Genomic DNA, 144,179 nt, shown 5'->3' with positions numbered 1-144,179 from the left:
GGCCTTTTCTCAGTGTAAACGTAAACTGGGCCAAATGCGCGGCCAATTTTAGTCTGGCTTCCAAACCCTCTGCCTGTACTATTTCGCTGTTCAGGATATTAACCCCCTCAACGTCGAAAACTAGTATAGTTTAAGTGGTTTTGTCCTGCAAAGGATTTTTTTCCGGAATTCATTTGGCAAAGGGTCTGAAAACCAGACAATACCAAATTGCGTTTGTTTACAAGCAGAGCGCCACTACGACATTTGAAAGGTTTGAATTAAAAGCGCGGCCGAGCCCAGCAGTGTAAATGGACAAAATTGCGAGGCTCGGCCGCGGCCGAGCGAGCCCGGCCCCGCACCGTAAACAGGGTCCTAGTTCAGTGTTCGTCCCCAACAAAACCCTTAATTCTGGGTTTCTGGGAAGAATACTGAACTATAGACTATAGTGCTGTAGCTCAGTCGGTAGAGCACCGCCGGGCTAGCATCCAGAGCAGAGGTCTTGGGTTCGAATCCCGATGGAATCCATTCCCATTTTCTTTGCTCAATTTTCCACTAATAATAATCTAAAAGGTGCTTATTACATGGATGTTTCTAAGCGCAGATTAAATTGTCTGCTGCATGAATGATATATGCCAAGTTAAATCAAAACATGTTTTAAGTTTAATGTGTACATTTGTATGTACCGTACTCACTTCAGTCTAACTATCCCCACCCCAATTCATGTTTCACAATGTTTTTCCTTAATTTACCTGAATTTGCTGGCTGCCTTATCTAGTTACCTTTCTATGATAATGACTGTTAACCGAGGTAGAATTGCAGAGTTTTACTGTATTTTAAACATTTCACAAACCATTTGACTAATATATCTTATTTCATTTTTGATTTTTTTCTTCTTCCAGGTTTCCTAGCAGCCAGAAATTGTGCACTGATACCAGTTGGTAGAAATCTACCTACGAAGGTGACAGTCTGCAGACATTTTATCTCTTTGCGAGGCACAGCCCCGTGGTGTTTGTCTTCTGCTGGCCAGTCAAGGTATTATGACCAAAATAAGTTTGCCAGGATGTAGACTAGAGCATGTCCAACAAGTGTAACAGCGACCAAATATCCAACAGTTTAACAAGATTCCAAAGTAGAAACATTCCAAAGTGTTGTGTTATTTAAGTTTTAAACTAGTACCAGCCTTCTCAACATCCGTGTTCTCTGTTCTTTGTTTCCAAAAGAAAAATGTATTCTGGAGGTGGTGAATGTATTTAATGAGACACCTCTCCAAGCTCTGGATGATTTTCAGACTTTTGCAACTGACATCTTTAAATTGGTTATAGTGGGTACAGAGTTTCAGAATTAAGTTGTAATTAGGGTGAGGAATAAGAATGTTTTCAACATGTTATTACAAATCACAATTAAATGAACAAGGATGACAACATAACAGCTTCACATGATGGGTGCCCAAGGAGGCAGAATCAAAAGAAGAAAGCATATAATTCTATGTAGGTGAAGTTGTTCAAAGCAAGTAGTATTGCAATGGAATTGCTTTACATTACTGGAATCAATACATATTGTTTTTTTTGTTTTGTTTTTTTGTTTGCCTGCTCTAGGACCACAGTAAATTTCACAAATCTACTTGTACGTAATGTTTAATTATATAAATCATCTGGAATGTCCCTTTTAGAAGGAAAGTGGTGAAATTTTTTGCACCATGAAGTGTTAGATTATAGACAAAAATCATCAAATTTGAAGTGATGTTGGTAGAGGAGTTTCAGCCCTGGTATGCATGGTTAAAAATGTGCTAAGACTTACACAAAGTCAGTGCTCTTTGAGAGTAAGTCTCTAGTATTGTGGGGAAGTTATTTGTCACAGTGTAATTGACACAGACTTTACAGCACTTTATGGACTTATGGAGCCTTAGGGTGATTTTGGGTGTTATGTTCTAACATTTCCAGATGATGTTTATTCAAAATCTCATCTATCATAAAACTAAATGTCAATACTAAAACTTTCACATTTCCATGCAGACCCATCGTACCCCTGACTTTTTTCACATTGCCTCCCCTGCCTACCTCCCCCTTCTCAGACCATTTTATTTAGATATGACTTCATCCAATGGTGCTCAAGATGTAGAGAAGTTTAAGAAGATCTTCAATGAACTGGTCGACGAGTTGGTGGACGATGACGCTGCCAATCCGGAAATTGCTGACGCTGCCAACAGATTCAGAGATGTAAGTTTCATATGGCTTGGCTTGAGAGTAATGTTACAGGATTTTGTTTCATTGGACACTACTTTGCATTGTGGAGATATCACTAAAGTTTGTAAACTATGTTCTCTACATCTGTCTAAAAACCTCTAGGACCTTGATTTTTTTGTTTTCAAAAAACTATATATATATATTTTTTTTTTTATACATATTTTATACATATGAGATTTATACAATCACTTTGAATGTTGACAGAATAAACAATATAATTACTGCCATTAGATGAAAAATTCTTATGCCTTGTTGGTCACTCTGGTCATTGCTTTGCCATGGTCACTACTATTGTAATCATAATCAGGCTGGGCTTTTTTGGCTCTGCTAAAACTGGAGGGGAGCTGAGGCTTTCCATTAGAAATATGCACACAATCACAAACTTGTGCTCATTTTGGGGTGACTTGCAGTACAAAAATGGGTATGGCTTCCTAAAAGTACACATGGACGTTGCAAATTTGGTTTCAAAGTGCGCGAGACTTGATAAAAAAAAAAATCAAGAAGCCTCATACGAGGTCTTCTGGCATTACAGAATAGCACACAGTGTCTAAGGGGCAGATTCCCCCCCCCCCCCCCCCCCCCTCACCCCAGCCCTTTTAGGGTTAAAATCAGTTGTCATTTTATGTTCTCATGTGTTCTTTTATTTAAGAGCTTGCCCGATCCGTTACTTGTAATGTATTAATGTCTTTACTGTTCAAAAATGAAATTTTCTTTTTGTAGGACACCTATACCTTGTAAGGAGGGTTTTGAGCTGTTGATGAACTTGCAGAATTGCTAGTTTGATTATCCTTGCGACTGATTGACAAATTGCCCTACATCAACATAAATAAGGAATTTCATAAATCTGCAAAGCGTTTCATCAACGAGTTCGTCGGAGGTTTTCACCGACAAATTTGCTATCAGCCAATCAGACGCAAGGATTTCAGTAGCTTTTAACAGTTGTCAGTGTAAATCACTGACAAAAAGTTTCATGAAACGGTCCCCTGATTATTCTTGTCAATCAGAGTTCTATCAAATGCTGAATCCACGTAGCGCCTTTCGCATTTGGGGACTGTTTTTAAAGGAAGAATGCATTGTTGGTGCTTTTCTTTCAGATGTTGGTGTACACAGTCCCAGGAGGCAAGATGAACCGGGGCCTGACAGTCGTGAACGCCTTTCGCCAGCTGGCCACGGCTGACCAACTGACCGAAGACAATGTCCAGAAGGCCATGGTACTGGGCTGGTGCATCGAATGGGTGAGGGAGTAGTCTCATATTCAGACTTCAGATTATGCTGTTTCTTTTTGACTTGATATGCAGTTGCTGTTTGGCTGAAAAAGTAATGTACATAGTCACAATAATGTAGAGTTCTGAAAATACTAAAAGGAATAAAAGTGTCTTTCTATCTAAGCTATGAGTAAACACAAGTCCCGCTGGTTTTCACATTGCAATGTTGGCCGCCCAGGGTATGTCATTATTACCAGTATGTGACGAAGAAACATATTTTTTTTTTGAAGTTTTAATTACTCTCATCAGCATTCTGTTTATGAAATTTATGATTTGTAATGTAATATGTATAAATTTATAATATGTGAAGTGCAGTTTATAAGTTTCTTAATAAGCATACTCTAGAGTATGAATTTGACCCCGACATCTGGTCCCCATTTCATCAAAGGTTGATATGATAGCAACTCTTGCTGGAATGCCTGGCAATTGTCATGGTAATTACAAAGATCTAGCTTCCTAATTGGCTGTTGCTGTAGGAAGTTGCCATTCTAGCAAGAGTTTCTATCCTAACATCTTTTATGAAATGGGGCCCTGATTGACAGTTGATTTGTTCTGTCATTTTGCTCTGAGCTAAAGTTTGTCGTGTTTCTTAATTCCTGAAAGCCTTGACCTTTGACATGAAAGTTGATATTGGTCATGTCTGCTTTGGTCCTATCCCTCCCAGCTCCAGGCCTACTTCCTCATAGCAGACGACATGATGGACCAGTCTAAGACCAGGAGAGGGAAGCCATGCTGGTACAGAAAGGTGAGAGAGGTCCTGGACCTGGACTAATCATGATGTCTTTACTATAGGTCTTTCTTGGCCGGCTCTTATGACTACATCGTGTGCTTAAAGGCACATAGACCCGATGGTTTATTTGAATGTGTATGCGGGCGCACAACACAAGTTTCCTACAGAGACCTATGCTATTTGAAGAAGTCCGATCCACTGTAGTCTGTGGTCCAATCACAGTTTGGCTCACGATTCAGCTGATGATAACAGCTTTAGCAAACTTCTTTTGTGACATCATACGTGCTAAGAAGCACATATGCACGCACCCTGGCATCACTACAGACTGCGTGATGTGCAGAGAAGACAATGAAGGCAAAGTTGCCTAGCAGCACTGATGTGCTTTACTCTTGATGACAGCTCAACTTTGGCAATCTTTGTATGAATGCTAACGATGATCAGCACTATCATCCAACAGTGCCCCCGCACCCACCGAGTCTATGCGCTGTTAATTCTGAGAGCTTGGTATCCCTGGTTCAGGGCTTCCCAAATTTGTTCCAAATAATACACCTTTACAATACATGATCCCCTTCCTTAACCCATTGAGGACGAGCTGATTATGCTATAACACACGTTTCCCATAGACACCTGCCCAAGTATACTATGGACTAACCTTCAAACTGGTAGATACTGTTATCTTCTATTATATACCTCATAAGTGAGATTCGTATCACTGATTGGTCAAAAGTATATCACGTGACAAGGTGTAGTCCCGTCTATCTTGCCTTAGGGTTTTCATGTAAGTGATAGAAAGGCAAAACCCTCGTGATAGAATTCGTAAGCCCTCTGCGACTTTTGTACACATAACAAGTACACTAGACTTCGCGCGGTGTCCGCAACCCCTCCAGCTCCAAGGACGTTCACTACGCGCATCGTATAAACACATGCAAAATCATTGCACTATTAGCGCACAGCAGGCATGTTTCAACGTGGCATGGTGATTGAGCGCTCCTCCGTGATTTGAAGTGAGCTGGATCAAAGATCGTACACTTTGTCTTTAGGATTTCTTAGGATCCCGAAGCAGAGACAAATCTCAGCATGTTGGAAATGTCGAATTAAAACACAAGCGACGGGAAACTGGATGTATACTGTAATCTTCTGCCAAGATTTTATGCAGGAGCTCGCCGAAGGCCGTGTGACTTAACTGTGAGTGAGTACCATGCGTACTGGGTAGTATACGAAATGCACGAAAACCATGCAAGCAAGCGCAGGCTGTGGCCTAGAATTTACTTCGTATTTGCCTAGCCCTAGATCTTGGTTAAGTCATGGGGTGCCCTAAGTCTTAAACGATGAGGTATATAAAACAAATATTAACTGCTCTGTATTCGGATGGTGGTGGAAATTATCACTCCCTCGGTGCTTTTCATACCGACCCTTCCATCACCCCTCGGCTAACGCCTCGGGGTGATTGAAGGGTTGGTATGAAAAGCACCTTGGGAATGATAATTTCCACCATCATCCTCATGAGCAGTCAATATTTGTATATTAACCCGTTGAGGACTAATCCCGGATATTCTCAGGCAGTTGTCTATGGGAAATGTGTGCCGGAGCAATATCAGCTGGTCCACAATTGGTTAAGATCATCATCATTACTTTTGTCTTTTTCAGGAAGGAGTTGGGACGGTGGCCATCAATGACTCGTTCTACGTGGAGGCTTGCATCTACAAACTCTTAAAGAGGTTCATCAGACAAGAACCGTACTACATGGACGTCACCGACCTTTTCCACGAGGTTAGTTAGAAATGCAGCTCTGCTTTGCTCTGTGTCAATTGCCTGCTTTATGATAGAAGTACCGTATGTCCCCCCCCCCAAAAAAAAAAAAAAAAAATTACAACGTTACCCTCCGCAACAATAACTTTAAAAATAGTGAATCAATCCAAACACAATTTCAGAGTATGAAACTATAATTCATTGCCCACATCGCACAGAAAACCCCATTCAATTTGCTTCAGTGGTCAAAGAAAAATGAGGATTTTTGTAGAGCAAGTCAGGAATCCCTTCCTTCCAAGTTCTCTCCATTGTGTTTACACATTAATGCAGTTCGAAGAGCATCAAAGCGCTAAACTTGGAAGAGTCAGACTCATGACATGCTTTACAACAATCCACATTTTTCTGTGACTGCTTAACCAAATTGAATGGGGTGTTCTGCAAAATAGAGCTAAGATGTTATATATTTTACGACCTTGAAGTAGCATTTAGATGGTTTAATCATATTGGGTGTTATCAATGCAAAAATCCGATTGTATTTTTTTTTTTTTTTTTGGGGGGGGGGACATACTGTATGGTGACATGGCCAGATGCATCAATTCTATTTAGATTTGATTGAAGGACCCAAAAAATAAAGTAGGCTCCCTGTATGCAAGCTCCTTGGGATCAGTAAAATGATATTTGATACAAAATGTTGTTATGTTAGGGTTTTAAAAACCACTAGAGTTCGAAAGAAATCTGAACTTTGGAGCAATAAAGAGACTACCAGTACAGGGGAACACTGCTATAACAAGACATCGGTTATTTTGAGGAAACTTTCACGGTCCCAAATTTCCTTCCACACATGTCTATGTAAAACACTAGTCTTATAGCGAGATTGGCTATTACAAAATAACTGCTATAACTACATAAATTTTGTGATTTCTAAACATAGAAAAATGTAGCTGATCAAATCTGTTATAGCTAGGTATGAAGCAAAATTTCCTCGGGTAAAGCTTTACTTCGCCTGTGCTATCATGTTCTGAGATTGCAAAGCTCGATGCGATGAAAACTGTGTCTTGTACACACATATTTTCTTCAGTGCACTCTACCTAGCAGTGTGACATTGGCTGAATATTCAGTGAACAGGTGTCATTGAGGCTTGAATCGCAGGTTTTGTGTGAAGACATTCATACCTTGTTTGCTGCCCCCTATAGGTGACATACCAGACAGTGGTGGGCCAGGCCCTGGATCTCATCACGTCTCCAGACAGTGACCGAGATCTCAACAGGTTTACCCAGCAAAGGTCAGTCATGGGTCAGGGGTCAAAGGTTAAAGGAGAGATGGAGAGGGAGTACATAATGAGAAAGTAGAGTGATAAGATACTTTGATGACTTTTGATAAAATGAAGTTTGGACACTCAAGGTGCCTCTTCATCAGCTCGAGCTTGAAGAATAGCTTGCTTATGGGGGATCAGAGAAATAAGCCCGAAGTCCGCTGAAATGTGCAATCACGTCTTCACCAGCTCGAGCTTCAGGCACGGTCGGGTTTATAAAGCTCAATGCTAACACACTCCCACCCGACTGCCTACATTCCTGCGTGGTGCGCAACACATGCAGTGTCGATGCTTAAGCTCGAGCTGATGAAGACGCGCTAAGATTGGCACGCTATTTTGCAAATTAGCTGGCTATTCTGCAAACAAGTCCAAGATTTCTTTGGCTTACATTCCGATCGGAACAGCCGGCTATTTTGGTCTTCATTGCAAAATTAGCGGGCTATTTTCTGATCGGGCTAATTCTTTGGATCAGAAATAGCCGGCTATTCTTCAAGCTCGAGCTGATGAAGACCCACCTTCAGAAACTTGAAATAACCAGTAATCAGAAAGTGTATCGACCTTTGATGGCTGAAGATCAGTCCTGAGTATACTCAGGCAGGTGTCTGTGGAAAATGTGTGTTAAAGCAAAATCAGCTTGTCTTCAATGGGCTAAAGAAAGAGTTATGAAGTTATGTAGAATACAATATGAATATGTAGGCCTATGTTGAGTAGTGATATTGCTAAAGGAATCCAAAGCCCAAATATAAATGTGGAGTGAGTGAAAGCAGCAATATTAGTTGAACACATCAGTGAAAGTTTGATGAAAATCAAACAGTCGATTCAAAAGTTATGAATTTTATTAAGTTTCTTTGCTGTCATCACTGGATAAGGAGACAGCTGCAGTTCATGATGTCATATGGATAATCATTAAATATAAAGAAAATGCAACATATTTTCATTTTTCTAGCATAATGAGAGCGCTTAACTTCATACCTCTTCCAAAAAGCAGGGGAACAGCATTACCTGTGACATGTCAGGAACAAGCCGACTAAATGTGTACTTTTCATGAACAGTGACTTACCACCATGAAGTAACTTTGGTTGACAGACTAATTTCACTCCTGTTGTGGACATTTGATTTTAAAAGATCTTATGTCTGCCACCTTGTTTTGTCAAGTATATTATGGTGTGAACAAGTGAGATCATTTATCAAATTTTTTAATTATTGATTTCATTTCAGATTCCGACAGAATAAAAGAAACCAAAGATTATTGCAATGTGGTACATTCATTGAAGTATTTCATAATTACAACTTTCAACATGACTGCTAAATGTCAAGTTTTAAGGAAAGAAATACATGAAGACGAAAAAGCTCAAAGTAGGTCATCTCAGTATGTTATGAAGAGAATATAAAAATAAGATTTATTCGTCCTTTCTCCATTAATTCCGCATTCCATAGTCCACATTGTTCGCCGACTTCGTTCTTCTCTTGGTTTCATGAATCTTCACTTCTCTCTCCTATCTCCATGATTCTCTAACATTCAACTCCTCCCTCTCCCTCTTACCTTCTATTTCATCCTTTTCCTTCTACCGATGTTGATTCTTGATTCTCACTCTATTCTTTCTTACCACTCTCTCTCTTCCTTTCTCTACCATCTCCACTAGTGCAACTTCTAGCCCATTGCTGTCCCCCACTCTTCACTTTTTGCCCTCCTTACAACCCCCATATGTCACTTTCCTCTGCAATTCTCCTCTTTCTAGGCATTTCTGCCAAACAACGATCCGGTTAAGGACTACATACATATGGTGTCACCGCAAATCTTTCTCCCTCACAGATAAAAATGTTTACGAACTGCCCAGATTTTTTCTTTTTCATGACTATATGAACATGATTAGTTTCACTGTCACATTATTATTATTATTATTTTTTATTACGTCAGGTACGACGCCATTGTGAAATGGAAAACAGCGTTTTACTCATTTTACCTCCCTGTAGCGTCAGCCATGTACATGGTAAGTTCAATATTTTTCCTTTGTTTCAGACTCTCAAGTCTTGCACAGAGTGATGGCTGTAAGTCACAGAAACGAGTTTTCTTGTCATCGGTTTCATGTTTTAATTGGAGATAATGTAAATAAAGAAGAAATTTTGGTGCAGTGTAAATTTTTACACATATTTACCCACGCCGATGAAAATCGGCAGGGGGTTATGTAAAGGGTTCCGTATGTTTGTTTGTTTGTTTGTTTGTTTGTTTGTTTGTTTGTTTTTTGTTTGTTTGTTTTTGTTTGTTTGTGTACAAGATAACAAGAGAACGGGTAAACGGATTTGCACGAAATGTTCAGGGGATGTTTGGATAATGGTAGGAAAGAATCGATTAGATTTTGGTGATAATCGGTTGACCCTTGCAAATTCTGTGTGACCTTGAAGTTTTGACCCCACTAGTAGTGACCACTCCGAAAATTTTCCGTTTCTCACTTTGCGATTTTCTGCTACCATACGAAAACATAAACTCCCAAACGATCCGACTTCGCTGCTCAAATGTTCGTAAGAATTCCGAAATTTACGTTTAGGCCTATTTGAGGGACTATGTCCTTCTAGATTTATGAAAGTTTGTTCTCCGTCGCCACAAACTGGCCCGTATTTTGATGATTTTTCAAATTAACATTGATTGTTTTTTTCGTTGGAGGAGCATTTGCTCGGTCGCAGTCACACTGCACGATATGCGCGCTCAATGTCAATGCGTGTTGTGCAAGGCCGCTGACAATGCATCGCGCTCTACACTGTTGGTGCAAAATTGCATCGGGGACGTTGCGGCGCTCGTTGGTGACCGAATACTGGTGCAGTAGACATTTGCATTCAACCCTTGCATTGAATAATTCCCGTAGACACTAATCATGGGGTAATTGCTTAGGGGGTACGTAAATTTTGTTTTTCTTTTGCGCTTTTGTGGATACCATCAAAGATCGTACACTCATACGACCTTTGATATCATCACACTCTCGGCTTGCTATAATCAAAATATCCCGCAAGAAAACGGTGTATTTCTCGATTTTTAGTGCTTTTTCGGCGACCCGTCGCTTAGACAATACTCTTAAAACTGGACTTAATTCACGCGCGCTTGGAAAAGTTCCGATTCTGCACTTTTGACGGTGGAATTTGGGATATTTGATGGATTTTTGGAGGAGACTAAAGGACTTTCCTGTTGTGAATGAGTGTTACCGTATGTGAAATGATGTGACTTTGCGTGTGATGTGACTGTAGAACCAAAGATCGTACACCTCAGTCAACGATGTCAGTGTACGATCTTTAGTAGAACTCACTGGCTGGTGATAAAGCACACTGGCAATTAAGTGACCGAATTCTGGTAGATGACCGAATGCACATTATGTTTACCCTGACTTTGTACTTCAGGCGTGGGTCTGCCGCCTTTGACAGCCCCTCTCTAGTTATATGTTTTTTGCAGCACAAAGCTAGCACAAAATAAAAATGTGGGAATTTTGTTGCTTGTATATCATTTTTTATCTTTCAAAAGGTTGTAATGCAGACAGGTTTAGTACCCTGTACCATAGTATGTGCTGCCCAAACCTTTAGCTACCATTGCAGCAGTGGGCTGTTTTATGTGCTGGCTCAATTGTGACAGTTAGCAAAATCAAAAACGTTCAAAATTCATCTTGCCTGGTACGTGGTAAAAGTAACAAAATTTCCACCCTTCAGAGTAGAATTTAGCTCTACAGGAGATAAAAGACAATATGAAACAGCTCTATGAGAGACACAAGAGATAGGAGATAAATCTGCCTTTTGTTTGGTGGCCTCTTGTTAAAGGACAAGTCCACCTTCATAGACAGGTTGATTGAGTGAAGGCAACAATATTAGTAGAACACATCAGTGAAAGTTTGGGAAAAATCTGACAATCCGTTCAAAAGTTATGAATTTTTAAAGTATCTGTACAATCACTGCTGGAGGAGAAGACTACTACAGTGTATGATGTCACATGCGTACAACAATACAAGGAAAATAAAAAGAGAATTTCACAAAACTTGACTTTTTGAATAAAGTGCACATTTCTTCGACATGTTACTGACTTATGTTAGGGGTAATATTATTTCCCCTGACTTCTGAAAGATAGAAGTCGAGTGTTCTTTTATTATATGAGAAAAGTGAGAATATCTTGAATTTTCTTTATACTTTCTTTATGTAGTTGTACTCATATGACATCACAAGCTATAGTAGTCTTCTTAGCCAGCCGTGACTGAGCAGAAACTTCAAAAATTCATAACTTTTGAATAGATTGTCCGATTTTCCTCAAACTCTCATTGATGTGTTCGATATTGCTGCATTCACTCAACCCACATGTCTATGAAGGTGAACTTGTCCTTTAACTGTATGGTCAGTAATATGGTCAGCTCCTCACAACAGACAGATAGCTTTCATTCACTCTGCTGTACGGACTCACTTACCTGATGACTGCAAGTAGAATATGGGGTATAATTCCCCTTTTTCCGTTGTAAGAGATCACAAAATCATGCATCTAGATACTCAAGGAACGAGGGAAGCTCACCAATTTCATGATTTATTCTTCTTATACACCATGTTGCATGTTTTATTGGGTAAAACGGTCATCGAAATCTGTTCATCTGTATGATGCAGCAGTCTTGTTCAAACTGCTGAACTCGCATGTGGGCTGATAGATCGCACAGTCTGCATAGCAGAGTGAATGGAAGATAGCTGTCTGTTGCCACGGGCCGACCGTATTACCGAGCATACACAGTACAGTTAACAAGAGGCCACCATACAGAAGGCAGATTTATCAGTCTAGGATCCAAACGACGTGAATGGAGCAGAGAAGAGTTTGTTATTTGTTTCTTGAGAACAGTTTTCTTCTCATTAAATTCTCTGTTTGTCGTCAGGGAAGGACAGTCAGAGATATGGCAAAATACAATACATAGTATTGTCTTCTATTCTGTAACATGAGGAATGTTCGTACGCATTTTAATTTTGCAAATTTTGTGAGAGCCAAGATTCGCGAAATTAAAATGAGCATTGAGAGTTCTTGTCTACACCATATGCATTAAATATTTGAGGCAACTTGCAAAAATTTCCTGCCATGAAAAAGGCCGTCTGCCCAATTTGTAAAAATTTCACGTCGCAAAAATATGGTGTTTTACAGTAAATGAGACTCTGCAAAGAACACATACTCTGTACACTGAGTAAACATTTTGATTTTAAATGTGACCCTGCAACTCAAAACAAACAAAAAGTCGCCAGACATGAATTTTTAGTTAAGACCATATTCTGAAAGAGCAGACTTTAAGCTTTAAGATGACGAATAACTCAAATCAAATGGACTCTCCTAATCTACAGTATCTAAATATTGGAAAGAAAGCACAAACTCGGGAAAAGTGTGAACTGAGAAAAGAGGCTCTGAAGTACAGTGTCTATTCAAGCGCTTAATCTTTACCAAACCATGCTGGCTGTGCGATGAATGGGACAAAAAACAGGAAGTAAACCACCAGAGTAACAACAATGAAGGGATTATCAGATTAGACTGAAATTAAGCATGCCTCATTAACACATTCTGTCCATAATTAATGCCAACTTTCAAAGCAGTAGCACTATCCTTTCAAAAGTTATTAGAGTTGAAAGTGAAGAGTGTGGACAAGGTTTTTCAGAATTGAAAAAGGGATTCTAAAGACACACCTAATCACACTATTCTACCAAAAATGTTCGAGATAAACTGCTAAAAAAACACACTTTTCTGCCCGTTTTATGATACCAAATTTTAGCTTAAAGGAAAAGAAGACCTGCTCTTTCAGAAAATATGAAAAAGTCAAGTTCGGCTAGGTTGACCCATTTCACTTGTTTTCAGTCCTCGCGCAAAATCAGTGTGTGCGACTTTATGTTCGTTTTGAGGTGCGCGGTCACATATTCTCTTATGGATGTTGGTATTAGCTAATGGAAGGTCTAGCAACAAGATTTTGTGTTAAAATCTTTGCTCACTGGGAGAAAACACCTGTGTTTGATGTTGTTAAAATGCTATAGGGCCTACTAGTCTAGTTCATATTTGTGGAATAAGAATGAATTTCATTTCATACTTGCCTCTGTGTTCGTTTCTCAGGTTGGTATATCAGACGCTAAGGCTCATGCCGATGCAAAAACGATTTTGCTCCAGATGGGACATTTCTTTCAAGTTCAGGTAAATCTCCAATCATATCATCATCAATGGTTTTTGACATGCAGGATATTGTGAATTTTCTCTCATTGTTGATTTAGAAATAATTGAGCTTGAATCTAAAGAGAAAACTAATTTGAGTCTGAAGTTACGATTACCATATTGATGCAAACATGTTGTGCTTTATCCTCACTTATAAATGATATTATGTTGTGCTAACCATCGGCCTTGTACATTGTGCTAAATTAATCAGCCTTGTGAATAGGTTGTGCTAGGTTAACCAGCTTTGTTTTTAAACCCAGTTAGCCAGCATGACAAGCGACATAATGCTTTTCTATGTTTCAGAAACTAAATGTCTTATGTATTTAATCTATCAGCCAGTCTTGTTTGTCAAGTATCTTGTGTAGCCGAGAAGCTTTTGATTTACTGGTACTCAGTACAGGGCACCATATATGGTGAATGAGCAGGATCTGAGCTTAGATCCCAGTCTGATCTCTAATGGAATGTCATCTTGGTGAATTCCACATCAGTCAACTTTCCTCTGTCCGTGTGGTTTGGTAGGATGATTACCTAGACTGCTACGGGTCTCCCGAGGTGATAGGAAAGATTGGGACGGACATCGAGGAGAATAAGTGTGGCTGGCTGGTGGTACAAGCCTTGCAGAGAGTGACACCTGATCAGAGAAAAATCCTGGAGGTGAGTCTAATCCCTAAATACAGTCAAACCTGTCTATAGCGGCCACCTGTCTATAGCGACCATCTATCTGTAACAGCAACCTTTTTGTCTCTCTTGGGTGGCCGCTAAAGACAGGTTTGACTGTATAGTCAAACCTGTCTATAGCAGCCAAACAAGTGTGGCTGGCTAGTGGTACAAGCCTTGCAGAGAGTGACACCTGATCAGAGAAAAATCCTGGAGGTGAGTCTAATCCCTAAATATATTCAATCTGATGAGAGAAAAATCCTGGAGATGAGTCTAATCCCTTGATACCATCAAACCTGTCTATAGTGGCCACCCAAGGGAGATGATAAAAGTGACTGTTGTAGACAGGTGGCCGCTATAGACAAGGTCGTTGGCATGGCTTTTCTCTTGGGGGAATTGTGTTTAGTGGTCGCATAGGCAGGTGTTCGCTATAGATGGTGGTTGCTATAGACAGGTTTGACTATATCCTTTAAAAGTGGATGAGTGATTGTTTGCGCTCGGCTGGGCAAGATGGATTTAGTGTGTTTAAAAATTTGTGAAACGAAAGATATGAAATATTACATACATGTATACCAAACAAAACCTAAACACAGTTTTATTTTTAGGCTAGTTTCAAAAATCACACAAAATGCATGAAAATTTCACCTTGAAAGTAATTTTGATTCCATTGTTTTTCATAAGTGGTATCTTCTCTTTCAAAGTAAAGTAGTGATGGTCACAGTGCATCTCATTAACCCATTGAGGACGAGTCCCCAGTATACTCGGGCAGGTGTCAATGGGAAATGCGTGTTGTAGTAAAATCAAACCTTCCCAAACTGGCTAAGTGAAGATCCATTTCCAGTAGTCTTTCTCTCAGTCTGTCAGTATTTTTTTTTTCCACCTGGGGCCCGTTTCATAAAACTTGTCATCAGTGACAAGTTGTCATAGATGTGACAAGCTACTGAAATCCTTGCATCTGATTGGCTGAGAGCTAATTTGTCATAGAAATGTGGCAGTTGTCACTGATAACAAGTTTTATGAAACGGGCCCCTGATTTGTACCTTTGGCGTTGTTTTTACATGTGTTTATAAAATCATGCAGCTGTTTTGTCCTTGATTCGCCACAGTACTTTTTCAGGAATACCTTCTTGCCTGCCACATTGTTCCACCTTTTAATTGAAGCCTATGATATAACATCACCTCTACAGTAATAATAATAATAATAAAAAAAGGACATTTATATTGTGCAGCTACTATAAGAGTATACTCTACTGCGCATTACAAAATAACATACATAATTGTCCCCGCCGAACGAGTTCGAGCAGGGGACTATGAAACGGGCTCCGTACGTGTGTGTGTCCGTGTGTGTGTCTGTCCGTGTGTCCGTCCGTGTGTCCGTCCGTGTGTCCGTGCGTCCGTGCGTCCGTGTGTGATCAAAATGTTCAATTTGCTACTTCCCTGTCATTTATGAGCCGATTTTGATTCTGTTTGCTTTATATTATAGCACTATGTGGGAGCTTTGAAACTTCTACACAGAATTTCAGTTGTGACCTTTGACCTTGACCTTTGACCTATATTGTATATTTTGCTACAAAATGCTACTCCTTCGCCATTTCTAACCCGATTTCGATTCTGTTTGCTTTATGTGATGGCACTAGGTGAGGGCTTCAAAACTTCTACACAGAATTTTGACCCTTGACTTCTTTGACCTTTGACCTTGATTTTTGACCTATATTGTACATTGGCTACAAAATGCTACTCCTTCACCATTTCTAACCCGATTTCGATTCTGTTTGCTTTATGTGATGGCACTAGGTAAGGGCTTCAAAAGTTCTACACAGAATTTTGACCTTTGACTTCTTTGACCTTTGACCTTGATTTTTGACCTGTATTGTACATTTTGCTACAAAATGCTACTCCTTCGCCATTTCTAACCCGATTTCGATTCCGTTTGCTTTATGTGATGGCACTAGGTGAGGGCTTCAAAACTTTTACACAGAATTTTGACCTTTGACTTCTTTGACCTTTGACCTTGATTTTTGACCTATATTGTACAATGGCTACAAAATGCTACTCCTTCGCCATTTCTAACCCGATTTCGATTCCGTTTGCTTTATGTGATGGCAGCAGGTGAGGGCTTCAAAACTTTCTACACAGAATTTTGACCTTTGACTTCTTTGACCTTTGACCTTGATTTTTGACCTGTATTGTACATTTTGCTACAAAATGCTACTTCCGGCGGGGACATATATTACGCACCGCGTAATTTCTACTTTTCCTTGTTTAAACATGAAATAGTCGTGCAAGGAATGATCTTAAAACACCATCTTCACTTAGTAATCTCTCCTCTGTTATATCTACATATATCCACAGGAGAATTATGGGATGGATGACCCGGAAAAGGTAGCAAAGGTCAAAGAACTTTACTTGACCCTTGACCTGGAAGCAGTTTACCGTGAGTACGAGGAAACAAGCTACCGGGATCTGATGGAAACGATTGAAGCTCACTGCCACGCTCTCCCTAAGAACATCTTTGTCGCTTTCGCCAACAGGATTTACAAGAGGAAGAAATGATGTTTGGTTGGTTTATCATCAATCTTGTCAATGTAATACTGTATACGCCAATATATTTCACAAGGTTTTTACTGGTATTTTTGTGAATTTCACAAGTCAGAAGCTACTCGCGTAATTAAAAGACACATGAAAATATTGACTCTGATCACGCTATGAATGTGACTTATGTGTATACATTTCTCCGTTTGGTACAGGACTCCACGATGCGATTTAACCACTCGCAAAATCGTCGGGAAGTTCCGATTCGTGAAAATTTAAACTCGCTAAATATATGTGACCGTGCACCTCAAAACGAACATAAAGTCGCACACACTGATTTTGCGTGAGGACTGAAAATAAGTGAAATGGGTCAACCTAGCCGAACTTCACTTTTTCATATTTTCTGAAAGAGCAGGTCTTCTTTTACATTATGCTAAAATTTGGTATCATAAAACGGGCAGGAAAGTGTGTTTTTTAGCAGTTTATCTCGAACATTTTTGATAGAATAGTGTGATTAGGTGTGTCTTCAGAATCCCTTTTTCATTTCTGAAAAACCTTGTCCACACTCTTCACTTTCAACTCTAATAACTTTTGAAAGGATAGTGCTACTGCTTTGAAAGTTGGCATTAATTATGGACAGAATGTGTTAATGAGGCATGCTTAATTTCAATTTAATCTGATAATCCCTTCATTGTTGTTACTCCAGTGGTTTACTTCCTGTTTTTTGTCCCATTCATTGCACAGCCAGCACGGTTTGGTAAAGATTAAGCGCTTGAATAGACACTGTACTTCAGAGCCTCTTTTCTCAATTCACACTTTTCCTGAGGTTGTGCTTTCTTTCCAATATTTAGATAGGTTAGGAGAGTCCATTTGATTTGAGTTATACATCTTTTTAAAACTTAAAGTCTGCTCTTTCAGAATATGGTCTTAACTAAAAATTCATGTCTGGCAACTTTTTGTTTGTTTTGAGGTGCACTGTCACATATGGCGTATACAGTATCCACTTTATCATAAATTCATTTGTACAGGTATTTATGTGCAGAAGGTTTAGATGTATGCTGATGGGGATTATGAGCAGAGATTTTGATGACACTCAGTTTTGGTATGTTGTACTCAGAATGACATAATGCAATATGAGGGCAACTGATGAATGGCATTTTCATAGTGATCTCTTCATGTTTTTATTTTTTTCTTTACCTTTTACAATGGAAAATTGACACCAGAGATAAAAAGTTTTCAAAATGATAGCTTTCAAACATGAGCAACAGACAAGTTTGAATCAGAAAGGAACAGATACACAAGAAGATATCAATTGCTGTATGAACATCAGAACTATGCAACTGTCTTGACCCATTCCCAAATACTGGAACCTGGTGGCCCGAGTATTAAGTCTATAGGCGCGGTCAGACTGGCAAAAGATCGAGATGTTTAAGATCGCGAAGTTTGGGCCATTCATACGCGCGCAAGAAAGAGTGCGCCGACCGATGGCTAGTGATTGTGATGTAACAATGCACATCTGTACATCACAATGGCCTCGCGCTTCGGAGACACCGCCCGCAAACAGATCGAGAAGTTTCGCTAGAAGTTTCGCGGGAAGTTTGCGGTCACACTGGCAAAACTTGGAGATCTTAAAGATCGCGATCTTCAACTTCGCGATCTTTTGCCAGTCTGACCGCGCCTTATGGGGATTTCAGAATTCAGTATGGAACGGGCCAAGCTGCTGCTGGATGATTACTAAACTTTGTCAAATTTTGCTCAAAAGTATTTTTAAAAACTCTGCTACTTGATTGTGACTCAAGTCCTGAACACAAACTTCTCATATAGGGTACCAAACTCAGGGTAAACGATGAAAATGCTTTGTACATCTGTACATGGGTAGCATTGCCATATCGAGCACAGTGTATTCATGTGTGTGAAAGTGCAGTCGAATAATCGCCTAAGTTGAAGGTTGCTTCAAGTCCTCTTTTCTCTACATTCTATCGATTTTAGTCCCCCATAAGTCTTATTTTCTCTTAGTGGCAGCCATTTCTTCATCCCCGGGCATAGATGATTTGATTTGGGCAAGGTTGACTGTACTTTATGAAACAAAATCTAGAATCTTTAACCAAACATGCCATATCAAATTACATAAAAGTCTTCACTGACAAGTGGAATATTTTGGTATTGATAAAAAAGGGGAAACCACTGACAGGGGAAACCCCTTAAACACAGATCATCTGGGGACTCTTAGGCAGTAGCTCTGCTTGGAAGGCCAAGATGTCATCTGGGGCCCGTTTCATAAAACTTGTTATCAGTGACAACTGCCATATTTATATGACAAATTTGCTCTCAGCCAATCAGATGCAAGGATTTCAGTAGCTTATCACAACTATGACAACTTGTCACTGATGACAAGTTTTATGAAATGGGGGCCCTGGTATCAACATTTCTGAGGTCAAACCCAAACCCAACCTAATGTTATACTTCTTGTTGAGAAATCAATACATTCCTCAGGTTTCTATTTTGTTTTGTTTTTATCATTTTTTTTTATCTTAGAGATAAAAGTTACCCTCCAGTCACCTAATGCCAGAAATGATTTGATTGCCTTGCAACAAATACGGGCATTCAGGAATAGTATGTTACTGTAAAAGTGGATATTTTCGCGCGACTAATTTTTCATGTTCTGCAGGGTAAGAAGAGTTTCGCGTGTTTTTAATTCCGCGGAATCAAGTCATCAACTGCTGGAACATATGGCAAACAAAAATATTTGTGTGCTTTTATCTTTGCGCTAGTTTCGGGTTGCGCGAAATTCGCGAAAATTTCAACACCGCAAAAATTTCCACTTTTACAGTATGAAGCTGATTGTTTTCAGTGTCCCCACATGTTTTGTTTTGAAAATGGGCTACTAACAAAACAATCATAACAAGACATAACTAAACTTTCTTATTTGGTATGCGGTGGTGATGCCTTGAATGTTGTCATCCACAACAAGGTGGAATGGAAAAGAGATTAAAAGCCTAGGATAAATGAAAGAAAGCTATTATTCAGAGGGGGGAAGGTTCAGGTGTGAGTTTCCTCAGTTTGTCTCCCTCTACAAATTGAATTTGTGAAGATCGCAACTGCTGATTTGTAAATTAACAAATATGTTGGAAAAAAGGAACCAGTGGGACTTGAACCTGTCATCTACTGCTTTCCGGGCAGCGACACTACCAGTCATGTTTGTTAATTTGCAGATCAGCAGTTGCGATCTTAACAGATTTAATTTGTAGAGGTAGACAAACTGAAGAAACACACACCTGAGATTTGAAGGAACTGATCATGTATTTTAATTCAAAAATTTATGAGAAATCAAGCAGTGAGTATTCTCTGGAGACCAGTGAGTGGAGATGGTGCACATTAAAGAAAAGAGTACGTACTGATGTAGAGTAATAGTTACTGCATGGCAAGCCATGTGAAAATATATATAATGCAGGCGACTCTCATAATGAAGTCCTCAGGACCAGCAATTTTCTTTTGTTATACAGCGCACGCCCATTATTACAAACACGGTTATATCAAGATTCCGGTTATAACGAAGTAAGAATTCAGGCTGCAACATTATCCACTCTACAAATGTATGTATTTTGTTTGTTTGTTTGGTTATAATGAAATTTTGACATAATGAAAGAAAACTGCCAGCCCTGAAGTCTTTGGAGTCCACTTATCAAAATTTCATTACAACTGAACAATTAAAGTACATACATGTATAAAGATACACAGAAAATAATTATGGAACCTGAATTTTTACTTTGTTATGACGGAAAATTTCATTATAACCATGTTCATTATAATGGGAGTGCACTGTACCTGTATACAGGCAGCAGTGTACCTAATACACTGGCAGGCTGTTTGAGAATCCTGCAGACAATGAGAAGTTTGACATCACATGACTCTTTGTTAGTGACTAGACTTTTATACAGGGTTCTTTTTGTGGAGTATTGAGATTACTAAAGACAAAATCTCAATAGGGGACTGGTTCAGAGACTAATTATATCTTTAAATCATGTTATCTTGCTGTGTAAGCCGTTATTTTTGCTAGGGTTTGATTTTCGTGAATTTTGCAAATCACAGTTGGATCGCGAATTTAACAACACATGAAAATGTCACCTAGCGTTAGGTTAATAGTGCATTTATGATAGCTTTGGTGTCAATTCGCGAAAACAACATCTCGCAAAAATATCTTCGACTTCCTCATTCATGAAATTATCTGTATGACCTTATTGTTAAAATAACAGCTTATATAGTAAATGAATAATTCTATTGCTTGCCAAGACAGTCTATTGTATGGTGCAAGAAGGAATTACAGTGTAGGGTGTTTGGAAACTGGATATCACTTTCTTGAAGCCACTAGTGGTCATGCATTGTAATGTACGAATATCATGGATGGTTTCTCTCTGTATTTCGGCATACACAAACTTGTGCCTGAGTAGATGTGTATACACTGTAGCTGCTTCAGTAACCTGTTAACACACATGGGGTGATGATGACTCAGCGTATGTAAGTGTGTGTATTTGGCTGTATGATGTTCATGAAGAGTTTGTTTGCAAAAACCGATAAGTCCATATTTGCCAAATGGAGATATTTGCGATTAAAGGTCAAGAAAAATAAAGAGAATAATAAGAAAATGTTTGCTTCTTTTGACCATAACTTCAAAAATGTACCTTTATATGTAGTGACCAATATATCATTTAAAAGGTATTATTTTGTACTTTATGACAGAGACCGTAATTCAAAATCTTCAAAAATGGACTTATTGGTTTTTGCGAACAAACTCTTCACATGATACTGACATGTGTAATAACTTGTATGGCTGCATATGTTTGCCTAATACACCCATACATTGTATGGCAGGGCTTAACATTAGTGGTGGCCTGATATTTCCTTTGTGATGTCATTTCCTGATCCATTGTCTCTCTGAGCTGTGACAGAGACAAAATTGAAGGGGTCGGTGCAATATAGTGCTAACCCACACAATAGTCATTATGAGATAATTGCTGTTGAATGTTCAAAAAGTCCATACATTTCACATTAATAAAACATGATTTCATGCATTTTTTATCATCTTATTGGTTGAATTAAGATATGATATTTTTACTGAGGTTAGCGTGAAGAAATAAGGATTATAAAATGCATGTCACTCAATTTTGACAAAAGTATGGGTTAGCACTATATTGCACCGACCCCTTCTATTGATAAGACAGAAAATGAAAATCCAAGAGGAAGAGAGAGAGAAAAAAAATATGTGTGTGAAGAGAGATAAAAAAAAGGAAAAGAGAAAGACAACAAAATCTCATCAAAATAACGTAAATAAGTGATAACAGTTTTACCACTAAAATCTTGTCATAAAATCTCATAGCTATCATTGTTTTACAGGGGTTCACCAGTTGCGTACTTGTTTTGGTTAAATTTGCCAAATACATGTACAGTGTACCTGCATACTACTTACAGACGAATAAAAAAAAAATGATAGAGAGAGAGAGAGAGAGAGAGGGAGAGAGTGTGTGGGAAAAAAAAGGAGAGGGAGAGAGAGGAGAGGACAGAGTGAAAGACGTTAACAGACATACAGTGGACTCCCGTTCTCACAAAGTCCTGGGGACCGGCAGTTTTCTTTCGTTATATCGCAATTTTGTTATAACCAAACAAATAAACAATTAAAAATACATAGAGATGATAACGTTGCGGCCCCAATTCTTACTTCGTTGTAACCGGAATTTCATTGTAATGGGAGTGCACTGTATGCTTGTAGAACAGAAATACAAACATTACTTTGTAGAATTGGAAGAAATCAGTTATTGTGGACAATAATACAGTGATAGAGTACTGTAACAGTGGAAATTTGCACACATTTTAGGTGACCACAAGCTAGCCCAAAAAATAAAAGTACAAAATTTAATGTATGTGAATACTTTTGCATGCCGTATGTTCCAGTAATAATGTCCTGATTCTGGCAAATTAAAAACACACCAAAATTAATCTCATCTGGCTGAGCACAAAAAATTACCCACACGAAAATTTTCACTTCAACAGTGGCCCATCCAGTAGATGCTTTATATTAGCTGGGCAAAATCTATCACCAAATTCTTGGTAATGATGGCATTCTTGACAGTCTTGTGGAATATTTTCCCCCATATATCTAATCGTCATACAGTTTTGTCAGCACAGATTAACCATTTCTTTGCAAATTAATCCACCAGAATGACAAACAGTGTCTCTAAGGGTTCATGTTACAATAGTAACCAAGGAATATCAACATGGAAGGGAATGTTGGTATCAAACCCTGATAGAATTGCATACAGATAAATCAAAGTTGATAGACAAAGACAATGAGTGTATGTTGATTGTCGGGTACAATTGGACTGTCATGTATCGACTGATTCGGGTTTGTTGAGGGCAGCAGACAATTTGTGGCACTGGGCGCAGCCATTAGCTCATTTTGCGGTGTCCCAGCCTACCCCCTCCCCCCTCCTCTCCCCCACCCCACGGGCAACATGTTTATCGCACACATGTAACAAAGGTTCGCGCACTAAGCAAGCATTCGTGCACTCAGTACGAGACGCCTATTGGCTAAAGCAACCATGCATCAGTTTTTCATTCCGTGCGCGTGCTAATGTAGGGAGAGGGGTGGGGGAGTGGGAGGGGGGTCGGCTGAGACACCGCAGTAATGGCGCTGCCCATGCCAAAAATACACATAGCGAGTCACAGAATCGGTCTATACTGCAATCTTTAAAGAAACATGAACATGACAAAGTCGGTTAAAAATGAAAACAAACCACAAGCAGACAACCATTAAAGATTTCTAGTTTCACTTTTATTTACAAACAGACATCAATAACAATAAAGATTTGAGAAAGGTAAACGAGGCACTTTTGACATTTGCACCATGATCATGAAAGTCATCAGTTCAAGAAACTTGAGACGGCTGTAAAACGCTTTTCACAAACGGATACCTAATTATCACCTTTGAGATTTCAAGAGTTTGATTGCAAAATGCCTGGGCTAAGCAGCATTCTTGAACTTTTCTTTTAAAGTAAGTCTAACATCACACAGAGCAAAATAAAAAATTTCCAGTGACACATTACTTGTAACATAACTAGAAATATTCTTGAAATATTCTTGAAGGTATGATGAAAAAAAATCCCATATTTCTTGTTACTCTTTCTGTTTATTGGCAACTTTAATCAGATATACAATCTCAACTCTAAACTGATAAGAAGGCAAATCCACTTACTGTAGAAGGAAAGAAAAGTAAAATTCAGGATATTTTCACTGTCTTGCAACTTGTTGAATGTTGACTTACATGAGGTTTTCCTGTACACAACTAGGTCATTGAAAAAGTCTGTATTTCTGTATTCCCTGGTTTTAAAGTCCACAAAAGTGCTATACCCAGCAGCTAATGTGAGTAAAATGCTACTTCATAGACGATCACTACCCCTTTCAGCCACAGATGTTCCAAATCACTCTCAAATCATCTTTAAATAAAGTCACCATAATAATCACAATACCTTTCAGGAAAAACATATAGAATAGCTGAACTGTGCTGCGTTTAACCCGTTGAGAACGGACAGATTTTGCTGTACACGCATTTCCCATAGACACCTGCACAAGTATTCTCAGGACTGGTCTTCAAAGGGTTAAGGTAAAAACTGCTTAATATTTGGAGGGTTTGTTTGCAAAAACCGATAAGTCCATTTTTGAAGATTTTGAAGTCCGATCTCTGTCATAAAGTACAAAATAATACCTTTTAAATGATATATTGGTCACTAAATATGAAAGCATATTTTTGAAGTTATGGTCAAAAGAAGCAAAATTTTTCTTATTATTCTCTTTATTTTTCTTGACCTTTAATCGCAAATATCTCCATTTGGCAAATATGGACTTATCGGTTTTTGCAAACTAACTCTTCATTTCTTCTCAGCATTGTGACAGAAAAGACATGTAGTCAATTAGAGCTAAACTTGAAGAATAAGGGAAAGGGACATGTAAATATTGACGAGACTAAAACATTACTAACCTGAAACGAGTCGGCTTTGGTGGACACAACCATTACATGCCTTTCATCTGTATCTTTCTCTTCATATTTATCAAAAAGAAATGTAAATACACCCTTGCATAGAATCTGAATTTTCATAGTTACTAGTCATCATCCATTGTCAAAGACTGGGTTTACCTGAGACTAAAGACAGTTTACAATGTTTGTATGCAAAGTTTTGATACAACTTTTCATCAAAAATTGGGCAATTTCAAACAAATAAGTATCAAACAAGATGGAAACAGCATTTGTGTGGCAAGATTACAAAATAAATGTCACAAACATTTAAATTCTATTCAGTAGATCTACATAACTAGGTTATATCTATCAAAAAAAAAAGATAGGCATAACAATTCATACTTCTACCAAATGTCCACAGTAAAGACATCAACAGCAACAAACTTAACTGTAGTTGTGAAAATCTTGGTTTTTGATGGGAAATGTTCATACATGTATCTAAATTACTTCAGAGTAAAGGTATCTCAAGAGAAGTGGAAATTATGCACAATTTACAATATTCCAAACCAAGCTTCAGTGCACTGCAAGTTTGTGTCAAAATCATCCAGTTTGATGTGTGTCACTAATGAGGCAAACATTTGCTGACTTGCACGACTTCATCATTTAACAGAAACTAGAATTTGGGGAAAATTCAAACATTTAATTACTTTGCATCTACAGGAAAAGAATCAAAGGGAAAGAAGGTAAACACAAATTAGATCTACCATAAAATAATGAAATATTCTCAGTCATTTCATACAGTGCACTTCATGCAAGTCAATTTCTGAAGTTCAATATCTACAATAAAAAAACTCTACAGAATTAATATTCATCTAACATTCATTGTAGTATTTCTCTAAGACTCAGTACTTGTATAATTCATAACACTCACATCATTTATTCTTCATCACAAAAACAACTGAAACCATTTTACTCAAAAAATTAAACACAATAGAACTTTTTGGGGTATGTTACGTCAGACTCTGGGGTTTATCATATAGCAGCCTTCACTGAAAATTAAATTAAGGTAAATTGTAACTATATTTTATGTCAAAAACTCAATACCATTCTAGCATGACTGTGTGTGTGTATGCTGACATGCAGTTTTTCTATGACCATTCATTCAAAACACAACAAAAGGCAACAAATACTTAACTCAGCACCATCCTTAGTGTAAACAAAATTCAAACTCTTGTAAAAGATCAAGCAAATAATTTATCTTTTTGTGACATATAATCAAATGTGACAACAAGACACAGGGCAAGCAGGTTGGCTGTTTGCATGGTTTGCTATGGGACTTCCTAAGATACAAACAAATATATTAATTCAATATTTAAGTACTTTCAGTTTGGAACTCTCGAATCTTATTTTCCTCAAGATGCTGACAAAGATAGGAGGTTTAGTTTCAGGCCAGACTCTCAGGGCAACTAGAGATTGATTGAGTCGGTGATATAAATAGTGGATGGACTCTCATACCGTATGTCACCCAAAAAATTACAATGGGACCCTCTGCCATGATAACTTTAAAGATAGTGAATCAATCCAAAAACGATTTCAGGGTATGAAGCTATAACTTATTACCCATGTCTTGCAGAAAACCCAATCCGATTTGCTTCAGTGGTCAAAGAGAAATGAGAATTTATGTAGAGCATATCAGGAATGTCCCTTCCCTCCAAGTTCTGTCTATTGTGTTCACACATTAATATGCAGTTCCAAGAGCATCCGAGTGCTAAACTTGGAAGAATCACATCCATGACATGCTTCACAATGATTCACATTTCTTGTGACCACTTAACCCACTTGAATGGGGTTTTCTGCAAAATATAAATAAGATGTTATATTTCTAGACTCTGAAATAGCATTCAGACAGTTCAATAATATTGAAAGTGATCCAGGCAAAAATCCAATTGTATTTTTCTTTTGGACATACTGTAGAGGGGAAATTCCTACTGACAGAAATTATTACAGCGTATTCCTGTTATAACGAAGTCCTTGGGTCCAGCGGTTTTCTTTTGTTATATTGAAATTTCACTATAATCGAACAGCATAGTGTATTTTATAAAGACATTATTTTTAACCCATGATTTTGATTTTGTTGTATCGAGAATTTTGATATACCCAAGTTTGTTACAACAGGAGTGCACTGTACTGTGAAATACTGGAGTCCGGGCATCATTGATACAATGAATTCACTGGTTTCCATAGTAACCCTCCCTAGTGTACTGTTCCTCATAAAGTGTGTTAAGCTTGTCAGCTGCCTTGAAGAATTCAAGCTCCCTGAATCGGGGGTCAAGGGTGAACCACATCGCTAGAGCGCAACGGCGACCTCTGATGACCCCTTTCACTCCGTGCAAGTTTTCTGACCCAGCCGAGAAACCAACCAGACGGCCACAGTGTGGTGTGACCACTGACTGTGAAAAAAGAGAGAAAAAAAAAACATTAAAAATGACACACAAATTAATAATTTTTTCCTTGAACTTCTTTTTTTTTTCAAAGTGATTGCCCAATTTTTCTTCATCCTTGTTCATGTAAATAAGCACTTATTGCCTAGCCGGGCTATACAATTTCAAAATAGCCCGGGCTACATAGGGTAAAGGAAAATTGAGGATCTGTAATCAGTTTCAGAGTTTCACGTCACTGGACTATATCTTATTAGTGGATAATAATAATACATATTCTTTCTGGTCAGTTATATTCTGTCTGCATTTGGACTATATCTTGTCACAAGAGGGCACTGTTTCTTCTCACTAAACAGTATAAGATGCTGTTTCACAAACATTCAAGTACACTGTACTATTCAATATTCCTTTCTATACACCAGCCCTATAGAAATCTAAGCTTTAGATTTTTCAACAATAGCAGGTTGGCATGCTAATTCATTTCCTATTCACATCCGCCCGAAAAGAATTGATCTTGCATTTCATTCAATTGCAGCAGCAGACTGCAGTTCACCCACAATAGACATGATGGGATGCCTTGCACCAATTTCTTGATGCAATCGTTCCACTATTTCCAATTTGACTGAAGAAATTGCCTAAACCAGATCATCGAAATTAGTGCAATAATTTGAATTCACATTTATCAGATACTGCTCTATTATGATCGGGTAGATTACCCAAATCACAGTGATGCCACATGGAATGAAAGAGAGAGTCTGAAATGCATCTACATGAAGCCACTTTGTACATCAAAAAGCCTGAACTTTGAAAATGCTAGGGCCTGAATTCAGGCTTTTGCCTGAAAACTGGCATCCCAGCAAATCAGAAATCAAAACAACCACAATTTACAAAGAAACTTTAAATATATATCTCACAAAAGGCCTAATGAGAGTCAGTCTTGGAGAGAAATCAAACCTGAGCTGTCTGGTTGAAGTGAGCGAAAATAAATTCTCCCCCCTCGAAGTCCTCGTTGAGGTAGAGGATGGCGCTCCAGTCCCGCCAGACGAAGGCAGGTAGCTTCTTGTGGCAGTTCCCAGCAGGATCCAAGTTACAGTTATCAGCATGGACTGGGTGACTAAGGTCTCTTCTAGTCCAGTCCGAATCTGGTGTGAGGTGGAAAAAAGACATGGACTTCATTTTTTCAGCAGCAGACAAGAGTCTGGTGTGAGGTGGAGAAAAGACTAGGGGGTGTTTCATAAAGCTGTTCATAAAGTTACAATGAATTTGAATACGAACGACTGGTGATGAGTTCTGATGTGCTATACTTATCAAAATTTCAATAATTCAGCACAAGAACTGATTACCAGTCGTTCTTTAGTTGTTTGTAACTTTACAAACAGCTTTAAGAAACTCTCCTGAACTCGATTCATCGGTAGCACACAAGGTTTGTATTCAATGCATCATTGGTTCATAAAGATATGAATTCAATAAACTAGTTTATTGCACATGAGCAAAAAAATGACCTTTGTTTTTTGTTCTTGTTTTTCTCAGTTCGTTAGGCACTTCCGACTTATTTTCAAAGTGACATAATGCCTAGGTAGCCTTGCACTAAGCCATAATTTATAGAATTTATGTTGAAGCAAAGACTAAACTTGGCATAATGCGTAGATTGTTTTATACTGAATGCATTTTACTAACAAAACCTTTCTTTTCTATCTAAATTGCAAAATACTAGGCTGGCTGTCAGGTGGATATGGTGGCAAGTACCATTTCAATGAAATGCAATAATAATCATAATTGCACCACAGATGCTAATCTCAGTGAATATAAAAACAAACTTGACTGCCGGCAAAAATATTCTTTTTTTTTTTTTCATGAGCAAAGTGGAATAACTAACTGACTAAGTCATCACGGGTAGGGAAGATGTGATCAGATGATTTTATTGAAACACTTAGGTGTCAAATCAAGAAGACGCAGAACAAAACCAGTTTCTTGCAATTGAGAGTTTCAGCAGCACAATTTTGTCCCAGAAACTCCTTCTTTTAAGTGCAAAATAAAACTTCACACATAAATGAAAATCAAGGAGTATTTTCAGCTGCTACAATACAGCATTTGCAGCTCTTTTTATTGTTTGCTGCCAAATACCAAATTCTTATGAAAGGAAAATAGTGAACATGCTGTGGCACTAAACGAGGCCAATATCTGGCCTCTTTATAACAAGGTTCCACTGCATGAGGGTATATCATAAATATATCAAGAATTTCATGCATGTTTAAAGAAACAACTTTGCTTGTTGTCTCTCAGCATGCACACTCACACTTGTCTACTACATGGCAACTTTACCACAGCTTATGACACTTTACGGCTCTACGCATTTCATGGAAAGCTGAGTGGCCAGTGAATTGGATCATTATAGGCCGCGTTCATGCGAATTTCGTAGCCAGAATCACAAACATGAATCATGATTCAAAACGGCATTTCAAATCACGGTCTTAGCGGAAGAGCGTTCATGCGGGCTTTCGCAACGCTGATTCTGGCTCTGCTCATTCTTTGCCATTGCGCAGCATACTGCGCAGTTTGACCTTGTCTCTGCAACTCGAGCCAGACCACCTTATGCCAACTGATCAGTCAATTTATTATAGGCCTTTACGTTTATATTTCGGTGAATACTTTCCAATAAGCTGTGGCATTCAGGCTCTGCCCACAGATTGAAAAATCTTAATTCTTCGTTTCTCCAATTGTTTCCCTTGGTAGACACAGCGCTGCAGCCATTACTGTTATCAACTCAATCGGAGAGTAATTACATGTATTATTATATTAAACAGCTAGATACTATCATAGAATCGGTGTATGGCGTTGATGTAAACCAACAAATGCAAGTATGTATACCGAAACACACGATTCATAAGACGTACACAAGCGCGCGAACAGAACAAGAAGCTGTGGGACACCCCATGAGACACGCATGCGCACAGCGCACAATGACGTCATAGAATCATGATTGAAATCACGGTTGCATTCATGCGGCTTCTACGATCGTGATTCTGGCAGAATCATGATTCAAAACGCCCTTTTTTCCGCGTTTCAGATCGGCGTTTTGAAACGCATTTAAATGGAAAAATCGCATGAACGCAACGCAACTAAACATGTTTAGCGACTAAACGTGTTTAGAAACGCAATTCTAGTTTCGCATGAACGCAGCCATAGATTACAAGGAAGCTTTTCTTTCATGATTTTTTATGGTATGAAGGCTACATGCATCCTAAGCTAATGATTTGCAGCAAAAGAGGAATATCAACATAATATTTTATCAGCAACTTTATCAATTGTACAGTTTTTCTCCTTAGTACTCCCATACTACCATTACTTCCACACTGTGGCAAGACATTAACACCTCTTTGAGGTTAATCTTCTGTTCCATTCCAATATTCACATTACTCTAACAAAATATGATTAAATTGATGTCTAATTTCTCCATAAGACATTGAGGACGGTTTGATTTTGCTACAACACCTATTTCCCACAGATGCTATCCGAGTATACTCGGGACTCGTCCTCAACGGGTTAATTTCCCTTGACTTCACTGAGGAGTCTCACTATAGGTCATATGTCACATCATAAAGTCTACTAAACATCATAAAGTCTACTCACATCATAAAGTCTACTAAACACTACTAGTGCACATGCCACAGTACAAGCTGCTATTTTTGCAAGGGTCGAATTTTTGTGAATTTTGCAAATCACTGTTGGGACCATGAATGTAACAATATGCAAAAATATCTTGAACTGACAGGTATCAGTGCGCTTATGATAGCCTCGGTGCCAAAATTGCCAAACCGATGTCTCAGAAAAATATTCCTGACCTCTTCATTGGCGAAAAATATCTGTACCTGTGCCTCAGAAGAGGCTACTAGATCGATGACGCATTACAAATGCTATACTCATCAGAGACTTCAACCTCAAGCACCTTCTGGTCTGACGATTCTCCCGCCTGAAACCCCTAGCAAACAGGAGACTCCAACTTGATGTTTGTGAAACGCACATCACGGGCGCGAAGCCCCTTGTGGTCTAAGGTTCTAGATGCTCTCTCTCTGATTTTTCAACATACAATGAAATGAAGTAAGAAATCATATCAAGCGGGAGAAATCAAACCTCAAGCAGGAGAACGGAAGATTCTGCAAAAATGGGCTTTCGGCGGGAGATCTCCTGTTGAAAGCGGGAGAGTTGGAGTCTCTGACTTATTATTATCATTATTATTACTGGTACACGAAAAAAACAGGTTATACAGTGATACACACTTCTGAAGTTGGATCTAGTGCATTATGAAAACTGACACAACAAACACAAAATGATAAACATGGATCAAACTCTCTACAAACTACTGATGAAGAGGGCGCCTTTCTCTGATACTAGATGATAATTTGATTCAAGTTACAAGTCTTGTATAAACCCTAAATGAAATAATGTATAGCTGTACAAAATTTCCTTATCATATAAAAAACAGGCAAGATATGTACATATGTACATGAAATATTATATCAGAAATGTACGTTGTGACCTACTCACATAAATTTTGTACTAAATTCATGAAAGATTAAACTTTCCAGTGAGGTTCTATTGAAAGTCCAGGAGAGGTTTTTTTCCTGGTAATGAATGTTTGTGGTATTCAAGTAATTTCTGTGAACTTAGCCAAGAATTTAACAGCAGTTGGTCTGGCAGTAAATGGACTGGTCTAAGAAAGTTATTATTTTTTTTTTAGCATTGATTTCCATAGCAAACACACACTTATGATTTTAAGTGAACTAAAATCACTCCAAAGCATATTTTGCTTCACAATCTATCTCTCTAGGGGAATATCTTGAATGGAATAGCAGAAGGTCATTAGCTTACAAGGTAGTGATGACCTTCTGCTTCTAAATTCATGACATGCTACCATGGTGATAACATGCTTCATGCATTATTCATGAGATGACTCACTGCATCCCATGAAGCCTGCCTCCTATTGGCTAAAGTGTGGGTAGAGGCGTGTCTACGGCAAGCTGTATCCTAGCAACCAGTGAAGGGGAGGGGCATGCAACCTTTCTCTCTCTGTCTGTATCTAACAAAGATACACACACACACATACACACACACACACACTGATAATAAACCAATTCGCAGCTAGCAACAATCTGTGGTAATCACCAAACTACAGAATTTACAAAACATGGATTGATTTTTTTTTTCTAATTTGTAATTTACATGTAAGTTCTACATGTAAATGATATTTAAAATACTTTGAAGATTTACATTATTTGTTCTACGACGAGTGTATAATAAATGTTCCGTTCCTTCCTTTAATTAAAAAATTGTTACAAGGCATATTATGTTCAGAGGCCATTGTCTAAATCATGTGTTTTGCTTATTGATAACGGTCTCCTCCACCTGTACACTTTAAGGTCTGAAATAATATTTAGGCCTTATGTATTATTTCATATTTGTAATGCAACTTTTTGTTTATATTCTCATGACTTGTGAATATGTTCGATATTGTTATACTTATTTTCTGTTATGTACAAGTGGAGAAATAAAACTTACTGAAACTGAAACTGAAACATGAATGGCTTTCAGTGGCGGAGAAGTAAACACACAGGGCACCTACACCTCTTTATTTCTATATGCATCTGTTCATACATGATTATCTACAGCATAGCTTTCATGCAAACCCATCCAGTTTCTTTTCACATATCTTCAGGAAAACTTAGTTATTCAAGAGAGTTTCAAGAGAATGTCTGCAATGAGCTATATCTACCAATGCTGAGATTGTAACTGTGAACTGACTTCTACATCCCCCACTGTCAACCTTTGCTTCATATCACACTTGTCTCCTTGTAACCATGGTAATGGAACCAACCAATCAAGTCACCTGAATGATGTCCATTCCTCCTATCATACACCAGTCCAGGAAAAGATAATGAGAAACTTTCTTACAATGTATCTGTAGTTCTGTTTCAGAATAATCCCCCTCTAAAACTACCAGAACTTGTAACTTTTATGTTAGCAAGTATATCTCCTTGCACTTTGAAGATAAAATAGTCTGCAAATTAAATGAAGATGATGAACACATCGTTTAGTGCCGAGTTGTTTTTATTACGACTGATTGACAAACTACCTTTCATCGACATAAATACACTTCAAATATTCAGTGTTTGAGTAGCAGCCATGATAACAAATCAAGGGCATGAATACTTCAGTCGGAGGAAAAACACAACCTCCTGTTGCTAGGCAGGTTTCATATGAACTAGTCCATTTTTTATCATGGCTACTACTCCAAACACCAAATAATCAGAGTCCACTTTACTAGTAAATCAATGAAAGCCAGTTCTTGGTCAGTCTCATGTCTTGCAGTGAATGTAGTATTAAACAAGAGACCTGGGGGTCTCGCGCTCACCTGAGTATTGCAAGTTCACCTTTCATGCAGTCACTAATCTAAATTACACACAGCTCTGCTAAAATTTGACCAGGCATTCTCAAGTAGAAGATGAAAATGTACGATGAGGGCCCAGGTGGGGCGTGGTGCCCAGGTGGGGCGTGGTGCCCATTTGGGACGTGGTGCCCATTTGAACAATTTGAGATCCTAACCCCCTGGGGATGCTACCTGCTAAGTTTGGTGAAAATCGGCCTGAGGTGAGCTAAAAATGTGTGTAAACTGGGCGAGAATGATTAAGCCTATCATAAAGAAATGATTACCATGACAACCAAGCTAACATACATACAGACAGACAGACAGACTAAAAAGAGAGAAAGGCCAGGAGTGTGGGTGTGTCTTACATGCCAGCTTGCTACCTGGCCTGGACTGACGGCAGACGAGATGGGTGAAGGAGAAGAAGAGGTGTGACTTCAGCTGGAAGTGACGTTGAAGGAACTGTCGGGAGCGTTCAGCGAGATGCATGTAGATGGTGGGGTAGAGGAGGGGGATCCGCCCCTCGCTGGCTGCCTGGAGGATAGATGGATAGATAGTCAATCAGACAGACAGACAGATAGATAGATATATACATAGATAGATTAACAGATAGACAGATAGATAGATAGATAGATAGACAGATAGATAGATAGATAGATAGATGGATAGACAGATAGATAGATAGATTAACAGACAGATAGATAGATAGATGGATAGACAGATAGACAGATAGATTAACAGACAGATAGACAGATAGATAGATAGATGGATAGACAGATAGATAAATAGATTAACAGACAGATAGACAGATAGATAGATAGATTAACAGATAGATAGATAGATAGACGGACAGATGGCAGACAGAAAGAAAAAGAGATGCGGGCAACTCCATTATAACAACTTCGTTTCCAGCAAGGTACCACTTTTAACAAAGAGAACCCGTTGGTCCCAATATTCCATTACTGTTTTTAGCTGTTCTCTTTTTAAATATCTAGTACATTTTCCACAAGGTACTGGTTATAATGATGGAAAATCGGCTGTCCCAGCAACCTTGTTACCTCCGCCAAGGGAGGAGGTTATGTTTTCGTTACCGTTGCTTTGTGTGTTTGTTTGTCTGTGTGCAAAATAACTCAAAAAGTTGTGCACTGATTTAGATGAAACTTGCAGGAAAGGTTGAGAATGACACAAGTAACAAACGATTAACTTTTGGTAGTGATCCGAGAATTTTGGGGGAATTTATAAATGATTTTTGATATTTTGGCAGGTAGGGTCAATGAACTTGGGAGTTCAGGCTGGGCGTATTTGAGGTTTGCATGCGCGCACTAAAGCACGTGCTTTAGTTTCTGCTAGGGCGAGGCGCGCCGTGCAGCTGAGGGTTTATGACGTAACAAAGGCTTCTATATTTTGAAATCGGGCGACTTTTAGGACACAATGCTATAAGTATGTATGGGTGGAAATCACTGAAATCTCTAAGGAAGAGCAAGATCAGTGGTGGAGCTGCATGCTTGGCGGAGGTCTGCACTCTCAGAGTGCTTCTATAGTTATAACTGGGGTTCTCTGTGTTACACACAACAAGTGATGAAAACACAGACAGACCACTTAAGAAATGTCAGAAAGTTGATATTCCTAGTCATTTACTAATGAATTTTACAATAACATTTGTATTTAAATCCTCTGGTAATATTACTTGACATCACTTTTTAAATTTCATCCTATAGTACTGTAAAAGTGGATATTTTCGCGCGACTAATTTTTCGCGCTTGGCCGGGTAAGAAGAGTTTTGTGTGATTTTAATTCCGCGGAATCAAGACATCATGCACGATAACATATGGCAAGCAAAAATATTTGCGTGCTTTTATTTTCGCGCTAGTTTCTGGTTGCGCGAAATGCGCTAAAATTTCAGCACCGCAAAAATTTCCCCTTTTACAGTAGTTAAAACTTTATGCAAGGTGTAGGAAACTCACATTCCAAAGGAGGATTAGATCATTCTATATGTCATCAGCTGGGAACCACAAGGGTGCTATTGCATTTTAACCCTAACTAGGCCGGGCTATTTAGGTAGATGATAGAGGCCCCCCTCCGGATCTCGGCCGTCGAAAGCGCGATCGCGACGAAAATTGGCACACGCATTGCCTATGATGTAATCTAAAGTACCATGAAGTTAATTTTTTCAAAAATTATCATTTACACTAAATTATGCTAATTTATGCATAATGATGCATGAAATCAGACAATTTGGTATAAATCACTAGATAAAGCTCAAAACAGGCACATTTTTGGTGTAAATATTCTTTTTAGTGTTGTTAGCAAATGTAAGAGAAAAAAATTGCACAATCAGAAGAAATTTCCTAAGTGATTTATTGTTTTTTGAATTTCTTATGTATTTCCTTGTTTTTTCGACTTTATGTTTTTCATTGTTTTTTCGATGAAATTTGTCCGTGACATTGTTCCGAACAAGAAAATGCATTATTAATTGATTTTAATCAATAAACCCCCAAAATAATCATGCTTCTATGAAATTTGCTTGTAAACACAGTTTGCATTGAAATTGTACACAAATTCACGTTTTTGAGCAATTTTTGGTCTGACATGCACATGCATATTTATGCGCAACTTCGGAACCATACACCCGGGCATCGCAAATTTGGTGTCAAAAGATGCGGGAGACTCGAAAGAAAGAAGTCATGAAACGTCGCGGCGATAGCTTCTCGCGATAGCGATACATCGCGCGAAACGTTGAGGCCCCCCCCCCCCCCCCCGGCCTAGTTAGGGTTAAGATTTGAGTGAAAAAAAAAAGGAAAAACAATCAATTTTTAATAGTTCAGAGGTCTTCTTCCTCTGTATGGGCTGGGTAGACCTAAAAAATGACATCAGATATGACTTGATGCTTGGCATGGAAATGAAGACTAGTCTTTAGTATACTAGTACTCAGTCAGGTGTCTATGGGAAATGTGTGTTGTAGCAAAATCAAACCATCCTCAATGGGAGAGAAGAAATGGGTGGATTATACAAACTGCACTAAGGTAGATATTCACCAGACCTATATTTCTCTTCAGCTCAAAAGCCTACTCACTACTAGTTTGCATGTACCAACCCTTGTTGGTCATAAAGGAGTCTGCGCCAAGACTACTACATGCACCACCCTCTGGCACTGTCCCATAGGCCCTATGTTGTAGAGATTGCAGTGCCAGGGTGGAGCATGTAGTAGTCTTGGTGCAGACTCCTTTACGACCAACAAGGGTTTGTGCCTGCAAACTACACTCACCTCCACAGCTTCGTTGACTGTTAATCCCTCAAAACTCTCATGCTTGGTGTGTGGGCTTGGCTTGCCTTTATAACCACTACCTGTCTTGGCTTCTCCCTAGGGGGGGGGGGGGGGGGGGGGGGGTGACATAATAAAATAGAAAGGGAGATAAACATATGAGAGAGATAGAGATATTAGGTAGATATACAAATAGAGAGATATAGCTTGGCTTGCCCTTATAACCACAACTCGTCTTGGCTTCTCCCTGGGGAGTGAGAGAATCAAATAGAAAGTGAGATAATCTATACAGAGAGAGATAGATAGATAGATAGATAGATAGATAGATAGATAGATAGATAGATAGATAGAGAGAGAGAGAGAGAGAGAGAGAGAGAGAGAGAGAGAGAAAGAGAGAGAGATAAATAGATATAGAGAGACAGGTAGATAGATACAGAGATAGACACAGCTTGGCTTGCCCTTATAACCACTACCTGTCTTGGTTTCTCCCTGGGGAGTGAGAGAATTAGATAGAAAGTGAAATAAACATACAAAGAGAAGATGAGAGAGATGTAGATAGGTAGATACAAAGTAGATACAGAGAGAGATATAGTTTGACCTGCCCTTGTAACCATGACCTGGGTATCTTGGTTTCTCCCTGGAGTGAGGGACAGAGAATAAAAAAGGAATACATTTTGTACACCGAGAGAATGAGATAGATAGATGGATAGATAGAGAAAGAGAGATCAACAGAGATAGAAGAATAGAGAGACATGTTACAAACATGTATCATTAAAGGACAAGTTCACCTTCATAAACATAAGGATTGAGATAATGTAGCAATATTAGTAGAACACATCATTGAAAGTTTGAGGAAAATCAGACAATCCGTTCAAAAGTTATGAATTTTTGAAGTTTTTGTGCAGTACCCGCTGGATGAGAAGACTACTGCAGTGTATGAATAACTTAGATGTCACATGCGTACAACAATATAAGGAAAATATAAAGAGAATTTCACAAAATTCCATCTTATGAAAAAAGTTCACATTCCCCCGACTCGTTACCGACAAATGTTATGGGTAATATTATTCCCCCTGCCTTTAGAAAGAGCCAAGTCAAGTGCTCTTTTATTATGCGAAAAAAGCGAAAATATGTTGAATTTTCTTTTACATTTTCTTTATACTGTTGTACGCATATGACTCACAAGCTGTAGTAGTCTCCTCATCCAGCGGTTCCAACACAAAAATTTAAAAAATTCATAACTTTTGCATCGATTGTCCAATTTTCCTCAAACTTTCACTGATGTGTTCTACTAATATTGTTGCATTTTCTCGATCCTTATGTTTCTGAAGGTGAACTTGTCCTTTAAATTGACAAACAGATAGACATATGAAGAGTTTGTTTGCAAAAACGGATAAGTCCATATTTGCAAAATGGAGATATTTGCGATTAAAGATCAGGAAAAAGAGAATAATAAGAAAATTTTTGCTTCTTTTGACCATAACTTTAAAAATGTACCTTTATATGTAGTGACCAATATATCATTTAAAAGGTATTATTTTGTATTTTATGACAGATCCGTACTTCAAAATCTTCAAAAGTGGATTTAGTGGTTTTTGCAAACAAACTCTTCATATACTGATGGAGAGAAAAAGAAATTGAGAAAGAGAGAGATAGATATACAGAAATAGAGAGGAAAATAGAAATAGAGACAGATAGACAGATAGAAAGATTTTAATACAAAGATAGATAGCAAGAGAAAGAGAAAGAGAGGGAGAGAGATGATATCGCTGTCTGAACTCAAGGTCAGACTGTGGGAGAGATCTTGCAAGTAAGCTCAGTGGATGTTTGGTTTCACAGCCTCCCCCTGTAAATCCTAATTATGAAGAAAGCTTTAATATCATGGGTACTCAAGAAAAAAAGGAAGCAAATGTCTAAAGATTATGGATGACAAAAAATGTAGGAGAGACTGGGGCCCATTTCATAAAAGATGTCAGAATGGTAACTCTTGCTGGAATGGCAACTTCCAGTAGCAACAGCCAATCGGGAAGAAGGATTCTTGTCATTACCATGGCAATTGCCATTCTAGCAAGAGTTGATATCGTATCATCTTGTGATGAAATGGGGCCGTGAATTTTTATGGAATAGTGCATTACAAGTCATGCATTTTTTAAGTCACTGCAAGTCAGTTCCCAATACACGCTGCCCTCTTCACTCACATCCAAAAGTTGTAAGAGAACTCCACACTCTTGGTCAGCAGCCAAACCATCGGCCACCACTCGATTCGTTCCGTTGAGCTCCTCATCGGTCATCACGATGTCCAGGTCCTGAGAGAGATGGGGGAGAAGGGAAGTAAAGCTAGCATCCTATCATTAAACAAAGATCAAATATTATCTCTCCCTCCTCTCCCTCACCTTAACCAGGGCTCCACACTAACTTTTAAATCATCAATTTCAAATTTTTGGTGGCCCGAAAAATAAAACATAAAAACATTTACTCACTGCATGCATTTATGCACTTCCAACGCAAAAAGTTACAAATTTATTGATATACTTTAGAAAAATTTTCGGTGGCAAGAGGCGGGCCACCAAATTTGCCCTTTCTTGAAATTTGGTGGCCCGACTTTCTTAACATTATGAACACTGCATGACAGGTTCCTAGTCAAACAGAATGTAGAAATGAAGAAAACATTGAGGAGAAAAAAACAACAAAAAAACTTGATGTAAATGTGCCCATTTGTGTGCTTTGGGTATCAATCAGCACAAAAAATCCAAAGCATTATACACTCTGTCCAAAGTCTTTGGCAAAGAAGAGGTTAAAGGGTGTGTACAGTAATGGTTGAGGTGAGGACTTAGCTCTTAATGTTTTGCGAGATATTCAGAAACCACTCTATGAGATGTCAAAGAGCATACAATTCTAAGGGGTATCTAAAGTTTATTTGATGAAATTCGGTTTTGAAATGGCCAAGATATCCAAAAACAAGGTGAAACAAAGAGATCCTAATGAAAGGTGTGGCCTGTCGCCTTTTATTATTATCACTTTTTTTGATATATCAGCCATTTGAAAACGTATTTTCATCAAATAAACGTTGAATCCTTCTTAAAATTACATGCTCTTTCATATTTCATAAGAAGTTTCTCATTATCTACCTTAGGAATGTTCAAAATATGAATTCCCACCTCAACCATTACTGTACAGTCCCTTTAATATTCTCACCGGGAGGTCATCCAGAAGGAAGTAGGCATTATCCTCTATCTTCATCATCTCTTCCATCCACTCTTGAACCTCGTCTGTCATCCCCTCACCATCCAGGATCCTCTGCAGTTTGGCTTCCTCCGAAGACAACCTCTTCTCTTCCTCATCCTCGTCGTCGTCATGGTAACCACATGAGCCATCTTCATCAAGTTCCTCCAGGCTACACATTTGCGCTTCCATCCTTTCCTGTATGAAATCTGCGTAAGGGTTTCTTCTTGTATCGAGATGGCTCTGCTGTGAACAGCTGCATTCTTGCCATTCTGGAAGTGGCTCTTCAGAAAGCTGTGTGTCTTCAACATCATCTTTTTCTCCTTCTTCTTCTACCTCTTCTTCTTCTTCTCCTTTTTCTCCAACTTCTTTTTCTTCTGATGTAATATCAGTGGCTAGATTGTCTTGACTGTGGTCATTAATATGAGTTTCTCCTGCATTGCTGGCATCTAAAGATTCTCTTATTCTACCCTTATCTATACTCTTATCGCTTTTATTATTGCTATCTTCACTTTCTTCATTTTCTATTTCTTGTTGAGGAGATTCATGATTAGTTCTTTCTTTATGTTTGCTTCCCTCATCCTCAGAGGGATAATATTCTCGATTTCGCTCAAAATCATCTTCTTCTTCATCTGTAATATAGTCGCCTACATCCTCATCCTCATCCTCCTCCTCATCCTCACTATCATCTGTCGGTGTTGATCCGGGAGCCCCTGCCTCATACCCCGGAGGATTCACCCAGTCAAAGTACTCCTTCTTGTCCAACCCCTTCATAGGGTTGTAATCCTTAATGTCCAACATCTTAGCTGGCTTGTTGCTAGGATACACTACATCCTTCCGGTCCCTGTGGATGGAAGCTGGGTCAAAATTCTCCACATCCCTCGACTTCTCCTCTGTCTCTTTCTTGTGGTCATAAATCAGTCCTTGCTGGGAGAGACCTTGGATCATGGTTTTTAGCTGCTCCCTCGCCAAATCCTTTTCTACATTCCCATTTGCCATCATCTTCTCTATGGCGACCTAGAAGAGGACGAGAAGCAGCGAAACAAAGAAGTCTCAGTCAAAGCATTTGATGGTGGTACAGGTCAGTACATAATCACTACGGTGCTAGAGTTACAAAGAATGGTGTTTAGTCACCAGTATGCAATGACTTGCTCAGCTCCTTTTTTCAAGCCCCGAGAATACTCGGGCAGGTGTCTATGGGAAATACAATCCATGTTATAGCAAAGTCTGTCCGTCCTCAACAAGTTAGAGGTGCTTGTTTCAGGAGGAGGGGCCCATTTTTGGTTGGGGGGGGGGGCACTATTTTAGGAGGTTAGTGCTTCTTACAGGAGGGGCCTTCTTAAAGATGTGCTACTTTTTACGGACATGGTGCCTATTTCAGAATGAGGGGTATATATCAGGAGGCGTGGCCTACAACACAATTCTGTCAAGACCTGCCTACCTTGATGCGATCCTTGATCTCCCTTGACTTGGGATCCTGAGCCAGTTGAAGAAGGAGTTGCTCCGATTCCTCCTCACTGGATCCCATCAAACTCTGCAAGATCTTCTTCATCCCAGTCAGGATCTGAGCCCTGGTACTGGATCCCATCCTCCGCCCCTCTGACCCGGTGGTGTCCTCCGGGTGGGGTGCACCAGTGGGCGTGGCAGTCTGGGATCCATGATTAAGGTCTCTGGAGTATTTAGCTGCGCCCCTCTCATTCTCATGCCTTTGCTTCTCCAGAAACCTTCTCAGCATCTCTTTATCCTCAACCTCCTCAACATCCGAGAGAAGACCAAGATCTCCCGTCGTGTCCCCTCCCTCATTCTGTTTGAGGTTGACCTCCATGGGGTCGATAGGCTCCGCCCCTAGATACGCCAATTCCGATTCGTCTTCTTCATCATAATCTCGGTCAGGATATAAGTACTGGGGGTGAAATAAGAATGGGAGTAAAGAGACAAGGTGATAAATTTGAATTCTCAAATTTTTTTATACACGCTCTGAAAACAATACGCATCAAGAATTTTGTTACTTTACTTGTTTCTATTTAGCCAAAATAAACAGATACAGCACAAAACACAATCATTATGATTATAACTGATGTGACAAAGAAGAAATACACTGTCTATATACAATGGACATACTACTGGTCCCGAATGTAAAGAATTTTGCACTGCTTTTGTTTTGAAAAAAAAAAAGTTTTGCAACTCCACAAAATTCTCCCCTCGACAAGTAATCCCCTAGGATACATCAAATGAAAGTGTGTGTTACAAGTACAATATAGCATATAGCAATAGAAAAGAAATGAAACAACTCTTCTACCAGTAGTTACATCACATCAATCAAAATCACATGACCTTTATACCACCAGCTCTATGGCAATCTCTCAATCTCAGTCATTACCATGGCAACCAGTCTCTTTACAACATCACTGGGACTGTGAGGTGAAGGTCTTAGTGGTTTATGCAAAAAAAAAAGAAGAAAAAAAAAGGAAATAAAAAGCTTTTAGATTCTTCGCTGCACTAACACATTCAACGAGCCAATCACAGCTTGCCCTTAGAGGTGAACAAACTTTGTGACAGTGTGCATCAACAATTCAAACTCAGGCTTTCTATGAAACCAGCCAATCTCACTGTGAAGTACTAACCCAATGAAGACAAGTCCCGAGTATACTCAGGCAGGTGTCTATGGGAAACATGTGTTACAGTGCAATTAGCTCACACTGAACGGGTGAAGGCAGACAAGAAATTAAATACCCTCTTTGAGGTATTGGAGGTAAATTGGGTAAAAATTTTGTCTCTATGATTAGAGTAGAAATGAAAGTTACAATGATAAAATTACATTTGTCTTTCTTCTAAACTGGGAGGCAGTAATGACTTTAACACTGATGAATAATTTGAAATAAAATGCAACTAATACAATTTCAAAGAAATCATATAGGTTTGCAACTACTTAGACTTAGTTTATTAGACTTAGTTTATTAGACTTAGTTTATATTTGATTCACATGTGTTTCCACTAGGGAAGGAATCTTTCAAACAATCCGATTCTTTGACTTGGGAAAGTTACAAAGTGAAAATCACACCCAAGAAGAGATAATCCATCAAATTGTAAAAATTCTATCATTTTCTGGCAACACTTATCAAACAACTCACTCTGACTTGTCAGAAAAACAACAAATCACAGTTTGCTATATCAGGGCCCTGTTTTACGAAGAATTAAAATTGATTATATAGTTGATTTCAACTGTAAGTCTATGGCAGCCTGTGTAGTAAGGACATTTAAAATCCATTTTATCTTTTGATAAAACGGGGCCCAGACTGGGAGTTACTATTATTAGTCAAAATATCAATCTATATTACAAATATACCTCCAGAATATGAATCATATCACATAGTAGCATGAACAAATTCACTGAATATTAGGCCATAATTAAAGTCACTTTATAATATTTTGAAACAATAAGAGACTTTAAAATGTTTTTAACTTTTTTTTTGCCCTTTTGAGGGGGAGTTTTGGGTTGGTATGGGTTTACTTGCAATGCATTCACTTTGGATGGGATTCTCTAGAAGCTTTATTTTTATGGTTTGACCTTTTACGGTTTTAAAAGAAAATATTCCAAATTTTAGATAGAAAGAGAGTGAGAGAGAGAAGGGACTTACAGCTGAGTTTATTGGCCAGTCTCGCCTTCTTCTCAGGGGTCACCAATAGAGGGCTCCCTCCAATTTGGCACTACTAAAAGAAGAGACTAGGAAGAGACTGGTAGGCATGTTAGGCAAAGACCCAGGACTAGCATCCAGTACACATACAGCTCAGAGAGGTTTAACTCAGAGAAATGGTAACAGTCTGTCATTCATAAGCCCTCCCCACATTGTAATATAATGATGCAGAGATAATTTCAGAAGTGATAACAGATGTTACAGCCGAACTGCCTCCCAGCTCCACTACACAGTATCAATCATTCTGTTGGTATTTAATTGGTGGCATAAAATGATTACAGCACCTTCTGGTCTGCAAGCTTCACGACTGTGCTCAATCTATCACATTAATGTGCACTATGACGATTTGGGGTCATTCCACTAGACCGACACCCATTACAGCCCATGAGTTCGACACTAGGCAAATAAAGCCCATGAGACCAACATTAGGTAAAAAGAGCCCTCAAGTTTGACAGATATAACATGGGTCTTACTGTGTCACTCTCGTGGGCCTTGTTACTAAATGTTAGCTTCATATCGAACTAATGGGCTGTACCGTATGACTTGTGAGCTGTAAGACTCATGAGCTGTATAACTCATGGCCTGTATGACTCGTGGGTGTCAGTCTGTGACGTGCACCTGATTATACATCACCCATTCTCTATGTGTTAAACAAATCAAATCATCATTACATTTATGAAATGTAGGTAAAATCTACAGTCCAAAGACTTATTTCAAAATACCTCATGTTGATTTCAGAGTAATGTACAAACAACAAAAATTTTGAACACTCAGGAGCCAAGTTACCTTGTTTTAATGACAACAAACAACTCATCATTAAAATAAAATTCCCTCATATATTCAAATGACATAAAACTTAGATGATGAATGTCATACTCACTTCAAAGAAGCTATTTTGAGACATCTTCATCAAAATCAGAATAAACAAGACAGACCATTGAGAAAATTATAACAATAAAATGCCAGAAAATGACTTTAAATGAAGCTTAAACAGTGCTGTATGATATCTTTCTGACCAAAACATATGCAATGTCACTTGTATCATATTAATGTCGTTATTATTTATCTATGATTAATTGTAAAAAAATGTTTTCCTTGCTCAAATATTTGATAATTTTTTGTTGGCTTGTGGGAAGGGGTTCTTGATATTTGTTCAATGATACTATCGGTGTAAAAAGTTTTGCTAACATTCACAGCGCTTCAAAATCAGGAGATTCTGATACAATACCAGGGTCAGAGGGAGGTACAGTATGTGTGTTGCAATCATATAAACACATTTAAGCAGTGGAATGTTCATGATGTGGAGATGTTTGCAAAATTTGAATGAGAAAAAAAACTAATATATGTAAAAACAAGAGACCCGCGGGTCTAGCGCTCACCTGAGTATCGCAAGTTCACCTTTCACGCAGTCACTAATCTAAATTATTCACAGCTCTACCAAAATTTGACGAGGCATTCTCAAGTGGAAGATGAAAATGTACAATAAGAGCCCAATTTTTTCAAGATTCCTTAATTTGGGGGAATTGGGGCCCCCTGGGGCCCTCTGGGTGGGGCATGGTGCCCAGTTTGATAAATTGAGATCCTGACCACCTAGGGATGCTACCTGCCAAGTTTGACAAAAATCCATCATGAGGTTTTCAGGAAGAAGATGAAAATGTACAATTCAGGCCTCCATTTGGACCCTTCCAACCACCCCCCCCCCTCCCCCCACCCCCAAGAGGGGCACCCCTGGATCTCCTATGAACAAACTTGAAACTACAGTCATTACTGTACTCACTCATAGTATTATCTCAGCTCTATAACTTCTGATTCTAGAGAAGATTTTTAAAGATTCCTTCATTTGGGGGGTTTGGGCCCCCTGGGGGCCCCCTGGGCGGGGCATGGTGCCCATTTTAACAAATTGAGATCCTAACCCCCTAGGGATGCTACCTGCCAAGTTTGGTGAAAATGGGTCATGGGGTTCTCAAGAAGAAGATAAAAATGTACAATTTAGGCCCCATTAGGACCCCTCCTCACCCCCACCCCCCCCCCCCCTGGGTCCAAAGGGGGGCACCCCTGATTCTGCCATGAACAAACTTGAAACTACAGTCATCAATGTGCTAACTCATAGTATTAACCTAGCTCTATCACTTCTGGTTCTAGAGAAGAAGATTTTTGCGGATTCCTTAATTTTGGGGGGTTTGGGCCCCCTGGGGGCCCCCTGGGTGGGTCATGGTGCCCATTTTAACAAATGGAGTTCCTAACCCCCTAGGGATGCTACCTGCCAAGTTTGGTGAAAATGGGTCATGGAGTTCTCAAGAAGAAGATGAAAATGTACAATTTAGGCCCCATTAGAACCCTTCCCCACCCCCCTCCCCTGGGTCCCAAGGGGGGCACCCCTGATTCTGCCATGAACAAACTTGAAACTACAGTCATCAATGTACTAACTCATATTATTAACTTAGCTCTATCACTTCTGGTTCTAGAGAAGAAGATTTTTACAGATTCCTTAATTTTGGGGGGTTTGGGCCCCCCTGGGGGCCCCCTGGGTGGGGCATGGTGCCCATTTTAACAAATTGAGTTCCTAACCCCCTAGGGATGCTACCTGCCAAGTTTGATGAAAATCGGTCTTGGGGTTTTCAAGAAGAAGATGAAAATGTAAAAAGTTTACGCACGACGCACGACGGACGACGGACGACGGACGACGGACGACGGACGACGCACGACGGACGCCGGACGAAGGGCGATCGCAATAGCTCACTTGAGCCTTTGGCTCAGGTGAGCTAATAAAAGCTCAAACAATCTTTTTCCTTGTTGTATGTGACATATCATATGATTTGACTCTGTGGAATTGAAATATTATGGAATTCATCTTTACCTGTATCAAAGCTTCTGATCTTACATTAGATAAGAGTTTTTGAAATATGAGAGGGTCTGATATGCCTTTGTCAGGATATGTGGAGATATTTTGGTCTCAAGGAATCTCTCTTAATCAACCTGTTGAGCACTTTTCAGATACCCTGGCAGGTGTCAATGGGAAATGTGTGTTAAAGGAAAATAATCTGGACCTCAACAGGTAACGATTAAAGAGATTTGTCAGCTTAGGTCTGAGGTGCTGATTATGTAACATCATCTTCCTGCCTCCCTGAAAGTGACTTCCATTCAGCTTATTCTTTCTTAACCCGTTGAGGATTGACAAGGCATTAAACCTTTCACGTGCTGTGAGTGCAGACTGATGCAGAAACCCAATAGCGTTGTACATAGTAAGCCTGTCTTCATCAACCTGAAGTTTCAAAATAGCTTGCTATTTGATTGGGAAAACTTCCCCCAAAATCTTGGGCTAGTTCGGGAACTAGCACGCTTATTCGTTTGCGTCTCCATCAGCCCCAAAATTTCTTGATCCCACCATACATAACGGGGAAGCACTGGCTGGAGCAAGCAACAGATAATGAACTGTACCCTTCATTTTGTTTCCTGGCGAAGGCCCCCGTCTACTTTTCACAGATACGGTGTCCCGTAAACTGTCAATGTTGCTACGATTTGCACACTAATGTACCAACAGAACGGTAGAAAATAGACCTGAAAGCTCATTACATGCATTGTGTACATGATCGAGATTGATGCGACGAACGTGAGTCGATCGAGCTTGTTACTGACTGTACAAAAACATGTGTCCATACCAGTCTGTCCTGTATCGTACCATGGATCTATGTAGGTCCATGATCGTACATACGGTGATACAAGAGATTTGCACAGGGAAATCCACTTTTGAACTAAAGAGTGATGCAATGCGCATTATACATCAAATTTTGGGCTAATTTCCCCAAGCGGGCTGTTTCAAGACCACTGATGAAGACGCACACTTGCAATATCAGGCTATTTTCCCAGACCGCAAAATATCCTGCTAGTTTGAACTTCGGGCTGATGAAGACACACCTATTGTGGGGTAGCAAAGATACAAATTCTAGTCAACTGGGAACACAAACACACAATCTGGATTTTTTAACTCATTGAAGACCAGGAAATTTTGCCTGAACACGTATTTCCCATGGATACCTGCCCAAGTATACTCAGGACTAGTCTTCAACAGGTTTAACTTCAGCAGTATTGTGACTTAAAGGGTGTGTACAGTTCTGGTCAAGGTGTAGATTTAGCTTTTAACATTTTGCGAGATATTCAGAACCACTCTATGAGATGTAAGGGGGAATGCAGTTCTAAGGGGTATCAAAAGTTTATTCAATGAAAATCGGTTTTGAAATGGCTGAGATATCCAAAAACAAGGTGAAACAAAGAGATCCTAATAAAGTTGTGGCATGTCTCCTTTTATTATTAGCACTTTTTTGGATATCTCAGCCATTTGAAAACCAATTTTCATCAAATAAACGTTGAATCCTTCTTAAAATTACATGCTCTTTCATATTTCATAAGAGGCTTTTCATTATCTCACTTAGGAATGTTCAAAACATGAATCCCTACCTCAACCAGTACTGTACGGTCCCTTTAAAATAGAAAAGTGAAAGAAAATTCATAGTATCATAATGCTTCCATAATATCCCCAATCAAACACAACTTGTTCAATAAAAATATCCCACCTTAGAAGTTTGTTTCTTTGCAAGAAGTAGCTATGGTGTACATTTTGGGGAAAACATGATTTGTATTGATATCCACAGGATAAAGCGATGTCCTACAGAACATGTTATACATAAAAAACAAAAAACGAAAGCAATCCATTGTCATCACTGCAATGTAACACCAGAATAACCAATAACTTAATTTTTTCACAATGTACCCTCAATATAACCCCATAAAAGTATGTTTTATTTTTTTCTTCAAGCTGTCTGTTTATTCTATGACAGTCACCTGCAGCCTGATCCCATCAATACACTCTACCATAATTCAACCAGATCACAGTTTTAGCTCCAAATCCCTGTACTTTTCCAATCTGTTATTAAGAATATTGTTAGTATAATTTTAGCTATGTCTGAATGTATGTCTTTTTGTTGTTGAAAAATGGAAAATGAAAATAATTATGTAATTTGTGATATGTTCAATGTAATTAACTCTGAATTAATTTGAACAAATATGAATTTGAATTTGAAAATGCAAAAACAATGTAACCTTTTATCTGAGACAAGATATTCAATGAGTGAGACAGAATCTTATTTCAAATTCAATTTCAAAATTTGACTTTATTGATTGCAAACTCTTAAACATATGATATAAAAACATTTTAATACCTGCGTAAGGGATCAAACTCTCAAATGGCTTTGACATCAATATCTCAATATGAGCTTTGTGGTTTCTGTTTTATTGAACATTTCAGTTTTAATATGGCAAGATTTTGAGAGTGCATTGAAGTATATTTACCAGACAAATAACAAAACAAAACAAAACAAAACCCTACTCCATGAGTACACAATGTTACAGGATAGAGCTCAAAAAGCAAAAAAAAAAAAAATTTCATAGCCTGTTCATATCTATAAACACAGCATAATATACCATCATGCATTTCTTCGATCATGTAATAAATCAATTCCATACAAAAGTTTTCCTAAAAGCAGTACAAACAAACCCTAAGCTCTCAATTAAAAAATGCTTCAAGCTCATAATTTGAATGTTTAGAAAGATCTTTGTATACAAAATTTCACTTCTCTTTGCACCAGATGTATAAGACATCCACACTAAACATGGCTTCACACAAAAAAAATGCTCATTTAAATGCAAAAAAAAAAAATGAAGAGAGAAAAAATGATCACAGAATAATAGCACATCTGATAAAGACAACAATTCATACCTAAATACATATCATCAAAATCAAAACACATCACATTAATATGGGAAAATCCCTAACAAGACGCAAAGAACAGTTAAAAGAATCATGTATACATATGAATTAGATCACAGCGTAATGACCTCAAAAATATAAATCTCCCATGAATCTGTCACACACGTCATTAGCACCATTCAAAAGTGAATTTTAAAGAATGTACATTCACTGGCTGTCATGATGGATCTAATACTTCAGAGGCGTTTTTTCATCAGCCCAATGTTTCGAAATAGTGCGCTATTTTCTGACTTGGGAAATTAACCTGATCACGAATTAGCGCGCTATTTCATAATGTGAACACAAATCAGTGCGCTAATTATATCACTCTGATTGAGAAAATTTCTCAAGGTCAACTCGGGAAATTTCTGAAATAGCGGGATAACATAACGAACAAGCGCACTATTTGATTATGTGAAATCGCCCTAAGAAATTAGCGCGATGCATCCCGTCATGCCTAGCGTGTGTGACCCGAAAGCATACGCTCTACTGGTATACCCAACACTGTTTGCGCATGCTCAGCTATCGAATTAGCTCGAAAAAAATTCGGGCTGATGTGAATAGGAAATGAAATAGCGCGCTAATTTGTGAACACGAAAAATATCTCGAGCTTGGATTTTTATTGGGATAATGTGAAAATGCCTATCGAAAATAGTCTTTAAATTGCAGCCAATTAATCTATTTAAAGGACATGTTCACCTTGATATGTGTGTGAGTGCACACAATCCATTCAAAAGTTATGAATTTTTACAGTTTCCGTGCTGCCATTACTGGATGAAAAGACTACTACAGTTTGTGATGTCACATGCGCAGAATAATATGAAGACAAGGTTAAAAAACAGATTCACTTGTCTTAAACCCAATGAGGACAAGTTGATTTTGCAATAGCACAAAAGACATCAGCTGAAGCAGGCTACGCAGGTCTTCATGTAGCTTTCCAGAGACTCCAACCCCAAGCACCTTCTGATCTGGAGATTCTCCCGCCTTAAACCCCTAGCAAACAGGAGACTCCAACTTGATGTGCGCAAAGTTCCTTGTGGCCGGGGTCCAGCTATAGGGTTCTAGATGCTCTCTCATGCCATCTAAGTCTTATTTTTCAACATACGATGACACCAAGTAAGAAATCATTTCAAGCGGGAGAACAGGAGATTTTGCAAAAATGGGCTGTCGGCGGGAGATCTTCCATCGAAAGTGGGAGAGTTGGAGTCTCTGGCCTTCATAACATCAACTTAGCATAACAATAAACAAATCTTGATGTAAAATCATTACCTAATTATACCCTGTTACAAAAACAAGAGATAAATCCCAGGAAAACATCTCTACTCGACATCTACTACAAACAGGACAAAACATGAATTTCAAAGTTCTTCTATCTATGGTAAATGAGTGATTAGATTTATGCAAGACAATCCATATCTAGATCTGCAAATACAGGCTCTCAAAACAACTGCTTCAAATGAACACAGGAGGGTGCTTTTACTATGTTTAATCAAATTCACTGTGCCCATTCCTGCTACACACGTAATATATAGGATTAGAAATTGAGTCATAAGGGATTTAACCTTTCATTCCTAGCAGAATCTTTGTCAGAGACAAAATGACAAACAAATAAAGTAAGCATACATTCACATGGAATACAGACATATGGCAACATAATATGCACTACCCAGAGGAGGCTGTGACATGTAACTATAAAAGTTTACTAGAAATGGACATCTGATGAATTTTGAAGTTATAGAAAGTGTAACGTTGTCATAAAAAAATGCACACAACTGATTCATGTGATTGTCTATGTTTACACGGGCTAGAGGAGCCCAAAGCTGCAATTTTATGTGCATTTTATCAACTCACTTCTGGCATAGAATTAGGGACTAAGTTTTCCAAACAACTTTCAGGGAGATCTGGGCAGATGATAAATGCAAAGCATGTTTTGATTTCAGGATTAGCAATGCCTTTCTGTAGAGATGATAAATGCAAAGTCAGTTTGAAATGCGTTTATTATATATAGCTTGAACCTTACCATCAAAACTCCCAGAATTCTGCCCATTTCGGTTTTGCGAAAAATGGTGGGAGAAATCAAATCTCAAGCGGGAGAACAGGAGATTTTGCAAAAATGGACTTTCGGTGGGAGATCTCCCATCGAAAACGGGAGAGTTGGAGTCTCTGTACATGCCCTACATGAGCTCTGATCTTTGGGTCAAAATCTGCAATGGAGCTGCACAGTGACAAGGATTCTTCCTTGACTAACAATAGAGATGATAAAAAACAATCCGAAAGGCCTTTGAAAATGTGTTTTGATAGTGGGCATTGAAACATGCTCTAAAGGGCTTTTTACACTTGCAAATTTTTGCTTAGTCCCGTACCAACGGAGGGGCAAGGGGGGGCCCTTAGCCCCACCGTTGGTACCAGACTTTCCTTAGCCCACTTTCTGTTTACACTTGTTTTTGCGAAAGTGGGCTAGCCCCATCGATAATCCCGTACTATCTGGCCCTGCAAAATAGCAGGGTTAGCACCGCAATTGCAGTGTTAACCCCGCAATTGTGGTGCCAAGCAAGCGAGTGTAAACAGAACAAAAAAATAATCCGGGGCTAAGCGACCGAGACGAAGTCCGACCCCCCACTGACCAATCAGAAACGAGGTAATCAAGTGCTACCTGTGTACTTGTACAGTGCACAGCCTAATCATGAATATTCATGTGGTTTGGAAAGTACGGGGCTAAGAAATGTGAGAGTAAAAAGGTCAGTTTTCTCCTTAGCCCAGGACAAGAGCTTAGTATGGGATTTATTGGCAAGTGTAAAAAGCTGAAAAAATTGGTACGGGACTAACGATAGTCCTGGAGGACTAACGATAGTCCTGGAGGACTAACGATAGTCCTGCGTCAGAGAAAGTATGCGGTTAAGAAACATAAGTATAAAAAGGGCTTAACAGTGAGAGATGAGAAACCACAGCCCCAGAGACCTGGGGGAACCTTGTGGAGATATTTCCAGACATGTAACCATAAAAACACCAGGAGACAACAAGAGGAACCTTGGAGTTGAAGCAAACATTGCTGAATGTGATGATAAACATTCAGAGATTTATCGTGACTCTCAGGTCAGACACCAGACTGCTAACATTCCTACCCATAATGTTTCTCCATACTTTTATCAACAAGATTAGAAAGAAATCAAGAGGAGATTGTATCAGGACGGCCATCAACAATCCAAACATTCACTGATCTTCATCTCTACTTGGCTAGTTTTATACCGAGCTAAGCTGTCATCATCATGGTGGGCAAATTTCATGTTTAAAGGTCTTGTTTATCTTTGGGAGAAGTGATTTAAAAAATGTTCCAAGATATCACTTTTGATGCATATGTGTACAGGTCAGTTGTATCACAAAACATCCTACTATATAAATCTTTTACAATAAAGCCTACAATATACTTCACTATTCTTCTCATTACACCAAAACTGCAGACAGTTCAGTCTGGGGACATTTTTTTTTTTATCATAACCACTGTTCACATTTTGTATATTTAACAATACTTAATAGCGATTATACTGGTTCAAATTTTTACATTGGTTGTTTCTATCCCTAACTCACATTTTTGAACTATTTTGAAGCACTAATGCTGGGTTTTTGTTTTTTCTTGAAATGGTAAATTTTGCCTTTAACTTTACAAAGAACCATCTGAAGGCCCATTCATATATAAGATGAAATACCATGCTATTTCCCCTGACATTATTTTGTAATGTGAACGAAAGCTTAATGAGAGATACCTCAAGAAATATGGTAGTATTTAGGATTCATAGTCACTCAAACTTTGCTCAAAATATGCATGCGTTGAGTGTGAATGATGTCACAAAATACCACCCATGTGTGGACTCACGTCATGAATTCACGGGTGGAGCTAATCATCGACAGTTGAGTTTTCGACCTAAACTACAAGTTTGGCAACTACGTGTGAACGTAACTAATGTTTAGTCGGCCCCTATATTCTGTCTGATAAGTTGATGCAGCTTTCAGACTAGACAACTTTGTCTTGTTTACCAAATTTGTCTGTGTCCTTTTCTTAAAGCTCTATAAATCAATGTACTTTTGTTATCACTAGAAACTACCTAGATTGTATTCTGTTTGGCTGGAATTCATTCTAAATGTAAACTCAAATTGATTTGAAGTTTATAGAGAAGCAACAGCAGAAACATGACATAATTATATGCATCAATTACATGTGTCAAAACCTGTGAAGCATCTTAGAACATCTACCTGACTAAAACTGAATGATACAGTCTTCACTGTTTATGCTTGCTATTGTCTAGATATCTGTTGACTTTTAGGGCACTTTCAAAAGGTCCTGTTTACCTTTGGGAGCAGTTATTTGAAAAATGTTCAAGATATTGCATTTGATACATACACTGTATGTGTAGGTCTGTTGTATCACAAAACATCCTACAATGTCAAATTTCAGCAATAAAGCCTCAAATATAAGGAAATATTATTTTTCTCAATAAACCATTACTGTAGATGATTTAGTCTGGAAACATTGATTGTTGCCATTGTGTGCATTTAACAATGCTTATAATCAATTACACAGATTCAAATTTTTACATTGGTTGTTTCTATCCATAACTCACATTTTAGAACTATTTTGAAGCACTAATGCTGGGTTTTTGTTTCATCTGCAAATGGTAAATCATGCCTTTAACAATCTGATTTCTGTTAGATGGAGAGACATGATTTGTGGAAGTGTTGTCTAGACAGAAGATCAAGATCCATTTAGTCAGAAACAGACTCACTTGATGATTGATAAAGTCTGAAATGAAGACTAGTATATCTGTATCATCTATAACAGGTGTATGAAGAGCTCTCCCACAGAAATCTAGAGACAAGTGGAAAGTAAGCCACACCCCTCATCTCATGGATAAATGAGCTTGACCCTGACCTTTGACCTTCTCAAGAGGTGGCACCAATGCTCCTGAGAGCTGGTTGCCATGGCAACGGGGCAGTGGAAGTCAAGTTGGCTGGCACATTTTACTCTGAAACAAAATAAAATGGTACACTCTCTATTGTGTGAATAAAAGGCATCACAGGGCCATAGAAACAAGAGACTTAAAAAAAATCTAGATGGCTGTAAGCAACTTATGTCAAGGAATCTGAAAGAAATTCATACCTTTGTACAATTAATGGTCTATACAATGACAAAGTCTGTAATGAATCAAAGTGAGGATACAATGTAAATTAAATTCTGCTTTGATTCAACTCACATCCTTCACTTCTAAATATCGTTATATTTATAGGTGATAGTTTTTAGATTACGATCCATCAAGTACGGGGGAATCAACTCTTTCTGACATTTTGCAATGTGAAAAGTGAGTCTGGACAGGACACCAGCCATGATAAAAATAGCAAGTTTATCTTTCTAGTGTAAATTGCCAAATGCCTTAAAAAGAAGTGTAAAACAAGATGTGCATAAAATGTGTGACAACACTTTGATGAATCTCTGTACAACAAGAACTGCCAATAGCCTATTTTGGAAAGTTGGCGAGATATATTTTCTATTAGTTCCTTCCTTCAATTTGCATAGAGACATTAATCTATTTTTGTGATATGGGCTATACAAATATGGTTTATTACCATTATCATTATTTTAGCCAGCATCAAAAATTTGCACTAAAAATATCTCATATATCAAACCTTGTGACCAGTAGCTGTCCGACTGATATGATTTAAAAAGATTTGACAGGGGATTGAATTGGAATGATCCAGAGAAGTCTAAATTTAGAATCAAGACTCTTCCATTCCCACAGGAGGAAAGTCATCACTAAACATTTCTCACCCTTCCTGTAGCACTGCTTACATTTCATTTTCCTTCCACTTTCAGATCAGATTATATTTCCTCCTTTGCAAGATACCAATCATCTTTATAGTCTTAGCTTCAGGCTTTTTCAAATAACATTTTGTTCAAATCCAATTTAAGACCAAACATGAAAATATGGCAAGGATAATGAATGCACCTTTTTATTTGAGAAAATTAAGAACCAGCACTGACAATTGTAGAGTTTTTCCCAGTGAAGAGTATGAGAAAGATTAAAGGGATCGTATAGTTTTGGTTGAGACCTAATTTCGGGTTTCCAACATTTTTTTTTGTGAGATAATGAGAAACCTCTTATGAAATATGAAAGAGCATGTAATTCTATGAGGAATTCAACGTTTATTTGATGATAATTGGTTTTGAAATGGCTGAGATATCCAAAAAAGAGCAATTCTAATATAGTGTGGGACCCACTTTTTATTACGATCACTTTGTTTTACTTTGTTTTTGGATGCTTCAGTCATTCCAAACCCGATTTTCATCAAATAAACTTTGAATTCCTCTTAAAATGGTATGCTCTGTACTATATCATGTGTTTTCTTGGTATCTCGCAAAAAGTTGAAAGCCCAATTCTCATCTCCACCAATACTGTACCATCCCTTTAAGTGAGAATCAGAAGACATGTGGTCATCATTTTACTAATCCTCGACATCTGATGAAGGCCTATGGGTCAAGAGGTCATTGAATAGTATGGAGAGTCCAGATGGTCTACTCTAGCTACCATTTCATTTAAAGGGATGGAATAGTATTGGGTATCTTTTTGGCAGCTCAATGCATTCATACAAGCACATGAATACACACACCCAATAGGCCTAACCTTGTGGCTTTGTTCTTTTTTTCCCTCTTTAAATGTTTTCATAAGTCAAAGATCATCTCTCAATAATATTTAACCCATTGAACACCATGGAAAATTGATGTACACCTACCTTGTGCATATCCTGTCTACATTTATCAACAAATATGAATATTTTCACCCACTAGTGATATATGAACAGATAAACAATCAAAAAATCTATGGCATTTCTTTTAACATTTGTTTCCAAAAAGCCTCCTGATTCAAAAGCTCTTACTATCTTTAGAATATCCTACTAACCCAGAACTACAACAACCTTTACAATTGACTGAATTGATGCAGAATCAGAATTTTGGACCAAAGAGAGCCAATTTCTACCTGAGAGGCCACTAGCTCCTCAATGCTGACAGACTAAAGTTTGAGAGTTCAATCTTCTTCCACATTGAGTCCTTGGGGTCGCGACCTTTCTAACATCCCAGGAGGGAAAAAGAAATAGGAAACAGATAAAACTCTCATCATTTCTACTCTCATCTCATCCTTAGGACCAGGATTCCAACTCCCCCCTGGCTGGGGTCTCTCATACTCCTCCATCATGGCAAATCTCTCGTGTTGCCCAGATTCCTTGGGGTAGTAACACACCAGAAAATTAGCCTTTCGGGTAGCTACGCTGTAGGTAAGTGGTGGATCCAAGTGGGGGCGCACCCCCTTATATTTGTTTGTTAAAACAAAAGAAACAAAAAGAAAAAATGGGAGTGGGGGCATGTGTGCCCCCCTTTGATTTTGTAAAGGTACCCACCTTTTACAAAATTCCTGGATCCACCCCTGTAGGTCGTTGCTAAGGTAACTGCAGATGTCGTGATTCTTCACAAATTCTTGTTTAGAAGAAGATGCACCAAGAAACTAAAATACACCTACCTTTAAAGGACAAGTCCACCTTCATATACATAAGGATTGAGAGAATACAGCAATATTAGTAGAACACATCAGTGAAAGTTTGAGGAAAATTGGACAATCCGTTCAAAAGTTACGAATATTTTAAGTATCTGTGCAGTCACTGCTGGAAGAGAAGACTACTACAGTGTATGATGTCACATGCGTACAACTATATAAGGAAAATAAAAAGAGAATTTCACAAAACTTTACTTTTTGAATAAAGTGCACATTTCTTCGACTTGCTACTGACGTATGCTAAGGGTAATATTATTTCCCCTGCCTTCTGAAAGAGAGAAGTCGAGTGTTCTTTTGTTATGCGAGAAAAATGGAAATATGTTGAATTTTCTTTATTCTTTCTTTATATCGTTGTACTCATGTGACATCACAAGCTATAGTAGTCTTTTCATCCAGCCGTGACTGAGCAGAAACTTCAAATATTCATAACTTTTCAACGGATTGTCCGATTTTGTTCAAACTCTCACTGATGTGTTCTACTAATATTGCTGCATTCACTCAACCCACATGTCTATGAAGGGGAACTTGTCCTTTCAAGGGATTGTACAGTTTATCCTAAAATATAAAGATATATCACTATTTTTCTCAATAAACCATAACTGTAGACAGTTTAGTCTAAAACATTTGTATTATAACTATTGTTCACATTTTTATTATAACTATTGTTCACATTTTGTATATCTAACAATACTTAACATCAATTACAATGATTCAAATTTTTGTTTGTTTCTATTCTCAAGTCACATTCTCGAACTATTTTGGAGCACCATAAGCTGTGTTTGTTTTTGTTTTTTATCTGCAAATGATAAATAATGCCTTTAACTGCAATTTAGAGGCACCTTTAACATAATTCTTTATTATTTTTTTTTCTCATATTCACTAGTGCAAAGAGAATGAGCAATTTACTTATTTTTTTCAATTCGAAGAGAAGCTTCAACAGTCTGAAAGTTAGACTACCCCAGTATTGACTTTGTAATTTGTGTCTCTTGAAATCGATAGTAGGCCATCTGGTCTAACCATCAATATCATAGAAACAAAACAACCCTACTAGTCTCACATCAAGACATCCAAGTTTACTGATTGCAGCTAATATTTTTTAATACTTTTTATGAATGAAAACTTATTACATTTCAAAAAGAGCATGTCTCTTAAATTGAAATGTTTTGAAGAAAAAGCCCAAAATACTAGAGACATGAAAAAAAAAAGGAGAAAGATCCTTTGAAGGCTTGTTGGACGGTCTTTCATAATGTCCCGAGAACGACCATGCTACAGTGGTTAGGTTTTTCGTCACAGAGTGAATCACACATGGTGTATTCATTTCCACACAATTCTCTGTCAGCAGAATGAACAGATGACCTGGCTCTGAGTTCTCCTGGCCTAATTTCCCTTTTAAAGGGATCGTACAGTTCTGGTTGAGGTGAGGATTTAGCTTTTAACGTTTTGCGAGATAAATTCAGAAACCACTCTATGAGATGTCAAAGAGCATGCAATTCTAAGGGGTATCAAAAGTTTATTTGATGAAAATCGGTTTTGAAATGGCTGAGATATTCAAAAACAAGGTGAAACAAAGAGATCCTAATAAAAGGTGTGGCCTGTTGCCTTTTATTATTATCATTTTTTGGGGGGGATATCTCAGCCATTTGAAAACCACTTTTCATCAAATACACGTTGAATCCTTCTTAAAATTACATGCTCTTTCATATTTCAAAAGAGGTTTCTCACTATCTCACTTAGGAATGTTCAAAACATGAATCCCCACCTCAACCAGTACTGTACAGTCCCTTTAAAGACCTGATAGCACTGGCTACTGGTAACAACCTGCAATATTACAGGCCTGAGGGTGTTTCACAAATATTAAAGGGAAGGTATAGTTTTGGCTGAGATGAGGGATTCAGCTTTTTGTGAGATGATTAGAAACCAATTATGAAATCTATTTAGAGACTAAGCAGTCTACAGTTATGGCTGATGGTGAAAAATACTGATATCTCCCTATATTTTAGTCTTTATTACAATTATTTTATAAGATAGGATGTTTTGTGATACAAGTGACCTACATATAATGCATTTAATGTGATATCTTGAACATTTTTAAAATCACTGCTCCCAGAGGTAAACAGAACCTTTAATGTCTTGTGAGATACTTAAACAGTTAAACAACGGTTTATTGAGAAAAATAGTGATACATATCCTTATATTTTAGGTTTTATTGCAAAATTCTTCTATGACTGGCTGTTTTGTGATACAACTGACCTACACATAGTATATAAATGCATCAAATGTGATATCTTGATCTTTTTTTAATCAGTGCTCCCTATGGTAAATTATGCCTTTACAAAACTGAAACACCACAGCACCTTTTACCATGACATTTTGCCAATGAGAACAGTAACTACAAATTTCAATGGTGCTTGATACTACAGAAATCTCGAATGTGAATGCACCCCAGGCCTCTTGCATCCACTCAGCCCCCCCTTCCTCTCTCCATGACAGATTGAATCAAGAAGACTCTCTCCCTACACTGTCCACTCAATGTCCACTCACTGACCAGAGGATGGACACAGACATCCCTTTAATTTGGCCAAATCACACTACAGACAGTGATCAGTCTATGAGTAATGGTCACCTGCTATAACAGCCATGTCAGAAGGCTGAATCTGGTTTATAAAGTCCCCAAAGATCACCAGCTGAATATGCCACTGTTTACAAAGACAATACCATGGTAACATTTAAGAGTTGGCCTAGAACCCAATCAGAGAATACTTTGAGACTTCCCTAGAGAGAGAGAAAAACTCCTTTTGTTTTGATCCCTGTAACAGACTGGGCTTATTTTCTACCACAGAATGGAAATTATAGAAAATGACAAATGGTCCCACACCCTTTGTCTGCTTTCTCAGGTTGTTCATATTCACACATCAGGACTAGAAACGTTAGAGAACCAACTAGGGAAATACTTCTGGGTCTTATGCATCTCAAATGGCAAAAAAGTAGGTAGTTCCCAAATTAAAGCAGCTCTTACATTCACTTGTCACGACATATGGAGGTATTGAATAGTTTGTGGTGTTTAGATTTTTATGACTTCCATGAAGTGAATGAATTTGTAAAATCAACAACTTCCAAGAAATTGCCCTCCATAACACAATGTGATCTACAGACAACTCCCCTTATAACAAAGTCCTCGGGACTGGCAGTTTCCTTTTCTTATATCAAAATTTCATTATAACACAATGAAATTTTGCACCATTAACATTTGTAATTATAATTTTGGGAACAGAATTTTTACTTGAGTGTATTGAAATGTTGTCATAGTTATGTTCATTGTAATAAGAGTTTAAAGTTATCTCCACAGTGGGAAATCAATAAGTTCTCTTTTTTATCTATGAAAAGCAAAAATACTGATTGCTCATTCAGCTACTATGGCTCTCGATTGCAAATTAAACAACTTGTGAAGTTGTCTTGTAAGGCCCAACTCGGGTAATATTACCCACAGAAAATAAATGACCTATTAGAGATTTTTAAGAATTTTTCAAGAGACCTCCTACATGTACTGGATCGTTGCTTGGCAGAGGAAGAGCCTAGAAAGAGGAGAATTGAAGAGGGAAGCAACATATGGGGGTTGTGAGAATCTCCTCTCTAATTCTCCTCTTTCTAGGCTCTTCTTCTGCCAAACAACGATCCGGTTAAGGACTACATATCCCGGCAGGTTTGATATATTTGTATTGGGATCTTTGCATCTTTGCGTGGTATTTTTCATAGCGCTTCATCGTCCTGACATAAAGAGTTCCAGTCAAAACACTGAAAGTAGGCCTACACTTTTTATTACACCTGTAGCCAAAGTTATCATTCATTGCCTTGGACTCTGTTGCCATGGAAACCAGACAGGAAATTGAATTGTGCAGACTTTTCATGTCAGGAAGTACGCTGAAGGTCAGGGGGTATCAATGGACGCCTGGCTAGCGTGTGAGACTGGGATTCACTATTAGTTTCCTTAGACCAAGCTTCCTTTAGTTAGGGCTCAAACTACTGACCATTAACTCAAACTAACCACTAGATTCATTCACCCAAAACTCGATGGTTACATAATTTCCTTCAAAATTATGCACCCTAAAATCACGCCACTAACCCTTCTATACCTTAAAAATATTAATATTAAATGTAAATGTTTTCTGAATTGCTTTTATTCTACAGAGAACATTGTTGGATGTAGCATAATTACACAATAAAACCTAACAATCAAATATTCTTTCAATATATGAAGTCATTTTAAATGATAAGTTGATTCGAAACCGAAAAGGAAGCTAAAATATGGGGCTTATGAGGTTAAAATGATTTTTTTTTTGTCTTTTTTATCTCTTGTAATGCATGAACACTCCCACACAATCTCCCTGCCAATACTACTATAATTCACAATAACAAACCTTTGATACAAGGATTCCACAAAGGGACAAAGTCAAAAAAAAACAGCGAGCTAGAAATATTGTGTTTAGGATGTGACTGTAATAATACCACTAGGTGCCAATATCTACTTCAAACCAACAGTCTGATCCAATTTATGAGATACAGGCCAAAGGGCTGAACAGGTGCAGAACAGACAGACAGACAGACAGACAGACAGACAGACAGACAGACAGACAGACATACAGACTGACTGACTGACCAGTAGAAGGGCAATGTACTTTACTGACAATCAAGCCAGTCTCTCCACCAAAAATTTTGATAAGAACTACAACAGCGTTTTAATGCTAATATTGATATCAGAAGAAATGAACATCTCAGAAAAATGTCTGCGCTTGATGCATGTTTTGTGAGATCTACAAACCTGACTCTGGTAATCATTGTTAGAGGAATGGTACAGTTTTGGTTGGATGGGGTTTGAGGTTTCTGACAGTTTTTGATGATGATTTTTATGAGATAATGAGAAACCTCGTATGAAATTTGAAAGAGCATATAATTCTAAGAGGAATTCAAACTTTATTTGATGAAAATTGGTTTTGAAATGGGTGAGATATCCAAAACAAAGCAATCCTAATAAAGGGTGAGACCCATCTTTTATTAGGATTGCTTAGTTTTTCTTTGTTTTTGGATATCTCAGCCACTTCAAAGGCAATTTTAATCAAATAAAATTTGAATTCCTGTTAGAATTGCAGGCTTTCCAACATTTTGTGAAGTGGTTTCTGGCTATCTCGCAAAAAGTTAAAAGCTTAATTCTCACTTTACCCAAAACTGTACCATATCTTTTAATTTGTCAGAATAGACTGACAAGACTAGGAACTTTGTGATTGTACATCACCACTCTGTAAGAAGCATGAAGCTGCGTGATAAGATCAGATGAGGTGGCAAACATGTGAAGATTTCATCACTCTTACAATCTGACATCTATCTCCCGTCTGGATTAGAGGGTAACTCTCAGCAAATTAGCTTCACATGGATTGGATGGAAAAATCTCTGACAAGTCGTGAGTTGATGTCAATCACAATGGTTTTCACTTCCAGCATTTGAGAAACTCATACCCCTTTCAGGTAATCGTGGTTCAATTATCCGCATCCAAATAATGCGGATGAAGTAATCAAAATCGCGTTCATATATCCCATGAAGTGCGCACTACTTTTACGAGCGCCCGTTCATATAACGGTGCGAAAGACGGGAGTATTTGTCATGGTTACTGCGCACGCCTCTATAATGACGTAATGTTTCCGGTGATATATACTAACGTGTATGCACAGCTCTCGCTCAAGCTCAGCAATCAGCGGTTGTGCGGGAAATCGAGTGACCTTTGACCTAACTGTGGAATGTTAGTGCGCATTAGTCGTAAAACGCGTTCATGTATTCTCGATCAACTCCTCATGCTGCAATAATGCGCATAATAGCAGCATCAAAATAATGCACACTTTTTTACTCCTCTCCCGTTCATGTAATCAAAATTTTACGACTTATTGCTCCTATTATCCGCATCCACGATTACCTGAAAGGGGTATAACTTTGATTAGAATAACATGGATCCGCCTCTCTGTTTTAATCACTACACATCAAGTCATCATATGAGTGAGAAGGAATTTGATGTCAAAGGCTGAACCTCTCGGTATTACTCAATGTTTCATCTTCCCCTACGAACATTTTAGATTTGGCTGGCTAGAAACTCTGTTTTTGCTCAAGTTAGTTTCTAGTTCAGCCCCTAGTCAGTTTTTCATTTGAATTTTACAAGATGTATTGACACAGAGCTACTGTAATTTTGTCACAACGTTTGTGACATAGGTCTCTTATAGCTTCATAAAATTCATCGATTTACACAGCAATATGAGAGATGCCTCGGAAAGAATACTTCACATCTTTGACATTCTTAAACTCATGGCAGATAAACTTGGAATTAATCTGTGACTTTGGCAGTATGCTTACACGTCTGTTTTTAGTTTGGTCAAAGAGGTGATACCAACCATCTCCTCCTCCACCTCAATCTATCTCAATAAAATTGTCTACTGGTATAACTGATGCCATCTCTGTCCACCAGTCTACCGGTATAACTGATGCCTTCTCTGTCCACCAGTTTACCGGTCTTGAGTTATTGTCTCTGTCTCTGCCATCTCCCTGTGAGCAGTGGGTGGATAGACGATATCTTGGGTGTGGTCCTCCTCCTCCGTTCTCTGCTTTGTGTCATTGTTCTCCCGTGCCCCTGCCCCACCCCCAGCCCCGATACCGTTTCCAAGAACGTTCTTAAGGAGTTGGGCCTTGGGCCTATCGCGCTCTTGAACGATTCGTCGATATTGCCTCGCCTCCTCTGCATATTTCCTTGCATCGTTCAAAACATGTTCAGCCTTCAGAAAGATGTCCCTCCGACCGAGATCATTCTTACTCTTGTAGCCATGTTTCCGTAGAAACTCCTCCCTACCATCTTCAACATCTTCCTCCCCCTCCTCCTCTTCCTCTTCTTCCTCCTCCTCTCTCTCATCCCCTTCATACCCTGCATCCACGTCAAATCTATTCAGCATTCCATTCAATCGTTTCATTACCTCTTCGGCGTTCTCGTTCCAGAAGTTCCTCTTAGCGAAGTTCAGCATCCTGTCCTCCAAGACGGCCCTCTCATGGTAGTCCTCCGCCTCCCTCCGGGGAACGAACTCCATCTGCAAATCATCCATGTTCTCGTAGAATGCCATGTTTTGTAGCATGACCTCATCGGCAGGGTGGAAGAGGAGGTATGATAGAGCATTTTTCACTGCATTTTGGATGTCACCAACTGGAGGGGAAAGGTGTGAGAAAGAGAGGTTAAAGGTCACAAGTCTGATGCAATGAAGCAAGTTGTCCTAAATTGCCAAAAATGACCCACTTTGTTAGATTAACTGGATATCATAAGTTACGTTCAAACGCAGTTGCAAACTTGAAGTATGAATTGAAAACTTACTATCGATGATAAGCGCCACTTGTGAATTCACGCACTGGTTCACACGCAAACCATAACTTTAAGTTACAACTTACGAGCGAGTCCCATTCGATGATTACACTGGAAGCGCAAAGTCTTTGCTAGATGACCTTATGCCCACACAAATTAGCGCAACTGGAGGTTGACCCAGATGTGAACGAGAAGCTAGGGTCACGCTAACTCACAAGCTCATTGATTATTGTGTCCACATGGAGCGAAACTACGAGTGGGGACCCCCCGTGGCTCGCGGAGAGAGCATAAAACCTAAGATGTCTCATGGTCTTAATCATTAACTAAACTTTACGATCGCTAACTTTTGAGTGCCTCCACACAGTGCTAAACTACAAGCTCATCATCGAGGGTCAAGTTTCCGACCTAAACTTAAAGTTTAGGAACAGCGTGTGAACTAACTATAGTTACCTGGGTCTTCTTTCAACCACAGATATCTAATCCTGCTCCAAAAACCAACTATCTCAATCTAGGCCCTGTCACATCAAATTTGAGATCATGCGTTCTGATTGGCTGATACCTGAATTCTGTTGATTTTTTAACTTGCTTGATTACATTTTTTAGCAACAAGGTCCTGATCTCATTGATCTAATCTTAGAGGACAAGTCCAACTCCATAGACATAAACATACAATTTTGTGAAATTCTCTTTATATAACTGTATATCATTCTACACATGTGACATCATACACTGCAGTAGTCTTCTCATCCAGCAGTGACTATGCAGACACCTTAAAAATCCACAGCTTTTGAACAGATTGTCGGATTTTCACCAAACTTTCACTGATGTGTTCTACTAATATTGCAGCTGCATTCACTCAATCCACATGCATATGAAGGTGGACGTGTCCTTTAATACAGCTCCTATAATCATGCCATCGGCAATCTAGCTGCATGATACTCACACCGGATCAAGTCACACTATTAGCCATGCCCAGCAAGGATAAAACTTAATTCACCTGCTATAAAGGTGGATCACGTTCCACTTATATAGAGCTGATCCCAACAATCTCTTGTAACATCCTAATTACATGGATCACTCACACCTGATGAGATTTTATCCACCTGTCTAGTACTTATAAGCTCCAGTTTATCCAGTTCACATTTCAAAGATATTGGTATGATGACACAGAATATGTTGCTGGGGTGACAAAACCTTGCGTCTACAAAATGTCAATTGTTAAGGAGAGCAAAAAAATAACATGGAAGCCAAATCAGTGTATCAAATGGGATGGCCTTTCCTTTGACATGCCATGGTGTCTTCATTTTTGGGGTAAGACAGCTAGGATTTGGACAGGGCATCACTTACCTGATCATCTGACCATTCATATATTTAAAAAAAAAACCATCATTTTCACCAATATTTGAGCTACAAGGTCTTGTCACCCCAGCAATGACATATATCTCTTTCTTTTGAAATAAATTTGTAAGGAATACAAGCTTGAGTCATTTTACAGATTTTCCAGGCACATTCTCCAAGTTTTAACTGCTGCTAAGTTACAACCCAAGTTCACAAAAGATGCAAGAAATCTATTGTAAAATTAAGTTCAACGTGTTTTCTTTTATTTCAAGTTTATTTCCAGATAATACAATTCTTTAGGATAAGGTCAGCAGAAAGGCCAATTTCAATATCTTTGTGGCATGAAAAGACTACCAGATGAAAAGTTTAGTGTCAAGCCTTGCTTGATGTGTGCATTTCCTGAATGAAATTGACTGAGATTCACCAGATCAGGAGTGAGTGATATTTGTTTAGGTCAGCTTACCTTTGTAGTATGCAAACTGTAGGAAGTGAAAATGACTAGGGAGGTAGTCCTCCACCTGTTTCCCATTGATCCTGGCTAGCCAACCCTCACACTGCTCCTTACAGTAAAGTGTTGAGGCGTAGTGATCTATGGGATAAAGACACAGCAGTCAAAGATGAATGATTAGTGACGAAGTGCTCTCTACTGATTTGTCATGATTCATCTACTGTATACGCCATATATTTCGCGAGTCTAAATTTTCGCGAATTGGGACTTCCCAACAATTTCACGTGTGGTTAAATTCGCGATCATGGAGGCCTGTATTGAACGGAGAAGTGTACGTACGCATACGTCACATTCATATCGGGATCAGAGTCAATATTTTCGTGTGTCTTTAATTTCGCGAATAGCGCCTGACTCACGAAATTCGCAAAAATAAAATCCTCGCAAAATATTCGGCGTATACATTAAGTGCTGGGTTTTCTGCATTCATATCAAAGATCATTGATTTCTATCCCATATCTACCATCTCCAACCAATGTAAAGCAAGAAATATTTGTGGCATGAAATTTTACAAATTGGAGCAAAAAGCCTTTTTCATGGCATGTAATTTTTGCTAATTGCCACTAGCATTCATCCACTGCATCACAGTGTAGAAAAGGACTTTTCACATGCATTTAAACTTTGTGAATATTGGCTCTCATGAAATTATGAAAATTAACATGCATGCAAAAAATTGTGGTTTTACTAAATTATTTTTTCTTCATTCTCTTTCAGTCTCTTCTTTTCTAAACTATTTTCTTTTCATCAATTCATCAAAATAACCATTTATTTAAACTCACAATTAAGCAGTGAAATATCATACAAATAACTTTGGGATTTGCCAAACACACACACACACACACACACACACACATTATAAAGATAGTCTCATTCTCATTGATGGACAGAACTTTTAACAGGTGCTATATTACATCTGAATCTGCAATCCACATGAGTTTCTTGGGTGAATAAACTTCAACTTTGACTTAAGAAGTTTCTTTCCACCTCTCAGTCATGATGTAATGATGACATCATTATCTCCAGGCAACAAGTAATATTCTTTGTGAAATGAGCCAAGAGAAAGGATGAAGTCAGCCAACAAGCCTCAAACACACAGCTCATTCTGCAATGCAAACCAGATACCCTAGATCCACTGCACGCTGCCATGATTCATGATTTCACAGCACACCTGAAGTGACAAATGGACTTATCTCAGATGTGAGACCAGCACTAGACAGCCATAATTGAATTACATCATTGAGTCCTATCATAAAGATTCATATCACAACTTACTGTATATATGCCATATATTTGGCTAGTCGAAATTTTCATAAATCAGGACTTCCTGACGAATTTGCGAGTGGTTAAATTACAGTACAAAACAGTGTAATGGATATGTGCACGTCACATTCATATCGGGGTCAGAGTTGATATTTTTGCATGTGTTTAAATTTGCAAATAGCACCTGACTTGCAAAATTCACAAAAATGAATACCTCACAAAATATTCAATGTACACTTTATACAGTAGGTCCTATGCTAACAATATTGTATGTCATTAAGCAAACCCCTTGCAGGAATATTGATACATGGTTTTATTGTATCGAAAAAGTGGCTTGTATGTATAATAATCAATTATATAGTATGCCCATAACTCTTTCAGTGTTGTTATTACGTGGAGGTTTCATGACACAAATGCTTCTAGTTTTACAATAAATCTTATGGTTGAAATAATACCTAAAATAAGAATTACAGTGGATCACCACTTGCAGAGTAGTTTTTGGATCCCATCCAGAAAATAAATTCAGAACTCCCCAGTCATGTCATATGGAGGCCACAGAGTGCATTTTTTTTTTCTTTTAAAGAAATGTGAGTCAAGGTTGTGAGGAAAGATTTTATTTCTGGTAAGTTGATTCTACCACAAACCTCATGAGACTGTTTATTTGCTGATTTAGGTCAAACTCCATTCCTCCATAAACTCTTGGAGCCTTACCAATAACATGTTGGACCTGCACAGCCACAACCTCTCTCAAATTCTGACTAAATATCTAAGAAAAATCCCCATTATATGAAAAAAAAATACAGACCAAAACTTCTGCAAGCCAATAAGACTCTCTGAAAAAAAAGAGGGGGAGGGGGGTCTTGCGCTCATCTGAGTATCACAAGATCATCCTACGAAAAAGGGCAGGGCCATCAGATTCAATTTGCAACATTTTCATGTCGGAAAAATTTCTTGCTTTACAGCAGATATAACTGATATTCAACTCTCTAACAGTAGCAAGGTGTTCATACCCTTTGGCTCCAAACCTGGTATTCCCTTCAATGAAAACAGTGAGAGAGAAAATAATAATGACTTCACCATCTCAAGATGTAGGTCCAAGGCGTATAATGCCAATGTGTTCAGAACTCCACACTACCTGCATATAGTCTGTTGTACGACAAAACACCCTTCCATAAAATGTCTGTAATAAAGCCTAAAATATAAGGAGATATCACTATTTTTCTCATCAAACCATAACTTTAGACGGTTGAGTCTAGAAACATTTTTAATATAACTAATGTTCACATTTTGCACATTTAATAATACTTTACATTGATTATACTGGTTCAAATTTTTACATTGGTTGTTTCTATCCCTAACTCACATTTCAGAACTATTTTGAACCACTAATGCTGAGTTTTTTTTCATCTGCAAATGGTAAATTATGCCTTCAAACTTCACCAAGTTTAGGAAACAAGACGCCAGCTGGCTCCTTGCCAAGAGACCAAGACTAAAGGAGGAAAGAATACTGGAGACCTTAACATGTCTTGCAGGCAAACCCAGGAACTCCCAAGGAAACAAGGGGAGGGCCACACCCACTTAACTTGTCTAAAAGACCGGTATCAGGTAGGAAAGAGGGTAGTGATGTCACCTCAGACAAGTGGGAGGAATCAGGGCTGGATTTAAAAGTACATTGTGTGATCCAATGGTTTGTTATCATACCTTTTACTTCCCTGTACCAGTCTCAAACTACTGTAAAACATGATATATTCACGGCACATTATTTTTCACGAATTGGAGCCAATATCCGTTTTCGCGGCATGAAATTTTCGTGAATTGTCACCAACATTCAATGCATATAGTGTAGACAAGAACTTTCATGTTCATTTTAATTTCGCAAATCTTGGCTCTCGTGAAATTCGCAAAATCAAAGTGCATGTGAACATTCCTCATTTTACAGTACATTGACTACAAATAATCTATGAATGGTCATATTATATGCAAGACAAACCTACATTAAAATTTGCACATTGAACTTAGTAGCCTCCATCTAAAGTCAATTTTATTCTGAGATTGAAGTGCAATGCAGATCAAAACTCGTCAATGAGCTCTACAAGGACTTTTGATAATTTCTCCATGTATACATAATGTGTCACCTATCTCCAAGTCTAGTCAGGAAGACATGTTTAGTAACCAGGAAAGCAGTCTGATAAGAATTATAAAGCATGTAGGTGGATGGTTAGCATCAAGACATAATTAGTTTTTGATTACAAAGAAAATGATGTTTGACAGAGTCAAGCATGGCAAAGACCAGTGGTTGAAAGATTCCAATCTGGGAGTGGTTTCCTTCTTACACAGACGACTTCCTTGATGAACACATTGCAACTTACCCCTGAATAGATCATAGCAGTATCATGAATACAGCCCTGAACCTAGTTACAACCATCTTCAAGATGTTAGGTAAAACATCTATTCATGGGTTCTTGAATTCGCATTGCACGACTGTCAACTCATTTAAAATGTGCAGAAAAAAAAAATTGTGAAGATATTTTCACGGGTTTTTTTAAATTGGCACTAGCCAGAAATAGCAAGAAATAAATGTGAAAATTCATTTACAGTTCCGTACTCCTGATTTCACCATGGCCACATCATTTCTGACAAGTAAGATCGTAAAAGACACACTTTAAACATTCTTTATTCACATATTTTGAAGAATGGAAGAGAGATAGAGATGGAGAGAGAATGATGGCCAGCTGTATTCATGTGAGTTGTCAACACTTTGATATCATGTTGTGGGGTTCACTGAGTCAAACGATTCTCAACAGATGAAACCCTCTCCCTCATTATGAAGTGAGACAACAATGTGAGAGTCTCCCTGCCTCCATCTGGTGGAATCAAAGTCATTCAGTTTTAATCTAAAACATGTTCCCCATGATGTTACTCTCTCTCTCCCCCTATTCAGACGTATGCCATTTTATACCAAAACTCGATAACGAAGCGACGTATAAAGAATCATCGTATAGCCGACAGACAGTTCTGACACTAATTTCGACCGTTCTGGTAAACGTCGTACAGATTATGTGCAGTTTCCTACTGCGTATGCTGTTATAGTCTGAGTGACAGCTTTGGGGTCACCTTTCGTGCGCGCTCCCATTAAGCCCCGCCCAGTTATACCGTTATATGGTCGCCATACGTTCAGACGCACACGGAATACTGATTCGTTACCGAGTTCTCGTTGGAAATGATGCTCTGACCGTCGTTTCGCTATACGTCGTTTCGTCATAAGTCGTTTCGTTAGTCAGCGTTCAGACGTATAAATTCATCGTATATCAATACCGTTCTGGTATAAATTTTTTGCGTCTGAATGCCCTGCAACTCTCACTCATGAAAATGGATCATCAATTATTCTAGATTACTGTCGAATTGAATTACTCCCTAAAACAGACGTGACTACCACGATCCCAGGTATTGTTCAAGGAAACCAAAACCCAAAGAGAAATGTGGATTGAGTGAAAGCAGCAACATTAGTAGAACACATCAGTGAAAGTTTGATGAAAATTGGACTTTACTTCTTTTTTTTTTTAAATCAATTTTTTTTATATTTTGGTGTTGGAACCACTGGATTAGGAGACTAATAGAGTTCATGATGTCATGTGTGGACAACAATATGTGACCCGCTACAACAAAAGGATCCTAAAGTCGCTGACGGCTGAGACGAGAAAATCGAGTTTGAAGTCACGTCGTCAAAATTGGTCAAAATAATCGGATTTCTATGTTTGGCATAATTTTGTAGTGTAATGTTTTGTCTATCATCAGCTGAATTTTCGAAGCTAAATGATCAAAGGAAAGGCAAGAAATCAGCATTTTTCTTGGCCATGATTTTTCCGACTTTCAACATAAAAGAAACATGTCTGAAGATTTGGATTTAGCGCCGCAGCTATACTCCGCCCCTAGCAACGAGGGAGTGATCTTATTAGTCAGTGCGTGGCATGCTGGTTACTGATTGGTCGTGTGTAGACCGCTGGCGCTAAGCTGGAATGAACATCGCGGAGGTGAAAACTGTCTCGCCTCCCCTTGATCATGATAGTGTCGGAAGGAAAACATTGAAGCCGTTTTTCTCGAAACTCATATTTCCTGAACAACTTGACATGCGCTAATAAATCATCTATATCTCCGCAACCAAGTACTTTTATGAGTTGTGTATATGAAATTGAAGTAGAAGAGTAAGAGAATTATGTCATGCCATTTTCAGAAAATTGCCCTCCGCCGACTTTCGGATCCTTTTGTTGTAGCGGGTCACATATAAAGTCTGAAGTGCATATTAACAGCTTCCTTTACACAGCTGTGACAAAAATAAGCTTGAATCGTTATGAGAAGTCTAGGGCAATTTAGACACGCTCAGGAATTTCTCTCTTTCCTCTCGAAACACCTCCCCAAGACATGCCATGCACAGTTCACACAGGGCCAAAAGGATGAGCCTAAAGTGGGCCAATAAATCCACCAAGAAGGGGTGAAAAGGACCCCACGGAGAACAGATTACTGGTCCTGAGGACCAGGCTACTCACTTTCACTGTCTGTGGATGCAATTTAACAGGTCTCTATCTCCCAAAAGCTCTTTCAACTTCAAGAAAACAACATCTGGTGATGATATTTAGTCGAATCTCTTCCCCAATGTGGCACATCTCGTTTGCTCCAGATTATCAAAGTATTGAAGAAAACAAAAATACAATGTATGCTCTTTCAGGCCTCGAATTAAACTTTTGTAACATAACATTTTTTAAATCATTGCTCCCAATGGTATATAGGACCTTTAAGTCAGTGCATCTTGCCCAGCATCACCACCTACAACTGTGTGAAACACTCTGGATTTTTCTTTTTGTTTTTGGTGGCTGTCATAAGTCTACCTACTACCATCTGTCACGGACATCTCGTCGGGTGCCCGTGCATTGGCCGCTAACGCAATACAATTTGTATTGCGTTAGCGGCCAATGCACGGGCACCCGACGATCTGATATTTTGAGTCAATATCACTACTTCACATTCTCAGAAGTAAAATATTGACTAACAGGTCAAGCCAATACAAAAGTATGCAATACTACAGAGTTAAACTTTAAGTTGTGAAGTTGAAAAGTTTTATAAACTCTCTTGATCATCCTCTTCAGATGATGTTGTGTGTCTTAAAGGGACTGTACAGTACTGGTTGAGGTGGGGATTCATTTTTTTTTTACATATCATTCCTAAGTGAGATAATGAGAAACCTCTTAGGAAATATTAAAGAGCATGTCACTTTAAGGATTCAACATTAATTTGATGATAATTGGTCTTTAAATGGCTGAGATACCCAAACAAAGACTACAGGCCACAACTTTATTAGGATCTCTTTGTTTCACCTTGTTTTTGGATATCTCGGCAACTTCAAAACCGATTTTCATCAAAAAACTTTTGATACCCTTTAGAATTGCATGCTCTTTGACATCTCATAGAGTGGTTTCTGAATATCTCGCAAAATGTTAAAAGCTAAATCCTCATCTCGACCAGAACTATACACACCTTTTAACCCATTGAGAATCAGCTGATTTTGCTGTAACACTTGTTTCCCATCAGACACCAGCTCTTGAAAGTATATTCAGGACTAATTTTCAACAAAATGTAAAGATCAGTTGCAATAATATAATGTAGTGGCAAAAAATCAATGTCCATCAACTATTTTACACATCTCTGAATTAAATAGATGTCTTACAAACAATCAAAATACAGAGATCTCTGACTGTAAGAGACAAATATTGTTACATACTTGACTTCACTCCACCACAAATTGGACCAAACCACCATCAGAGACACCCAGGGGGTGGACATCCCACTGACTGTTGGAGGGACTGGACCAGACTACTAATTGATGACAGCGCTAACAAGGTTCAGTTGGCAAACATTGGTCCTATTAATAAACCACAAATTACTTTCATACAGCTACAGTGTACTTGACCTTATGATATTATACTTTGAATTTTTTTTTTCATCTCCAACATATTCGCAAGTACGTGTAGGTCCTACATAAGAATGCCTCCAGACGAATGATAACAGGGCAAATTTGTCTACTTAATATTAGGCGCAAGCCACTCCAGTCTAAACTTGTGTGTTTACATGAATTGCAACATCATCAATAATGTTGATTGTTACACATGCTTCTTTTGGTCTTTTTTTTTTTCTAGCACTGGGAAGCTTTTTTTTCAATGGCAGCTGCTTTGTCAGACAACATACTGTAGGCCCATATATACGTCAAATATTTTGCGTAGTTTTTATTTTTGCGCATTTTGCGTGTCAGGTGCTATTCGTGAAATTAGAGACAGGTGAAAACAATGACTATAGATGATCCCAATGTGAATGTGACGCACATGTATACATTTTCTTCATTCAGTACAGTACTCCTTGATGGCGAATTTAACGACTCACGAAAAACGTTAGGAAGTCCTGATTTGCGAAAAAATTAGACTCGCTAAATAGGCATACCCGGTACTCTAAAAGTTGATATTTTCGCGCGACTAATTTTTTGCGCTTGGCCAAGTAAGAAGACTTTCGCATGTTTTTAAGGGGGCACTACACCGACATTTTTTTTTTCCAATTTTCTGTTTTTACTTTTAAGTGACAGTTAAGGTTCTTACCTTCAATATCCAGTAGGTTCTACACTAAAAAAATGCAGTAAAAGTGGTTAAAATTCCTTTTTTTCTGATACCCTATTGAAAGCACATTTTTGCAGTGAAGGAACGCATATTCAAAACTCTATTGGTGGGACTACAGTGTGATGAACAGTGAACATAATCTTTATATTGTGTTTTTGTAGGTTTAAATCATAATTTTTGACAAAATATGTTTGTTAAAGTGCAGTAAGTGAATTCTATATTTTGAAGGGATATTTATGTCTATATACTTCTAGAACTGGCATCTGCCTGTACCTTGAGGTCAAATTTGTGTTGAAAGTATGATGAATGCAACTTTTTTATGTATTTTATTGTTTGAAAATGACATCTTCATTTTCAAACGCCATTTTCTCAAAATGTGTTTTTATATACCTTTGTTTACAAATTTTGCTATAACTTGAAAATGCTTCAATATTTTCTTCCCAAATTTGGTACACTTATGCAGAAGGACATGCGTAATACCTTATTGCGCATTTTGGAATCATGGACTTTAGTTTTTAAGTTATTGACTGCTGAATTCTGATTTGTTAATACTGGTTGCCATGGCAACAGGAAAACACATTTTTCAAAAATAGTCAATTAAAATCTTTGGTTTTTTGAGTTGCATCTATCAACCAAATATAAACTAAAAATGCCAAAGTTTACAGCAGTAGTACCTAGTAGGTATTTTTGTGGTAACCAATCACCTGTAGGTATCTGGTTACCATGGTAACCAAGCATAATGTATATCATTATATTGCTGACATCTCTAGCAACATTTACATATATATAGTTTTGATATTTTCTTCATGACATAAATGCAAAATATGTGATTTTTTGTCATTTTCAATTTTGTTGGTGTAGTGCCCCCTTAATTCGGCGGAATCAAGATATCAACAACCAGAACATATGGCACACAAAAATATTCGCGTGCTTTTATTTTCACGCTTGCTTGCAGTTGTGCGAAATGCGCGAAAATTTCAACACCGCGAAAATTTTCACTTTTACAGTATATGGCATATACAGTAATCCATGCGTCAAACATAACCTGCATCCAAAAGCGATATATTTATTGAAAGTGTTAAAACAAATTAATGATTCACATGCAAACGAGGTAGATTGGAAAGGAATCATTTTGATGAAATCTGAAATTCTATAATGGGCTTCACACCCTCTTCCCAGTTTGAACCACGGACCAATTTCATTGAAGGATGGCTACCGTAAGGATGGATACCGATGGATACTGTAAACTGCATTAATTGCAAACATACTATTATCATTGACCACAATACTTAACAATTTGCAGCATGTTTCAAGAGTGCTGCCAAACTAGATGTATCTTATTAACTGCATAATTCTTTCTTAAAGATTGTCAGAATTATTGCAGAAAGTAATGATGACAGTAAATAATGTAGAACAATATCTTTCTGATCAAAAAATCACAAATAAACTGCCAGAATGCATTTGAAAGTAAAATGTTTCACGGATCAAACATGCAAATAGACTGGCCTGACAGGTTAGCCCTTTTTGTGCTCTGAGTGCCAAAAAGCACAGAAAAACCTAAAAATGCTGTGCACACTGTCGGTAATCCTGTCGGAAATTTACTTTATTGGCACTCAAGACAATGAAAATGATGCATAGAAACTTTCTATCTACAACCATTTTGCCTCTGACAAAGATTCTGCTATGATTGAGAGCTCAGGCCCCTTTTGACTCCATTTTACTCCACTGGCTCACCACTTCTGGATCAAAGCAGTTTTCTGCAGCTTTTTTTTTTTTTGCTACACTTATTTCAGTACATTTTCCTGAACTGTATGAACTCTAAATGATACTTTATATGACCCCTGAATGTCAGTCTTCTTCAAACAAGGAGATTGTTTGTGGTAAGCCCTCTTCAAGTCTCATTTGGATGGCAATTATCTGAGAGATACAATCTTGAATCGATTAAACCATCCAGCCAGCTTGTCCTTGGGTCTTCATGACTTGATGACTTCCAGATGTTATTGATTTTTAAAATATTTCAAGTCATTTAATTATTTGGATGGTATTTCTCGTTAACGTCACACAAACCATTTTATGAGACAAATATTTGACAACAAGGAATCAGGGTATAAGGTCATTTCTCCACATACTATAAATTAGTATCAATTCATTGATTGATGGGCAGTTGAGAGTATTCCTAAAAAGACTTGAGTGTGCAATTTAAATTCATTATATCATTACTGTTATTAATGGAAAATTGATCACACTTTCTACAATCAGGAGATAAAATAATTGCTCAAAACAACTAAAAGCTTGTTGAACTCAGCCTAATCAAAATAAACATTTTTACAATCATAGCACAGAAAGATTTGGTCAATGAAATGTCCCTATCACAACATATTTGGTCAGCAACTTACATTCATGGACACTAATAAAGCAATTCATTTCAAGAGCACATGAATTTGATCTTAGAAACCTAATTACATTTCTGAATGAAACCTTTGTGAACCCAAGTCATCTTGGAAAACAAAAGATTACTGATATGAAATACTTCACTAATAAGGACTCTAAATCTAATTTGTAGAGTGACAGAGAAAGTCGAATTATCTAGAGTGGATGGAAATCCTTTTTTTTTTTTTCGCTTTTTTCACCAAGTTACCCTCCACTTCACAAACTCAGGATTTGACAACCTTGACCTGGATGATTTCCAGGAATATTCCATCAAAATTTTCACTCTCCATTTCAATCAAATCAAGACATGAAATCTGGTTTGAATAGTAGGTAGCCTTTAAAGGTACAAGAGACAATCCTCTAATGGTGGTAAATCTATGGTAACAGTGAAATATTTGCACTATTTTATAATACATCCACACAGCAAAATACAATGTGGAATACATCATGAAATCCTGAATGCCGCTATCCAAACTATGCACAAAATATGAGATTTGAGTGTGATTCGTGTAGTAAAATACCACTGATTCTTCAGCAACAATATCCTCATGGGAGTACCTTTAAAAGGTAACCATCAAGTCAACACCTGGAGAGGCCAATTGATTGATTGATTGATTGACTGATTGATTGATTGATTGATTGATTGATTGATTGATTGATTGATTGATTGATTGATTGATTGATTGATTGATTGATTGATTGATTGATTGATTGATTGTTTGATTGATTGATTGATTGATTGATTGATTGATTGATTGATTGATTGATTGATTGATTGATTGATTGATTGATTCATTCATTATGCCTCCGCCAACGAAGAGGCCGAGGCATTATGTTTTTGGGTCCTCCGTCCGTCCGTACGTCCGTCCGTACGTCTGTACGTCCCTCCCGTTTTGTTTTTGTCGATATCTCAAGAACCGTGAGGTGGTTTTGCATCAAACTTGGTATGAGGGTACAAATGTATATCTTGGGGGGATAATACTTTGTTTGGATTTTAGGGTCACTGGGTCAAAGGTCAAAGGTCACAGGTTATTTTGTGAAAAAAAGGTTGAAATTTCATGTTTTTCTCCATATCTCGCAAATGGTTCAAGGTATCTTCATGGAACTTAGTATAGTATGCATGTACCGATTAGCAGTGATTATCAAGGGAAGTTGGGGGTCATGGGTCAAAGGTCAGGGGGTCAAAGGTCAAGGTCAACTCCTCAAAATATCACTACTTTCCTTATATTTATGCAATGCCTGAAGGATTTTTTTTAACTTTATGTATGCATGTATAACCCAATATATATTCTGTGGGAAGTTTCTTGCCAAAAGGTCAAAGGTCATAAGGTCAGAGGTCAAGTGAAAGTGCTAAATTGCACTTCTTCCTCCATATCTCAAAAGTAACTAAAGGTATTATCATGAAATTTACATATTTATGCATGTTCTGCCTAACAGTGATTCTCTTTGGAACTGTGAGGTCAAAATTCAAAGGCCAGGTTTAGATAATACTATTTTACCATTTGATACTGAAATTATACTTTTTCTCCACACCTTGAAAATTACTCAATGCATAAACTTATAAAAGGGTCAAAAGTCAAGTAAAAATCATCAGTTCCCCCAAATACCTGCACTCTGACGTTTTAATCATTCATCCAATTGAACCTAGTTCTAGGAAAGTGAATATTCAGCACATTTGTGCCAAACCTGTCATTTTAACATTTTGCCAATTGTGTGAAACTGTCATCACACATTGTCAACACATTGTACTCTAGACCTATTAGGAGAACCATGCATTATGGCGGAGGCATACACCAGTCGCCGTAGCGACATTTCTAGCTAATTCATGAATTTCTGTTGGCACAATTATTGGTTGAGCACTGTTCACACGTATGAGTTCACATCAACCTCTCCTATTGCCCGATAGGATGCAGCCCATCTACAAAATCCTGAGTATAGCCTAAGTCTTTATATTTTCAGCGCAAGTTGTCATTGGTCTCCCTCATCTCCTTTTGCCTTCCCCTTTCCCCTGAATAGTCTTCTCTTTTACACACTTTTTCTCATATGAAAATAGATATCACAAACACTCAAATTATGTTCACAGCCAATGTCCGTATTTTATGAACTTACTGATGAGATTCGGTTCCTATCAGAACAGGTCTTTTCCAAAAATACAAGGTAATATGCCCCTAAAAATGCAATAAAACTTATCCATACATTTCCCTCAAAAGTATCAACTCTAAATAGATATTGTGTAACGAGCAGGATGTAGAGTTTCCTCGCTCCCCATTGTTATTATTTCATCACGTATCTATTTTGCTGGGTCAAGGGTCAGGGGTGCTTTACTGGTAGAAGGACCACATACAGGTGCATGATGGGGGCACTGGGGCACCTCCCTGGGATCCGGTCCTGGTATCATGATTGATGCTCACACAGTTCAACAAGGAGTGAACCCTATCCATTGGAGGTAACCACAGAAACAAAACATCCCAAAGTGGGCGGGGCCACTGCCTGTTTGACTGACAGCAGTGATCAAGAAGAAGTCAAATCAAGCAATGCATTGCAGGGAGTGGAATATAAAAGGGGTTTATCAGCACAGAATGATATGTCGTAGGGTTTCTCATCTCAAATTGAATCATAAAGGAGTTTACCATCACAGACTGACACTCAACTGGAACTCTACCCACAAGGATGTTGGACGGATAAAAAGGAATGACATAAATAGGTCTACACCCGATATTTTTTTTTCTTTTGGTCTCCTTTTGCAAGTGTAGGGGGGGGGGTAGGAGAATCAAGTAAAAAGTGAAACTAAAGGAGACTGAGGGTCCATATGTCATCTCCATGGTAACCATAGCCACCATGTGACTAGGAACACAGGGCTGTCTTAACACACACACACAAACACTTTAATACAGACACAGACATGATGAGGGAACAATTTTCCAACTCATACTTGATTAGCAATTTCAGCTGATGAACAATATTTCAAGTGGTATCCTGTACACTTCTATGGAAGAAAACTGCTACACAAAAGTTAGTTTGTATGATATCAGTGGTGTAAAAATGCACAGCAAATTGTGATGCGATACCAGGAAAATTACTCCTTGATGATGATTCAATTCTGCAATGTTGGTCATCTTGACAAAACAATTTCATTTCAGACAGAATTTCACTTCTGACAGAGCTGAAGAAGTGACTTAGAAGAGTCATGAAACTGTTTTCTCCGTGATTTCACAAGTCCAGTCGAACAGATTTTATTTACATACTTTTAGTCGCATTTCAGTTTAAGAATTTCCCACACTACCTAAGTGTACATAACCCTATCTCAGTCTATTAGATGAATTTGCATAAACTGCAGCTTGAATATTGATTCTAAAACAATGAAACAAAGAAGCAGGTTTTAAAAATGCATCTATCTCACAATCCCACACACATCCTATCATTTTACCCACAGACATAATGCAGAAAGTGAATAGGTCCTTGACAACAGTCAAGCTCAAAGCATGAAAATATTTTTGCTGGCCTCCCAAAGGAAATGAGCGAGACTCGATGTATACAAAGCTTGTCTGCCCACAGAACAATCACTGATGGATTTCATTCTACATATATCTTCACAACAATGCCTTGATTTCCTCAATCAGGAAACCAATAAGAGACAAGTTATCACTGTCAGAGAATAATGAGGATGTACAAGTTTGTCTGTTGTAGAAGATCATGATTATGAAATTAACAGCTCTTGTCCGCACACGACTTAATAAAAAAATTTATATGTGTTTAAAAGATGGTTCATTTCATAGTATGTTCTCTCATTCCTTGCATTGTCTGAAATTTAAGTTAGAATTTACCCATATATTTCTATCTAAAAGTACTTCAGGAAACAATCCATAATTTGAGTTTCAGATCCCTGTCACCAGAATACCACAGTGTCTCATCACTATATGTTACTCCCATCACCATCCATTGTCCTCTAATACCAGTCTACCATCCATGCCCTATTCCACCACCATGACCACCACTGCCTCCACCACACACCAGTATGACCACACCCAAAAACCTTAAAGGAGACCTCCGGATGATTTTCAGATTTTTACATTTGAACAACTATAAATTAGTTATACTGAGGACAGAGTTTCAGAATTTGTGATGATTGGGATGAAGAATAAGAATATTTTCACAATTTAGAACAAATTGCAATGAACAAGGATAACGACATGGCAGAGTCACCATAAGAATGCATGAGTTGGGGCTCAAGGAAGCAGAACAAAAGAAGAAGGCATGCATAGATTAAACACAGGTGAACTCTCAAGCAAGCGTTATTGTAATGGAATTGCTACATTTCTGAAATATGTGAACCTCCTACATGTATGTCATCATCCTTGTTCAGTGTAATTTGTTTAAGGTTTTTCAAAGTATTGTTTCTCTGCTCACGAACCACAATAAATTCCACAAATCTATACATGGTGTTGTCGATATATGTACTACATGATGTGAAATTATGAAAATCGTCTGGAATGTCCCTTTACTACCAATCAAACAACCCCGCCCAATTCCACCACCACTACCACCACTGATTCCACCACACACCGGTATGACCACACCCAGAAACCTTACTACTTACTTGCTATGGCCTCATAAAGGTCCATGAACTCCCTGTTGTCGTATTTCCCCTCACAGAGGGCGCGGCACTGGGCGTCGGCCTTCCAGTACTCTACCAGGGCCAGCTCCATCTCTGAGATGACTTTAGACCAGGACTCGTCTTGGTGGGCCTGGTAGGCATCCAGGAAGTGTTTCTGGGTCACGACAAACAACTTCCTGAGGTCAGGTGGGATGCTGGCAAGGCACATTGCACAATGTCATGAAACTTTCAAAAACTTTTGAATCCTCAACAGGTTTTTATCAAAGAAGATAGCCTGCTATTATTACAATTGTACTTTATTTGCTATCATATTATGTCACTGTCTATACCAATTAGCACTGAGAGATAGAGATTAAATACAAGAGACCCGCGGGTCTAGCGCTCACCTGAGTATCGCAAGTTCACCTTTCACGCAGTCACTAATCTAAATTATTCACAGCTCTACCAAAATTTGACCAGGCATTCTCAAGTAGAAGATGAAAATGTACAATAAGGGCCCAATTTTTTTAAGATTCCTTAATTTGGGGGGATTGGGGCCTCCTGGGGCCCTCTGGGTGGGGCATGGTGCCCATTTTGATAAATTGAGATCCTGACCCCCTAGGGATGCTACCTGCCAAGTTTGACAAAAATCCATCATGAGGTTTTCAGGAAGAAGATGAAAATGTACAATTCAGGCCCCCATTTGGACCCTTCCAACCACCCCCCCCCCCACCCAAGAGGGGCACCCCTGGATCTCCTATGAACAAACTTGAAACTACAGTCATTAATGTACTCACTCATAGTATTATCTCAGCTCTATAACTTCTGAGTCTAGAGAAGATTTATAAAGATTCCTTCATTTGGGGGGGGGGGGGGGGGTTTGGGACCCCTGGGGGCCCCCTGGGTGGGGCATGGTGCCCATTTTAACAAATTGAGATCCTAACCCCCTAGGGATGCTATCTGCCACGTTTGGTGAAAATGAGTCATGGGGTTCTCAAGAAGAAGATAAAAATGTACAATTTAGGCCCGGTTAGGATCCCTCCTCACTCCCTCCCCTGGGTCCCACGGGGGGCACCCCTGATTCTGCCATGAACAAACTTGAAACTACAGTCATCAATGTACTAACTCACAGTATTAACTTAGCTCTATCACTTCTGGTTCTAGAGAAGAAGATTTTGGCGGATTCCTTAATTTTGGGGGGTTTGGGCCCCCTGGGGGCCCCCTGGGTGGGGCATGGTGCCCATTTTAACAAATTGAGTTCCTAACCCCCTAGGGATGCTACCTGCCACGTTTGGTGAAAATGGGTCATGGGGTTCTCAAGAAGAAGATAAAAATGTACAATTTAGGCCCCATTAGAACCCTTCCCCACCCCCCTCCCCTGGGTCCCAAGGGGGGCACCCCTGATTCTGCCATGAACAAACTTGAAACTACAGTCATCAATGTACTAACTCATAGTATTAACTTAGCTCTATCACTTCTGGTTCTAGAGGAGAAGATTTTTACAGATTCCTTAATTTTGGGGGGTTTGGGCCCCCCTGGGGGCCCCCTGGGTGGGGCATGGTGCCCATTTTAACAAATTGAGTTCCTAACCCCCTAGGGATGCTACCTGCCAAGTTTGATGAAAATCGGTCTTGGGGTTTTCAAGAAGAAGATGAAAATGTAAAAAGTTTACGCACGACGCACGACGCACGACGGACGACGGACGACGCACGACGGACGCCGGACAAAGGGCGATCGCAATAGCTCACTTGAGCCTTTGGCTCAGGTGAGCTAAAAACTGAAACTTGATGGAAGAACTGATATCAGGACTGGTATCTACCTGTTGTACTCTTTCCTCCAGATTGATGAGTTTGGTATCATCGATGCCGTGCATATTCCGGTAGTAATCCAAATTATTCTGCATCACCTCATCGTCCGAATGCCATTGGAGGTATGTGTACGCTGCCAAGATTGCCTTTTCATACATACCATTCTATAAATACAGAAAATAGAGGAAAAATCAACTTAGAGGGACTATACAGTATTATATTTTGGATCAAAAATTTATCCTCTGATGATTGGTTGAAAGAGCTTCACGTGTTTAAAGGTGTTTTCAGCTATTTCAGAAAGTTGACAGTCCATAAAGTACTATTTGCAAAATGATGTCACAAAGCAATTCTGAAATTGTGCGCAGCTTTGCACCATCAGTCTGTGAAATGTAACATTTCTAACAAAACAACTGTGACACCACAAAGCAATTTTGACATTGCGCACCACTTGTACAGTCACTCCGAAAATGTACCAATTCCTATTAAACAAAGCGATTGTGACGTCATAAAAACAATTCTGACATTGCGCAAATTGCTTCGCACCGTGCATCGCGTCGCGCTTGTCAAAATGTAACATTTTTAACAACATCACAAAGTGTTCTACATCGTACGCTGCTAGCTAGCTGCATGCTTAATGATCAGTGTAGGATCCCTTCACATCGCATCCACGTTTACGACTTCTGGCTTTGCATTTCAATCATTTTCCTTTTTTTTTGAATTTTGATCTGAAATATAAAACAAATATACTTTACCTAACGAGTTTCTTGTTAAAACTATAAGCCTCGGCGCCTCCAGAAGAACTATTCACTTCGGGGCTGCGCCCCTCAGTGAATTGTTCTTCTGGAGTCACCTCTGCCCATAGTTTTAACAAGAAACTCTCAAGGCCAAGTATATTCATATACTAGTTGAGGTGAGGATTCTGGTTTAAAATAAAATTTTTAGGTGAGATAATGAGAAAACTCTTATGAAATATGAAAGAGCACGTAATTTCAAGAAGGATTCAACGTTTATTTGATGAAAATTGGCCTTGAAATGGCCGAGATATCCCCAAATTCCTAATAAAATTGACAGGCCACGACTTTTATTAGTGATATCTTTGTTTTTCCTTGTTTTTAGATATCTCAGCCATTACAAAACCGATTTTCATCAAATAAACTTTTCATTTCCCTTAGACAATTCTTTAACATTTCATAGAGTGGTTTCTAAATATCTCGCAAAATGTTACAAGCTGAATCCTCACCTCAACTACATGTAGTACTGTATATTCCCTTTAAAGCTTCTTGCCAGCAAACATGAATTTCATTTATTTATTAATCTAATAATAACAAATTCATTGCAGCCAGCAGTTGTTTTTCATTCTATAGATATTTCATCACAACTTTTAACAGGAATTTTCTCCCATAAATTTTAGTGATATCTGAACCCTGAATTTTTAAACTATGTTCATTGTTAAAGGAAAGCCAGGTAATACAACTTTTAAAGGGTGTGTACAGTTCTGATCAAGTTGAGGATTTAGCTTTTAACATTTTGCGAGATATTCAGAAACCTCTCTATGAGATGTCAAGGAGCATGCAATTCTAAGGGGAATCAAAAGTTTATATGATAAAAATCAGTTTTGAAATGGCTGGGATATCCAAAAACAAGGTGAAACAAAGAGATCCTAATAAAGTTGTGGCCTGTCGCCTTTTATTATTATCACTTTTTTGGATATCTCAGCCATTTGAAAACCAATTTTCATCAAATAAACGTTGTATAATCCTTTTTAAAATTACATGCTCTTTCATATTTCATAAGAGGTTTCTCATTATCTCACTTAAGAATGTTCAAAACATGAATCCCCACCTCAACCAGTACTGTACAGTTCCTTTCAACTCTAATTCAATGAACTCCAACACAAAATACCCTTACTTCAAGGTATAAAAAGAAGAATCATCTTTAGCTATGCTGAACAAACCATTTGAAGATTTCATAAATTTGAAGATTTCATAAATTTGAAGATTTCATAAATTTGAATTGACGTAAAGATTTGTCACAGAAGAATGAAAACGATGTATTGTGCACTGCTCAAAATCAACAAACAGACTGCTACAGACGAGACCACAGACATTTTGTTGTGGCTCATTGTTATGCTTTGTTGCGTTCACCCCTTTTCATTATGGTCTACTAGGCTTTTCATTAGCACTGGGACCTGTGGCAATTGTTTTTACAATTTAAAAACCTAACACAGCAACCGCAGTCTGTCATGTCTGCCTATAATACCGTCTAACCGCGTTGTCTCACATCTATCATGTTTTATCCATGGTGGACTGAAACGTGATTGCCGTGGACATTGGGAACATGGTGTAAACGTTGCATTAACAAGCGAAGGCAATCACTGCAGTCTGAATGCTTTTCAGATGCTATCTCCTATAGTCACCTGTCTGACGGAAACAATTAACCCAGATTGATCTGAGTGGAAGACAACGAACTAACAATCTATTCATCTAAAGATATCACATTTGATGCACGTGTAGGTCTCTAAAACATCTATCCATAAAATTTTGGCAATAAAGCCTAAAATATAACCGAATTACACCAGTATTTTTCTCCATAAACCATTAACAGACAGTTTAGTCTAAAAACATTTTCATCATTAATGTAACTATTGTTTGAACACATTTTGTGTAATTAACAACACTTCACATCGATTAAAAAATATGGATTCTAATTTTTACAGCACTTGGTTGTTTCTATCCCTAACTCACATTTTAAAACTATTTTAAAGCACTAATGCTGGGTTTTTGTTTCATTTGCAAATGGTAAATCATGCCTTTAACATGATGGTATAAAGCCAGTCAAAAGTCCATCTCATGGCAAGCAAAGGAAATGCATTACTTCCCTTTTGATCACTCCGGAAATAAATTACATCCTTTTTCAATTGATTTCAGAATTATGCTTGCATGCTTGATTTCATAATGTACTTCAGACGTTTCCCATGGCAACTGACACAAAACAGTCAAAATAATTCAAAATGGAGGGTGAAGAGGAATTAAACCTTGATCTAAAAACTTTCTGCCAACTGAGTTTACTTTAAAGACGTTTAATGATGTGTGCCTAAGCGCCTATACACTGTATGAAGAAAAAAAAATTATTATTTGAAAAAATGACAATCGTGCAGAATGTTTAGTGGATTGATGCTTCTGTAAAATTTATGTCTGGAGATGAAATATTTCCGGGACAAATCAGAATGTAATCTTGTTAATCATTCCTCCTCTTGTCTCATGTCAAATCTACCCTACAAGTTGAAAGAATTAAAACGCAATATTCCCCACCTTTTCACATAGACATTTAAAGGGATAGTACAGTATTGGTGGAGATGAGAATTGGGCTTTTAACTTTATGCGAGATACCAAGAAAACACTTATGATATAGCACAGGACATACCAGTTTAAGAGGAATTCAAAGTTTATTTGATGAAAATCGGGTTTGGAATGACTGAAACATCCAAAAACAAAGTAAAACAAAGCGATCGTAATAAAGTGTGGGTCCCACACTTTATTAGAATTGCTCTTTTTTGGATATCTCAGCCATTTCGAAACCAATTTTCATCAAATAAATGTTGAATTCCTCATAAAATTACATGCTCTTTCCATATTTCATAAGAGGTTTCTCATACTAATATCTCACCAAAAATGTTGGAAACCTGAAATTAGGTCTGAACCAAAACTGTACGAGCCCTTTAAATACAACTTGCAAGGTTTGTTAAAACTTACATTTAGCTGTGAGCTAAATCTAGTTCGTTGGCGTGATAGCATATGTTGTAGTTGCATAAAAGTACATTGTATACCAACTGATGTATTACATTTACAGTATCACATCCTCAAACAAAAATGGAAGACAGTAACTCTGTTTCCAGGAAAAGAAATACCAATCAAATAAATGTTGATGTAGAAGCAAGGATTCAAAACATGACATCAGGTATGTTTGGCCTTAATGCCTGCTTTCAAAAATTGGAGTCAAGGCTAAACTGGCCATGACCCATATATATACAAATATACCTTGTACTACTGAATTCAAGGCCTGACTTTGTTGCACAATTGATGATCATAGTTATGTACAAAACTTATCCTGTTCTCGTATCTGAAATATAATTGCCTTCATCTTTATCATCTTTCATGAAGATTTTAAACATTCCCACACATTTCTATCGCGATGGTCTGTAAAATACCAGGAAAATTGGACAAAATCAGTTTGGCAAAATTTGACCGATAAAGAGACCTCATAGTCACGGAGGGCTGATAATGTGCACACAGGAAATCTCACTTTGCAAATGAATCATCTTATCTTCTATTCATTTCAGACAAAGAGTAAACATGTTCACACAATCCCTGAAAGAGAGCAAACTTAATCTGTACAATCCTTTTTTTTTTCCTCCTGTTATTTAGAAACTATTACGTTCAGTGATGGCTTGAAATAATCGTGATTATAAAAGTAAACAACAACAAAAGAGCAACATACATGCACAGCTACAAGGGCAAATAAACACTCACACACAGAACACACACACACACACACACCCAGGAAAAATGGAGGATTAATTTGCATGGGAATGATAAAAACATCAAACTCTGTCAAAGAAGAGGGAAAGAAGTGCATAAAATATCTTAACATGCCTTCCACATGGATCTTTTTTTTTGGGGGGGGGGGGGGGGGGGGAGGGGGGAGGTGTTGAATTTTGTTTTGCTTAAATGTTTGTTTCTGTTTGTTTGTTGTTGTTTTGCTTTACAACAAGCATCTCAATAGCCAAAATAATTTGTAAATTACGGAGGTTTTTCTCTTTTAATGATGAGATATCAGAGACGAGGGCTTTTAGGGTATTCTAGAGAGTTGGAGAAATTTGGAAAGCCTGTAATCTGAGGATAAAAAGTAGAAATTTAACAGATCGTTACTACATATATGCTGACAAGAAGAAAGAAAAGGAAACAAAGATGTTAAATTTAAAAAAAAAACACTAGCAGAGTGGAGACCTCCACCAAGCATCCTGCTGGAAATGGTCCTCTTTCCTAATCACAAAGAATCTCTTACCCTCTGCATGCCACATTATATTACCTGCTCGTAGGTTTGTATATGTGTGAAATTTGTGAAGATTTGGCTCACTCGCAGAGAAAGGGTCAAAAGAAGGAAGATGAGGAGAAAAAGAGAAGGAAGAAGAGGAAGTGGAATTTATACGGAAGAGGTTGAGGGGAGGAAGATGAAGAAGAAGAAGAGGAAGAAGATGAGGAGGAAGAGGAGAGGAGGGGGAGGAGGAGGAAGAGGAAGAAGAGGAGGAGGAGGAGGAGGAGGAGGAGGAGGGGGAGGAGGAGGAAGAGGACAAGGAAGAGGAAGAAGATTGGGAGAGGAGAAGGGGAGGAGAGCTAGAAAATCAATGCCAGTGATTTCAAGGTCATGAGGTGAGCTGAGGATGCATACTTAATGATCCGATGATGATGAGAATAGTAAGTGATAATCTGTAGATGACAAAACTTCTGAAACTGATGTAGTGATGATAATAAGTTTGATAGCAACATTCTGGATGGGAAGGTTGTACCATCCCAGATGATCCAAGGGATTTTATGCAAGATAGATCGATTCCATGACTGAGATTGATGATGCAATGATAATGTCATGATTGACATGAAAACAACAATGGTACATGTTGAGAAGTTGACAAGTTTTCAACACATGAGAATGGCCATGACAATAAGGACAAGATCCAGATTCTACGTTTGGATTGGACTTACTTTATAGTAGGCAAACTGGAGGTAGCTGTACGGCGTCATGCTCAAAAACTTGTCTGTGACCGAATCGTCTATCCTCTCGCTCCTGCCTCCGAGTTTTCTCAATTTGCATCTCCGCGTACAGTCCGCCTTTTTGAACACCCCCTCAAACACTTTTAATTCTGATAACGGATCATTTTCTGAAGTAGCTATGAGTGAAAGATTTTGGCACTTTAGTCTGCATTCTGTTAAGCTGCTACGATAATAGTGAAATTCTTGCAGAGCTCTTTCAAAGTAAAACACAGTTCCCATCCAGTCTTCGTTCGTGTACGACTGCATGCCGCTTTGATAGAGTTCATCGTACGTCGTGTCCTCCTGGACATACTCGTCGCTGAGCGAAGAGTTCGCCGTTCTCCATAAATGATAGTTTATTAATATGAGAGCAAAGAAAGATGTCAGTGATAGTAATTGGGCCATGATGATCCAGAGTTTCATCGGCTTTAGTCTAAAAAGGCTCCAATTTCGCGATCACAATACACCAAAACATCACTCACCGCGGTACAGTCTCCATTGCCGAGTTCACTAGATTCAGCTTCACGAATTGCTTACCCAGCGGATCTGCGCCTGGGAGGCACGCCGACACTTACCGTGGGCTGGCCTGTGGGTAATGCACACTCGTACTCCCACGCAAGCGTACCCGAAAACCACGAGAACGTGCTGGATAACTGGCAGCGAGTGAAAGTTGTTGACGTTGCAGTGGTGGCCGTAGTCTCCGCTCTAGTGAATTTGGTTCGTAAATTATACAGCGCCATGTAATTCGTGCATAAAGACTTACCAATGCCACACATCCAGGGCAGCGTATTAAGTCTACGGACATTTGGTCAATCAATTATGCAAAACATTTTCCAGGGCAGGCTAGCATGATAAACCTCCGTTGAAAAATCAGTGGTATTTTGCTATAATATTGAAATTTGAAATATCATCCTTCGGGAAAATAGCGCAACATGCATCGATAATAACTTTGTATTTGTATTACGTTCTCATTGCAATTATGATACATTGTTTAGCCTTGCTTACTACACAGCGATGTCGTTTAAAAAGATTTGACTAATAATGAATATAACTATAGAAGACTGCATATGATTTGCTGTTGTTGTTATTGTTGAGTTTTTTTGGCGACATGTTTGCCCCGGTGCCTGACGTTTGACGATTGCTATATCACAATGTCTGGAGTCAAAACTAGATTCACTACAATTCACAAAATACTGTTTGACTTATAATTGTGTGGTAAATGCATGGGTATTGTAACCTCTTCAGTTTGACTAGACATGATTTGACTACTTTAACTGAATACATTTTACATGTGATTTCCCTTACGCAGAAGCGACTGAAGATGGCGCACTTGCAATCTGCCTCACTACTAGTCACCACTTCGAATCAGTTCAACAGCAAAAATCTGATCGACACGTTTTTTACATCATTTACGGTAAAGTTTATAGGGCCTACTGGAGGGATTCTACTTGGATAACAGAAACATCAATTTAGTACTGCTCCTCTACCAAACCAAAGCGTTTTTCTTTTTCAGTAACAACTAATGCTTAATACTGTCTTTATTGAATAATGACGCTAATATCAAAATAATATTATATTCATAAAAATTGTGTAATGTGATGATAGAGTTACAATGCTCTTCCCATTGAAATCACAGCACTGAATAAAAGTAGAATACACAGAAGAGAAGAGGGAGAACCTTACAAAGCTTGTATGTCTATGTTCAATCAAGAATATAAATACCTATATCTTATCTAATCTGGAATTACGAACAAACTATGATCAATATGTCATTTCATAAATATGCGCAAATATATTATCGTTTTCCTTTTTCTTTGGAATTAGATTTCCGTCTTCTCATTTTCTAAAACAATATCAGCCTGTAAAGATGTGACAAAATGCATTTTGTGGATCAGCTAAAAATAATCCCTTCCTGAATGATTTATGTTTTCTTGAGCAGATGATGGACCAAGAACCTCAAGCCTTTATTTCGATATTTCCGAATTTCCTTTTTTTTTTTTTTTTTTGTTTCTGTGGTTTAGACAACCAACAATGACCAATGTCTGAAGTTCTGGATGATGCGTGTGACGTTACATATAAGTGATGCGTTCTCAATCACCGTAATATTCTTATTTTGTCTGTTCTTACTGCGGGACGTGACAGCAGTTTGAGTACTGAGACTCACCCTCCCTGGATGCCGACGCTATCATAAAAAATAATGAATTATAGATTTCATTTTGTAGGGGCAGGTAAACAACACTTTTAACATTTGTATAGCATACACATTGATACAACTTCCTTGTTTAAAGATGAATTGCTTCTTCTTCTTCTTTATCTTCTTCTTTTTCTTCTTTTTCTTTTTCTTTTAATGTATAACCACATAGCTTGTACAACGTCTTCGGGTGCAAGGAACATCTTCGTGAACATGATTGTAAAGAAGGCTTGGACATTGAAATAAATACTAATATTAGTTCATATAGGCTACGAAGCCACACGGAGACAGACTCTTAACTTTGGTTTGATTTGGTCTATACCGATTATCGACCGCCAACAAAAATACATTTCTCTCATGAAAATATTTTGTTTTATCAAAGTTACGACACCGACAGATCACAGAAAGTCTAAGAAAGGGTGTGAAACAAAATCCTGTAACACAGAATTTGTGTACTTTTTCAATAGTTTCTTTTCATGGCATAATTACATCATTTTTTTTTCCCCCGGAGGATTAGGTGCCTATTGCAACTTTTTATTGAGCGAAGAAACGATTAGAGAGGGAGAAAGGGGAGAGAAGGGAGCAAAGATATGAATTGAAAGAGGAAGGAAAATGTCAAAATAATAGCGGATCAGTTAAACAGACATGAATTTTAAACGAACACAGACGACTGAAATTGAGACTTAGAAAAGTTAAAATCATGAAAATGAATGAATATCAAGTTTCATTTTCCGAAAGTCACTCAGTGATTTTGGCCTACCCGTAATCATTTTGAAGGAACCTTCTCCCGCTATACTCCCTTCCCCTTCCTCCCGACCACCCCTCCCCTTTGCTTTCTGCCTCAATCCTTGATCGTGGAGGGTGGCCTGCTGCGAGCTGCGCTGCGTGCGTGCGCTCCGAATACACGACCGTACGCGATCGGCGCGAGTGTACCGTACTCTTTACCCTTACCTGCAGAAAGAATGCGTGATCACTTGGTCCAGAAAAACAACTTTTAACTCTGATTATAGTGTGAGTAAAATCGATTTATTCGATTTAGCTTGTTGGGATGTATGGCAGTGCTAGCTCTGATACCCAATGTCGGTGTGCTATTGAGTTGAATTATAACCAAAAAAGAGAATCGAGACATGTCTGTATTACGTAGTCCATGTGATAGTCCCATATACTACAAAACGTGTAGTTTTCGGAAGCAGTCCGTTATCCTTCTTGTCGGTGGTAAATTTCAGTCTGCTTCCTTCAACCTCGAAGATTCTTGCAGAACTTCGTGACTGACAGTGTGTGTCATAGGGTTAAGGTGCATGTGCCAATAATTTACACGGTGCAAGTAAAAACTGCCTCGAATTTAGCTGTTGCTGCCTTCCGTCAGCAAGAGACGAAAAGGCGTTGCCGCCGTTAACTGAAGTATTATGACTAGGCCGTCACAACATCGTCAGTCAGGGCAGGGAGGGCTTTCCAGGGTCTAACAGTTCTAGGAAAGTAACGAGTTTTGGTGTTGTTGAGTCCGGGATTGAGGGATGAGGTAGCCTTGAGTGTTCACACCTCTGGATGGTCTGGTGGATTTGGTGATGAAAGCCTCAGCCCTTGCAGTTGAACGGTTCAAGCTGGACGTGGATCTTGTTGTATTAACATCACAAGACGGAGATGTTAATTCTGTAGTGATGTCCATCCCAGCTCTTGCAGCATTCATGATAGAGTCTAGCCTCTACACTTGTTGATGCATCCCGGTATCGGTTTAGAGCGTACATCTGGCTACCCTCCGCTGGATCATCTCAATCTTGCTGATATTCCTTGCAGTTAATGACAATGGATCCCACACGGAGGAGGCATATATATCAGTTCGGGAAACCCACTCACAAGGGGGGCCCCTCCTTATAAGTAACCCGTCCCCCTTATAAGTAACCCCGTTCCCCTTATAAGTAACCCCCGGGGCACCCCTTATAAGGAGTCTCCACGCTTTTCTGCAATGCAACGCGAAAATGAAAGGACTGCGGCAATTCGCTTGATTATGTCCATAAAGCTTCACAAGTTTCCTAGTTACTCACGAAATTTGAGCAAAATCGGTTCGAGGCATCATATCTAAGTCGCCACGTCAGCACTCAAGCATTGCCGCGCCGCCGCGCCTGGCGACACTCACGCCAGTAATCGCTCGCATTTCAGCGTTCGCATGGGTCGTTTGACATTGCATTTAAATCCATGATTTTAGATATGATGCCTCTAACCGATTTTGCTCAAATTTCGTGAGTAACTAGGAAACTTGTGAAGCTTTATGGACATAATCAAGCGAATTGCCGCAGTCCTTTCATTTTCGCGTTGCATTGCAAAAAAGCGTGGAGACTCCTTATAAGGGGTGCCCCGGGGGTTACTTATTAGGGGGACGGGGTTACTTATAAGGGGGACGGGTTACTTATAAGGAGGGGCCCCCCTTGTGAGTGGGTTTCCCGAACTGATATTCAACTAGAGAGAGGTTTGACCAGTGTTCTGTATGCTGTGGTTACATTTGAGTTTCGGTGAGTTGAGGTGTAGATTTCTTCTCTGGAAGGCAAAGGTGTTTTTTGGCAGACATTGTGAACTTGCTTGTTCCAGTTTAGGTCAGATGTTATTGTGACGCTGAGGTATTTTGAGGCTTCCACAGGAGTCATCCCTTCTCGGACGACACATTCTTCTTGGAAATACTCCTCGACATTCTGCCCACAAAGCTTCTTGCATGCACTTTGGAGCTTCCTGGCTACTCAATTCTAGCCAAACAACAACTATAATTTGTGACTAAATAGAACCTTAATGGATTCTATATTACTAAACTCTAATCAACAATTGATCAATGTTGAATTTAACATTCTAATTTCTAACCATGCTAACGTTACTTTTTTTTTTGTCAACTAACATTAGAATGTCATAACTTTCAGATTTATGTCCTATCTTCATAAAATTCTAGGATTCTATGAAGACACTCATTAATTTTACTCCATTCCAATTCCATTGTTATAGAACTTACATTCTATAGCCCTTTCCTGTATTACTATTAAACCTAAAAAAGGGACAATTTTTCCTCCTAAAGTTATGTTTCTTTTCTGATTTAATCTCTTTGACTTCATCAGGTTTTGAGTCTACTCACCTAGACAGAGTGACCATGGCATTCCACTTGAACACCGGTCATCAGAGGTCACTCAGCGGCTTCCAGAATCGTACGGACGATGTGTTTGGGTCTCTAGCAGGTTTGGAGAAGGACTATGACAAGGCTGTTCTAGAGAGGGGTCCAGATGAATTTATGGAAGAGAGGGACAGTGAACAAAAGGACTTCAAAACACCAAAAGTCCCCCATCACAGGAGTGGTAGATCCCGGAGGGAACATAAAGACACACGCGAGAGGATTCTACCAAGTTGGAAGCAGAGGGGAGGAAGAGGCTCAAATAGGCAGGGACGTGGCAGGAGGCAGAGGGAACCGGATTACAAGCTCCATCCAGAGAGATGGACGGAGTATAGTCTGGAGGACACTGACCTCTCAGGGGAGTCAGCCAACAAGAGGGCAGCCATAGACTTCCTCAGGGAAATTCGGGAGAGGAAGGCAAAAGAACAGCGCAGTGAGGTATGGGACGCTGATTTGTACTGCGACAAAATTCAGTTCAAAAAGCCTGTGGAGAAGGCTAAGGATGAACAGGTAGCTGAGAGCATGAAACCGATGCATGGCGATGTGCACAAAATGCCGGAATACATTGTAGGACAAAAAAAGGCGCGGTTGTCAAAGAAGACCGCCGCTTCGTCCACCGTCACAGGAGGTAGAAGTGCTGATTGTGTGGCTTTAGGGCATCTCGGTGAGGAGGAGCCTGTTGACCAATCAGACAAGACTGTGAGAAAACTCAACCAATCAGAAGAAAGGACCACGAAGGAAATTTCACCCAGTACTGGAGACAAAGATGCTCCCGGGAGTGATATGAATGCTTCAAGTTCGGGAGGAGAAAATGTTAGTTTTCAGAAAAAGGGAAAGGGAAAGAGAAAAATACGGGAGAGGAAGTCCAACGATGAAGATTAATCTACAGTCAATTGTCGATATTCACCCAACTTTGCTGGTATTTTTTTTTAACCCGTTGAAGATGGTTTGATTTTGCAACAACACGCGTTTCCCACAGACGCTCGCCCAAGTATACTTGGGACTCGTCCTCAATGGGTTAAAGATGCTCATTGATATACTGTAAAACAATATTTTCGCGGCATGAAATTTTGGCGAGTTGCCTCTAACATTCAGTGCATATAGTGTAGAGGAGAACTTTCACATGCATTTTAATTTCGCGAATCTTGGCTCTCACAAAATTCACAAAATTAAAATACATGCGAACGTTCTTTGTTTTATCGTAACATTCTACATCATAATGCTTTATACTGATGCAGTGTAATATCCTATAGGTTTTACTATAGACGTGGTAGCTGGTTACACATACATGTGCTGAAAGACCTGTATGGTGTGTGTGTGTGTGTGTTTGTTTTTTTTTTAATAATCATTATAACAGCCACCTTTATCATTTGAAGTAAGGTTATCAATGGAAAGAAATAGAAAAGAAAGAGTTTATAGTATCGGTTGGGGAGGGGGATTTGAGATACCTCAGCCCTCGGACTATAGAAAATATCTTGTGTAAAGAGTCCTATGGTCATGAAACTTACAAAACTGTTTTTTCCACTAAACATCTTATCATAATGTTTTTGTTGTGTATTCTACATTTCAGTTCCTTTCACAGCACTTGATGTACAACGTATAATGAATCGGACAAAAGTCAATGTTACTGAAGGTTTAGTGTGGTGTACATATCATAACAAAATGAAGCTTCTACCATATCAACCTTTATATTAGACTCACTTGTATGCTTTTGTTCAGTAATGTGAACTTTCTCCAACCAAATGATTCTTTCACACAAGTGACAATGTCCACAATAGTGGTCAAAACCTTGCTCATGAGATATGAAGATTGGTTAGTTGTGTATCTTTCCTCCACCCATGAAAATGTCCGTATTGCCCACTATTGTGGTTAAGTGTTGAGGAATGGTGTTCATAAGTCTGTATATGTGCCTGAATATGTGTGCAATGTGCTGCACAACAAATCCTTACATTGACATGTATTGTAATCAGAAGATCAAAAGTAGACTGTTTTAGGCCATTCATAATAGGGAATGTTGTGTCTACAGCTCATTCTCTCTGTGGGTTTTCACATTATTACATGCTCACCAAAATTATGTTGATGTCAAAGATGAAGTATTACCACTCTCAGAGAAAAATTAGCCATTTCCCACCTATCAGAGGGCAATAATTTTGTGACGAGTTGTTAATTTTGATAGTACTGTAAAAGTGGAAATTTTTTCAGTGTTGAAATTTTCACGCATTTCGTGCAACCAGAAACTAGTGTGAAAATAAAAGCATGCGAATATTTTGCTTGCTATACGTTCCAGTAGTTGATATCTTGATCCCACGGAATTAAAAACATGTGAAACTCTTCTTACCAGGCCGAGCGCAAAAAATTAGTCGCGCAAAAATATCCATTTTTACAGTACTGCTTGTCCTCTGGAAAATGATTTACATACTACCATGTATTGTGTTCATTGCACTGCTGTTACAATGAACATGGATTGTGTTTTCACTAGGCTGTATTAATAATGTTTGGTTGTAATGAAATTTAGACACAATGATTTCACCTGCATATATCCCAAGGACTTTGTTATAATGGTAGTTGCCTGTACTACCAGTGTGAATGGTTGATGTACTCTGTATTTCACTCGCCTGGGGGGGAGAGTGTTTCATAAAGCTGTTCTTAAAGTTACGAACAACTTAAGAACAACTGGTGATCAGTTCTGATGTGCTATACTTATAATTCAGCACGAGACCTGTTCACCAGTCATTCTTAAGCTGTTGAGGGCGGACTGAATTTGCTACAACATGCATTTTCCACAGACACTTGCCCGAGTATAGTCGGAGCTGGTCCGCAACGGGTTAAGTCGTTTGTAACTTTAAGAACAGCTTTATGAAACACCCCCCTGGTATTTTACTCACCAAGTGAAATTCATGATCAGATAACAATCATGTCTTGTCTACTAAAGTCTTGCATGAAGGAACTTTTGAAAGGTTGCAATTAACTTTTCACTTATTGCTGTGACAGCTAAAACATGACATCCATACGTATATATGGCATTCATACATTTTCTGAAAATATTGAGGGAAAATTGTTGGATGAATTTTTTTTTTATAGTTGGTTATTTGAGTGTAAACAATAAAAAGTTTTGTTCAAGGCAAGCAAGTAACTTGTGTGTTCATTGGAAGGAGAAAATAATAATAAATAATTTAAAGGGACTGTAAAGTACTGGTTGAGGTGGGGATTCATGTTTTGAACATTCCTAAGTGAGATAATGAGAAACCTCTTGTGAAATACAAAAGAGCATGTAATTTTATGAAGGATTCAATGTCTATTTGATGAAAATTGGTATTCAAATGGCTGAGATATCCCCCCAAAAAGTGCTAATAATAAAAGGCGACAGACCACGCCTTTTATTAGGATCTCTTTGTTTCACCTTGTTTTTGGATATCTCAGCCATTTCAAAACCGATTTTCATCAAATAAACTTTTGATACCATTTAGAATTGCATGCTCTGTGACATCTCATAGAGTGGTTTCTGAATATCTCGCAAAACGCTAAAAGCTAAATCCTCACCTCGACCAGAACTGTACACACCCTTTAAATTGATATTATGAAGTCTAATCCATGTGTTTTTTAGTTTGTTCAAGGCACGAAGAAGAGAGCTTACAGTGTAGAGAAGAGTGCCATAGGTGTGTTTCAAGTGTGTGTGTTTGCCTAATTGTGTTGTGCATTCGTGTGTATTGGAATGTGTGTGTATGTGTGTGTGTGGCTGTTTGGTACAATGTAGACCTGTATTACACACAATTAACTGCACTGGGGTAACCAACCTACCTGTATGTCATTCGGACAAAGCTCAAACAAGAATATGAATACAGTGGAAATTAGTTTCGCAAACATGTGCATTGTATTTTTGAAACAAAACCCTCATAAACCAAGGTGATTTTGCAGGTCAATATTTGCTATACAGTCAACCTTGCATAACTCAAACTAGATAAGCACTTGGAGAGCACAGACCTCCGCCAAGCCAACAACTCATTTTCACTCTTAGACGCATGCAATTTCCCAAAATAGAAGCATTTTGTTTACGTGGTGGAGGTAATACCTGTAATCACCTCCTTCTCTTTATATTGCATTGATTTTTATCCCTCATGAGTCAAATTTTCTCATAGATTGAAGCTATAATAGGTGAGGTTGACTGTATTTCTTTGCTTTTGTACACTTATACAATGAGTAACCTGATGAAAGACTTGTGATTGCCATTGTTTTTGTGTCCTTGTTAAAACAAGATTCCCTTGTACAGATGACCTCACTGCAGACTGAAATAATCTACACATAGAATGCTAAAACATGGTACATGTTTCCATCATCATTTTACATCATTTATTTCACTTTTTGCAGCCATACATTGAAACTGACATATTCCAAGGAAAATGACCAGTATTCATAAATTGAACACAAAGCTGGAACATAAAATAAATGTTCATTGCTCTTAAAATCTTGTGCATAGGGTATTTCATCAATAATGTATAGTAAATACATTTGAACCCTGCTATAATGAACACAGATGCAAGATTTCATTAAAACAAAATGGTTTGTCCCATAAAATTCATTATTTCCAAATTTACTTTGTATATTTCAATGACATTTTGTTATACACAAGAAAACTCTTAAAGGTACAATCTGTACTATCTCGTTATAACCGGGTTCACCTTGAATGACAGCCAAAGAATATGTATACATGAATTTTACGCACCTATCTCGAATTGCTACACACACAGTATACAGGGTGTAACCATAGCAGATACAACACTTCTTCATACAGAAGTACATGTATTTATCCCTTTATTACATACACACAGTATGATGGGATAGTAAAGAAACACCCATAGAGCTACACACTGGGTGGACTAGATAGTGCATGGTTCGGTGGATTTAGACACCTGCTCCAGTATGGCTGAAGGTGAAAATAATAAGAATCGTCTTGTATTTCCTAGAAAAATATTTTATCATAGACTTCTTCAGTTATCCCACGATTTGACCCGTCTACAAGAATTACCATTCCAAGTTTTGTGTGTGCTTCAATCAAAATCGTAGAGACAAAATGTAGAAGACTGGATTCTTTACAAATGTTACATAAGTCCTTCTGCACATCAGAGTTCCATAAAGATAGCAAGGGCTTTTCATTGAAGTCTGAAATCTTGGTAGAACCATAGAACCATTTGAATTAACCCTGTGTGTGCTTTGAGTGTTGATTGACACAGAAAATCCCATAGCATTGTACACAGTGTCCAGAGTCCCTGGTACAGAGAGGGTTAACAATGGAATGCTGATTATGAACACCTGAGCTACACCTACATTAGATAGAATGATTCGTCTGTCCAGAGGAGTCTCTTATTTTTTTTGACATTATCGCTCTCCTCGGGGATCCGTGAAGCCAGACGCAGTCTCCGTGGAACATATCCCCGACAACCAGATACAGACCGATCTTTCAGTCAACATCTACATGTACTTTACATATATCTGTATGATAAAGCTACAATCCAGATAATGGCCCTCAATAGTCTAAATACAGTGCACTACCGTTATAACGAATACAATTATAACGAAATTCCGGTCACAACGAAATAAACTTTCAGGCTGCAACATTATTGGCTTTATGTATTTCCATTATTCATTTGTTTGGTTATAACAAAATTTCGATATAACAAAAGAAAACTGTCGGTCCCGAGGACTTCGTTATAACAGGAGTCCACTGTATACAGAATGCCTACTGTTGGTAAGATTTATTCTAATGAACAGACGCTGCTTGTCCACATGATATGATACAGGGAAACTATTCATAATAGGCTTGCAACAAGGACCCAGTTTTAACAAGGCAAAATCAGCAGTCCCTGGGACCTTGTGTTTTCTCTGTACCTTCTTCTGTTAAAGTGGATATTATCGTGTACGGTAACCATTTTCTTTTTTTTTTTGTGCTCAGCAAGGTAAGAATTGTCACATGTTTTTAATTCCGTGGAATCAAGACATCAAATAATGGAGCATATGGCAAGCAAAAATATCTGCATGCTTTTATTTTCGTGCTAGCTTCTGGTTGTGCAAAAGGCGCGAAAATCTCAACACCGCAAAAATTTCCACTTTAACAGTAGCTAAAATATCACCTTTCCCATCAGTCTTTGATACACATCTCCCGATCCAGCCACAGTCTAGATATTCTATGTAGCCTTGGTTTAACACACATTATACATGGAGTGCTACAATGTACTTCACAAAGAGTCATAGATATACATGTTTTGCATGGAGAGCGCTTTACACAAAATGGCTGGATGTTGCTGATTGAAAGACTACAGAGAACAACAGGCAGAAAAGTGTAACACCTGACACTTTACACTCCCTTATGATGTACAATATTTCATATTGCATTATCAGTAATGCTTGAAATAGCTGTTTAGCACCTCACATAGAATTAAATATACTGTGATAGAAGTAAATTCCATTTCACATAGGTGAATGGGCAAAATTGTGCTCGTTTTAACAAATCTTGCAATAAATAGTGATTTTCTTCTGCTTCTACAATATGTCAGCCAGAGAAGATTGCTCGCTATGTATAAGACGACGTTCGTCGCTGGGGTGACAAGATCTCATATCTACAAAATGTCAAATGTTCAGGAGAGCAAAAAAAAACAAACATGGCAGCCAAAGCACTGTATCCGATGAGATAGACTTTCCTTTGACATGCCGTGGTGGCTTTATTTTGGGGGATAGCTAGGATATGGACAAGACATTACTGAACAAATTACCTGACTATTAAGAAAGGTCATTTTCCCCAAAATTTGAGATACAAGGTCGTGTCACCCCAGTGCAGATATATCAATTATTTCCTGGACACCACATAATTATGCCCCACTGGAAGAAATATAAAGGCATCTGAAGTCATTTGATATTCAGTTGACAGGAAGAATACATTGAGTGGAACAATGCAGCAAACGTGCCTCATAGAATGAACAAAGTGGGCATCATACACAAATATGTATATGTGGGACTGTGGAAAATGACCATTGGCGGGTGATACAATAATCTGATACATCATAATAACTTGTTAGTATGCATATAGTATGTGTGTTAACATTGAAGAAAGAAAGAAAGTGGACCCCCCCCCCCCCCCACGAGATTGCAACCATGTACACCATGCAAGGGGGGGGGGGGGGGGAAGGGGTCAGTCTCCCCCCTGGACTGGATTTAGCAGAGTCAAAGAAGCCAAGCCGTTTTTAGTGAATAATAAGTCAATGGCACATGTCAAACCTAGGTAGTATCACCTCCTTGGTCAGTCGGCCAAGTGAATGAAAATATAACGTCCCAATTAACATTCATAGCCGTACGTGTGTGTGTGATCCTTAAGTTTACATAGACAGAAGTCGGACATCAGCTAAGTCAATGTGTTTTCCCAAGTCCCATCAAGATTGACTTACTAGTACTATGTGGAGTTGACTGTAATTCCAAGAATTCCACTAGTAGGGAATTGCCTGTAATTCCAAGAATTCCACTAATAGGGAGTTGCCTGTAATTCCAAGAATTCCACTAATAGGGAGTTGACTGTAATTCCAAGAATTTCACAGTTATTTCATAAAACTGGACACAAAGGTTCAAAAAGGTCATGGCTTCTCCATCATCACAGTCACAGGGCATTGCATTAGGCTGCGTTCACATAGAAGTATTCGGTATTCGGTATTCGGTATTCGCTATTCGTATTCGGGCACCGAATACACCATCACCCGCAACGTCAACTCACCATCCCATGCAGTGAGGATTTCTTCCTCCTACATCCCAGCAAATCTTATTAACAATTTCTAAACTGTATCAGAATGTCAGTCTACATGCCTATTTTTGCTAAAGGGCAAATCCAGACCAAAAGTGTCATTATTTTATAAACGAGAGACGGTATACGCTGCAAGAAAATCGAACAAGCTCGATTCCCACTTTGCTATACTTTTCGCAGCTACTCGGTACTTTCGAATAGTGCCCTCCTATGTGAACCGGTGTGAGGAAATCCTGTCGCTCGATTCAAGCTATTCGCGTGCCCTCGAAAAACGAGCCCGAATACCCGAATAGTATACTTCTATGTGAACGCAGCCTTAGAGACACACTATACTCAGCTCAAATGAAAAATGAATGAAAACAAATGAAACAGAAGCATTTCTTTTTGCACATTTTTAACAAAAATTATCCTTTTCAAATATTGTGAATGTGTCCGACTTTCACATTGAGAGAAAAGCAAGAAAGAAAAAGGAAGTAGAAAGCCCAGATCTCCAACAAACAACCAATTATCCACATACAGCCATTGTTTTGTCAAAAGGCTACTGAGAAAAATGCAAACATATGTGATAGTTTTGTTGTCATACCAACCATCCCCTTGGTTGTCAGAACTAGAAAAAAAAATGGTGCCTCTTGTAATTTCTGTCTTTCATATGAAGCAATCTCAATTTCATAAACAATTTAACAACATTTACACATTTTGACTGTACATTAAACATGTGAATAATTACAAGTAAGAACACTTGTGAGGCAGTTTGGTGTAAGCTACAACAAATCAAAGTTAATGTTAAAATCTATTTCGTCATCTACAGTCTAATCTTCTCCTGCAAACTAAGATTAATTCACAAAGTTGAATTCCTTTCACCCAACAGATAGGAAAGACTTCATAAGACTTCACCTCTCATTTGATAAAGTGAAACTCTAAAATCTAAACAAATCAAGTGGCAAATTACAATACAAATCTATTTACATTACCCAAAACAAATAAAAACTAAAACAATAGCTTCATAAACCAAGGTCATGTTGCATTAACAGCTGAGATCAAGCATAAGTCATAAAACCAAACAGAAGTCTCTGAATACTCCATTCAGATTGGCTGATACCTGATTTATGTTTGATTTTCTGACTTATGATTGATGGCATCTTTTTATACAACAGGGTCCAGAGCATTAAAAAGTAAAAAAAAAAAATTGCAGCACTCTTGAAAGATTACTAAACAGTAGATACAGTCAAACCTGTCTATAGCGGCCACCCAAGGGAGACAAAAAAGGTGGCCTTTATAGACAGGTGGCCATTATAGACAGGTTCTGGAATCATACCACTAGACCGACACTCACAAGTCATACAGCCCACGAGTTTGACATTGAAAACAGGTCCATGAGTCATACAGCCCATGAGTTTGACACTAGATAAAAACAGCCCACGAGCTCGACAGATACAACACGGGGCTTGATGTGTCGGTCTCATGGGCCTTACTAGCTTAGTGTCGAACTAATGGGCTGTATGAGTCGCGAGTTGTATAACTCATGGGCTGTATGACTTGTGAGCTGTGTAGGCTGTAGGACTCATGGGTGTCGGTCTTGTGACATGGTTTTTCTCTTGTTTTTAGTGGTCGTATGTGACAGGTGGTCGCTAAGACAGGTTTGACTGTAATCAGAAGCTAAAAATAAGTAGAAATCAGTCCTCCTGTCACATAGAAGGTCCCTTGGAACATTTACCAATCCCCAAAATCTTACAATAGCTCTCTTTTCCTTCTTACAAGAACCTTCTTACAAGAAATGAAAACAAACCATGTATGCAAACACGGACAAAAGGCAGTTTAAACACCAGCACCGGTTGGTCATGTACACAATAAACCCCTGTGTTACCATAATAGATGTTGTAACACACTTGTGTGTATGGATAGTAAACTGCTCTTTACACCTTTGGTGTTAATGTATGACCTTCAATACACCAGCAGCATTATTGACATATATAAAATTGTACACCAAATACACTCAGTATGCCCTGTGTAAACCATGTGTACCAGGTGCACCTGATAGTCTTGCTCTTCTGAATACAAAGACCCTTTCAAACCCTGTCACCAAACTTACACACAAAAAAAGGACACAAAAACAGATAAGAAAAAAAGATAGATAAAGAATACTTATCAAATTTTGATGTGGCTACTAAACATTTTTGTCATGAAGGTGACAAGCCTGAGCAAACATATCTAAACAAAAGGCAAAGAAATTATATTTTTAAATCACACAATGTTATTCTTACATCTGTCTGTTGATGTAAGGGGAGAAGGTCGTATTTATGGCTCAGATCAATGTCATGGAATGCTATAAAATGGGGCTAAAATATCTGTGCGCGCTGTGCTATAAATTTTACAACATCACTATGCAGATTAATTTCTTTGGCTGATAAACTTGTGAACAATTTGTCTCAACCTTTTGCTGACAAAAAAACCCCCGAAAAAAACGACAACAACAAAAAAACAACAAAAAACCCCCCAAAACAAAGCCAAAAAACAAAACCTAACAGCATTACAACAGACCAAAAAACAAAACAAAACAAAAACAAAACAAACACACAAACAAAACAAAATAGAAAAACCAGGAGATTTTGCCCACTAATGGAAAACACTGAGACACTAACATGTTTGTAATGCACAATATCTAGTAAGTGTCTATACATGGAAAAATTAAAAATGCCCAAGTCTGTGTATGCTAAAAGCCAACTACACACAAGTACACACAGAATGATTGTACAGTGCAATCCTACATTATTTCACATAGTTCTTCTACATCATTAAAAACAAACTTCTTTCATGAAAAAAAAAAAAAAAATCTGTCTGCAGCATCAGTTTTTAATGGAAACTGTTTACAAACGATCCCTGAAGTCTAAAGTGCATAAAGAGAGTTTGAGTGCAAAATGGTCTACACACTATTTTTTACACATTTCAAAGGATGTTATCATAAGATAGAGCAAAATAGAACCTTTCCAGTGATACCTCACTCATAACACAATAGGGAATACTCATGAAGTTATGAATAAAGATATTCCATATTTCTTTTCATTATATTTTGTTTTTTAGCACCTTCAATACCAAGAATACCAATACCAAGAATGGATTGGACTCATTTTGTGATAAAACTATTCATATCATCCTACTGATCCATCAGGTCTCATACATAGTACTCTACCTGAAGAAATTATCATCCTGCCCTCCTTAAATTGGCAACTCTGTACACTGTATAATAGCTGCTGATCCTACAATGGATGGAGACTTGTTGGAACAGAGTAAATACATAATCAACACAAATAAGAACAAAATGCAAAAGCTTTCCAATGTGTAAAACATTAAATCCATTTTTAAAGAGTATTGCCAATTTGAGGGGCAGGTAAAGATTTGATGATTAATGATTTGGACGCTTTCATTATTCTGCAACTGATATGAATAATAGTATATGACCAAAATAGAGCTTAAATGACTGTGGAGTTGTTTTTCTAACCTATGACATACCTGCAACAAAACAATATTAAAAAGTATGTTAAACAGATGAAGTGTCAAATTACAAAGAAAACAAAGAAAAAAAAATTAAAGCTTATTTTCTGTATTAATTGAAATAGTTAACCGCTAAAAGGTGAGAAAATGCAAAGGGTCTTTAAAAAAGGAGTATAATTCACCAAAAGCATTTTCCGGTGAAGACCTATCAAACTAAGATACTTGTCACTGTCAGAGTCAAATACGTCCTGAAAGTTTAATTTATTTCCATTACCTATATTTAGGCAGTCAGAAACTGACAGTTTTTTTTTTCCAGCTTTTCTACTCACCCCTCAACTTCAAGAAAGAAGAAAAACTACAGATATTGTAGCTCTCTTTGATATACATCAAGTTTGGGGTAAGAATGTAAAGGTGAAATTGTTTAGACGCTGATACTTATATATAACCTAAATCATCATTAAAAAAAAAAAAACAACAAAAAACTGTCAATGTATTTCAGGTAGTTTTAAAATCACTGGCAGTGTTATTACGAGCATCTTTACAAAAATTTATTCCAGCACATCTTGACTTATTTCCCTTTCTGTTCTGCCCTTAAACACCAGAACTCCCCCCCCCCCTCCCGAAAAATGCTTTATGTTTCTTGAACAGGACAAAAACAGTATTGCACAATCAAGACTTTGTACAACAGATTACCACAACCAAATTGTAAAGCATTATCATAAATACATGCACATGGTATCAATCTGTAAAGCGCCAAACTTTTATTCATACCTTAACTGCATTGTAAGCTGCTTTACCTCTCTTTGTAAAGTGAAAACAGGAAATGTCTAAAACTACATAAAATGAAGACATCATGGAATCTGAGCAGGGATCACAGATTAGAACATGATCTAAGATGTGTAAGAGGATCCATAGGAGTGGTTGCCCTGGTAACCAAGCAAATTTCATCTGATAATAAGACTTCTATCAAAGAGTTTGATAAGGAAGAAGAGGGATTATCTTCCCATGGACGTATTCTCAGTCAGGTGCCAATGAGAAACACATATTATAGTAATATCAGCTAGTCCTCAATGGGTTAAGGTTATATTCTGAATTTGCTAAATTCTATCTCCCTTCTGTAAGGTATACCATACACTGAAACATCAGTTGTTTTTGTTCTTTTTTATTTATTTTTTATTTATTTATTTTATTATTTCTAAGAAGGGCAGGACAAGTAAAAGGCGCACAGAGATAGAGAGGGAGGGGGAGACAGTGTTACAAATAACTTCAGGATACTGCACACCTGCTTAGCTTGTAAACTGAGATGACAAAGCTGTGGACTGTTAGGACTGGAAAATGAGTGGAGAAATGTTTTTTTTTTTCACAGAAGCCGAAGAATGTGACACTATTCTTTATATCTGCTAAGTTCCCCCTGAAAACTCCTTCTTCATTTTCTTTGTGCATATTCCAGGCAGGCAACTTAACAGTTAATAACCTGAGACATTAGCTCAATACTTTGATATATGCTTAGTCTAGGAATAATAATCCAACCTGCCGTAGGCAATGAAATATTGCTAAGTTGACAAACTGACCACAGGTAAAGCTTTACTGTTTAATAGATTTGTTACTGTTTGTACTTACTGATGTGCTAATTCTGTTTCACCTATGTATGACATTCACTCCTTGATATGTCTGTTCATATATTGACAACTTAATCTTGCTGCACCACATTGCAACTTTTGTCGATGAATTCAGGCTTGAAATTCTTGCATGGCGTTTGCTTAACATTATCATAAAAGCCTTTAATACAGAAAAAAATATTCTGGACATATATTGTAATAGCACATGTAATCCTTACAATGATGTAAATGGTGGCATCATAAAAACCTTTCATACAGAAAACAATATTTCGGACATAATTGCACGTGGAATCCTTCCAATGATGTACATGATTCTCCTTAAAAAATAAGATATTGCTATAAATTGTCCATGGTCTTGGGGAAAAGAAATATCTATCGTATCGCCATTTCAAAAATTCAGCTAGAGTGTACACTGGTCTTAGCAAACTGCTCGATGAGTGAGATTGAGACTTTTACTTATAAAGTCAACACCATCCAAACTCCTCGAAGAAAAGAGACATGTCTCCTCAAAAAAGAAACTTAATATTTCAGACTTACAATGTACATCTTGTTTTGGATAAATTCTCATCTATTTCTTTCCATCAATCAAAATTGTCGACAATCAGAGAATTTATCCTCTTTTAAGATTCTCTTCAATTCAAAACTAAAGCCTCTTATCATGGCATCTACAGCTGCTAAAAGTTCACATCAAAACTGCACTTCTCTTTCAAAATATATCTATTTTTGGTCAGCATTTTGGTTACAATACCTTATTGCTGTTTAGTTTGTACGTCTGTATGAAAATAACATTTCTGCATCAAACTGAGCTGTAAATTCCACATCTTTGTTTCTTCAAACTGACTGCACGAAACAAACATGTTTTGCTTTAAAACAAGTGCCTCAGCTAACATCTCCTATTTATAGTTTTCACCCCCCCCCCCCCAAAAAAAAAAAAAAAAAAAGCAGAAAATTTCACACTTGTCTCCTTTGTGTTTCTGTAAAGGAGATATCTTTATGTTTTTATGTACAATTTGTATCTTGTAAAAGGGAATCTGAAGTCTTCGGACTTTTCATCCCTCTACAGTTCTTTGACGGCAATAACCCGATCTATTCTATTCTATTCTATTCTAACCTAACCAAATCTAACCAAGAATAGCCTAGCCTATTCTAGCCTATTCTAGCCTATTCTACTCTATTCTATTTTATACTAACCTAACCTAACCTAACCTAACCTAACCTAACCTAAACCTAACCTAACCTAACCTAACCTAACCTAACCTAACCTAACCTAACCTAACCTAACCTTATCTAACCTAACTTAACCAAACCTTTCCTAACCTAACCTTATCTCACCTAACCTAACCTTTCCTACCCTAACCTAAAGGAGATTTGCAAGGTGGAGGATAGGAGTCTGAGTACTTGAGATGTTTGATGCAATCTGAGGGTTAAACATAATGCTATATAGTCCTCCAACATTATCAACATACACACACACATTGCACACAATTTCCATCATCAATAAAACCATGACAGTTTAGGATAACATCTCATTGTTTATAACACCTTTCAATTCATACTATCACTGAAGGTGAGTCACTTCTCCATCGAAGATTGATAGTTATATCAGTCCTGTTCCGGCCGGAGTAGGCAGTCTTGACCACTGATTTATCTCTTGACTATCCTGCTGGTCAGTCCCCAACGGATGATCAGGTCTAGAACTGGATTCGACCAGCGAACAGGGCCAAGATGACCATCAGGGCAAATCCAGTCAAGAGACCTGCATTCTGAAGCAGCAGGATACCAAAACTTCGCTGGTCCCGGTGAAGGGGGTCACCGCCCCCAACATTGTTGATCTCTGGAAGCTGGTGAGAGAATACAAAGGAAAAGAGATAACATTAACAACAACTGTGACATATGAATATATTGATATAGTACATTGTTGATCTCTGGCAGCTGGTTAGAATACAAAGGAAAAGATTGAGACAATCATACTGAGGTGGTGACATAGCCAGTAATTGTATTTCACTAAACACTGCATCAAATTACCTGTAACATCAGCTTGATACAAAAATACAATACAATACAAAACAATATGGGTACTTATATAGTGTTCTTACAATGAGTGAACATGTATCACAGCGCTTCACAGAAATATAATATCTACCTGACACTTGTGAGTTTGGAGAAAAAAAATACAACAGACAAGAAAAAAGTAATGTACATAATTAATCAATCAGTTATTGAGAAGGAAAGTCAACAGTATCTACTTGATTTCAGTTTGACACTGCATACCAAAATTCTGCACCATCCCCCTCAGAAAAGTGTATTGACAACTAGAAATAATGCAAGACAAATTGCCCTACCTTGGTATATCGAAGTAAATAAGAACTGAGTGAAATTCTTGCATAAGTTGTCTTTACTGCAACTGACTGAAAATTTCATGAATTTGAATAATTAATCAGCCCCCACGATTTACCGATTTAACATACCCCAAAAGCCCAACCTGTTAGGGTTAAAGTGCACAAAAAATTGCTTGCACAAAACAACACAAAACACAGCAAGGCCAAAACATTATGTTGTTGACTTATCATGATAAAATGCTAAAGTAAATGGGTGAGTCTTCAGTGCTGTCTTAAAAGAATCATAAACTGAGGAGATAGTATTAAGAATATGTAAAGGAAGTTTGTTTCAAAGAGAGGATCCAGTGTTAACGTACCATGTCAACTAGTGAGATGTAGAGGAACATGCCGGCTGCTAGGGCAAAGATCCACTCGCTGGCATGGAAGTTTTCTCCCAACACTATTCCTAGAATCAGACCCAGGTAGCAGGTGCAAGCCGAGAGAAAGTTGGCAAGTACGGCCTGTTTGACGGACATCCCAGAATTCAACAGGATGGCAAAGTCACCTGTAAGAAGGAAAAACTAATTTGTGGAGTGTTTGACTGTCTTTCTCTACAACAAATATTTATGATCACAGAATGAGCAAGACGTCACAAGAGAGGAAACATTACAGAGTCGTGACCTGGTAGAGAGATTTGTTGGCTGTTTTGATTTTTGAGGATGGGGCGCTTGCATCTAGTGAACTGTGTACGCTGAAGAAACATGCTTTACCTTTAAACATAAAGCAGCTAACCGCTCCATCCTGATTACAGACTGAAAGCTACTTTCACCGAGAACTGAGATTCAACAGGACAGAGACGTGCGCAGCTTGATTTTACATTCCACCCACGGTCCTCTTTGCATACTGTCCTACAATTGATAACTAGCTACTAGAAAGGATACTAGTGGTAGGAGAGCTACATAAACCAAATTCCCTACACCTTGATGTTCATTCATTCAAAAATGAAATAGGGTATGTTAATCCGAAGGATCTTTTACCCGAAAATGTGATGTGGTTCGTTTATCTGGAAAGGAAAGAAAATGTGCATACTAATGAGCCTTCAGAATAACAAACCTATTTTTGGACTACTGTAAAAGTGGAAATTTTTGCGCATTTCGCCCAAACAGAAACTAGCACGAAAATAAAAGGACTCTAATATTTTTGCCTGCCATATGTTCCAGTAGTTTATGTCTTGATTCCATGGAATTAAAAACATGCAAAACTCTTCTTACCTGGCTGAGTGAAAAAAAATTAGTCGCCCGAAAATATCCACTTTAACAGTACTGAACCTTTGGAATAATGAACCTTGTTTTCATTTTTGTATTTATGAACCTTTAAAATAATGAATATGTTATTTCATATTTACATTAACAAGCCTTCGGGAATTGAAACTTCTTAATTTTTGGATTAAGAAACTTTGCAATTACAACCTTTGGAATAAAAAACTTGATTTCATTTCAGGATTAACAAACCTTAATTCACTTTCGGATTATCTAACCCTGGAAAAATGAACTGTAACCATACATAGAGTGAAAGAGATAGAAAAGCCAGACAAACCTAATTCATGAGGAAACTCTTCACAAATGACAGCCACCGATGTGCTGATTCCTTGGTAGATTGAGTTTGTGAAAGAAGCTCCGATGGCCAGGCCGTCGATGAAATTATGGAGCCCGTCGCCAAATATGATCATATAGGCCACAGTGGCTATCATGTTTGATCCGTCGTAGATTTGTGCGTGGGAGTGGCCATGGTGGTTGTTACCATGGACACCATTGCTATGGTGACTGTTCCCATGATCATTGTTTTGTTGATAATCTTTGACTTTATTTGTTGGAAGGTCGCCATTTTCTGCATCCTTAAGAAAAATGGTGCTTGGTGGAATATCCTTTGTTGGCATATTACCAAAAGGAAAAAGAAAGAGAGAAAAATAATTAATATGTGATTACTCTTTATTCAAACAAACCAATAATCCTTACTCAAACACAATTCTTTCCTCCTCCTCATCATTGCAAGGTTTGCATTTCCTGACTTCAAACAGAATGACCATTACAATGGATACTAATGATAAGCTACAAACAACATATCAACAAGGGTTATGCAATGCTGCATACTGACACTAGTCTGACGGTCCCTGAGTAAAAATTTGGACCAGTAACTTTTTCAGGAATGGACAAGGAAAACATGGAAAAACTGTGTACCTTCTGGCTCGATAGACAGGTCAGACCACTAGAAAATATGGGGTAGTGTGCAGCCCTGGGTTATGGTTTGGGCTTTGCAATCAAACAGCATGAAATGACAAACGTAAAATCAATATGATTAATGTTAAAACCTGTGCAACAAACAAATAGATCAACACCTGATATTTTCAACGAGAGAACCGATGAAAACACGACGCAGATGATGCATCTATTCATAACAAAGCACACCATCATCCTAGCAACCGACCAGGAGGAGAAAGCCACACCCGGCAACCCATCACATACCTCTTGTTTCTCCTCATCACACTCCTCTCCCCTCACGTCACTCATTGCCATGGCTTCCGTCGGCGACGTAAACTTGTATCCGATGCGGTCCGGATTGGAATCCAGATTGTGCATGGCAGTGACTTGGACAGACGGCTGAGAAGGGATCTTCTCCTTGTTCCTTCTCGCTTTCTCCTAATAAGAACAGAGGAAAAAAACAATAACAAAAACTTGATATTGCTGTACTTTAGAGACTGCAGGTGGCAGAGATGCAAATGTTTTAGGGAACTTTTAGGAAGATTCTTGCTGAGACTCCACCCCCAGCATCTCTCAAAATTGAGATTCTCTCGGCTGAATTACCTAGGAAACTGTGGGGACTCTGATGGTAAGAAACATAAAAACAAAATACAAATAGTGAATGGTCACGAGTGCGATGGTACAAGATTTCGCAAGAGGTGAAAGATAGAGGCGCTCTATTCAACGAGGCGAGGGCGAGTTATGAATAGTGTGCCTCATCTTTCACCAAGTGCGAAATCTTGATTCATTGCACAAGTAAAGACCATATACTATTTGTTCTATACCACACCTTGGATGTCAACATATGTGGTCCACACAGATTCTTGAATTTAGCACAGAAATGGTAACCATTTTCCATGAAAGACAGATAAGCAGACGCACAGTCACCATGTACGTACATACGTGAAGCTGATCGGTTGAAGTTGTTTACAAGAATGTGTGACAAATGTACACGCTATACTCTATTAAAGTGCACTTGTAATTGTTGAGTGCGCGTGGCAAATGTTTGTTTATTGTGACATCAGAGCCGTGCGATGGAACAAAAACTTGGGGGTCAATCGTGAGTTTAACACTGGAGTCATTGGAAATGGGTGACGTCAGCCATGCACTACCTATTTTTGCTCAAACAAAACTGCATGCTTGACAGCCACATTGAGCGATGGAACTTTTCACTAAATGTCACGTGATTGGAAAGCGACCAAATGGATAGCTACAATGTACATACTAATTAGGTGTTGTATAATAAAGGTAAGCAGAAGATGTACTGCTCCTGTCCGACTTTAAACAGTGAAAATGTTCCTTACGCTCTGAGAACTGATTGATACCAAATTTGTCCCTGAGATCAGTTGAATTGAACTTTTAATTTTAGAGTAAGATACAATGGATGTGAAAGAGTTGATTACCAGTATCTATAAATAGCACATAAACCAATCAATCACAAAACACAGTCTGAAACTTTACATCGCTACAGATGCCTATTTTGTAATGTTAGTCATACAGCCCTCTATAGGGCGTATAAAAAAAGTTACACTTTAAAAAAAAATTGTCTAAATTACATTTCAAAATATATGGAAGATTTTTTCATATTTATGGATGCTCAATAGTCTAATCTATCAAGTGCAATCAACAAAAATTTTTGTTCACGCTTGGCTGAACACTGACGCTCTCTGTCCAGAGTGTGAAAAATGACTTGCGCCAAATTGAAAGAAGATGGAAAATTCAGCCAGCAGTCCAAATAAGTGCTCCCATTCAAACAAATTGCCTTTTGCTTAAAGCTTTGATTATGTTACAATAGTCTGAAATTTTTCTGTCAACTTTATCTTAATCTTAATGATTTCATTTATAAATCAATTGGTGAGAATCAGAGTGTGTAATTACTTCAAGATTTGTAAAGCACAGTTTTCACCATACACGGACACATCAATACAATATATGCCAGTTATTCATTAATGTGGTAGTGGTACCAAATTAAACAACATTCAAATCATTCAGCCCACTAATCAATCAATTGATTGATCAATCAATCAATCAATTTATCAATCAATCAATCAACCCATCAATACATGAGAAAAGGGGCTGGTAGTGGAAACAACACGGGAAGAGAGCAGTGGCCATTTTTGATGAGCCTTTAAGCCACTGGGGGGGGGGGGGGGAAGGTGATATTCCCTATGTCGATCTGCCACTTTAAACATGCATACAATTGTGACTGACTGAATGATTGATTGATAACTAGTAAATGATTGATTGATTGATTAATTGATTGATTGATTGGATTGATTGATTGATGAACCTTTAAGCCACGGAGGGGGGGGGGGGGGGACGGGGAAAGTGATATTCCCTATGTCGATCTGCCACTTTAAACATGCATACAATTGTGACTGACTGATTGATTGATTGATTGATTGATTACTAGTAAATGATTGATTGATTGATTGATTGGATTGATTGATTGATTGATTGATGAACCTTTAAGCCACGGAGGGGGGGGGGGGACGGGGAAAGTGATATTCCCTATGTCGATCTGCCACTTTAAACATGCATACAATTGTGACTGACTGATTGATTGATTGATTGATTGATTGATTACTAGTAAATGATTGATTGGATTGATTGATTGATTGGATTGGTTTGATTGATTGATGATTGATTGATTGATTGATTGATTGATTGATTGATTGATTGGATTGATTGACTGGCTTGATTGCTTGATTGAATGATCTGAGGATACATTAATTTTGTACTTTACTTCTTGACTGAGTGACTGGCATGTGGTTTTGATATGTCTGTGCATGATTTGTGATAACTGTGCTTAAAAGATCTTGATGTTGTTAATCAACCTTCCATAACACAATGGAATAATCTAGAATGTCACAGAAAATCGCCAGAAAATTCCTAAATTATCATAACATAATCAAAACCGTGAGTAAAAGACCATTTCGTTTGAATGAGAACACTTATTTGGACTGCTCGCTGAATTTTCCATCTTCTTTCATTTTTCACACTCTGGACAAAGAGTGTCAGTGTTCAGCCAAGCGTAAACAAAAATTTGTTTTGTTGATTGCACTTGATAGATGAGACTATTGGGCATCCATAAATATGAAAAAATCTTCCATATATTCGAAATGTAATATACTATGAGACAATTTTTTCAAAAGTGTAAATTTTTTTTTGATACGCCCTGTATAATGGCAAAAGCATCTCACCAAATTTGGAAGTGTTCATCCACGCCCTAATCCACCCATTGCTGAATTTTACTATGAACCAAAGAGGTTACTATACACTAGTATGTACTCGAGTGCTATATTTGCCACATGCGGATATAGCTAGCATACTAGCAACCAAGGAGAAGCCAAATCAAGGAGTGGGGACTTGCGTTCAAAGTTCAACAGTTTAGTACTGTATAAGTTGTTATTTTCACGTACAGATATTTTCACGAACGAGGTCAGAGACATTTTCACGTGATGAGCTGTTTTTGCGAATTGACACCAATGGTATCGTAAATGCAGTATCACCTAGTGCAACGTAACATTTTCGCATGTTGTTAAATTCACGATCCGACTGTGATTCGCAAAATTTGCAAAAATTAAACCTGAGGGAAAATAAGAGCTTATACAGTACACCCTTCAAAAACATTCCTTGAGCCTGCAGAGCACAGGCACACATAGTAAAGTCTGCCATAATGACACTCCAATCCGCCTTGTACTCACAGACACATTAGAGTATGCCTTCCATAGCCAGTGGGCATTAGATAACCTCATTGCTATAAACAGACTGGGATCAAGTCAAGGGTCAAATCTTGGGGGGGGGGGGTCAAAGGTCATATCTAGCTGCTCACCCTCTTCCTGCTGCCAATGATCTTCAGGACTCTCTCTGTGTTAAAAAAGAGGTAGATACCAGCGAGGACCACCATGTTCTTCCAGATGAATCCTTTACCTTCCTCCTCCACCAACATCCCATGGGCCTGGCAGAGATTAGATTAGAAGAGATTAGATTAGATTAGATCAGATGAAATCAAATCAGATCAGATCTGATTAGATTAGATTAGATACCAGCCAGAACCACCATGTCCTTCCAGATGAATCCCTGACCTTCCTCCTCCACCAACATCCCATGGGCCTGGCAGAGATTAGATTAGATTAGATCAAATTTAAATCAGATCAAATCAGATCAAATCAGATTAACGTTAGATTACATGAGATTAGATTAGTATAATACCAGCCTGGACCATTTATTCTTCCACATGAACTGTTGACCTTCCTCTTCCACCAACATCAGGTGGGCCTAACAGAGATTAGATTAGACCTGATTTAGATTACATTAAATCACATAACATTCAGATTTTCCATCTGGACAAGATAAGATGGCTGCATAATCCATATAGATATTTGTCGTAATTCATCATTTCAACAACTTTGTGACTACCATGTATAGTATAGCTATGATTAGCGTTGCAAATTTGAAACAGGACTGTAAATATTGATACTCACATAATTTTCACCGTTGTCCTTTGGAGCACCGATATAGTGTTTTGAATGTAAAATCAACCTTACAACTACTGTCTGAAAAAAAAAAGAATTATCTAACTTCACTGCCTATCTACTTATGGCTTTTCATATAACACTCATTTGTAAAGAAACATAATCATAATAACACCGACTGTGGTGCATGAATGTCTTTATGTGTTGCTTTTTCAGAGCTATTACACGTATGTGTACCTGGAAACTAGAGTCAATGAGCAGAGATTGCTTAATGCTGAACCCCTTTCATGACTATAATTCCTCAGCATAGCTGGCTAATGATCTGACACTTTGAATCAAGTGCTTGTTTGTTTTGTTTTGTTTTGATTTCTTTTTTCTTTATTTTGTTTTGTTTAGTAAATATCGTGAATTTTTTGCATTTTCATATGGAAGATGTTCATCATCGTGGTAGTAACAAAATGATACGAGACATGAAAACTCGTCACATTGAGGACGAGTTAGGTGATACGCTTGTGGTCATCAGATGACAGTCATCTGTGATCGACAAAGAAAAGAATGTGATATAGGCACCTTGAAGTCATATTGAGCGTACATGCGAAACCGTTTCTGTAACCACTCGGCCACGGGTCATCCACGGAAATGGTAAGACAAAAAAAAAACCAATGTATAGATATAACAGGGGGAAAGTCAATGCCCACTCAACCAACGTGGCCGTGTGAACATCTATTGCATTGCTAGACGGAAAAGCGGCCTTGTAACGACTGAGGTCGCTATGCCATTTCTGGCAACTTGGGAAAAATACGTCCCGCAGACATAAAACCTATAATCGGCTGGTTTTGATACCTTGCCTTTAATCACAATTTTCAGTGTAATGACGTCAACAAATTACAAAACAATGACATCGTCTTGAAAGACAATTGTTCAAAGTACAACACCTCAGTCGTCGTCATTACATACTATGATCGGTTTGACAAAGTCAACCTGCAAAATTGTGCTGCAGTCGAAGCAATGTGGTCTCCAACACACAAAAAAGAGGGATATGGCGTGTGTGTGTGTGTCTGTGTGTGTGTATAGGTGCGTTTATATACGTACGTGATTTCTACATGGACGAATATGTAATACAAAATTGAAGAAAAAAAAGTAAAATAGCTAAGTATTTTGTTTCGTGATCTTGTGGGGTTCCAACCCGCAACCTTACGTCTCTGAGACGTCGCCTTTAGCCACTCGGCCATACGTCTCGACGAGAAAATATGGGGAACGTAAACTTATGTATGTGAAAGATACATGAGGAATCGTTTTGTCCACATTCCATTTTCATTTTCAGTTTTAAACTGCAAAATTGTCAATCTGATGAGGAGATTTCAAAGAATAAAATGCATGATTACTGCAGCTTATTGTCTCAGCTACAACATACGAAAGTTTCAGAGGAAATGAAGCAAAATCAGTTGAGATAGAGGTGCTTAAACGTTGTCAAGTCAATGCATGGTTTTAAAAAAAAATCACCTCCCATAGACATAACACGTAAACTTGTCCGATTTTGTGTCTTTACTTTTATCACAATTTAAAGTATGATGACGTCATCAAACTAGAAAACATCGATATGGATTTGAAAGACAGTTGTTTAATGTATAATATATTAATCGTATGTTGCCAGTTTGCTATTGACATGACGATCAATCAAACGAATATGAGGCAGCTATTAGTACCTGTATGAAATTATTATAGGCATGGTTATCAAATTCCCTTAAAATTTCCTTATTATTGCTTTATTTTTACACACAGTTAAGCTATCTCTTTAAACTCGTCACAGTTTAATGAGAATCATGAACATCATACATTAGTACCATATTCAGTTCCATAGCTGATCGCGTTTGCTAATTAATTAAGATTTATTGTCTAGAATGTGCCATATGGCCAACCTGTATACACACGTGGACACACAAACACAATGCTAAATGTATGTATCAAACCTCTGTAACACAACTTTGAACTAACTGTAGAAAGTATCGCTGCACTTATCATACATACTTTTTATCATTATCTGAAACTCCACAAAAACCACTAATTGACAAATAATCATCAATACAGAAGACTGACTTAAAGGAACAATTCAAATACCTTTTTTTACAATGTATAGCTTCTTACATGTATAAAATCAGCACAAAGTAACCACGACTACATTGTGTTAGTGAATTGATATGAACAAATTTCATTTTGTTACAATATACCATGATCAGCTTGAAAAGCCCAGCCTGCAATATTTTGCAGCAGTCGAAGCAATGCAGTCTCCAACGATAAACAAAGGGATACTGTGTGAGTGTGTGCGTATAGGTGTGTTTACATGCGAACGTGACTTCTACATGGACGAAGGTGTAGTACTCCATTGAAGAAAAAAAGTAAAAAAAAAATTATTATTTTCTTTCGTGCTCTTGTGAGGTTCGAACCCGTACGTGTGCAACCTCACGTTTCTGTGACGACACCTCTAACCACTCGGCCATACGTCTCGACGAGAAAATTAGAGAAACGTAAACTTATGTACGTGAAAGATGAATCAGGAATCGTTTCGTCCGCATTCCATTCTCATTTTCAGTTTTAAATTGCAAAATTGTCAACCTGATGAGGAGATTTCAAAGAATAAAATGCATGATTACTGCAGCTTATTGTCACAGCTACAACATACTTAATTTTCAGAGGAAATGAAGCAAAATCATCTGAGATAAAGGTGCTTAAACGTTGTCAAGTCAATGTATGGTTTTTAAAAAAATCACCTCCCATAGACATAACACGTAAACTTGTCCGATTTTGCGTCTTTACCTTTAATCACAATTTAAAGTATGATGACGTCATCAAATTTCAAAACCATGACATGGACTTGAAAGGCAAATGTTCAAAGTAAAACATATCTGAATTTGGGGTGATATTAAGATTAAACAATAGAGATACGAGTAAATGAATGTCAGAAAGAGTACCTAAAAAAAATTAATTCCACTTTTTTGATTTCAGATGATGATATGATGACGTCATGAGTTTTCCTGGCAATATTGGTACTTGAAACGTTATTTCCAATTCATATGCTTTTGTAATATGCAATAGAAATATAGGGTCAATGGACGATTTAAAGAGCTATGGTGACATAAACAAAAACATGTTTTTTCACTATATTTGCAGAAAGACGCGCGCGCGGAATTTCAACTTTGACGCCAGTGCATTCCTTTGTTATAGGTCAAAATCGATCGGAAATCAATGGATATTGTTACTCAAAGTATCAGAAATCCAAATCAGTCAAAAAAATTGCATTTTCATGTTGGTTACGCCCTCTGCGAGCGAAATTGCGCGGACGGACGCGCACGCGAGAAAATGTTTGAAACGCTTAGAATTGTCTGAAACTTCGAGATTTCCCATTGGGAAGTCGTTTTGAGCCTTTTAAAATTTTGACGCGCGCAAACGCGCGCGTAATGATGACCTTGGTAACTAGCGTTAAAACGTAAGATAGAGCCTGACCTGAACTTTATGTCCACCGAAAATGATACAGAAATGATATCTAGTTATGAAGTTATGATCGATCATGTGACAAGGTCCGAAAATCACAAAATGGCGCCTAGATGACGTCATAGATATGTTACTGTCATGAAAACCTTATTCAGTCGCAGCGGACGACTATAATTAACTCCCCCGAAACCCACGAAACGTTTTGAATTTTCAACCGTCACCGAGGCAGTGCGAATCGGGCATTCTCAATTTCACCAAAATTTCACCTTCTCATATCTCCGCTATACATTGACCAAAATCGCTCAAACTTTCAGTATCAATGTAAAATCATGATTTCTATCTACATACGAAAAATCACGAGAAACGATCAAGGATTTTTAAAGTTATTCAATATTTCATGTTTCTCTGTCTCGGAAAACTACCGTCCGATTATTTCCAGACACATCTGGACGCACCACTTAATATTCATGAAACGTGACATACATATTCATAAGACATGTGCGGACGTAAATGTAGCCCTGTTCGCTTTGCCGAAGACCTATTTTTGAAGTTACAAGTGAAAATAAATGAGGTATCTCAGGGCTGCACACTGGCGCCGGTCCGACGGTCAAAGACCGGCAAAACTCACTGTCGGACCGGTAACTTTTCAGAAATTGCCAAAGTTACCGGTCCGAAATGACCGGTAAAAAAAAATAATGCTATCGGGGTCAGTTCAAAGATAAGATGAGGCAGACATCGAATATCAGTACAATCACATATTTATTTATTTTTTTTTTTTTTTTTTGCGTAAAGCTGAACCTAAGATTCTACGCTGTTCGCTCTAAATACTCGCACTCGCTAGCTGAACGCTAGCTCACAATACACAATCAGACGTGAGTACTAGTACAAGTGTCGTGCATGCACGCACACGATAAACAATCAATCGGTCGACCCACCGATACAAATTTTAGTACATGCCAAGTACGTGCTGTTCCCACCTGTACCTCCCTGTTGACACGGTACGTACGCAGGGACTGCTGTCATTGCAGTGTATTTGAATACTAGTGCTCGTTTTCAGAGCGTACAGTGAGACAATATGGCATCGCGCACGCTGTATCCCTCAACCCCGCGTTCGTTCGTTGTGATCGGTGTTACCACGTGGTTACATCAGAGAGATCGCGAGCTCTAGAGAGATAGGGGTGCACCACAGAGTGAGTTCTGTGGGGTGCACGCATAGAATGTGCGCTCCAACGTATCTGCAGTATAATATTCCGCTCAGTTCGTGCTGTTTCCGAAGGCAAGCTCGACTACGGTTGTCCTGAATCACAGCCGCAGCTTCTTGGCAGTTACTAGCAGCATGTCCACTACCGCGACACGCGCGCAATTCTTACGTTGCATATGTCTTTGTTGTACTAGTACTTTTAATAGTAGATAGTGTGTGTTCAGCAGTGAAATGCGAAGTTGATGCTACTACTCTACCATGCCTAGTTATGTCACATAGGGGAACGCACGTGGGCATTTTGGACGTGTGAACATGTAAAACATATTTCGTCATGGGCTGAACGAAATGTTTTGTCGTAAATGATCAGGGCGTGAATGATCTGTTAATGTTATCATGGATACATTTCAGAATTATGACTGTAGTCATTTCACATTTAATAATTTGCTTGCGTACACTGTATTAAATTTTCGCCTCTACGTTCCGGTTTAATACGGACTATTTTCGAATTATTGAAATGTTTGATTCATGAATCGGCCGTTGTTTGAAAACAGTGTTCGAATCTTTGTTTTGTCAATATTTGAAACATTTTGTTCATGATATTAGAATTTCGTCGATAACAGCATCGCCTTGACAATGAAACGAATGCAAGCAATAATTTTATTCCGATGAAAAACAACTAATTGTATTCCGATTAAAAAAAAAAGACAAACAAAACCTTCCCTTTGTATTCACCTCCGCCCCTGTTTGTATGCAATCAGTCTTACATACATCCTCAGTTCCACACATAGGCACACACACCCTAACCTTTGAAATTATATGTCTATTTTACATCAAAAAATGTAGGGCCTAGTGGAGACTATGTCTATTACTATTTTAATGAATCTACGCGAAACAGACACGGAGTATTAAAACATCCCTCCGCATTTCTTTTAATATAGAACACACAAAATTATACACATACAGACACACGCACACTGCAAACTGACCAATCCATCAAGCGTTCGATGTGACAATTTTATGTCCACGCTTACTTGTCTTGAAACCCTAGAGCCCCTAGCATTTCCGTGGTAATTATTTCGGCAATAACTCATTTTAGCATAGTATGATATATGCTTGTTTTGCTAACTTGCATTTTGCCGTGGAAAGTTGCCTACCGGTAAGTTAATACCCTGAAGTGAGACAGCGCCATTTTTTTTTTTTTTTTTTTTTTTTTGCTTTTGCTCCATCGAATTAATCTTTACTTAAACTTTAAATAGCCCGTGGTTGACGCTAACCACAACCAACGCTGGCGTTAGCTTTAATCTTTGCGTTGTCTCGAATCTGAAAATTAATCATAACTTAACCGATTGCCAAAGGCCCAACCTTCAACCTCTGTGGAGTAACTGTCGCCATAGCAATCGTAAACATCGTCCCTGGGTTTAACCTCGCACGTGGAGGTGTTTTGGGAAAGTTGGGATCCCCAGGCACGTCGCACCAGCACAGCCAGCTCACGTGCCTTGCTATGATCAATCCATTTGAAATAAGGGGTGGGGTGTAAATCTTATTCGAAAATTTCCTGGACAATAAAACGAATAAAAGAAAATGTTTTGTATTTTGTATTTTGTTATAAAAATGTGACCAAACACAATTATGAATCAATTTGTCAAGGTTATACTTCTGACTATTTTACCGTCTTTTTTTATCATCAACAAAGCTGTAACACCCCCGTCAAACTAATTAAAAAGTCCCACTTTTGCCCACGTCTATCAGCCGCTCAAAGTTGTTTCTTTTTTTAAATACGATATCGCACGTGTTTCTGTTTTGGTTATTGAATGCCATCATGAGTACGAGGAAATTGTCAGCGTTTGGATTTGTTCCCAAAAGAAAACAATCGGAGATCGAGAAGGAAGGTGCGGGGACAACAACTAAGACAACGGCTTTAACTACTGCTCTTCCCATGACCACGGATGCCCGCCCCGCGACGCAGACCGCTCTTCACTTTTCGTCAACGGCTCCTCGCCCCGCTACTTCAACCGCTTCTCGCCTACCGACCACGTCTGTCCGCTCAGCGACCGCTTCTCGATCTCGCATGACGATGGCTCCCCGAACTGCCACGACGAATACTCCTCCCCCAAAAAAGACCGCTGGTCAGCGACAGGAGCAAAAGCGAACGTTCGACGAGCAGAAGAGGAGCAGAGCCTTTAACCAGAATTGGAAAAGTGAATTTCACTGGTTATCTCATGAAGACGACAAAGGGATGTTCTGCACAGTCTGCAAGAGCTTTCCCTTGATTGCCGACACTGCGGGAACATTTTTCACGGGATCCATGAACTACCGCAAGTCAACAATTCAATGCCATGAGGATTCGAAGGCTCATAAGAAGTGTATGACCGCTAAGAGGGCGAAGGAGAGGGATGAAAAAACCCCAGGAACAATATCTAGTCATGTACTGCGCATGGAGAAGGAGCAAGAGGAGAAAATGACCAAGATCTTCAATACTGCATATTTCGTGATGAAGGAGGAGGGATCATTTCAAAGCTATGTGCGGCTCCTCGATTTGCAGAGGAAGAATGGTGTAGACCTTGGAGCGACATACACAAGTCATCAGGCCATGAGAAGGTAAAGGCTTATAAATAATTTTGAATATTATTTTATAGCTATGATCTTTCTGTATTCTCTTCTAATCTTGTACAAGTAGTGTTCCTGCAGTGTGGTTTTATTTAGGGAAATGTGTGGGATTTGAGAGGGAAGGTGAGAGAGTAACGCAATAATCGTTTGAGGTACAGAGTGTCCTCAACGTTTGAGGTACAGAGTGTCCTAATCATATAGACACAATTTATTTTAATGAAAATGTGTCCAAATGTCATATCCCCCTCCCCCCCCCCCCCCCCCCCCAAAAAAAAAAAAAAATGCTCGGACTGCAGGTTTGGCTGGGCCACAAACATCTACAAATCTTTAGATAACTTAGAGGGGTACAAAACACCTTACTTGGGAAAAATAAATGTCATATTTCAACTGATCTGATGACTCTCCGTAACATTAGAAATTCTCTTTGATTTCATGCAATTTTTTTTTTGAAATAAAGATTCACTGAACCCATCTACGTAGACCTAAGGATGACAGAGCTAGAGGCTGTTAGGAAATCCCGATATCTTAGCATCCTAGTCGACTCCAGCACGGATGTCAGCAACAAAGACTTGGAACTGGTGTATGTCCGATACTTGAAGAGTGGTCTACCGATGAACATGTTTGTGGGCATCGAGGAGCTACAAAGTGCTGATGCTATTGGTCATAGGCATGCCATCGAAAGAAGTAAGTGTGATATTTCATAATTCATTTCAATCATTCTATGCCATTTCTAAAAACAAAACATGTATGTGTATACAGTGCGACTCCCGTTACAACGAAATTTCGTTGTAACGAAGTAAAACTTCTGTTCCCAAAATTATCGCCATTAAACTAGTCTATGGTACTAAATTCGCTTACAACGAACACGGTTACAGGGAAATTTTCGTTAAAACGAAGTCTTTTTCGAGTGCCACTGACAAAAGAAAAACAAAAAATTGAGTTCCCTCATCAATGATAACGAAATGCGGATCGCTTCCGAAAATACGTATATAGAACAAACATTTCACAAGCGTCTCTGCATGGGCGAACGCTTCAAATCACTGTGTGCTCGCTCCGTGTGTCACGCACAGTTTCCGAGGGGAACTTGCTTTATTGTAATACAATCATCTGAAATTTCGATTTACTGTTCCGAAGGTTCTTTAATACAAAACACACAGATTCTGATACACCTAAATGTCCGTTAGTTCGGAAACGAAATAGGGTTTGTCATAACGAACATTTTAATTTTTGGTTCGCTATTATAAGGTTCGTTAATTCGACAAACAAATATTACGACGGTTCGTTTGTCCGAAAATGATACAAACATTCATTTATCGGAACACTTTAAAAGGTAAAAACGTCTCATTAATCCAAAAGAAAAGGTGAGACCACTAACAAAGCTTAGGAATTGCAAACCTTAAAATCGTCTTATAAGATAACTGAACCTTCGAAATAACTAACCTTTCTCATTTTTTTTTTCCTTCGGAATAACGAACCTTATTTCATTTTCGGATAAAAAAAAACAAACTTCGGAACAACGAACCTTCAGAAAAGTGATCCTTTCTCATTTCTTGATTTACAAACCTTCGGAATGACAGACCTCATTTCATTTTCCGATCAACGAACCTTCGGAAAACGAATAATATTACAAGTGTATTTATATCTAAATTATAAACTTTCGGAATTCATAACAAATCTTCGGAAGAGTAAAGTTTCAAGTGAACAATCCTTCGGAATCCCAGGAATGGCGAAACTTCATAGGAGCCTTTGGAGTAACAAACTTTTGGAATAGCGAACTGTAACCGAATCCTAAACCGTCGTTTTCTATACAAAAACTATACAAAACTATACAAAATTTATGCTCTCTTCTAAATGTAATATTCAAACGAAATTAAAAAGGTACCATCCCATTTCGCATAACTTTCCAGTGTATGATGAGTATTCATCAAACGGAATATGATATATGCGTGATTCCTTGTTTTCGTCATATGCAGGTATTCTATTTGTTCGGTTATAACGAAAGAAAACTGCCAGTACCGAGCAATTCGTTATAACGGGAGTGCACTGTACAAATTAAAAAAAAAGATTAATAAAGGTCCTATGCTAATTATTTCTTGTTTTTACCCAAGTCAGATTGCATGTTTTAATCCATATCCTGCATATACATTGGTAAGCCTTTAGATGCAAAGTAGGCCTACAAACATACTATGAAACTAACTAAAATGTGGATATATGTTGACAACTGCTATATCTAGATTTCATTTTCTTTTTTTTTTCTTTTTTTTTTTTGTTGCTAAATTTGTACCCATTTATGTGAATCGTTGTTGCATTATTTGTGCAGTCCTGGGTCTTGCTGAACTGACTGACTGGCGGGATTCTATTGTTGGGTTTGGTGCAGACGGAGCTGCCACAATGCAGGGCGTGAACAGAGGTCTTGCTGCAAGACTGCAAGCGGACTTTGAATGGATTGTCTCCATTCACTGTATGGCACATCGCCTGGAACTTTCAGCTGGGGATGTCATCAAAGATTGCAAATTGGTTCGCGACATCCTGGACATGATGGAGATGAACTACAAACTGTACAAGGTTTCTCCAAAGCTGTACAGAGAGCTGCATGAGATGGCAGAAAATGATGGGCGGCGAAAAGGTCCGGAAACCTCAGCGCACGCAAGGAACTAGATGGCTTGCTCATCTGGGGAATGCTCTGGATGCAATCATGAAAAACTTTGCCCCGCTGATGAGCCACCTAGAGGATCTCATCGCAGACCGTCGATCAAGTGCTGACATTCAAGGGAAAGCCAAACGAATCCTGAAGATCATGACAGATTTCCCAACACTCAAGTTCATGTTCTTCTTGCAAGACATCCTCGACAGTATGAGCAAGTATGTTGACAATTGCGTTCCATTGTTATTAGCTCTACACCTGTACATACCCTCACTGTCTTGTTTCAGACATACAATCCAGATTTTGCAATTACTTAATGCAAGAAATTACAAAATGTAAATTCAGGGGTCAAATTTCTTGAAAACAAATAAAGATGAGATATATAAAATTCATTTACTGTTTTGTTTTACTTATTTTTTTTTTGATTTTCTAAGGCAGGACACGGGAGTGATTATGAAGTGCAGCGTAAACATGTATTGCATGAAAGAGTACACATATAAAACTGTTAACTTATTTGATTTTTTTTTCTTGTCTTCATGATTTCTGCAGGTTGAGCCAAAATCTGCAGAAGGATTCATCCAGCCTTGCAGAAGCTTCACGTGCAGTGGACGCAACCTCCTTCCAACTAGGAAGTCTGGCAAAGAAGCCAGGAATGTATCTCCAGTCATTCCTGGATGAGATGGGAGAATCCAAGGACCAGACTGTATTCAGGGGACAACAACTGAAAAGGACAGAGATGGAAGAGGAGTTTGAGGCAAACAGGTAATCAGTATTACCGATCAGTACTAGTACTTGATTTTCAACAGAAAATTATAAAATTAAAACACAACCTGCATTTTTGGTACCGGGTATTTTCACATTAGAATTGAAGTTAGATTTTTAGGAAGAAAAAAAATTGACAGTCATATAGCTTTTTTCTAAAAATAAGAATACAGAGCTGAAGCTTAATCTGCTTTATGACTACTACCATTGCGTAAAGGCTAACCATTTTTTTTTTTGGGGGGGGGGGGGACAAGATTAGCTTCAGTCTTCATAACAAAAAGAAATACAATGTATGATAGTTGTTGGGTTGTAGCAGTGTCAGATGTGTTGTCAGTATATCAGTTATAGTTAGTCTCATTGTCCAGCTATATGTCTAATTTGTTGTTTGTTTTTCTTTTGCATTTGTAGGTCAGACGTGGTGAGTAAACTGCAGCGGCACCTCACCAGACGGTTTGAAAGTCTCAGACGGGACGAGGTGGCTGCTGCAATTACCATACTCAACACCCGTCAGTGGCCCCAAACAACAGAGGACCTTGAATCATATGGCAACGCAGCAGTAGATTTCATCTGCAGGCATTTCTCCACTGTCTTGACGCAGCACAAATGCGAACTGGCAAATGTCATGTACGAGTGGCAAGAAGCAAAGTTGTATGTCAGTAGTTTGCCCACAATGAAGAGACACAACGCGTGGATGGACATCATGCTGGACGAAGAGCTGAAGGCACATATTCCAAACTTCATGCACCTTGTCGAAATCCTCACCGTCCTGCCTCTCTCCACTGCAGCTTGTGAACGTGGATTCAGCTGTATGAAGCGGGTCAAGTGTGATTGGAGGAGCTCACTGAAGGTTGACATGCTGTCGAAACTGATGTTCGTGGTCCTCAACGGTCCGGAGGTGAAAGACTACAATGCAGCTGGTGCACTCAACGTGTGGTGGAAATCAGAGAGAGCACGTCGTCCAAATTACATGGATTAATTCGCTGCTTATCCCTGTCAAATGTGCCTGCCCATCTCAAAGAAAAAAACAACAACCACAAAATAGTCACAGATGAGAATTCACTTCAATGGATGAACTTATGTTATGACCAACTCACTTTTTCTTAAGTTTGTGTTAACTGGGAATTTTTTTTTTTTTCTAGTACAGTTAAAATTTGGTAACCGTAACTTGTCTTAAAACAAACCTAAAATCAAACAGTAGCAGCTTTTCTATGAACCTCTTTTTGGGGGAGGGGGAAGGTGCTGCTTTAGGAAATTTATACTTCTGCTGAACACACCTCATACCAGTTGTAACTCTCTCACACATGTATGGGTGGGACCTCCATTTCATGCCCTACCGGAGGGACAGAGTGTCAAAAAAAAGTATACAGAGTATATTCAGCATCAGGGTATGTGGATTTTGTACCCCCCAAACTATACCAATCGTGCCAAATTTTACAAGCGCAAACAATAACTTATTATACGTCCTGTTTCTTGAAGTTATGAAGATGTCTTTCAGATGTATGACACTGTTATTACTACTTTATAAGTTTTTGGAGAATATTTTTTTTATATCTATCCTATGGTAATTTAAGGCATGGTGTATAGGGACCAACTAAGTTATTATCATGAAATTAACAGATAACTTCCAATAATAAAAACTCTCACTCTCTTGCCACTGTTATTTGTTTGTGTTGAATAACGTGCCCATTTGTGCCCCCTTAGTACATGTATTTTACTTCATTCAGTTTTATAAGTGTGTTGAATGGAGAAACAACACGTTATCGTGCATATTTTTGTATATTTGTTTTTCTGCAGCAAACAATCAGAGAAAGCAGTTATAAACAACTTGCAAAAGTAAACTTAATTTTAAGCCATCTCATGACTTACGTGTTTTATTTATGTTGAATAACTTGTCAAACCGTTGAATATTGCTGCTGCTGTTGCTGTTGTGTGTGTTTCACTGCACTGATATGTGTGGGTGTGTGTATGTGTGTGTGCGTGTGCGCGCATGCGCGAGTGTTCGGGGGGGGGGTAAAGGTAAGCAACAAAAAACAGCAAAAAAAGTTTACACAGTTTTTTCTGTTGTTGACCGGTAAATTTTATGTTCGGACCGGTAAAAAATGGGAAAACTGGGTATCTACAGGTCCAACAGGGACATGTCGGACCGGTAGAAAAAATGGGTTAGTGTGCAGCCCTGGGTATCTTGTCAGAAATCTTGGAGCAGCAAACCAGAATAATGACGTCATATTCTAAGAAAAACTGATTTGCGCTTGCGCAATGAATGAACTTTCCCATGCTGCTTCGATCCAGCGAGCTGATTGGTCGATGCATTGCAGCGTACTGTTACTGTGCGATGCGAGGTGGCTACTGCGGATGCCTAGTAAACTGCACATGCATGCTATGAGAGTGGGACGCGGTGTGTCGATAAGTATAATGTATGTAGCAGTGTGCTGGGGACCTCGCTATACCTCAAAGACAAGCACTTACGTTATCAGAACTGTCCTATTAAAAAGAATATAGCAAAAATTTGAATATATATTCGGCTATGATACCATTTAAATGCAGTTGCAAATTCTTGACATTGGATTATTCGGACTTAACGCAGATTTTACTGCACTATAGTAAGTAACATTACAACTACGAATTCCCGGTACGAGTTACGATCAGAGTACAGCAGTGCCGTACGGCACTGAAGTACAGGTGACGTTAGAGCGACAAAGATGTGGGTACGTGGGACTGTACCCTGTCTTCCCGTGTGCGAATGACTATGAAATTTCGTGCTCGGAACGAAGGTAGAAAGTGCACCACTTTCGATTATTTCCAGACATATCCGGACGCATGACTTCTCGAATGTGATATTTTAGAATTCCGGAAAGAAATACATACTTAGTAACATATTGGAAAGTTTTTTGTTGTTCACGAAGTCAAAATGTGAAATTTTAGCAACGATTTCTGACAATTATTTTCCGTTTTGAAAGTGAAGTTATGCCCCATTTTGGATTATTTTCTCGTCGTTATTTAAAAAAGTTAACATAATAATAGGTTAAAATGAGGTTTTTACTTTTCATAACCGTTTGAATTATCAAAAAATATGAATAAATAGTAAAGTTACGGCAGTTTTGCTGCGACACTTTCCTAGCGGTTTTCGTGCGAAACGTGTTCATTCAAGAGGAAAGCGAGGTCAGGTCAAAATGAAAACAGTGAGTTAATTGCACCCGTCCGCTGTGACTGTATTGTGGCTAGATATTGTTATGAGACATGTTGACTGAAAATGTTATGTTATTCCGTAATGTCATTGTTGAGATATTGACGACACAAAATGTGGCAGAAAGAAAGAAGAATAAAAAACGAGATATGAAACTCGTCACGCTGACGAGTTAGGTGATACGCTTGGGGTCATCAGGTGTCGGTCATCTGTGATCGACAAAGAAAAGAATGTGATATAGGCACCTTGAAGTTATATTGAGCGTGCATGCAAAACCGTTTCTCTAACCACTCGGCCACGGGACATCCCCGGAAATGGTAAGGCAAAAAAGAAATGTATGGATATTACAGGGGGAAAAAGTCAATGCCCACTCAACAATCGTGGCCGCGTGAACATGTATTGCATTGCTAGACGGAAATGCGGCCTTGTAACAACTGATGTCGCTATGCCATTTCTGGCAACTTGGGAAAAATACGCGCCGTAGACATAAAGCCTATAATCGGCTGGTTTTGATACCTTGCCTTTAATCACAATTTTCAGTGTGATGACGTCATCAAAGTACAAAACAATGACATGGTCTTGAAAGACAAATGTTCAAAGTACAACACCTCCGTCGTCGTCATTACATACTATGATCGGTTAGACAAAGTGAGCCTGCAAAATTTTGCAGCAGTCGAAGCAATGTGGTCTCCAACACAAAAAAGAGGGATATGGTGTGTGTCTGTGTGTCTGTATAGGTGCGTTTATATACGAACGTGATTTCTACATGGACGAATATGTAATACAAAATTGAAGAAAAAAAGTAAAATAGCTAAGTATTTTGTTTCGTGATCTTGTGGGGTTCGAACCCGCAACCTCACGTCTCTGAGACGTCGCCTTTAACCACTCGGCCATACGTCTCGGCGAGAAAACATGAGGAACGTAAACTTATGTATGTGAAAGCTGAATCGGGAATCGTTTTGTCCACATTCCATTCTCATTTTCAGTTTTAAACTGCAAATTGTCAACCTGATGATGAGATTTCAAAAAATAAAATGCATGATTACTGAAGCTTATTGTCTCAGCTACATCATACTTAAGTTTCAGAGGAAATGAAGCAAAATCAGCTGAGATAAAGGTGCTTAAACGTTGTCAAGTCAATGCATGGTTTTAAAAAAATCACCTCCCATAGACATAACACGTAAACTTGTCCGATTTTGCATCTTTACCTTTAATCACAATTTAAGTTATGATGACGTCATCAAATTTCAAAACCATGACTTGGACTTAAAAGGCAAATGTTCAAAATACAACATATCTGAATTTGGGATAATATTGAGCTTAAACAACAGAGATACGAGCAAATGAATGTCAGAAACAGTACCTCAAAAAAATTAATTCCACTTTTTTGATTTCAGATGATGATATGATGACGTCATAATGTATTTAGGGAAATATTGATACTTGAAACGTTATTTTCAATTCATATGCTTTTGTAATATGCAATAAAAACATAGGGTCACCTGACGTTTTAAAGAGCTATGGCGAAATAAACAAAGACATGTTTTTCGCTATATTTCCACATAGACGCGCACACGAAATTTCAACTTTGACGCCAGCGCATTCCTTTGTTATAGGTCGAAATTGATCGAAAATCAATGGATATTGTTACTTAATGTATCAGGAATCCAAATCTGTCAAAAAATGTGCATTTTCATGTTGCTTACGCGCACTGCGCGCGGAAATGTGCGGACGGACGCGAACGCGCGGAACGCTTAAAATTGTCTGAAACTTCGAGATTTCCCATTGGGAAGTCGTTTTAAGCATTTAAAAACTTTGACGCGCGCTAATGCGCGCGTAATGATGTCCTGGGTAATTAGCATTAAAAAGTAAGATAGAGCGTGACCTGAACTTTATGTCCAACGAAAATGATACAGAAATGACCTTTAGTTATGAAGTTATGATCGATCATGTAACATGGTCCGAAAATCACAAAATGACGCCTAGATGACGTCATAGATATGTTACTGTCATGAAAACCTAATTGTGGCTAGATATTGTCATGAGACATGTTGACTGAAAATGTCATGTTATTCCGTCATGTCAATGTTGAGATATTCACGACACAAAATGTGCCAGAAAGAAAGAAGAATAAAAAGAAAGAAAGGAAGATTTTGACAAACACAATAGGTGATACGCTAAAAGCGTATCACCTAAAAAGAGAAATTTTGACAATCACAATAGGTGATACGCTGATAGCGTATCACCTAATTAAAGGGTGTGTACAGTTCTGGTCGAGGTGTAGATTTAGCTTTTAACATTTTGCGTGATATTCAGAAACCACTCTATGAGATGTAAGGGGGAATGCAGTTCTAAGGGGTATCAAAAGTTTATTCAATGGCTGAGATATCCAAAAACAAGGTGAAACAAAGAGATCCTAATAAAGTTGTGGCATGTCGCCTTCATAATTAGCACTTTTTTGGATATCTCAGCCATTTGAAAACCAATTTTCATCAAATAAATGCTGAATCCTTCTTAAATTACATGCTCTTTCATATTTCATAAGAGGCTTTTCATTATCTCACTTAGGAATGTTCAAAACATGAATCCCCACCTCAACCAGTACTGTACAGTCCCTTTAACTTAAGCTAATCTTCTGTCTCACGAAGAGAGATAAACACAAAAAATGAGGTAATTATGAAAATCATCATTTTCATGTTTATCTCGGTTTTCTTCTTGTATTTTGTTGGAATCTTTGAAGACTTTGAGTTCATGTAGAAAAGGGGCTATATAAATATCATTATCATTATTATCTGTCACCATGGCCTTCCTGTTGGACTGAGGCACATTTGCCACACCTGAGTGGGCTTTGTTAACTTTACAACTCTGTCAAATTTGGATGAATTACTGAATGCAGATGATTAAGGCTTGGCAAGCTGAGTTAAATGCTGGGGCACACGACGGGCTGATAGCCACGGTAAATATGGGAAGTTCTAGGTGTGTGCTGAAATGACTCATCACCATTATCTCTTGCCAAGAAGGATTTATCTTTTTTTTTTTTCCATTTTTCTCATTTCATTGAAAACAATTCATAGCCCACTCATGGCTGCTACCATAACAACAGGCTGCCGGCAAACGCAGCAAAAAAAGACACTTTTTTTTTTTTTTTTTGGCTCCAGATGCAATCATTCTCCCACAAACAATACAATGGCTGGAAGACTTTATCTGAAATTTACATGAAATTGATGTTATGATGTAATATTAGCAAAGTTTGTAGCATCTTTGTTTCTACTGTATATGTATGTAACAGACTCTACTTTGTTTTCATCAAAAGGTACCGGGTGTAAGTTTTTTTTTTCCTTCATATTATATAACAGCACAAATATGTAGGGCATTGACGATGAAACAAAATAGAGCTATATGCGAAAGACGAAATAAAATAACATATCAAATACAATTAAAAACGAGAATGAAATCCACAAGGTAATATCATTAAAACAAAATACCACTTTGAAAGAATATAAAAAAAAAAAACATCAGAACTAACATCATACAATTCAAATAAAATGAAACAAATTGGAATGAAATAGTATCGCCCCCAAGGGGTGTAAAATCTTTACCTCAGGGATGAGGCTGAGGATGGCGTTACCACACAGCGTTCCAACAGCTAGAGACACGAGGTACATCAGGACATGTTTATACAGCCTTTTGTTCATGAGGGGAATGACCCAGACTCCAACAAAGGCACCCATGTTGATGATGGTGACGAATAAAAAGCCATAACCCCAGACTGGGAAAGGAGATCAGACATGGATCAAGGATTAAAGACATAATTTTAATACCATTTGCAGATGGAACAAAAACCCAGCATTAGTGCTAGGAAATAGTTCCAAAATGTGAGTTTGGGATAGAAACAACCACTGTACAAATTTGATTTCATAAAATCAATGTTAATTTGTTAAATACACAAAATGTGAACAATAGTCAAAATCAAAATGTTGAGTAGTTAGACTATAAAAACCATCTAAAATCATGGTTTAATGAGAAAAACACTGATATCTCCTTATCAATATTTTAGGCTTTATTGAAAAAATTTCATGGTATCATCAGCAAGGCATTACGCATAAATTTGCTATCTTGGATACAAGTTCTGAAATCAATCATCACAAACAGAATGAACTTGCATAAACTTACATCGCAGATATCCATACCAATCAGTGACTACCAGGTTTCTCTCAGTGTGAGATTACACTGTGAAATATTGACAGGTTTATCCACTACTGTGCACAGGTGGGTTTCAGATAATGGTGCAGTTGAATGCTGTATGCATTAAGTTAATAAGCTACACATTAGCAAGATTAAACTGCGATAGTTTATTTTGATATACAAATGATGCACAGGATAGAGTGCGTTAGTGTAGGCGTAGCTCACTCTCGGGTATTTACAATGTAGTGCAACATGCACTCGGCTTCGCCTCGTGCATGTTTCACAATTGTAAATACCCTCGAGTGCACTACGCCTACACTAACGCCACGAAATAATCCTGTGCATCATTTGTTTTATAAAATGGGTCGAAAATTCGAAAACTAACATCATTTTTCAGCGTTTTTCACGTACCTTTGTGGGTCAAGACGTCCGAAGATGTTCGTCCCAAACTTTTACGCACGTCGCACTCGCGGAAGTCCCGCACATACAGTATAAGTATAATGGGGGGTTGGGTTTCCGGACACCCGCATGAAAACTTACTTATTTTACATAGAATATGCACCCTTTACCTTAAAGACTTGATATAGACTCCTCATATAGGCCTACTAGACAACATACTCCGAAAACGGCGTGAGAATTAACCTGCTAAATCGTTGGATTTGCTCTTCAAAGTGACTCCATGTACGCGTCCGGTCCCATAACGCTTGGTCTACTGTACTGTACAAAGTGTACGTATAGTACAGTATACGTACGTACGCCACATATGTTATGCACAAGGGAAGACAGGCCGGCCGGCCGGCAGCCCGAACTAGAAGTTGTTTACAGGATTGACAGCGCGTACGCGTATGCATGCAATTCATCAAAGGAGCCGCCGCGCGCACAGACGATCGGCAATCTACCATAGGATTACAGGCAGTGCAGTTGTACGGAAGTAAAGGAAGGAGGTGTGTCTCATTTCAGCGCTTCCTATTGGCTACATTCTTGAACCCATTTTATAATACACATTATCTCTGACCTTAAAACTTCATAACAATTTGCCAGGAAAGGCCATAGCTAAGGACAGAACTTTTCTGTCATACTGTATCACTTGCACAGTGTTACTTACAACGTAGCTTGGTGAATTCGATCTACTACATCTCTCTCTCTCTTTTTATACAACGTAGCTTGGTGAATTCGATCTACTACATCTCTCTCTCTCTCTCTCTTTTTAATGTGAACATAAAACTTCATTGCAATTACATTTTAATGACGGAGATGAAATTAAATTCACCAACCTTGATATATACATTTGTTCATACCAGGCATTTTTTTTTCAAAATCATTTTTTTTTTCCTTTTTACGACCAGGTGCATTTTAATTTAAAAGAATTCTCTTTTGGATGCTAAAAGGATTTATCTGTGAGGCCCTACACTGTAAGACCAAAAGTTTTGTGTGCATTTTGCAAATTTTGAACACTCAAAAATTTGTGAAATTAAAATGCACAATAAAGTTCTTGTCTAAATTAAAATGCATTGAACATCAGTGGCAATTGGAGAAGCTTCAGACAGCAAGAAAAGGCTGTCAGCTCCAATTTGAGAAAATTTTATGCTGTGAATAATTCATGGTTTTACAGTAAGTTTCAAAAATATCTAACAATCTTCTCAAATTAATTTTCTTCTTACCTTCAGCAGATGAAGCTCCTACATGTACAAGGGAAGGAAAGAAAAAGAGATAAAAGATATCAATATTTTCACATGAAATATCACTTTTTCCTCTATTCTTATATTCTGCACTATCAGTAATCCACACTATTTCTTATCATACACAGAGATTCTGTTATGTTTGGTTGAGAAGGCTAATGACAGCCATCCATATTATTTCATCTGATAAGAGTGTTTTGTCTGAAACAATCAAACACACAGTATCTATTCTTGAAGACATGGCATTCTTTGAAGAGTAGTGCTACAACTGACCTTATATGGTATGCTTTGAGTTTTGCTTTTTAACCCATTCAGGACGAGCTGAATTTGCTATAACAGGCATTTTCCAGACACCTGCCTGATAACTGCGATAATGTGCCATGATACAGTAGTGTACAATATGCGTTTGAGGTTATCCCAGAAGCTGAGGTGGAATAGGGGTCATGGGAAGGTCACTTTTAACTCTCCAGTTTGTTAAAGGGATTGTATAGTTTCAAACGGAATGGGAGTTCACATTTCTACATTTTTTGATGATCATTTTTTGTGATGAGAAACCTCTTATGAAATATGGAAGAGTATATGTGACCGTGCACCTAAAAACGAACATTAAGTCGCACACACTAATTTTGCGTGAGGACTGAAAATAAGTGATATGGGTCAACCTAGCCGAACTTGACTTTTTCATATTTTCTGAAAGAGCGGGTCTTCTTTTACATTATGCTAAAAATTGGTATCATAAAACGGGCAGGAAAGTGTGTTTTTTTAGCAGTTTATCTCGAACATTTTTGGTAGAATAGTATGATTATAGGTGTGTCTTTAGAATCCCTTTTTCATTTCTAAAAAACCTTGTCCCCACTCTTCACTTTCAACTCCAACAACTTTTGAAAGGATAGTGCTACTGCTTTGAAAGTTGGCATTAATTATGGACAGAATGTGTTAATGAGGCATGTTTAATTTCAGTTTAATCTGACGATCCCTTCATTGTTGTTACTCTGGTGGTTTACTTCCTGTTTTTTGTCCCATTCATCGCACAGCCAGCACGGTTTGGTAAAGATTAAGCGCTTGAATATAGACACTGTACTTCAGAGCCTCTTTTCTCAGTTCACACATTTCCTGAGTTTGTGCTTTCTTTCCAATATTTAGATAGGTTAGGAGAGTCCATTTGATTTGAGTTATACATCATTTTAAAGCTTAACGTCTGCTCTTTCAGATTATGGTCTTAACTAAAAATTCATGTCTGGCGACTTTTTGTTTGTTTTGAGGTGCAGGGTCACATATGATTCAAACTTTATTTGACGAAAATTGGTTCAAAATATCTGGTTCAAAACTATCCAAAACAAAGTGATCATAATAAAAGGTGCGACCAACTTTTATTAGCATTGCTTTGTTTTACTTTGCTTTTGTATATCTCAGTTATTTCAAAACTGATGTTAATCAAATTGAATCTGAATTCCTTGTGGAATTGTAAGCTCTTTAACATTTCACTGAAGGTGCGGTTGAGACCTCTCAGGACTAAAGCTGAACAAAGCCAAAAGTGGACCATTCCCTGATGTGCTCTAAAAGATAACCAAAAGCGCACAAAAAGTTCACATGTGAAGAATGCATGTAACATATCATAAAATGTAAGAGTTCATGCTCTGTGTTCGGGACAGCTGTAAGTAGTTCAAGTGTGCCAGGTTAATGACCCTTTTGCTTCAAAATGCATGACCCCCTCTGAAAATAATTCATGAGGTACACTTTCTCAAGAGAGTGTACTTGAATGCTCAAAGTCTGGCATAGTACAGTATGGTAAGCTTTTTAGTTCAGTTCGCTTTGGTTCGCTTTTTGTAGAGAGCTTGAACACATCTCCCTCCCTGAATGGATACTTTTCTCAGTCAAAAGTAAAGGGATCAATATAATTAGTCAAAAAGCAAATTGGTTTTGACACCATTTGTGTACAGCACAGAAAAAAGTAAATTGGTGAAGACACACATTTTGAGTACAAAAGGTGCCAGGTGTGTTGAAATTTATATCTTCAGGTAAAATTGAAATTTGAATGGAAATCAGCCAAAGACTGAAGGGTTAGGGAAGGCTTTTTTGTTTGCTTAAAAACATTTGCTAAAGAATATCTTGGCTTTCGATAGCTGTTATTACCTAAATAGAATATGTTCCCTCATAATGCAAGATAAGCTGAGTGATAGTTTTGACTTACAATTTCTTTTTTTTTTTGTACTAGTTTCCTTTTGCAGTTAATGAACTTTATGATGTTGTCAAATATCAAATATCACATTATTTTTTATTTATTTATTTATTACAATTGGTTAATCTGTGGTATCATAGCAAAAACAAAGTTCTTGCCCTGTGGTCACCTGTAAATGTTTTTATTAATGAGCAAAATAAGAGTTTATTCAATTTTAGGGTAAACCAGTTATAGATTTATCAACTGGGTTCTCTGATAAACATCAGAGGAACATAACACAAGGAGATAAATTAATTTAAAAAAGTATTTGCCTTGTCATGAATGGTAGAACAGTGCAAAATTTAAAGACTTGAATGGAGTGAAAAAAAAATCTGGAATCATCCAAACTGTCCATCAATCCAATATTTTGAGGTCTTGTTAGTGGACAGCAAAGTGTCAGTGAAATTCTGAGAAATATCCTCAAATTTCATTGATAGAAACAACAAAAAGGCCTAAGAAAATGAAAGAAAGTACTTTTCAGATCTTGTAAAATTATAAAGAATATCTTACGTGGGTCATTTAATTGCCTTTAATATTGGTCATTATTGCATAGATCTGCATTCTGAACTTTGTCCACTGGATGCCATGTTTTGTGTATCCAGTTGATTTTAATCAAATTCTCATCAATTTCTGCTGTGACTGAAGTCTAATATCCTTAAATATTGTCAAGTGAATTTGGGAAACATAGTCTATTGCAAATGAAGATGTTAAAACATACGTTGTATCAAACTTCTTGAATTGATACCTGATTAAAAGTAACAATAAACTGAACTGAATGATGCAAAGGTAAGATTTTTACAGAAGACTTTGCGCATCACCTGGCATCCTAAATGATTCGTTCTGATCAATTAGTTAGACTTCTTTTCTTCTTTACTTTCTATTATTTATCTTTCTTGTTTTTCCCCTAGTGCCATCTACATTGTATCTCCAATAAGTTGGTGAGCTAGATTTTTATATACTTTTTGCTTTTGAATGAGAATTAATTCCATACATCCCCCAACTTAAATGTACACTCTGCCATCTGCCACATACAACAGAACCATCTACAATGCGTACTTGCGTGCATCCATGCGCAAGCAAACAAAGGTACACCAGTGTTGAGAAGTACAACAGGCAAGAGTAGTGGAGAGATGTAATGGAAGTCTTTACCATTATTTGGATGTTTTATTATCACCATGCCTGTGATCATCATCTCACTGTTGCAGTTTTACTAATTATTAAAGGGCTCGTACAGTATTGGTGGAGATGAGAATTGGGCTTTTAACTTTTTGCGAGATACCAAGAAAACACTTATGAAATAGTACAGAGCTTACCATTTTAAGAAGAATTCAAAGTTTATTTGATGAAAATCGGGTTTGGAATGACTGAAACATCCAAAAACAAAGTAAAACAAAGCGATGTTAATAAAATGTGGGTCCCACACTTTATTATAATCGCTCAGTTTGGGATATCTCAACCATTTTAAAACCAATTTTCATCAAATAAATGTTGAATTCCTCATGGGATTACATGCTCTTTCATATTTCAAAAGAGGTTTCTCATTATCTCACAAAAAAAAAAAAAAAAAATGTTGGAAACCTGAAATTAAGTCTCAACCAAAACTATGCGATCCCTTTAAATTTACTGATGTCTTACTATGACTTGGGGCTTCTGTTCCATTAAGAGACGGCTCCATTCTGTGTAGACCACTCCTCACCAGCAAATAGAATGTTTGGTGTATGGATTCTCTGTATAAACATGGTAAACAGACAAACATTTTAAATAAAAGAAAACATCAACAACATCAGCATGAGAGTTTCTTGGAAGCAGCCCAACTTCAGTACGACTACCCTACTAATAGGGATTTGTTCTTTAATGGTTCGTACAAATGTAAGTTTAAGACCATTGACATGAAGCAGAACTTGATTCCTGACGACCAGATACAATTGTACAGACTGATCTTTCGGTCAAATTCTGATACCCTACAACACGTAATTACACAGCCCTGCCGGTGTATGCGTTAAGTCGCGAGAGGCTAACTCCAATTAACCCAGGCATTCCTAGAACTTTAGCTCTTGCAAGAGCTAAACATGACTTTGACCGAAAGATCGGCCTGTATCTGGTCGTTGGGGATATGCTCCATGGAGACTGCGCCTGGCTTCATCATGTTCATGGCATCCAAGTTTACGGAGGAGAACTGTACTAAAAAAGTAAGAAAATGATACATGTTTTAAAAACTAAAACCTCCTCCGGACAGACATTTTTTTTTTTTTTTTTGGTCTAAATATGATTCTATATTCTGTCATTCAATTCAATTCAATTTACAAAGACAATGCAGTTTGAACCATTGCCTGAAGTACATTATGCATGTAAACAGGAATTTAGGCCTAAGTCATGAATAAAGTCGTAGGCCCTACTTGTACTAGCTCGTACCACATCACTCGGTTTAATAATACAGACTCTAGTGTTTGATTTTAATTTACTCATCAACAGTATGTTTTCTAGGCCTAACGTTTATCATGTACTTTGATTTCACGTGCGGCTCACCACTTGCCCCACACCAGCATTTCTACAAAGGGGCCATCAGCTCAGTAGGCCGGGGAGGGGGGGGGGGGTTTCACAAAGAATTTTAGTCAAACTTTATAAAATTTAAGATTGAAAAAAAAATCATAGTTACAGTAGGCCTACTGTATGCTGATGGAGTGTCTTCAAATGTTGCTCAACTTTCTAATGAAAATGAAGATTTTGGAGACTTTAAAATTGAATTGAATTGAATTGAATTGAATATGTAGTCAGAGTTGTGTTGCGCGTGAGAGGAGGACGTGCTCCGGGCGGCGCCTGTTTTTGTGATTAAGCCCACACCCCTCCTCTCATAGCTCATCGTGCACATAAGTTGTATTCATCTTCGTGATAGGCTGCATTTTGTATAGCCCTTTGAAGATTATAGAAGAAGAAGAAGAAGATAACACAAGATAAAACATTCTGTAAATATTAATGGTACTTAGACCAATGAAATTGAACAGGGACTAGTGCCATACCATAATTTTTGAGACCTACCTAGACCTACTGACCTTGCTAGTCAATCTTAACAAGTTTGACTTCGTGAAACACCCACCTCCTCCTCCACTACAGGGTGGTCCACAACTTGAAATTTTAGCATGTTGCAAGCTCAGAATCTGAAAATATTGCTGAAATTGAATATGCGCAGAGCGCACACGATGAGTAGGTAGTACGCAGTATTTTGCTGCTTACATTCAATGTTCTCTCTCATGTTTTGCACACAAATATCTAAAGTACCTGGTAGTTTGATGTTTCTTATGTTATGCACATGTTTTGCACATTTTTGAATACTTCTACTTTGAGCTTGTTGCAAATCCTCGAGGATGTTGCATAGCATGTTGCTGGTTTTTTAGGATGTTGCACAAGAATTTTAGCATGTTGCAGCGACATGCTAAAACCCCTCGTGGACCACCCTGCCACTAGGACACAGCATGACAGCATGCAACACCCGGCTTACTTACCCACTGAATATTGATTTTCCAATAAACTAAACTGCGCGCTAAACAAGAAACATCCGTATTAAGCGCCTTTTATATATTGTATTAAAGTTATTTCTACAGGCTACTAGCGTTGTGCACGGTAAATTACTCACCCCGGCCCCGCAGCTCTCAGCAGCTCTCAGCTAGCTCCAGCAGAAAAGCAACACGAACGCTAGACGGTAGACGTAGACCGGTCTACGTGGCCGGTCTGGCGGCGGTGCGGTGGCCGTGAGATCAAGTCGTGAAGCCGGTGACGTGGTTGGGTGGCTAATGCACAAAACTTTATGCACACGACACAGTCGATTGTGCTATCTTCACTAATCTTCTTCTTCTTCTTCTTCTTCTTCTATAATCTTCAAAGGGCTATAAAATGCAGCCTATCACGAAGATGAAACTGCTCAGTTTGACTTAATAACAGATAAATCTTTGAGTAAGAAATGAACACCAGACCAAATGTGAACACCAGAATATCAAGGATGCCGACGACTCAGAAGAGTGAAGGTGAAAACGGTGTTTATGATGCGATGTGTCGTTCTTCATTCACCGAAATTTTTCCGAGAGGCACACATGCGCAGGAGAAATGTGTTTATTACTGTACTCCAGCAGCTCGCAGAGAGATCGCATGGCCCCTATCCTACGCTTGTACAGATCAACATAGCTGGCTACCACTATGTGTACTGTGTGTACATGTACATGTGTATGGCAATATCAATTTACGGCAGTGCATATTTAGGGGAAATTTAAATAGATAATTGTATAATAAAGTGAAATTTAAAAAAATAAAAATAAAAAATAGGATATAAAGTATATCAAATAGTAATTTTTATGAAAATAAATTACATAATACTATTTTTAAAAGGTAATTTTAGATAATCATTAAACATTTCGGATATTCACAAACTCAGCAGACTTACGTACACACTGATTTTTCACGTGGCTCGCTCACACACTCGACTGGAAAGTAAACAACGCTTTGCGTGGATACGAAGTGAATGAATGGTATACAATAGTAGTGGTGTGTGGGCGTGTTCCACCAAAGGGCGGCTGAAACGGATTTTCAATAACTACACAGGTCTGCATGACATACATTTCATACGGAAAGTGAAAAAGGTTCTAGAAGATTTCAAAATAGAGATTACTGAGACAATATTGTCGGAAGTAAATTGGTAAGATTTGTAAGATTTTATTGATTCTATCGACCCCCTCTCGGGGTATGAGAGTACAAACATACTTTTACAATATATGAATATACAAAAATATTAGAGATAATGTACATGTTCATGTGAAAATAACAGATATAAATAAATATGTGTACAAAACAAGACGTAAAGGACGTTTAACTACTCTACCACTACGTGTACAAACATTCACATCTACTTTACTTTCTACAAAACTACTGTCTTTCTTCTTTGGTATTGATGAAGAGAATAGTTTGGCCATATGTAATGCACTGGGTCTACTGGCCGTCAAGCTACTTGGTAAATACAATAGTCTCTCTTCGTTGAGAAAGGAACAAACAAAAAAATAATGAAATTCATCCCCTATATCTTCGGATGAATATAATTATAGTACAATTAATGCAATTCATCTGTCAGGCTTGCATCAAACCTGCCCTTATTAACGGGTAATCCATTAGATCGACATCTGAATATACTTAATGTAATATAATCTTTCTTACACAAGACCTGTAAATACTTCTCTAACATCAAATTATCCTTAAACATTCTATAATTTGTCCAGATTCTATTTGACCATGTTACTGCTCTCCACTCTTGAATAGACATATCAAAAAGTCTAATTCTTGAGGTGTGTGAAATCCATGCAGCACTAAATCCACCCCCTTGTGCTAACCACACATTCCCTAGTCCTGCATGATAAAACTGTGATATTTGCGATAAATAATAGGCCTAACCATTGTGATTTCGATGGGGAAAAATGCAGAAGAAATTTGAAAATTGTACATGAGTGGTTGTCTAGAACCATATTCGTTTCCTATACATAGGCCTACAAGTGATTTGAAATTAAAAAATATATGATATAATGTAACATAATGTAATATAATATAATATAATATGATATAATATAATATAATATAATATAATATAATATAATATAATATAATATAATATAATGTAATACAATATAATAAAATATAATAAAATATAATAAAATGTAATATAATATAAAATAATATAATAAACACAGAATTCACAAATGGTATATTTTATTATGATATATCCGATCATTTACCTGTTTTTACCATCAACAATAGTTCTTTGAAAATAAAACAATATTTTGAAAATAAAAAATCTCAAATGTATTATAAGGAAACAGAAAGTAATATAAATTCTTTGATATTTGATTTAGCGCAGGAAGAATGGGACGATGTATTTGATGAAAGCAATGCTGATACTGCTTATGAAAAATTTATCAGCAGATTATTGTATTATTATCAGAGAAATATTCCTTTGGTTAAACGGAAACCTTTAAAGAAAAATAGACAAC

At 38.2% G+C, this 144,179-nt stretch overlaps 5 protein-coding genes across 5 annotated transcripts; 3 read left to right on the top strand and 2 right to left on the bottom strand.

Annotated features, from left to right (window-relative positions):
- Positions 1-2,065: 2,065 nt before the first annotated feature.
- LOC139739264 (farnesyl pyrophosphate synthase-like) lies at positions 2,066-16,674 on the top strand. The gene is made up of 9 exons (XM_071649877.1): positions 2,066-2,195; positions 3,317-3,457; positions 4,152-4,232; positions 5,865-5,987; positions 7,160-7,248; positions 9,197-9,269; positions 13,370-13,447; positions 13,985-14,119; positions 16,474-16,674. The coding sequence occupies exons 1-9, from the start codon at positions 2,067-2,069 to the stop codon at positions 16,672-16,674; spliced, it is 1,050 nt and encodes a 349-aa protein (XP_071505978.1). The 5' UTR covers position 2,066.
- Positions 16,675-26,502: 9,828 nt separating this feature from the next.
- On the bottom strand, positions 26,503-89,315 carry LOC139739219 (prolyl 3-hydroxylase 1-like). Its single transcript, XM_071649837.1, has 13 exons — positions 88,823-89,315; positions 83,075-83,227; positions 81,259-81,430; positions 66,274-66,399; positions 64,096-64,319; positions 41,443-41,904; positions 40,285-41,018; positions 39,975-40,242; positions 38,978-39,085; positions 36,783-36,878; positions 33,886-34,051; positions 28,051-28,238; positions 26,503-27,108 (listed from the first exon to the last, which is right to left on the bottom strand). Exons 1-13 carry the CDS (start codon positions 89,291-89,293, stop codon positions 26,887-26,889), a joined length of 3,390 nt encoding a protein of 1,129 aa, XP_071505938.1. The 5' UTR covers positions 89,294-89,315; the 3' UTR covers positions 26,503-26,886.
- Positions 89,316-94,163: 4,848 nt separating this feature from the next.
- On the top strand, positions 94,164-95,300 carry LOC139739263 (uncharacterized). Its single transcript, XM_071649875.1, has one exon. The coding sequence runs from the start codon at positions 94,189-94,191 to the stop codon at positions 95,086-95,088; it is 900 nt and encodes a 299-aa protein (XP_071505976.1). The 5' UTR covers positions 94,164-94,188; the 3' UTR covers positions 95,089-95,300.
- Positions 95,301-108,785: 13,485 nt separating this feature from the next.
- LOC139739243 (metal cation symporter ZIP14-like) lies at positions 108,786-139,878 on the bottom strand. Its single transcript, XM_071649859.1, has 8 exons — positions 139,792-139,878; positions 135,921-135,938; positions 133,674-133,843; positions 115,545-115,670; positions 111,935-112,108; positions 111,009-111,336; positions 109,790-109,977; positions 108,786-108,935 (listed from the first exon to the last, which is right to left on the bottom strand). Exons 1-8 carry the CDS (start codon positions 139,829-139,831, stop codon positions 108,786-108,788), a joined length of 1,194 nt encoding a protein of 397 aa, XP_071505960.1. The 5' UTR covers positions 139,832-139,878.
- LOC139739262 (zinc finger protein 862-like) lies at positions 126,020-127,876 on the top strand. The gene is given in 4 exon segments (XM_071649874.1): positions 126,020-126,094; positions 126,096-126,346; positions 126,678-126,890; positions 127,299-127,876. Coding segments are annotated over 4 exon segments (1,107 nt in total). The 3' UTR covers positions 127,867-127,876.
- Positions 139,879-144,179: the final 4,301 nt, after the last annotated feature.

This window comes from Diadema antillarum, unplaced genomic scaffold (genome assembly GCF_040938485.1).
Source record: "Diadema antillarum isolate AM-2024a unplaced genomic scaffold, OU_Dant_1.0 seq00000791_RagTag, whole genome shotgun sequence".
Classification (NCBI taxonomy): Eukaryota; Metazoa; Echinodermata; class Echinoidea; order Diadematoida; family Diadematidae; genus Diadema; species Diadema antillarum.
The sequence above is the reverse complement of the archived record's forward strand: the minus strand, read 5'-3'. Positions and strand labels throughout refer to the sequence as shown.

Coding starts and splice junctions, on each gene's coding strand:
- LOC139739264 (XM_071649877.1), top strand. CDS start 2,067: ATGACTTCATCCAATGGTGCTCAAGATGTAGAGAAGTTTAAGAAGATC. Junction 4,233..5,864: donor AGCCATGCTGGTACAGAAAG/GTGAGAGAGGTC, acceptor TGTCTTTTTCAG/GAAGGAGTTGGGACGGTGGC. Junction 7,249..9,196: donor AACAGGTTTACCCAGCAAAG/GTCAGTCATGGG, acceptor TTATTACGTCAG/GTACGACGCCATTGTGAAAT.
- LOC139739219 (XM_071649837.1), bottom strand. CDS start 89,293: ATGAAACTCTGGATCATCATGGCCCAATTACTATCACTGACATCTTTC. Junction 28,239..33,885: donor GCCAGGTAGCAAGCTGGCAT/GTAAGACACACC, acceptor ACCTCACACCAG/ATTCGGACTGGACTAGAAGA. Junction 27,109..28,050: donor ACTTCAACCAGACAGCTCAG/GTTTGATTTCTC, acceptor CTTTTTTCACAG/TCAGTGGTCACACCACACTG.
- LOC139739263 (XM_071649875.1), top strand. CDS start 94,189: ATGGCATTCCACTTGAACACCGGTCATCAGAGGTCACTCAGCGGCTTC.
- LOC139739243 (XM_071649859.1), bottom strand. CDS start 139,831: ATGGAGCCGTCTCTTAATGGAACAGAAGCCCCAAGTCATA. Junction 115,671..133,673: donor TCCTCAGCCTCATCCCTGAG/GTAAAGATTTTA, acceptor AATCTCTGCCAG/GCCCATGGGATGTTGGTGGA. Junction 112,109..115,544: donor TCATTGGCAGCAGGAAGAGG/GTGAGCAGCTAG, acceptor TGTTCTTATTAG/GAGAAAGCGAGAAGGAACAA.